The sequence below is a fragment of the Callospermophilus lateralis genome, chromosome 11, assembly GCF_048772815.1.
Source record: "Callospermophilus lateralis isolate mCalLat2 chromosome 11, mCalLat2.hap1, whole genome shotgun sequence".
NCBI classification, from domain to species: domain Eukaryota; kingdom Metazoa; phylum Chordata; class Mammalia; order Rodentia; family Sciuridae; genus Callospermophilus; species Callospermophilus lateralis.
In genome coordinates, this window is record NC_135315.1 from 122,083,840 (window position 1) to 122,228,018 (window position 144,179).

Consider the following 144,179-nt stretch of genomic DNA (forward strand, 5'->3'; position numbering starts at 1 on the left):
GTTTTTCATATTTATAATCACAGTTTTGGAAATAGCTTGTCTGCCAAGTTTCTTTTATTACTCACCTTATAGTGAAAGTACCATATGTGTATTTTTTATATATATTTTAGAAGAAACCCAATCTTTTTTAATGGGTTGCTGTGTTGTAGGTTGATGAATGCACTATTTATGAGCAAAACCACAGTATAAACAAGCCTAAAGGAAAGTATGGAAAATTCTATGGGACACTAGCCAAGGTGTGTTTATCAGGAAGAGGGGTTTGGAGTGAGGTCAAGGACACATATTTTGCCTTAAGTTTACATATGGATATAATGAGGTGTAAGAAAGTAAAGGAAAAGAATCTTAAAACTTACAGGAATTATTATACTGCCTTTTCTATTTTCCTAGATCCATCATCAGTTTAAATATTTGGGATATAAGTATGAAATATTTCAATTAAGTTACACCAATATCCCAAATCACAACATTAACACAATAAAATATGTCTTTTGTCATTTTAAAGATCTTAAAAATGCCCAGAAAATTGTATATTTATACAAATATTAGTTCTTTGGCTTAGAAATATAGAGAATGTTTGTACTTCTAGTTGGAAGTACAACTTATTTAATTAAATTCTTGCACCAATAAATCAAGAAGCTTTTTATAGAGCTTAAACAGATTTGGAGTGTTTTACCAAGTTTTGGTACTTCAAACCTTTCTAAAACTCTTCACATTGGCAATGGATGCCTTCCAAATTCTTTCAGGTTTAGTTTAATTTCAAGATATTTTCTTATTTTAATAGAAAAATAATGACAATTACAGGCTATTCTATACTTTCCATCTGTGTAATTATGTAGTCTGAAAATAACAATAGTGATTCTCAGCCTTTCTACTGCTTCTTATTTTGTGTCTAATTCAATGTGCTGTAAAAATATTTTTTGTTCTAGAATTTAATGTAGGTGCTTCTAATTTTTCAATGTCAAATAAAAGGCTACTATTAATTAAAGTTAGCTATTCTTATAACATGAAACATTTCTCATTTTGCTTAATAATATTTTTGTTAATCTGAAATGCATATGCATTTTATATGAACTGAAGTTTACCAAGATGATTGAAAACTTTTCTTCTTTGAATATCAATGGGATTAACTGCGTTAATAAGCTTCCACAGCAATTGGCTCAGGTGATAGTTTGTCACTCATCCAAGCACAGCCACTGTTATTGCTACAGTAGGTATTGAAGGAGGGATAATCATGTCCCACATGGCTGTAAGATTGAAGTCTGAAGTCTCTGGTGACCACCTTTTCTAAAACATGAACCCAGTGTGCCTAAGAACAAAGTCATTGCAAAAGATACCAAAGATTGAGTAGAGGCAGTGGTTTGGGGGCTTCAAGACAACATTTGAGCCTCTGAAACCAGTAGAGTTGGAAGCCAATATGTATTTTATTTTAATTTCCAAGTGATTTGTTCCTTGGGTAAGTTATATTTTTACAGCATTTCAACACTGCCTTTCAGGATCCTAGGCTCTTGACCCTGGGTACTTCAGATGTAATACCTTGGTGTGGCAATGCCACTCCCTGCTGATCTTCAAGGCCCCTTTGGCATTACAAGAGGATTTTCCTGAATCTCTCCTCCAAGAGTCTTTAAAGGGGGCAGGATAAGTATCATCTAATCTAGGGAAGTTAGTGGGAACATACAGAAGGAAACTATTCTGAATATCCTGGAGGAACTGTTTCTCTGTGTTGAGAAGGGGCACTTCTACCCTGGTAGCTAAGGCAGGACTGCTCTTAGCACTGGACTATGGGTGATCCCTGAGGTCATATGAAAGCTGACCTTGGCTATGTTGAACAGACATGTCTATTCTGCATGTCTTAACCATTTTCAGAGGGAAAAGAATTTTCTTGATTCTTTACCAATTTATTCTTTCCTTCTTTTTTTACCCTTTCTTTCTCTACTTCCTTCTTTCTTCATTTATTGCATAATAATTGAAACACCCAAGACATCAGATTAGATGCACTCAACATTTACATGTTGCTCCAGGATATTAAATCAAATCAATATGTGTGTATCTTCATGATAGGTAAAGGCCATAGGGCAACCACAGAGTGTAGCTTGAGAGAGTCTGTAACAGAAATATTGACATTTAGAATAATAATAGAGCACACTAGTGCTGAATACACTATGACTTGGTGGAGAAGAGGAAGCACCCCTCATTTGACTGAAAGAGAAAGCCCCAGTTTTTTTCTAGTAATGCAAACTCCGCTATAAACAAATACACTGTCTGAGCAAATAAGGGATCTGGTCTTTGCATAGCCAATCAATGTGAGAGAAGAGGAGCCAGTCAATGAGAGAGAAGAGGTTCCTCATACATCCTGGTAAATTCAGATGATGTCTTAATGGGGAGTCATCATAAGAATAGGCCTGTTGTTCAAACTTCCTGCACAGATCAGGAACCCTTGCACTTTTTGTGTCTTCTAGACTCACCAGCTACTTCTTTTTACTGGCACAGTAGGTGCTCACCCCAAGAGTCAATTTGAACCCAGAAAATTGAGTTTAACACAGATCTGCTGATACTGGACCTGATTTCACATTACAGAAATGAGCAAGACAGAGGAGCAAGTTAAGTGACATTCGAAAAACAGTAAGATGAATCCACAATTTGAGAAATTCTCAAATCCAACTCTCCTGTTCTCCCTATAAAATAAACATGATGGAGGTGTGGTGGGAGAACAAGGGTATTATTTTAGATCAAAAGGGACTACAGATATATGACCAAATGTGATGGATGAATTTGCCTTATGTCCTGTGTAAAATAAATGAATAACTGACTGTAAATACTTGGGACAACTAGGGAAACTTCACCATGCTCTGGATATGAGATGATAATTTGAAATTACTGCTCATTTGACTAGGTGTGATATGGTATTGTGATTTAGTAGGAGACAGTCTTTTTTCTTTTGTGACATATGCTTACAAAGATTTACAAAAGAGAATATGAAAATGCCTACAAGCTAAATGTAAAAAGGGATTTCTACATTTTCAACTTAGCTATCACATCATAGTCTGTTTGCTGTTTTTGTCCTTGAACAGAAACTCAGGGGAAAAATGTGTAGTTCAGAGCTCTTTATATTTGATTTAGAGACAGGGTCTCACTGAATTTCTTAGCGCCCCGTGCTTGCTGAGGCTGGCTTTGAACTCATGATCCTTCTGCCTCAACCTCCCTAGCCACTGGGATTCCAGGCGTGCACCACCAAACCAGCACGAAAATATAAAATGCTGCATAAAATGAGATTAAATAGCCAGCAAACATCAGCGATGCATGGTACTGCAGGAGCAGAGAGAACAATTATAAAGGAGTCAGAGAAGGAGGGTGTGGAGGAAGAAAGTGACAGAAGACACCTCTCCTGACTCCCCTGTGTGCTGGCCCAGAGGGGAGCCTGGTACACGGTCAGCTTCTAGGAACCTGACCCATGGCCTGACCAGGGCCATGCTACCTCAAGTGTGGTGTCCCCCATCCCTGCCCCCAGGGCATCTTAAAGGATTAAATCAGCATATGCAGAGGCACACAAGAACGTAATTTGGTTTTACCCAAATGTTATATGAACATTGAGGGCTGATGCCACAGACTCATTTGACAGGGGATGGTCCCTTTCACTCCACAGAGGTGAACAAGCTTTCAAATGCCCAGCCAAAAAGACGCCTTGACCAAAAGTTATCCATACCCAAACAAACCTTCTTCAGAGCTTCCTCTTAGAGCTGTGGAGCCTGAGGGGATGAGAAGCTAGAGACTCCTCATCTGCCACCCACCCATCAATGGACTGGCTCCAATGCCAGTGTCACCAGCTGAGCAGAGGAAGTTGAGATCCCTTGGGGAAAAGTATGATTTTAAGAGAAGGATTTTTAAAAAGCAAACGTTCTTCCTTACAATAGACCAAGATTGCCTTCCAGAAACTTCCATTTGCTGGCCTGAGAGCTGCTCCTCAGAGTCCCTGACAATGGTGGAGCTGCCTTGCCATGGTGGCCTCTGTTCTGGAGGCTTAGCCTCCTCCCTGCTCCAGCCACACAGCGCCCCACCTGCATGTGCTGAAGTTTGCTAATTCCTCAGCATGGCTCCCCAGACTGACTCCCTGTCCTCCAGACCGTGGGCAAAGCCAGCATTGGCCCACATCACACTTATCTAAAAAGAAATGCATGCATAATAAGTTGGTGTTTCCCTTTACATGTAGCATCAGTTGGCACCGGCTGTCTACCAGGGAGCCTCCCAGCAAGACTCTAGGTGCCCCTCTTTTACTCACCTGTGACCCTGGGAGATCCGTGGATTCCTGTTCAGTGCCTGGCATGGAGCAGTTGTTCAAGAAGGATGTGCTGAGGAATTCATTAACTAGGGAGCTAACTGTTAGCCTTACGAAGTTAGCAATTGACCTTCACTGAAGATCCCCAACATCCGCTCAGCTCCCTGCTGTGTCCCTGGAGCCTGCAGTGGCTCCTGAAGAATTCTCCTCCCTAAATCCACCCTGCATGCCTGAGACCCACTCCTCCCAGATCCCTGCCCTTGGTAGCGACTCTCCCAGATGAGAGAAGGGTCCCTGATTGGTCCCCAGAGCAATCCCCTTGGGTTCTTCCTGAGGGCAGACTTTGTACTGCTCTGCTCCCTGAATTTCTGATGGTAAATTTTGGCCCATTCTTCCACCTTTGAGGCCCTTTGGTATCTATCTTCAACCCTCTTATTTATTGAATATCTCATCATTGTTTGATCTCGGAGTATTAAAAAAAATCACATTTCCTGTTTCTATGCCCATGTCATGGCTAGGACTTTAAAGATGTATCAATACCTTTCTTCATTCTATGAGAATAGAGATGGTAAAATACTAATGAACTCTAAGTCGAGGGGTTCTATAGTTATTGTGAATTGAGCTGCTATAAACATTGATATGGCTGCATTATTGACTGATTTTAAGTCCTTTGGGTATAAACTGAGATGTGGGATAGCCAAGTCAAATAGTGGTTCAATTCCAGGTTTTCTGAAGAATCTCCATACTGCTTTCTATAGTGGTTGCACCAATTTGCAGTCTCACCAGCAACACTTCAGTATTTCTAACAGTACAGAAACAATTTTAATGTAAAGGTCATAAATCACAGTATGGTAATTGCTGACGCATACTTTTAAAATGTGAAAAGCTATTTAGCATATGATAAAATCTAGCATATACATATTGACACTGTTCTTCATTATTTAAATTAAATTGTTATTTCTCATGTTTTATTTTTGCACACAGAATTCTCATTTTTATATAGTTAAGGGCTTAACTCAAATTATATAGTATCTTATAGCAAAAACGAGGAATATATGACTATTTTTTCTGAGCATTTTTCAACATGCATCATAAATGATGCCTTAACTTATGCTCTAATATATGAAAGATAGCCCCAAATTAAATTAAAACTTAGTAATTAGCTTTAAACCATCATTTAACTGAATATGGGAGGAGATTTAGTTTATTGCCTGAAAACTAATTTGTACAAATAACATGCTGAGCATAAAAGTATTTGTAATTATTAGTAAATATAAAATTTCTGAATCTTCAGATTATAGTTTAACAGTAACTTAAGTTTACCACAATGAAATTATAATTAGAATGAAATTGTACATTGACATCTAAACTGATGAAAATGAAGGGAGAAGATTTGTTAATTTCATAATCCAGTTAAAGTATTATGCTATAGGAAAATTTAAATACAAGCATGGCTAAGAATATAAAATAATTGTCCATTTAATAACTGAGTCTTTTTAAAATTCATTAATGTCATTTATATAACTATTATTAAAGGCAATGCCAAAACTTTCCTGAAAGATTTTATTCTATCAAATGTCTACAGTGATAGAAATAATTTCTTCAATTGGCGTTTATTTTTTCCTCTATCATGAGACAGTTTTAACAATAAAAATGTAATTCTAGTTATTCTCGAATCAAAATTAAAATTATAAGGTGTATTATATAACATGCATATATGTTTTTAATTCATTATTCTCTCACAGTGTGGCTGACATAAGCCAGGAGAAATGATGCTAAAGAGACCAGCTCATTCTCTGACATTCTGGAATATAGTCAAATGTTTAATTTCTATATGGAAACAATGAACTTGCTTTAAAAGAAACTAAGAAAGCAATCCCATTTAAAATAAGTATGAAAGAATATTTAGGGATAAATTTAACTGAGGAAGTGAGCAATCTCTACAATGAAAACTGTAAAATACTGATGAAAGGACTCATAGAGGATTAAAAAAAGAAATGAAAATATATCCCTTGTTCATGGATTGAAAGAGTCAATATTGCTAAAAATACCCATACTACCCAAAATGATGATTCAATGCAATACTTATCAAACACCAATGATTTTCTTTGCAGAAAACAAACAAAACAAAAAATATATAAATTTCCTATAAAACAAAAGATGCAGAAAAATCAAGGTGATTCTGAGCAAAAAGACAAAGACTGGAAGCCTCAAAATACCTGACATCAGAACATATTGCACATCCAGTCAACTGATTTTTGACAAAGGTATGAAAAACACACAATAGAGAAAAGGCTGTTTCTTCACTAAATCTTACTGGCAAAATTGAATACGCAAATGCAAATACATTGAAAATAATCAAATGGATTAAAGACCTAAATTTTAAGCCTAAAACCATAAAATTTATTATTAGAAAATAGGGGAAAGACTTGGAGTAACAATCATTTTTTTTTAGATAGGACCCCAAACCATTTGCAACAAAAGTGGAAATAGACAAATGAGATAACTCTGAGCTAAGAAGCCTTTGTATAGGAAAGGAAATAATCAACAAGATTTAGAGAAAACCTGCAGAATCGGAGAAAATATTTGTAAATTGTACACTGTAAAGGAATTGGCATCCAAAATATGTAAGAAACTCAGAGCTAAACACCAAAGAAACAGTTTATTTTAGTCAGCTTTTTTACTTTTGTGACCAAAAGACCTAAGAAGAACATTTTTAAAGAATAAAAGTGTGTTTGGGGGGCACATGGTTTTCTGAGGTCTCCCAGACAGCTGATTCTATTCCTTGGGGCTTGAGGTGAGGCAGAACACCATGGTAGAAGAGTGTGGTGGAAAAAAGCAGCTCAGGACCATGGTACTAGGAAGCAGGAAGGGAGGGAGAGAGAGAAAATCATCAGGAAAAAATGTAAACTTTAAAGGCACACCTATTTAATGAGCAAGTATTGCATTAGTCTGCAGAAACTTCAGATTTCATACTCTTAGAGAGTGCATACTCTAGTGGAAACAATAAGGAGAAGACTAATGACAGTTAATCAACAGTTTTTGAGAATGATAGAAGGTTGATATCAGAGATAATAATATCTGCCATTTTTACATATCTACCTTAATGTTAAGCACTGTGTCCTATTTTTAGTCTTCTTGATCTTCGCATCAAACATCAGTAACAGATATTTACAAATGCGACAGTGAGATGAAGACAGACTAAGTTTACCAGAAGGTGAGGAAAGTAATGACTGATGACGTCAGGATTGGAATGCCATTCGGCCTGGGTCGAAAACCCAAGCCTATTAACTTTCTTATGCAGCTTCTCAGAGGTTGCCAACGATTAAAGGTAGAAAACAAGTGCCTTCCTAAAAAAAAAGGGAAAACATTATGCTTCATTTCTAGAAGCAGAATATCAAGAAAGAAGATGACATTTACACAAGAGGAGTTTATAGAAGTAGTAATTGAGTCCTTAATTAGAGCTTTATTTTTGAATTGAAAGGAGAGAAGAGGGAGAAAAATGAATACAAAAAGAGAAAAGGAAAGCACATAAAAATGAGCTGTTAAGGGCAAAAAAAAAAAGGCTACAAAGGTTAAAGTCAGGATTTATCAGACAGGATTTAACAGAAACCAAAAGAGCTAAAGTAAGGGAAAAGAACAGGAGTGGGTATGAGAAAGTTCGAATAAGACAATTAGTTACCTTCTCTCAGTGACCATGACAATTTCAGTGGAGTAGTGTCAGACTGGAAACCTCCTGTCTGAGAATCAGACCTGGAGGAGAAATGAGCAATTTTATGTTTAGATATCTACATCTTAAACTCAGGAGGAACATAAGAGTGATTTGAAAATTATCCAGATTACATGGCGCATTGTAGAACATTAAATGATTTTACAAAAGAAATGTATGTTTTGCCAGGTAGATGTTTGAAAACAATGTAGATTTTTTAAAGATTGTAATTTAATTGTATATATTTTTGATAGTTGGTATTTTCACAGCACTATGGAATTTTAGATTTTTAAGCTCAGTAGAATTGCTAGCTGAAATGAAATTGATAGCTTAGGTTTTTCAATTTCCATTTAAATGTTCAACAAACTGTCACAAGGAAGTAGTTTTGTGTGGTTTATAACAACTTTGAAAGATTTGTAGCTGTGCTATGAATGCATCCAATCATACTAAATATGCCTTTAAAAATTACTTTTTGCTATTACCTGGACAAGTTAGTGTAGAATAACGTGGTTTTTCTAGTACAAAAAGTAATATAGACTTGAACATTTGATATATTCAAATAACTCTATGCACAGAAAAAGGGAAGATTATGGCATCTCTTTTTACCCTATGTCGGCTTTCAAAATGTCTTCTTTGCTAAGCTTTTGATTTCTCACTTTTGACCAAAAATGAGAGGTATCAAAATGGCAATTATCAAAAATGCAAGTCGCAATAAATGTTGGTAAGGATGTGGGGGAAAAGGTTCACTCATGCATTGTGATGGTACTGCAAATTGCTGCAACTACTATGGAAAGCAGTATGGAGGTTCCTCAGAATACCAGTTATCTCACTCCTCTGTTTGTACCCAAAGGACTCAAATTCAGCATACTATAGTGACACAGCCACATCAATGTTTATAACAGCTTGATTCACAATAGGTAAGCTATGGAACCAACATAGGTACCCTTCAACAGAAGAATGGATAAAGAAAATGTGGTTTATATATACAGTGGAATATTACTCAACCGAAAAGAAGAATGAATTTATGGCATTTGCCAGTATATGATTGGAACTGGAGAATATAATGCTAAGTGAAATAAGCCAATTTCCCCCAAAAACAAAGGCCAAATGTCTTCTCTGATATGTGGATGCTAACTCACAATGGGCAGGGGTAGAGAATAGAAGTACTTTGGATTAGACAAAGGGGAATGAAGGGAAGGGAGGGGAAATGGTAATAGGAAAGATAGTCGAATTAATCAGACATTACTATCCTGTATCATATATGATTACATGACCAATGTAATTCTACATCATGTACAACCAGAAGAATGAGAAGTTATACTCCATATATGTATAATATGTCAAAATACATCATATTGTCCTGTATAACTAATAAGAACAAATGAAAAAAAATTTTTTGAAGTGAGAGATGTGACTCTTTCACTTGAACAATTAGAAGCTACTGCAAAGTTATGAATTGACCTAACTCCAAAATTGTTGTGTCTTCAGGAATAGGGAGATCCAAGGAGAGGGACGAAGACAGGAAAATGACTGTAGTTAGAGTAGTCAAAACCCACACATTTTCATCAATTTTGTTTGTCATTTTATATGAAAGAGGTTGGTGGCACACCACCACCAGTTACAATAGTAACATCAAAGATCATTGATCATGGATCACTCTAACAGATATAATAATAAAGTCTGAAATAGTGTGAGAATAACCCAAGTGTGACCCATACACACAAAATGAGTGCAGTCTGTTAGAAAAATGATGTTGATAGACTTGTTCAATGCAGGGTTACCATGAAAGGTCAATTAGTATAAACTGCAATGTCTGCAAAGTGCAATAGTGAAAGCACAGAAAAATGTGGACACCTGCATTTTAATTTTCCTGAAAAGAGTACGTCGGGATACTTGGACATTCCAAGATCTCAGATTTTACATGGTCAGTGCTCTTAGTCAGTGCTTCTCTCTCAAGAGTATTTGCAGCCAAATCTTTACCTGAAAGCTAGAGAGACTTGCCATTGTAAGAATAGTGGAACCATGGTCTTTCTCCCTTAGAAGAATCATTGCATTGAAATACCCTGAATCCCAGGTTGGGGCCAATTCAGGTTTGCCATTAGGGAAGGTTAGAAGGCATGCCAAGTGCAAAAGACACTCCCCATGGGCGGTTGCACTTGACATTATTTTAGGAAGGGTTGAATTTCAGTACAATGTATGGTTTATCCTGGAATCTACTGAGACCTATGATTGTGGGTCTTGAATGAAACAGAAAGCAAGCAAACTGAAAAATCTTTCTTTGAAAGCTGTCATGGTTAAGGTTCAGAGAGATTCCTTTTGTTGTGGAGCCTCCTTAATGAACATAACACTGGGAGAGATCCTTCCTTAAAGAATGAACAGCTGCATTGAAAAAGCCTTTGCCTTACAGCTGACTTGATTTTTAGATTTCTTTCACTTTGGCAAACCCAGAGCTTCAGCTCTATGGCAATTCCTGTTGCTAATGGCCTTGTACCAGACTTGAGAAAATCAGCTTCTGTTCTTATCATATGACTAAAAATTTCTTTCATTAACACAAGCAATGACAGTTTCTGCAAAACTGGTATTTTTCTGTTTTTATTCACCATGTAGGACTCTTCAACAATTGAGCCATATCAATTCTCCATGAGTTCATTTTACATCAGCAGGCTTGTCTCACTTATTTCTTCCTTATGGGTTGCTGTCCCTGTTTCCTTTAAAGGCTCTTCTAGTGTGCATTAGGCATCACAGTTAAGTCTTAGGCTTTCTTTCACTCTATGTACTTTAGAGAAGATTAAATCAGTATACATGGCTTCTATCAGCTTGTGATGTATTGCCTCCCACATCAATGCTTTTACCCAAAGCAGCAAATTGGTCCAAATGCCCTCTGGACTTTTCCATTTGGATATCTTATAGGCACCTCAAGCTTAAAATGTTCCAAGCTGAACTTTTCACCTTTTCCTCATTCTTCCAACCACAAAATGACTCTTTCTTCTATGTTCTCTACCTCTGAAAATAACATTAGCGTCTATTCAATTCACAAAGCCAAAAGTAAATATGTAATGTTTGGTTTTGTTTATCCCCAAATCCAATTATTAACAAGTCTTACCGTACTCTTTCTTCATTTTTGTCAGTACTACCTTAGTGTCAATCACCATTGCCACTCACCTGGATACTGTAACCATTTCCTAATTAGTCTCATTAACCCTCCTGTCTAGTTTCCTTCAGCATAATTTTATATCAGAGTTGTACTTAACTTTCAAAACAAAAATCAGATCACATCATTTTAAATAATTAAATCCTATTTCTACTGTACTTAGAACATAATCCAAATATATGAGCGTGATTTGCAAGGTCCTTCGTTATTCAGTCACTGATTGATTACGTTACCATCCTCACATCTAACCTAATATCCTTCTGTACACGCAACAGTCACTCTCACACCCACATAGACACACACACATTTTCTGTAAGTACTAGCCATGTTAAACTGCTTATAGGTTCCTAAAGCACTAGGTTGATTCCTTCCTTCCAGTTGGCTATCATCATTTTATTTGGCTATCAGCTACTAACATTTAGTTTTCAGTTAAGGTGACTCTGCTTTCCAGAAGCATCCCCTAATTGCTTCTCTCTGGGCTCAGAGTTTTTGTTTCATTCCTTCCTGGGTATCTTCCCTTATGTCACCTAACAGACTAAATCTTAATTGCCCATCTCCTCCTTGTAGACAGTAAGCCATGCAGTTATGGCTGTCTTACTCACTACCCCATCTAAGAACCAAGCTTAAATATTGCAACTCAATATGTTCTCAATAAATATTGATTAAGCATATAAGAATACAAAATTCATCAATTGGACTTTTGTTATTAAGGTATACAATTGAACTTTTAAATACAGCACTTACTATTTTATTTCAAAAGCATGCTTTGTGGAAAATTCAATAAATCCAAATATAATTCTTAAAGTTGTATGCACTCACAATTATACCATGTAGCAATAATAGCATTTCCTGAAAATCCATCATTTATTTTTACACAATTCAAAAAAATATATACTATTTTCTAAGTTGCTTTTTAATATCTATATTATAGTATACATAAATGTGACTTGCTTTGGTTTTATGTCAACAATATTGATGTTTACTTTTTCTCTGATCTAGTCTTAATAAATAATTCAGTGAAACACACACTATTTTAAAATGTCCTATATATTAAAAATATGTTTTAGATATTATAAAAATACAGAAGCTGGATCTTCTAAAATTAGTCTCTCCAAAAAATAGATTATTAAATGTTGAGAAATTCCTATTTGACAGTGTTAGGGTGCATTTTTGTTTGTTTAAAATACATTGGTCAGGTTGATAACACTGGTTTGGTAAAGTTAAAGTGACTTCTGTGGTAGCATATAAGTACATGTGTCCAAGAGACAATGTAAAATTCACTCTAGCCTCACTGATTTTTGTCCTATAAATGGCTGACCTAGAACAGTAAATATGTTAAAATCCTCATTTGAGGCAGGTAAAGCAGGTGTTTCAAAATCAGTGTCTCAAATGCAGTGGATACAAAGACCCCTGGATCATTTGTTAATATCTTTCATCCCCCTGCAGAGATTCTGGATTATTAGACTTATGGTAGGGCTCAATAATATTCTTATTATCCAGTTTCCAGAGTGATTCTGGTATGGGGATTGTGGTATAGGGTGATTTTGGATCTGCCTCACTTACAGACAAATCACCTAGGGATTTTAAAATGCTTTTATTAGAGAATTATAGTTATACATGACAATTACTTTTTAAACCCACACTGTTTTTTACACTGAGGTCATCCTATAATGACATAATTATTTCCATAATAGAACTACTGTCAGAATTGGAGGCTCATGTAATATAGAATGGATTTTGACCTAGAAAGAAATGCATTTAGTGACTGTATCTCTTATTTTACTTTACATGATATTTTACCACTTATAAGGAATTTCAATTCAAATATATCATTTAGATAAGTATAAATATCATGTCCATAAAAGAATTTATGTAAATATCTCTGGCTTTCTTATATTAAATATATTAATTAGTTTAAATTCTAATTTGCAATCCATTATGAATTTTAATTATAGACTATTATTAGTTTTCAACAATAGGGAGAAGAGACAGAGTAGAAAGTCCACATTTTAAAACATAAACCTCATTTCTCATTTTATCATTCACAGAACTTTATTGAATTCTCTCCCCTTCTTCTACCCTCCTTTATTGATCATTAATTAACTGAACATTTGGTGAACACTTTCTTACTGCCTAGAATAATGTAGAGATGAAAACATGATCTCTTTGCTTTGCCTTTCTTTCCTCTCAGTATTTTCATGATGATCAAGTAAAACAACTCTGTAAAATATAGTTCCACATCAATATAGAAATTTTATTTGCTGTGGTTGTATTGATTACGTACAAAAAAAAGTTTTCTTAAAAGTTGGTTTTATGAACTTCCTAAAGAAGCTCACATAACTTAAAAAATGTGCTGCAGATAATTATTTTCTAAACTTTTTATATTTTCCTAAGAACCTTCTTTGTTACTGATTCATGTATCATTTGTCTTTGTTAATGCTCGTCTTAAAACTAAATTTTTTCTCAAGTCCAAACTAGAATTCATTGTCTTGGCAGTATATCTAGCTTTCCTCTGAGAATATGTCATTGCTAATAACTGCTCTATTCTCATTAAAATTTCTTATTAATTCCACTGAAATTAGGAACCACCTGGATAATTCAGGACAATCTCCTTTCAAGATTCTTAATTTCATTTGAGGAAGACCAGACATTTTTATTTTTCTCCTCCTCCTCCTCCTTTTTCTCCTCCTCCTTCTTCAAAATAAAGCAGAATTCACAGGTTTCAGAGCTTTGGACTTGGATGTATCTATTTTTTGGGAAGGGTCACTATTAACCCCATTATATCACATGAATCCCATTTAAAATTTTTTTTAATCGTGGTTGGACACAATACTTTTATCTTATTTATTTATTTTTATGTGGTACCGAGGATTAAACCCACCGCCTTGCATGTGCTAGGTGAGCACTCTACTGCTGAGCCATAACCCCAGCCCCTGAATCCCATTTTTGAGTATTTGAAATATAAATATTTTATGAAAAAAGATGGTTTTAAAATTGTGTTTTAATCTCCAGAACTCATTTTTCCCCAGCTAACCATACAATTTAGTGAAGACTGTAGTTGATTCATTGACTAGGTACATTAAGATAGTTTGTAAATGTTGATTATTAATATTGGAGGGTTCATTATATACTGTATATGTAGATGAAAGTCTCTATATTAATCTATTTCCCTATATATAGCACATTTTGACCCATTCACACATAATGCATAAAGTAGAAAAGGAGAATCCTGATTGTATAATATTCTATTATACAATTAACATATATTTATTAATCATTTCACAGATAACTAGGGTGAGACAGAAATGTCCCTCCCCCAGTGAAAGGTAGACTACATGCAATTGTATAACTCATTGTCTAGTGATGACACTATTTTAGGCTTGTCTTGATTTTTCTTATAATTTTTAATAAGAAACACATATAATATTTTCTAAAATAAGATTCATAAAATTTATGATTTAAAAATAATACAAGTATCATTTAAATGTTTTCTAATACACTGAAATTTTGAATAGTTATTTTGAATAATTATTTTGACCTTTTAAATATTATCTCTAATATATTGCTCTGACAGTTACCTTTCTTTCAAATGTCAACATTTTTTCACAAATATTGTAAGAAACTATTCACTGCAGAATAAACGGCCTTACGCTTCATGAATTCTTGATCTATTTACTAGGCTGAATTACAATTGTGGTGTTGTTTTGTTTTGACTTGAATACTTAGAAAACTGCCATAACATTACTTGAATGAACACAATTTTATGAGTTTATCTGAAATTCTGATTACTTTTGTTTCTTCTAAGTCATTTCTTTGCTTAGTATTCTTTGAATTCTTTTTATTAGAAAAATGCAACAGAATGACTAAATAGAAATATTTCTTCCTAGAGGAATCAAACGTATTTCTAATTCGATAACTTAAATGTCTGAAATATTGGCCTTTATTTTTTATATTTCTTTTCTGCATAACTAAATTTTTTTTCTATGATCAAAGAACTTTTGGGTTTCTCATTTCTAAAACAAAAGTTATGGGTGCATTAAAGATCAAAGATAGCCTCACTTTTTTTTCTATGTGGAAGCCAATAAATTTTGAATGGAATTAAGTCTTTATTATATTAAGAGTGAAATTTGATTGCTCATCTCTTTGAAGCAATTTAAGGACTATAATTAGACACTTTAATTTATACAGTGTCTTTGTAGCAATATAAACCATAATGGGAATTCAAAAGTCACACCATCGTATTTTAAGATGATAGCTATTTCAAACTGTAAAATCTCTTTCTGGATAGTATACTTTAACAATTCAAATGGCATTTTAAATAATTTTGAAAGTTTCACTTTTATTAACTGATATAATTTTACCATTAGTCTTTGACATTGTCGTCTCTTTTGTTTTTTTGTTTCTTCTATCTAAAAGCAGGTGATGCCTTTTTACAGAGTCTGTATTTTGTTGATAAGTCCTTATACAGGAAAATAAAGATACTATCCTCATATATTATAAACTGCTTAACTTGTGGATCGGACTCTTTGTGTTTATTTCCCACTGACTTCCTAGAGCAGAAACCATGTAAAAAATAAATGCATTTGAAAATAAATTGATCTATGGGAACAATTTGCTTAAATTAGTATTTATTAATATGATTAGTTATCTGGTCAAGTCAAGACAGAACTAAATATTTGTTCCCAGGTAAAATTTAATGAAAATAAATTTTTATATTTTCTTGTCAAATTCCTGAAATAGCCATACCGTAAAACTCTATTAGATGTAACCGATGTGATTCTGCAATATGTATTTGGGGTAAAAATGGGAGTTCATAATCCAATTGAGTCAAATGTATGAAAGATGATTTATCATGAGCTTTGTAATGTTTTGAACAACCAATTAAAAAAAAAACTCTATTAGATGCACCTTTATCTGATTCTCTGTAGAGAAAGGAAAGAAGCTTCAAAAGCCCTTCACAAAATATAATTAGTTGAGACTGTTCCGCTAGTATGTGGAAATTTCATGTCTAACAATTGTCTTTAGGTTGAACAGAAGTTGACTCTAAAGTCATGAATCAGAATATGTTGATAAGTGGTGGGTTATTATTTTAACCATCAACTGCCTTAGGTCTTTACATACAATTTTCCTGATTTACTTTAATAGCACTTGTGGAAGAAATTAGTAGAATTCACCCTACTAAGAATGTAATATTCATCACTTTCAAATTTGGAATAAAGCTAAATAGTTATCTTCTTTCTGCATATAGGTAATATTTCATACTTGCCTGTTCTTACTGTACATGTTTAAGAAACAGCTTCCAAGAATTCTCAAACATTAAAGTACATACCGCCTGAAGAGGTTGTTGAATGAGCAGATTCTTGGACCTTCTATCAGACTGTGTGTTTTAATTTCTGTAGATATGGAGTGTGACTTGCCAATTCATATTTTCAGCAATAATTAGATTATTCTCAGACAGAGGGACCACTTACCAGTTGGAGAATAATTGTTTTAGTGTAGGTCAGTACAAGTCAGTTGATTCCAAAACCCACAAAATTTGTTTAAGTCAAAGGAGATTTAGTTATATTTCCTATCTGCTAGAGACTTTACACATTATTGAACCTAATTATACAGTGGTCTAAACAGGAAAGGCAAATATTTAGAAAACCTCCAGCCATCTCCAGGGACTTATAGTAAATAAAATGATTTGAACCTTGATCTGTATTTCCTTATTCAATTATGAGGAGACTGGTCTCAGTCTTGATTAAAGAAATATCTGACAAGATGAAAAATCTGAGATTATACACAAGGTCAAAAGGAGGAATTTTAATATTGGAGATTATATTATATTTTATCTGTAAAATGTGGTCATGTGTGGCCTAAATGAAATAATGTTTCAGTGTATTTATTGCATTTAAAATGATCATTGTATTATATGTTGTTATCATTAATTATTATTGTAACTCAGCATTCCTTTATTCCAATCTCCCTTCACTTTCAAAATACCTGTAAAATATGTGTTACTGGCCTCATTTTGCAAAAAAAAAAAAAAAAAAAAAAATCACACTCAAACAGGATAAGTAATGTATGCAACTTACTTAACTGGTGTGTGGCAGACAGAAACCTTGAATTTTTATCTTTGGAATATTAAACATAGTATTTGATTGTTCAGTACCTTGCTTTGTTTGGTAGTCACATTCAAGGGTCAAGTAGAAAACATGGAGGAAAGGTGGCCAGCCTGTATGACTTATAAAGTTCTAAAAGTACACAGATATTCAGCTGAAATGATATACATATGGATACAATAATGTTAATTCAGGAAAAACATCTTCATAAAGCCTCTGTTTTAATGTTTGACTAGTCATGCTTATGAAAATAGGATTTTTCTTTAGAGTCAAAGCAAGAATGTAGACTATGAAGTTAAAATTACATTTTACACAAAATTGGACTGCTTTTTTATAATAGGAATTATAATTTTTTATTAATTATTTGACTTTTGAAGTTAAATACTAAAACATGTTTTATTAATTCATGCTTTCAATGCTTCCAGGATTTCAGATGTCATTGTAAGTTCAATTTCAAATACATAAGTGGAGCTCATGTGGTCCCTTTAAACTTATATATGATTTTAATTATATTTTTATTTAAGTATTACCAGCTGTGTCAGAATTTCTGTTTTCCAAAATAATCACATCTTTTGACCTGCTAGTTTAAGTTATCATATTCACTGTTTATTATTTTTTATTATTTTAGGGTTCCACTGGATTTCCTGGGTTTCCAGGTGCCAATGGGGAGAAAGGTGCACGGGTATGATATTTAATTGTTTTATCTGAACTAGCTAATGTCAGTGTCCTTGCATGAGAAACCATATTTCAACGCCAGACTTCATAATTTACTGTGGTATACAGCACATGGAAACGGTTTGAACTGTTTTTGGCAGGGAGTTGCTGGCAAACCAGGCCCGAGGAGTCAGCGTGGTCCAACGGTGAGTGCTTTTATTTAAAACAGTAATTTTCATTTGTGATTCAATTTTTCAATATAATGTTTCTGTGCCTTTGGATTTGCTTGGAATTAGATCAGTTTCATGTTTTGCTCTCATATGCAGGGTCCTCGAGGTTCCAGAGGTGCAAGAGGTCCCACTGGGAAACCGGGCCCAAAGGTATTGTTGGCACTTGTTTCAAATGATCTTTGTTGCAAATTCCTTTTCTGGAGGCTTCCATAACAAGGAATTAAAACTGATTTTTTCTTTTCTCTTCTCTCTCTCTTTTTTTTTTTTTTTTTTTGCTTCTAGGGCACTTCGGGAGGTGATGGCCCTCCTGGTCCTCCAGGTGAAAGAGTACGTATGATTCAGTCACCTAAAATAACATGAAAATGAGTACTTCTGCAAGTGTTTACCCTTCTGGAAAAAAGTATCTGTATCCATTCATCCACAAAAATTTTGTTTTGAGTTAAAAAAAAATCATATTCTTTAATTTACTTCGCCCTGCCAATATGAAAGCTTTATGAGTTATATGCAACTAATTTTATTAAAGAAATGAGAGAAATAATGTAATTGGCCTAAGATATTACTCTTAAACTCAAGCCAATGTAAATTTTTTACTTAAAATGTGCTTAAAACACCTATGCCCTTTCATCCACTTGTCTTGTTTTCCATATTAATACTCAATTTGTCTGTGGAGCTGGCAGCAAAATTATGCTGGTAGAATGCAAGCTACCAGTGGCCATTAAGCCACAATCAATATAAATTTAACTCAAGACAAAACATCTATTCCAGTAAATAGAAAAACTATTTAGTAAATTGATTTTCAATTGATATAAAATAAAGCAAAATACAGATGAGCAAGCATGCCCTTTGTTTGACTTTTTTGGCAAAATGCTGTTTTGCATGAGTCCAGATTTTTTTTTAATGCTATCCTCTGTATTATAGTCAAAGATATTAGAATTATTTCTTAGTATCTGTAATAGCTTTTGATATTATATAGTCATGTTAGTATTTTTTATTTATTATTATTTGAAACTTATGATAGGTGTTTTATAAAAGGAAAACTGAGAAAGAGTAGTTTTGTTACTTCAAAAAAGAAATAGTGAGTAAAACTTAGTTTTTATATATGACCAAAATGTGAGTACATATGATGTAAGAATAAATATTTAATTAGTTACTTTCTGATTTTGGCTCATATTTAATTAAATTAAACTTTCCTAACATTTCTCATTCTTGATGAATTATTCCCAAATCAAGTCCATTCCTCCTGCACCTTTTGAGTTAATAATGGACATATTTGATGTATTTGATGATTACAGTTATTCAGCACATTAGATTAATTAAACTGACCAAATCACTAAACAAATTAGAATAGTTTAACAAATTGTAGCACACTGATCTTTGTTTTTAAAGAACAGACTATATTCTCTTTTAGTGCTTTATTTATGCATTCCAGAATTGAACAATCAACATGTTTCTTTATAAGTAAATATGCTTTTTGTTTTCTTTTTTGTTTGCTTTTTGTTTGCTTTTCATGGTGCTGGGGATCAAACCCAGGTCCTCATACGTGCAAATGAGACAGGTCCCCAGCTTATAAATATGCTTTCTATGTTTTCACATTTTAATTTGGACATAGTGGTTAGATCCAACAGTATGAATACTTGTAATTGTAAAAACACTCTGAGAGTGGGAAAAATACATTTTGAGAATCAAAGCAAAGGGTAATTTTGTCTTTTTTAAATATGAATCTAGAAAGATGCATTTTCAGGCTGGGGGTGTGGCTCAGCAATAGAGTGCTCCATCTTCAGCACCACATAAAAATAAATAAATAAAACAAAGGTGTTGTGTCCAACTACAACTAAAAAAATAAATATTAAAAAAAATAGTTAAATAGATTTAATTGGGTCTGAGGTTACCAGATTTAGCAAAACAAAACTAAATATAACAGAACCAACATACCTAATTACATTTGAATTCTACTTAAAAAGTGAGTAATTTTGGCATATGCATGCTCCTTGTAATATTTAGGGGATATGAAAAACTATTCATTATTTGTCTAATAATAAAATTTAACTAGACACTAGATATATTATACAGTCTTCATACTTGGGTACAAACACAATCTTTACACTGATTCTTTAAACATTTTTTACCTTACCCAGAAACTATAGTAGTACTTCTTTACCTGTACCTGCCATGGTTACCTTCAAGACTCTAAGGTATTTGAAACTGCAGATAGTGCCAAACCCTATATAAACCATGTTTTCCCCCCTATACTTTCTACATATGTATGATAAAGTTTATCAATTAAGCAGAATAAGCTATTAACAATAATAATAAAATAGATTATGACATACTGTAATAAAATTACCATCATCCTTATTCTTGTGCTTTGAGGACCTTATTTAGTAAAATAAGATTTAATTGAACATAGCCATTGCAATACTATGACAGTTGATTGATAATTCAAATGGCTACAAAATGACTAATGGGTGTGTAGTATTTGTAAATACTATATTGTAATGTAAATGCCCTGAATAAGGGATTCTTTATGTTCCAGGTGGACTGAACCAAAGGAGATGAAATTTTACTATCTGTAAAATAATACATAATTTTAAACCACTGAATTGTTTATTTCTAGTATTTTCTCTTTCATATTTTCAGATCATAATTGATCACCAGTAACTTACACTGTGGAAAGTAAAATCAGAAAAGGGGATACTACTATATTTGACTAATATAAGGAAAATATGTGAACAATTTTTTGTGGAACTTTATAAAGCAAGCTCAATTTTTTAAACTTTTCATTGAAATAGTGATTTTTAAAATGTTTCTTAAATTTAAAATCAAATTTTATTTTAAAAGGATTAAAATTTTAAAAAGCAAATATGTCTGAAGAAGTTAGGGGAATAGAGAATACTGTAAAGCCTTAAAATACTATTTAAAATTTTTTATTTAAAATGCTAAGTTTTTTATGATGTATATTTAAGAATCATATTTTCATAGTTTAAAGATAGTACAAAAACTTATAAATTACAAATATTTTCTCAGTATTTTATTAATTTCATGTTGTATATTTTTTAACTATATAAATTTGATGAATCCTTTTCATTTCAGGATGAGATGCTGGTAGTAGTAAAAGCTTATGCTTATTGCAGAACTAGCATTGCCTTAAGAGTAGTAATGAAATTTCTCCTGAGAAGTCTAAACTGATACTTTAAAAGAATAAATTCTATTAAAGTTCAACACCAATAAACTTTTAGAATGTAGATAAATCTTATTAAATCTTTATTACTTATTAAATTTTATTTATATTATCTTTAATCTTGCATATCTTCTTTTTATGAATACAATTATTACATTCTGGCATACACAGAATTAAATTTTACCAATTTTTTTTGCCACCAACACAATCATCATAATAGAGTCTACTTCATGCATTTTAAAGATATGTAAATAAGAAAGTTGAATAATATTGTTAATTAAACATCGAGCCTAGAATAATATTATAAAAGCATATTTAGACTGAATGTTAATGAGAATACTTATACAATAAAGTTCTTTTTATCTTTCTACCAAAGAAGTTTATACATGAGTAAAATGAGATAGTAACATCCTCAAAAATAAATACATTTTATCTACAAATATTAAAGATATCTTTTATGATTATTTTGGGATACTTTTTTGCCCTTTTTAAAATATTTTTTGGATGCATGGACCTTTATTTTATTCATTTATTTATATGTGGTGCTGAGAATCGAACCCAGTGCCTCATACATGCTAGACAAGCGCTCTACCACTGAGCCACAGCCTCAGTCCCTTATTTTCCCTTTTATTTGTGACTCACTAGAGCCAGAAAATTTATGGAGTCACTTTTAAACATATTTTTCCTTTGGAGAAGTATGTCATTGAATTGAAATTTTCCTTTTATGAATGTTTATAGCCAACATTCAAAGTAAAAAAAAAATCTGTGGAACTTATTGCTACTATTGTTCTATTAGTTTTTTTATGTGAACTCTAAATATGTACAGTGCTCCTGTGATGTACAATTTTAAGTAGTAAAAAACTATTTTGCTTTTCTATTAGTACTATTTACCATATCATAGCACCATAGTTTTGTCACTACTGCGAAGAAGTTGTATGTTGTTCTGTATTTTATCTGAATAAATAAACCATGAGGCATGGAGGTTTCTCTTTCCAGGCATATCATTAAGCTTTCTATACTATTTACTTTAGGGTCCTCAAGGACCTCAGGGTCCAGTTGGATTTCCTGGACCAAAAGGCCCTCCTGTAAGTGTCATAATTTCCTTTTCTTTCTTTATTTTATAATATTTTCACATTTTTTGAGAGTTGCAGTTTAAATTATGAGATGTAGATGTAATTAAATCCTTATAAAAGCAAAATTGAAAATAAAATGTAAAAGAATGTTTTCCATTTATGAATTCAAAGAATTTTAATGTAATTTAAATACCTCTTATTTTGTTTTAAATAATGTGAATATTATTTTGTCAATTACTTTTCTACAATATTTATTATTTAAATATTGTACAATAAATATTTTTAATTATTAAATATTTGGTCTGTTGTAATTTCCCTGTTATCTTCCACTAGCAAATTACATCTTGCAAATGGAATTTTGCATCCATCTTCAATTATCACTTCCTAAACTTCTTCCAACATTCTGACACACTTATATCACATTGAGATTTATATGTTTTTATTATTTTTCACTCTAGAATGCATTTTTTTAGAAAATGTAATCATAACATTTATTGACTTATATTCTTCTTATAAAATTTTGTTTATTATAATATTGTTTTGAATGTCATCATTAAATATTTTCCCAAAGTTAATTGAAATGCTTTATTTTTATATTTAAATATTAATGGGAACATAGTCCTGTTCAGTGGTTTTCTCTTTCTTTATCTTTTGTCCTCCTTTTCTCTCTTTCTCTTTCTTCCTTCCTTCCTTAATTTAGTTTCTTCATATACACTAGAATTACCTCACCCATCTGTCTAGTGCAATGGTTCTAAAAATGCTTGTTTGGGCCCAGTAGTAGCAGCTGCCCTTGGGATATTAGTAGAAATACAAAGTTTCACCTGATAGCCATATTTTAATTAGCCATACAGATAGTTCTGTTTCATAACAGTTTGTGAATCATTGTTCTAGCCTAGACTAGAAAATATCTTCCAAACTTTAGTGTGTATACAAATAAAATTGGTGAATCATTTATTTTGAAAAACCTTCTTGAATTAAAGGTTAACCATTTAGGTAATCACTTACTTTTTGCAATAATTTTAGACACTGCTTAAGAGTATCATTTTAACACTTAACACTTCTGATTTATGACCACAAACATATTAGGTTATTATCTATATTATAGGATTAAAGTGGACACACACACAGTTACTATTAATATATTGATATTTCCTGCACATAATGTCTTGCTCACTGAGTTGTGTTCCAAATGCAATATCATATGTGCAGTTTCACAGAAAAGTGAAAATGTGGTTTGTAAAGTGACTGTATATACACATTTTCAAAGGTAAGTCCAAAAGTATTCTGAAGCCATGTACATGGATCATTTAGCCAAAAGAAAAATCCACTTGAGACATATAGCCTTAACATTATTGTATTTCCTATGTTAGATATATTTATACATCATACTTATACATTTACATATTTGTTTACATTGTTGCAAGTTGTTTCCCCATGCAATATGATAATCTTATCAAAGAGAGCCATTGGACTCATTTTTCCTCAGACTTTTTCAGTTTGTTCTTTCACATGCCTTTTAGTTAAGTTTGGAGCCATTGATCATGCACTCATTTTATCTCTAAGAGGTATTAGAATTATAATAGATGCCTAGACTTTAGAAGCCCACAGTCTAGTTGGAGAGACATGGCACTATTAAGAAGCATTGCTGTCCCTGCTGAATAAAGTGCTTTGTGTACTGTTTACTATCCAGTGAAATATTAAAGTATGAACTAAAAATGCTTAACATGTTTCTGGTATAAAGTTTTATGAAATTTGGAAAAGAAATACCTTCATCTCTTTGACATAGAAAGAAGAAATTGATCCCAGTGGTTTGGGAGGCTGAGGCAGGAGTAAGTTCAAAACCAGCCTCAGCAACTTAGCAGCTAGGGTTGTGCTCAAAGGTTAAGCACCTCTGGGTTTAATTCTCAGTACCAAAGCAGGGGATAGAAAAAGAAAGAAAAAATTGAGGTGAGGGATAGAACCAGTCTCCTCCTACAGACTAATTACACACACACACACACACACACACACACACACACACACACTCACACAAAGACTGAGTGTTTGGAATGTTCTCTTTTGGTTCTTTTACTTTTATGTCATTTTTGCCATATTTGGAGAGTATACAGTTATCTCATTCAAGAAAAAGTTTAAATGATTAAAATTTATAGCATCATTATTATGAGGAACATTTATATTTGTAGGAAAAATATCAAATCTAGTGTTCATGAGGGTGTTTTCTCACTGGATAGTTTAAAAACTATTTGGAAGGGTTTTTTCACAGTTTGACTTCCTGTATATACACACCTCCCATTAGATGAACTTGTTTCCTCCATCCTTCATTAACTAAATCAAAAAGGCAGCCTATTTGGATGGATAAAATTATCATTTATAAATAAACTATTTAGCAATTATTTGGCTTTATTTTATTGGGTAGTAGTGGAAAGCCATTATAGTTATTTAGGATTAATTGTCTAATATTAGAAGTACATACTTAAATCAAGAAAAGTGGTGATGATACTGATCCTATAGACCATTAACTCTGTTGCCTTAGACTGTCTAGAAACACCACTAAAAATCATGTTGCTTTCATTCCAGGATATCATCATTAAGAACTAAAATCACTGTTTTAAAGGATTATAATTTTTTAATGAACATTTCATCTCTATCAGCAAATATAGTGAGATATTTAACTTTAATATTTACAGATTTGTTAGAAATGTGTGTATGTTTTATACTGATTGCAAAGCTCAGCATTTAAGAAGTGTTTTAGTTTGATAGGGAAAGACCAGACTCAAATTTATTATTCTTTAGCTGTCTTCCACTGCTTTTAGTAAATTTTTTATAATTATCTGAAACTGATATCATATTAATTCCATCTGTATCAAAATAGAGACAAAGTAGAAAAATTGTTTTTATTTGTTGTTTTGAAAACATGAACCTGGATGAAATCTTTTAGAATGAACTACCCATTTTTGTGTTTCACTTCTAAACTGAGGGCAAAACATCATCTTATATTACTCATGACCTAGTGAGAAATGGAAACATATGTAATATGTTTTGATGAAAAAATGTTGAAGTGACATCTAAGAATGTTTGGGCCCTTGGAGCTCCAGTTTTGTTCCTTGGAGAGTTGTTTGCTTTAAGTACTTAGTTAATTGCTTCATCTATTTCTTCAGACATGACAAAGATTGCACCCATTAGAGAAAGCAATACCATGGCAGAGTTGCTCTCCAGTACTTCATAAGAATTTTGCTTCCAAGAGGGTTTTTAAGAAAACTGAATGGGAAAACGTGGCCCTGATAATTTCCAGAATTGAGCATAGTACATTGTTTCCTTTACTTGAAGCGATTTTAGATGTAAAGTGCCTTTGTTTTTGTAAATTTCATTCCTTTTTCATTCTTGTCAGTTTGAAGTTTGGATCACCACTAGAGGACACTATCTTTCTCTATTATCCATGTTTCAATGCACAGGGAACTGGCTTACAAACACATCACACACAGACACACACACACACACACACACACACACAAATTGAAGAATAGTTTTATAAAAATAAATTTTTTTATTTTAATCATGTGGAAGAAAAAAAATAAAATGCAGATCTATGTAAACATTGTTTTAAAAAGATGCGATGAGATAAATTCACTTAATTGTAAAAGGTATAGAATAGAATTCTACATTTTTTTCTTTAGTCTCAGTTATAGCTATAGACTTATGTTAAAGAGATACATGCCATATATAAAACTGAACATCGCCAAGTATAAAATCAATTAGAACATCAAAATATAATGTCCAGTGAAATATTAGTAAATTGTCTAACATAATTCTTCTAGTCTATAATTAAAGAAATATTTACTTCATGGGTATTTAAAACTTGTGATTTCAGGGTCCACCTGGGAAGGATGGGCTGCCAGGACACCCTGGGCAACGTGCGGAGACTGTAAGTAACTGTTTCTGAGTGGAATTTTCAATCTTTAGTACCTCATTAGTTCATAGAAGCTACTTATTTTAACATTTAAATGACAAGCTTGAGAACAATGTAGGAATGAATTCCATTAGACCTTTTATTTAAACATGAATAAATACATAAATAGACCAATGTTTGTACCTAAACAAATATCCTTGAAAAAACTGTTATGTTAATTTATTTAATTGATCTTATTGTTAATAATGGTACTTTAATAATGAGTTGATGGACAAGAACCCATTATTCTTTGGATGCTTTCATGATATCGTCACACATTACTGTAAGTCATGCACATAACACAAAGTTCTTCTTTCCAGAACTAGAGAGTGAATTCTGCTGATGTTACAACCATAAGGGTATAAGTGGTATGGAACTATTTCAAATGCTTCCTCTCTTGTTGAGTAGGGAAATGTAGATTGAAAAAAGTAATTTTGTATTATTTAGAAATGGAGAAATATAATGTTAAACAAATTAACTGAATAATCCACCTTATATACGATGATGATTGGGCACAGGAGAAATTGTTAACTCCTCGATGGCTTAAGAATTCTCATGGGTTAGTGATTTATTTTATCACTGTTATGAAACTACATATCTGAATGTACCAATGGTTTGTTATTCTAGTAAGAAATCCTCAAGGTTTGGCATATATCCTTGGAACATATTCTTGTTTCTTAATATTGGTTAATTTTATCCAGATTTCTTGAGAAAACCACAACATAGACTATCTTTGACTGCATGGTTAAAAAATCACTTCAAGGCTTTCTGCCAACATGAAGACATATTTAGAATTGCATTGCCATATGTGTTAACAAATCTTAAAATATTATTAATTTTCTGCCATGGGAGAAACAGTCTGTCAGCAGCAACCCAATTCCTGTCTCACTCTCCAAGTGACAATTCTTAGTTTAAGAGCTTCCTAATTTTATCCAGGCTAGAAATTTCAAAGTCTGGACTTTCCAAAGCTGAATCAAAATGATTTATAGTGGGACCAAAAAATAAAATTGTTTGAGTTTCCTCTTGGGAATGATATCTCCATGATGAGGAAAATATAGATTCTCTAAATAAGAATCCACAGTGAAATTTACACTCAAATTCCCACACAACATTCCCACTTAAATCTTGCATCCAGTCATTTTAACCATCACATTATTTCTTGGGAATAACAGGAATATTTTTGAAATTGCTTTTGAGGAAGGAATACCTAGAGCATTACCATTTTAAAATCACTTTGTCTTCAATTTAGTCAAGAGCTTCTGCTTTTCTCTGAAATAACTATGTCATATATAACATCTGAATTTAAACAAAGAAGAAAAGAGCATATTAACTAATGCCTCTAGGAAGAATCCTTCTCTCTAGTAGTTTCTCATAGACAAAGGCCAGGATTATTTTTGGGAAATTATATTTCTGATTTCACAACCTCTTTTCATAGAAGAGTGAATCACCCTATGGCCAGGAACTGTTCTTTCTCACTTTATTTTGCTGCCTAGAATTCAAAAGATTTCTTTGCATAAGATCAGAATCTAGACTGGATAGGCTTTGTATATATGTGTTATCTTATTTCAAAGAGGAAATTATTTCAATTGTTTTTTAGCTTCTTCCACATTCATAAATTCAAGATTCATTTTGATGCCTTACATTTTCAAACTTTTTCAAGTCTCCAGGAAAAATCAGAAAAGCTCCTATTATAGTGAAATATCCCAAATCTGTCTCAGTGACACTGCTAAATCCAGGATTGATGCCAAAATTAGTAAAGTCCCTTAGATATATTAGAATAGGAATTACATTTTGGTTGGGTCTTAGATATTCCAAGCTACCCATGAATATATCAAATATATCTGTTTTTAAGGACTTTAAAAGGGCATCATTTATTCTAAAATTAAAAAGTAAGTTTAGTTTTCTTACATAAAAATATCAGACAAGCAAACCCCATTCTGATCTGTAAGAATTCTCCTGTGTGTAGTTTTTCTGTACAATCTCTGGTGTAAATTTATCAGATACTTGCAAATGCAATAAGTGTCTTGAATAAACAGACATATGGGCAGTGCTCTCTTCCAGCTCCTCCAAAATCCATCACTTCCACAATTGGGCTAGCAGCCAAGCTTCTCTCTTTCCCCTTAGGATGCATGAGTGCAAATGTGGAATGTAAATTTTTCATAGACTTTCCTCAATGAAATATTGATTTTTAATCAATTAATTTTAATCAATTGTTAAATGCACTTTTTGCTCTCACATTCACTAAGGAAAAAGATTTTAATATTTTTTAAGTTCAGAAAAGCATTTGCTCCTTCAAGTCAAACTTGAAGGGGAAGGGTGATCCAAACAAAGGGAACAGGTCATGCAAATGTATGATTCAGATACAGGTGAGAGGATTAGTGTGGGTAGAACACATTTTCAAAGCAAAAGATGTGACTGGAGTAGCAACAAGGTTAAGATTGTGCTGAACTTTGTCATCAATATTACTTGACATATGTTTAGCAATGAGTTGATTAGATTTGCTTATGTGAGATAGTGATTCTGGCTAAAAGTAGATAAATGAGTGAACCTGATTTGAAAAACTGCAATCATCAAAGAAAGAGATGATTGCAGTTGAATAACACAAGTCTACTGGGACATGAGAGAAGCTCAATGTTGAGAGTCTCTTAGGTGACACTCTAGGTTTAAATGACTGAGTCTGATAGCTGCAGGAAAGTGTGTGAACAGAAGATACTGCATTAATAAAGAAACAAAAGAAATAAAGAAAACCACAACTCAGAGAAGGTACTTCCAGTGAGCACCATGTTGGAAATGTTGGAGACAGAACCACATACAATTGGAATGACCAATAGGCCCTTATTGAGAAAGTGTCAGGGTTTAACATAGATGAGTGTTTTAGAAATAGTTTGGAGCAGGTTGAAGAATGAATCATCATAGAGGTAAGAAATGTAGTCATGGAGGTTGTTGACAAAATCCAGGAGAAGTGTACATATTCATACCCACATATATTGTGCACATGTATATGTGTGTTTATATGTGTGTGTGTATATAATCTGAAAATATGATGACGGATTTCCAAACTTCCCAGTTGCTAAAAAGTTAAAATTAAGCAAACTGCTATTTTGACTATAAAATTCTAAATAAATTCTGTGATAATTTCATGCAGGATTAGTGGGTTTGGCTATTTAGAATGATAGCTCAAGTGGAACCCTAATAGTCTTAAGAATTATAGAGTTTTATAAGACTGGGGTTGTGGCTCAGTGGTAGAGCACTTGCCTCCCACATGTGAGATCCTCAGCACCACATAAAAGTAAATAAATAAAATAAAGGTATTATGTCCAACTACAACCAAAAAGTAAATATTAAAAAAAGAATTATAGAGTTTTATGTTTCCCTTCTGATATAAATTATAATAATTATAAGTTTAGATTTCTTTTACTTATAGAATTTTGCTATTACAAATAATTCAATCATAATTACCTGGAAGGTTGTGCTACAAATGTGGACTACTAGCTTCTTTTCTTGCTAATTTTATTATTTCCAGTTTTATTACATGTTACAGTGAACAAAACTTTTGTAAACACTGTTCACTTTATTTAATTTTATTCTTTGGAATGTTTTCCTCCTAGTTTTTTCTATCTGTTCTCTTAACTGTTAAATGTAACCTTACTCACATGAGAAAGCACTTTGTCTATCATAATGCAATTATACAGAATGAATAATCCACGAGTCTAGAGAAATGTAGGTACCAAAATAAATTCCCCAATGCTTGATTTAATAAAGGCATTCTGTTCACATCAACCAGATTCTATTTTAATGATTGCATTATTTGCAAGGTGTATTTATAACAATATTCTTTTGGGTTTTTAGAAAGAACATTTGTAAAAAGATGAAATGATTACTCATCATGCAAAGCATTCTCTTGTATATGTAAAACATGTATTTTTGTATCCTTTTATATTTTATGAGATTTTTGGAATGCATTAAAAAGAAATATATGTAGATCACTGACTAAAGATTTATCTATGCATAGAGAATCAGTGGACTGTTTTAAAGAATGTCTAAATCATCATTTATTTCATCCATAAACATTGCTATGTTAACATTCTATATGTTGTTTGACCTGGTAGAACATGGCTAAGAATACATTTGTGCTCCAGCTTAATCATACTGCCTTATATTTTAGTATATTGAAAATAATTATTGCATTACAATGTGAAGCAATGAAGATAGCAAATTTTGGATTTTTAAAAGAACTGGAATATGTTAACTCAGATTTAAGCACTTGAGGTATTTTTAGCCAATAGTTGACTTTCTTTTAATAGTTATTCAATTGTCAAATTTTAATTTGTGCTTTGTCCTTTGCATAGTTTTTACAGATAATACTTTGTTTCTTTAGGGATTTCAAGGCAAGACTGGCCCCCCTGGGCCAGGAGGTGTTGTTGGACCACAGGTATGTTCCTTTATTTTGCTAATGAGATATATTTTTATGTTTATCTTTTCACCTTAATAAGTTGTGTAACATGGATCCATGTTATTATGATTCCAAATGTTTTATTTTTAAATTTCAGATCACATTTAAGTATCTGAAGATTACCAACATCAAATGATATTTAGCAAATAACTGCTTAATTGAAGCAGGTTCTCAATTGCCTGTATCAATAAAAGAGAAGAATATATAATGAAAGTGTATCAGAAATTCACAATGAGTTTAACACTAAAGCCTGACCATGGCACCATCTATATTTTATGAACCCCAAATTCTTTCTAAAGAGTTTGTCCATTTAGAATTTAAAATTTCAAAATGACTTCAGCCCTTTGAGTATTAATTAGGCCTAGAAGAATATGATAAAGCTCAGAATTCAACAACATTTATAAATTTTAATATTTGTAACTTATTACATGTTTTTAAGGGGTTTGTCATCATAACAACAGTTATTCATATCAGGAATAAGTGTTATTTTGTTTTCTTGAGCATATGTGAAATATTGGTTAAGACAAGAATCTCTCTGGGGGCTGGGGATGTGGCTCAAGCAGTAGCGCGCTTGCCTGGCATGCGTACAGCCCGGGTTCGATCCTCAGCACCACATACAAAGAAAAATGTTGTGTCCGCCGATAACTAAAAAATAAATATTAAAATTCTCTCTCTCTCCCTTTCTCACTCTCTCTTTAAAAAAAAAAAAGAATCTCTCTCAAGACAGGTAGCAGACAACTAAAATATTAGAGAAATATCCTGAATTATGGTATCACAGAGCTGCATATAATAATTAGTGTGCATAAAAAATAAAATTGTTATCCTTTCCCAAAACATGGACTGGACAGAACACTTTTAGTTTACTCAGCAGGAATTTTACCCCTGGTAATAGCAAGTTACAGTAAAGCAAGATCAGTTGGAGAAATGTTTTAATTATTTAATTTTTTTACTCTTTTTCCTATTAATAATTTGTTCTTAGTACTTTGTAACTCATGTATTCACACATACACTAACATGCACATCCATAAATATGCATCCCTCCCCAGAGAAACAAAAACTACACTCCTTTTCTAAGAATTTGTGTGGCAAAAGCAAAAAAGAAGAATTATTGGATTTCTTAATAATTTTATTTCAGAGAATAATTTCAAACCTAAGGGAAAATTTTAACTCTTGATTCTTTTTCCAAGGAAATACAGCATGCATGTCATCATGCATTTTTTTGGTGTGTGTATGTGTGTGTGTGTACTCAAGGGTTCTTTTTAAAGATCTTCAGTTTTAATTATATATATACAGTGAAATCTATTTTTTAGGAAATACTTTTATATATGAATAAGTATATAAGTAATACAAATATATTTCAGTGTATACCATATATAGCAAGAGTATACATATATTAAGTATATATTGCATATTATATACATTAATCAATAATTTGAAAGCTTCCTCTGAAAATACTTTTACTTTCTGTTTCAAAAAACTTCATAACCATTTTTTTTTGAAAAAAGAAAGAATAACTAGAGCATAATTCCTATTATACTCAATATCTCTGAGGAGAAACTGAATTAGTCTATCTAGAATGTAAACATGTTGGGTGTCTTAACTGAATATTCAGGAACTGATACCTTTTGAAAATGTATCCCTGCCCAATACAGACATCTACAATTCTGGGACCTGACTTGTTTTTTTTCCTCCTACTTTATGTTAAGGCATAAAAGTAGCAGGTATTTTATTGAGTATACATCTTCATTGTTATATTTTTCCTATTATGAATGGAAATCCAACTATTTTAAAGACAATCTTAATTCCCACAGTGGCACATGCCTATAATCCCAGTGACTCAGGAAGCTGAGGCAGGAGGATCACAAGTTGAAAGCCAGCCTCAGTAACTTAGTAAGACCTGTCTCAAAATAAGAAAATAAAAAGGGTTTGCAATATGACTCCATGGTTAAATACCCCTGGGTTCAATGCCTGGTACCAAATAAATAAATCAATAAATAATTGAACTCCCTGTTTTAAATGTAACTATATTTTCATGTTAGAATAAAGGGAGTGAAGTAATGGAAGAAATAGTTCATCTTTTTTTTTTTGTATAAATCTCTGCCCATTTTTGTCTCACTGATATAGCTATTTAATTAGTAACAATTTCATATCATTTTCTTGTGAATCCTGGCATTTGGATAAAAAATTATCTTTGGGAGAAAAACTTTTGCACGATAATAGTTGAAGACTTCCAGTTATTACATAAAGAAATATAAATCTAGAAACGTGTGCCAATATTTGGGGCACATGTGTTCTTTATATAAGACCAAAAGTTAAAAATATGTTGCATTTTTAGAAAAATAACAAGGAATGATATTCCAAAGCAACTTCAGTAACACATTTCACTGTATAACAACCTTAAGATTTGGAATTTTCCTCTTTATGTATCTTCAACTTAAATCCTTCATCTTGCTGTTTATTCTAAGTGAACATAGAGACCAACTGGTCACCATTCCTTGTTTATACTTGATAGCTTGTTACACTCTAGGACCACAAATGGTACCAGTCAGGGGACATATTAATGACCTGACATTTTTCATTTTGGCATTTGCTGCAATTTAAGGGACCTGGCTATTTGTTATACCTTTGGCCTAAAGGAACTTCTGGCCCAAACTCACTGCTTTCAGGGGCCCCCTGCCACATTCCTTAGACTTTTTCAAATGAATATAAATTAGAAATAGAGAGGTCTCCAGTGCATGGAAATTCCGAAGAGAACTACTTGAGTTTTTGAGTTCCCGGGGTCTAGGCTTATTATCAAGTAGTGATTCAGTAGAGTACCTATCAATATATCACCAATGTCTCTTTATTGTTAAACTGATTTAACACCTTATATAAAAAGGGAAATGGCATGAAACTTTTTTTTTTTTTGGTACTGGGGATTTAATCAAGGGCATTTGATCACTGAGCCACATTCCCAGCCCTATTTTGTATTTTTATTTGGAGACAGGATCTCACTGATTTGCTTGCCATTGCTAAGGCTGGCTTTGAACTCAAATCCTCCTGCTTCAGTCTCCCAAGCTGCTGGGATTACAGGTGTGTACCATCATAAATGGCTTCCAAAACAGTTTTTAACAATACTTGGACTGCCCTTACACTGAAGCAATTCTAGTATTAAACAAGGAAAATATCTTTTTAGACTTTGTGTATTTTTTTTTTCTTTTGTACCCTTGGATATCCTAACCATGATTGCAAGAAATCATTTCAGACTTTTGTCAGATATGTCACTGTCAGTGTTTGATAAGAAGTGCTTTTTAGAACAGCATGAAAATAAAGGAAAAGGATAAACTTTTGTAAAAGGGAGTAAGATATGATTTGAGTATGCATTATATTGGTCAAAAATTTAAAAAGCAAACTAATGTGGTTTTGCTTATCTAATTCAGGGACCAACAGGTGAGACTGGTCCCATAGGTGAACGTGGGCACCCTGGCCCTCCTGGTCCTCCTGGTGAGCAAGGTCTTCCTGGTGCTGCAGGAAAAGAAGGTGCAAAGGTATGACATCCTTAAGGACTTTTCTTAGCTCCAAGCATTCATTTGCTTTTAACTGTACTGCTTACCACTTCTCCAGAGAGTCTCTCTATTTTGTTAGTATTTAAATTAATGTCAGAAAAACATGTCAGGAAGATATTTAGTATAAGGTTATTATACTTGAAGATATTACTGAATAATGGCACAATTAGCTCATTGACCATAAAACTATTGATTTATACATATAAATCCTTAAATTGAGGTATTGTTATTTCATTTTAATGTACAGGACATTCCACACAAAATTTTCATTATTAAGTAATTTTTAAGCTTTCCTGAGAGCAGGTTGGAGGTAACTACAATTTTGTTCATACAAACGTGTGTAGAAATTACTCTTTATTGATGGATTTATATTATCTTCTTTAGGGTGATCCAGGACCTCAAGGGATCTCAGGGAAAGATGGACCAGCAGGATTACGTGGATTCCCAGGTGAACAAGGTCTTCCTGGAGCTCAGGTATGATCAACATATAAATATGTGTGTGAATGGAAGTGCTTATTACAAGCATTTTTTTTCAGAGCTTAAATAGAATCCTGAGTATTTAAGACAACATATGTAAACATAAGCATTTGATTATCGTTGTATATATGTATATATGTTTGTATCAAAAAATACTTTCTGACTTTCTCATTTTATCAATCGTACATCTCCTTCCATTTATATTTAGTTCACATTGATTCATTTTCTTTGATTTTACACTTCTCCCAGGGTGCACCTGGACTGAAAGGAGGAGAAGATCCCCAGGGCCCACCTGGTCCAGTTGTAAGTATGATGATAATCCATAGCTACGCTATCTATGATTGCAAATCACAACTATTCTTTCATTACTCTCCTGCTGTGATCTCACAGGGTGTAGGAGAGAAAATAAACACATGCCAATCAAATCAGTCAATGCCTGGTTTCTACTAATTGCATGCGCTAATGAGTACAGAAACAGAAGGGTTTAGATGATTGGAAAATATTTGCTTCTGCTTCTACTTCTGTCCAAGATATAAAGAGCTATTTTGCTTCTTACTATTAGCAAAGAAATAAATCATAATTATGAAGAATAGAAACTCATGGTCATGGAAACCATGGAGAAGCTATAATTTGAATTCTTTTTACTCCATCTCTTTTCCTCTCATTTTAAAATTAATCATAAAATAAGATTGAATTGCTTATATATTATATTCAGTCATCATTTGCTACAAAACAGGCTTAATTTGAGATTCTAAGTACTTCATAAGACTCATATTTTGTTGGTGATATAAATAAACCCCATAAACATGAAAAATACATGCCATTTTATATATGATACATATCGATTTAGTCAATTTAACATTATGAAATAATTGGCAAATGAGTATACATCAGATTTTTAATCTCTTTTTTCTGATGATCATATGTCTAAATAAACTCCTTTGAGAACCATTGAATACAGTATTCATGTTTTTCCTCGAATTCAATTTTATTCCTGTCTGTACTCTGAAAAGCCACTGTAACAGACCAAAGGCAATATTTGGTGGCCTTTTCTCAATCTCCATCTTTTTCATCAGCCTGATTAGTGGAAAGTTGCTTTAAATCCCTTCTTAACTACCATCCGCAGCATGTTGAAGTCATATTAGTTCCACTTCCAAATGTTTCTTTATCCCTTTTCTTCATTTCCATCACCATACTCTGTTCAGATTCCTTTCGTTTCCTCCTTGTCTCACAATGTATTTCTTCTTGACTCCATTTTCCTTCACTCATCAGTCAGTTTTTAAGATCAGTTCTAAATTTTAGTTTAATGCACCTCCTTACCCATGCCATTCCTTTGCTTATACCTTTCTCATGACTCTACACTGTGCCTTGAGAAATCAAACTCCTCATGGCTACTGGGTCATCTTTCCAATTTGATTCTAATCACCGTAGCCTATTTTTCCCCCTAATTCTTTCCCTTTAAGTCTACCCAGTCTAAGGTACTGAACATCTTCTTGTTCCCCAAACCACCTTGATCTTTCCTACTTTGAGAGAGTATAATTTATACTCTCATGTTCTTCTAGGAAACTGCATTTTTTTTCTTTCTCCTTGGAAAAATTGCAATTATTCATAGATGTAGAAATTTCTATGGATCATTTATTAGTGAAACTCCCCCTGCCTCAGAGTTCTGACTTCTGTTTTATAAATTATATTGGAATATCATCAGTTGCCTCTTTTATTACTCTGTGAATTCCCTGTATTACTTTGGTTATGTTCACAGTACAGCACCTGGCACACAGAAATCATTCCATACCTTTCAATTTAATTATCATAAAGCCTGATATAGGAGTAAAGTCTGTATTCCATAACTAATACTGAGAACACAGCAAGCATAACATTTTTTTAGGGTGATTGACATTATTCTTAGACCTGAAGATCTATAAATCATTCAAATTGGTGAAGATTTTTTAAGGAAAAATAATATATTTCAATGAATATATTTGACTTTCCATGAAATTTATAAAATCCTATGTATAAGATTGTTTTACATCTCTCACAATTTAGTGGTGGTAATGTTAGCAAGAAAAATAGTTGAATAAGACAAAAGTTTTTATTTGGACATAAAATCTTCAATAACTCTAGTAGAATGCAATCCATTTAATCAGACTTTCAGGTTATAAGATCATCTTATTTTAGGCATAAATGTTTTTTTAAAATCAATGATCATTGTTCTAGTGAAGTCTGAATTATAACTATATGAATTGTTTTAAAATATTTTTTAGGACTCATGCAAACAAGCGTTTTCAGGTTTTCAGAGCAACTGAAACCAATATATATGTATGGTGCATAATAAACCCTCTGGACATATAGTTTACAGAATATTTATTAGAAATTGTCCAGTTAAATATAGAACAACATATAATATAAAAGTTAATGTGCTGTTTATTTAGTTGCCTTCAACAAATACTTACATAAAAATTACTAAATACTTTTTTCTATACAATTAAAAACCACAAAAGATGTCACTTGACTCAAAATATGATAAATGGTTTTGACGAAAAAAAGTCCCACTAAAGATTAAACAGCACTATCAATTGATTGGTGATTAAAAGCCTAATGACATACAAACAATAGATATTAATTCTATGGCGGGAGGGAGAGAAGAGAAATCAGTGGAAAGGCCCTTCAACTTGGCTTTACAAACAAAGCACAGGAGATTACAAAAACATAAGAGAGAACACATGAGGAAAGGGATAGAGTGTTTGAGGTCGTATCTAGTTTTACTAAAGTAGGGTAAGCTTTGGGAAGAAGAAGTAAAATTTTTTTCAATTCTTGCTGGGAACTAAGTACTTAGCTAAATATTTTGCATCATGTAAAGCTAAAGCAGAAATAGAATATGGTATATGATTGTTGAAGCTCTAATATGGTAAGTGGGAGTTAATTTGAAGACTTGACATCTTTGGAGCAATTGGATTAAATAAATAAATAATGAATAAATAAAATTTTAGGAAAACAAGCTTTTCCCTTAGTGTAAAATATATAATGAAGATGGGAAAGGCTAGATGGTTGTAAACATTCAGGGGCTAATTTATAATATATAGTGAGCCCTTGACCAGGCAAGTGGGGAGTCACAGCACTGTGCAGATGTCAACACAGGAAGGCAGAGTAACAGCACTTTTTTTTTTTAATTTTGGACATGGGCAGTGAGGAAAGACAAAAACCAAATGATAATGTCAGGCTTGTGTTTTTGAGGGAATGACAGTTTAATGTTGCCTTCCAAACCTAGAACCATTTTGCTTCATCTGTATCAACAACAAAGGGAAAATTCATACATAAAAATTTAAAACCTCATGGAAGTCACAAAAAATGTTTAAAGGTTTTTATCCTTTATTAGTAGAAATGTTTCTCAAATACTCACTTTGACTTAATCTTGAATAACTACTTATTCTGACAGTAAATTTTCATCCGATTTTTCAAGCATAAACCAATTAAAGCTATTCCACAATTGTTGGAGGAGGATGCACTGAAAAGAGAGGCAACCTTCACGGGAATGGATTTCCAAAACTGTGGCTATGATCACAGTAAAAAATGGAGGAGGGACTCAAGTTGAGGATTCCAGCCTGTAACAAGTGCCAAACAAGCCTCCATTGGCTTCAGTTATAGCAGTCATTCAGTCATGTGCATGTGGAAGTAGACTTTGAAAAAAAATTTATTCCAACTGACAGAGATTAAAGCAAAGCAAAGCAGAGCAACAACAACAACAATAACAACAAAAATTGGTCTTCTAGATGCAAACTCTAACCTATCTAGAAAATTTGTTTATGTTAATTATCATTTTATAAGATTTGATAATGTGTGGTTTTATTTAAAATGAAGGAATCAGGAATGATGATTTTTCTTGTCAAGAAAAGTAACAAGTTCTGTATTGTGATGTTAATCAAAAAGATAACAGTGGAATAGTAGAGGGAAATGTCTGATCTGTTGGGGACAGATCTAAAATTATAAGTCTTAATAGGAAAACAGCATAGGAATATTCTATAGAACTCCTTTGTTTTATAATGGGTAGGTCTGATTTTATATCAATCTCACATTAACTTTACTTTGGGAAATTGGCCAAGTAATTGTAAGTACAGAAGAAATGCACAGAAACAGAGAATGTTGGAGATTTAGCAGTTACTCACATTAGGGGAAAGAAAATTAAAAATTGAAGAATTGTCTAAGGAAAAGAATGTGAGTAAAGAAGAAATGGGAAATAAAAAGGAAATAGAAAAAGAAAACAAAATATTATTGAGAGTGCATTCTTCCAACCCTTGTTTTGGGTACTATATATTCGTTATATTCTTGAAAATTGACATGGTCATATTATTGCATTTCATTATTAAGGCAAATGATCTTAGACTTAGAGAAGATAATTAGATTGTATAAGTTTAAAGTCCTTTATCTGCAGATGAAATTCATGATAGCTCATTACATAAATTCCTTTCTAGATATGTAGATCTCTCACTCTGTAACATCTCTTAACTAAATTTCCCCCTCTCTTTTCCTTCCTCCCTCCTTTTTGATTACATTTTTCCAAGTTGTCCTGACATTTCTGTACCCTTTTTATTTATTTTTATTTTTATTTTTTTGGTATCAGGGATTGAACTCAGAGATACTTGGCCACTGAGCCACATCCCCAGCCCTATTTTTTATTTTATTTAGAGACAGGATCTCACTGAGTTGCTTAGTGCCTTGCAGTTGATGAGGTTGGCTTTGAAATTGTGATCCTCCTGTCTTAGCCTCCCAAGCCACTGGGATTACAGGCGTGTGCCATCACACCCGACTTCCATACCCTTGTGAACAATTTTGTCTAAAATAAGAGTCAGAAGAGCTAATATTCCAGATAAATCGGCTTTAATACTCTTACAGTTTCCCTGTAACCCATTGACTGTTTGAATGATCAAAGACTAAACTGCTTAAACTATCATAGCAAAGGTTGAGTCCCTAATGATTATAGATGTTTTTCATGTGTCACAACCATGCACCCTAAACTCTGTATCCTATCTATGTTTTCTAATCCATAGAAAGCGAATACAATATTTGTAATCATCCATCTATCTCTGTGTCCATCTGTTTATTCACCTATGAATATATTTTGCACCTGTTTTCTTTATTCATAATTCATTCAGAAATAAACAGAGACCAGAGAATTTGCATCACACTGTTATCACATTCTCTCACACTGGGCTTACTAAGCTCTGCCTGGTCTACATGGAATGCCATCGTCTTGTGTTCAGAAAGAAGGTGAAGCATAAAGACATGCCTAAAGACATGTCTAAAGAATATGCTTGAGAATATGGGAGATTGCTTTAGACAGGATCCTATCTGTAAATATCCTCAGAAGAAATCTCTTGATAATCATAACTTTAAAAGTATTCATTTTAAGTCTGCTTTTATAGAATTATTTTATTTTTGTGTGGTTTCTTGTATAACTATTTTTCTTTCAGTTGTTATGAATTGTGAAATGCAGAATTTCCTTCTTCCTTTGGCTTGCAAAAATCATGGAGTCAAAATTAAATCTCAATAGGGAAGATGATGCCTTATTATCATTTTTCTAATCTTTTGAAATACTTATTATAAAAAGTACAAATTGTGTACATATTTTAATATTATTTATTATGTTTTATTTTTATTATTTTTTAACTTCTGGATAAGATCCATTAAATTGACTTTATAACTCATCAATGGATCATGGCCTACAGAGGGAAAATCGCTTGTCTGTAGGCATGTTTAGATTGTTAATATTTTTAGCTTCATATAAAGCCAATAAAATGTTATTTGCTTACCTGTCTTTCATGCTCACCTGTTTTTTACTTATATTCTCTTATATATTATGTATTCTCTGTAAACTACTATAATTTTTTTCTTTTGGAATGACAATATATCTGAATATACCATCTATTAAGATGAAGTTATACAGACTTTTCCTACAAAGAACTTATGTTTTACTGAGGATGACAGATAAGAAAAAAAATAATAAGTATTAAGTGATAAACTAAAAGGCCAGAGAGACAAAATTGAAAATAATACTTTTTGTCTAAAAGAATTATGTTGGAATTGGAGCTATAAATTAAAAAAAAACAGTTTTATCTATGAAAAATAATTTTTGTGTGTGCTGAATTTAGTCTTGAAGTTCTCATTGCTGTTTTGGTCCTGTTAGGAAAGAACAGGTATTTTAAGACTATGATTTTCTAAAAGATTTTGCTACTAGGAGTAAATGTATATTGAGAAACAGTTCATAGTTCTTGCACTTAAAAAAATTACTAACAGAGTTCTGTTACTTTGTTCTTTTTAAGTCAAGTCAAAATCAAGTGCTCACTATATGCATGATGTTGTATCCAAGAACTGGTCATAGATGCCAGTCAAAGCCTAGGCAGGACTACTGATCACAGGAGTTTAAGCACGTAGTAGGTGACTTGTTACACACAAGAAACAAAAAGCACCAAGGAGTGAAGAATGAGAGAGGCAGGCAGTGCAGCACTTTCCTGCATATTGAAGATAAACTGGATAAATGTTTTGTATATATATAAACATGCCATATGTGCAGATATGACATGTACAAATTCTCAGCTTTAACTTACCCCCTCTATTTTCCTAAAGGAAAATCAGGAGAACGTTTTCCCTAAGTAATGTTTTCTCTGTATCTTATGATATGAAATCATCTCTTTACAACAGTTTTTTTCTTTAAAAATATGACTAAAACAAATATGATAAGGTGGTTGGTAAAGCCTTTTATCTTTATATTTCTTTCCTTCTCCTGGGAGTGTTAGGATTCAATATGGGGAGAATATATTAAACAGTCAAATAGCTGCTAAAGGGTAAGTGTTCAGTATTTCTCAACTGAAATACTGTGATAGCCATTTCCTATAACTTCTCTTTCATGGTTTCCCCCCGAAGATTCTAAATCTGTTATACTCTTCATATGCTATTATTTCATCTTGGTGTCTTCTCTTCTTTAAGAGCTTACATTTATTTCCTTTCATAATTACTATTTCTTTTCATTTTTTCCCCCCTGCATCCTGTTCCTGGGAATCTTCTTTGCACTGACAAGGGAATAGACAAGGTTTCAGAAGGATGGCACCTGCTGGCTTATTGGGTCATATATGGTACTTTTTATGATAAAGCATACCCTCTTGTGGCCATAACATTGTGGCCCAGGTTGATCTCAGTAAGCCATTCTCACATTCAGCTAGGGATGAGAGACAGGTAGAGCCAGGGTTGGAGACCAATGACCAAAGGTTGCATAACTGCATGACTTTGACCATTCAGAATTTATGCTTTAATTTCTAATAATGTTTGATATCTCATCTAAATTTTTGGCCTGTGTGATCTAAAATATATCATTTGAAGAGTAGAATTATATCATACTAGTCTTGCCATGAAGGTCAATTTGGCCTTAAAATTGACCTACTTGAATAGCTCTGTATTACAAGAACCTCTTATAGAAGCATCTTATGTTTATGCTTCTATTCTCCCCATAGTAGATACATGCTAAGTGAATGCTAATGAGATCATTTGTCTGTTTATCAGTTTCATTTGCTTTACAGATGCTCCTCAGAATATGAAATACACATATAAAATAACTGATAAAATATCTATACTATAAGCATTTGAAAAACAGCCCCTGTTTTCACTGCCCCAAGAATGTAGAATGATGTTATTGTTGCTTGTTTTGTTGTCATTGTGAGGAAGAAAAGACTGAAAATTTAGAGAGGAGGTTGCAGAAGGAGCTAAAACTAACAATCTACTTAAAAAGGAACTAAATATAGATATTTAAATTCCTCTTTTTTGAAAGCATGATCAATTTTTATTTGAAAATGAGAAAAAAAATCCTAAGTTTTCCATAGTGGTTATTATTGAGTACTCAAATATAATGATACTGTCATTATAATATGTGTAATTCAATACATATTAAATTATTGCCTTTACAAAAGGTTTTTGAAAATATATTTCAGGTTTACAACATGATGTTATGGGATACATTTAAATAGTGAAATTATTACTATAATAAATCGAGTAACTTTCTATCACAGTTACTTTTTTATGACAAGAGCAGCTGAAATCTACTTATTCATCCTCAATGCATAGTACAGTGCCCTTTTATTAACTTGAGTCCTCATGCTGGGCAGTAGATCTCTTCACTTGTATATCTTACATATTTCCTATTAGCTCCTGTATGAAAATGCCACATCATAAATATAGTGCAGATATTTAGACCTTAGCAAGGTCATGTAAATAGAACTTTTAAATTGTCATGTGTCCATTGGTATTTATATCACAAATTAGGAAACTGATATTTCTCTAGATTTTAACCTTTCTTGAAAATTCTTTCCAGTTCAATACTTTTAATATGTAAAATAATCATCATCGCTCTAGGGGCAAACACAAAAACAGTTTAATGCTGTGTGGAGAAAGTTCTTCCTCCCCCACCTTACTTTAACAATACCATATTACTTCTTGGATCTTAGTTATCTCTTCTATAAAATTTTACATATACAATTATTTGAGATTATATAATTATTTAAAAATATATAGATGCTTATGTATAGTTTTCCAACATCTGTTGCATTCATACTTTAAGACAAGAATTGTTCAAAGAATTTCAGGTGTTATCAACATATTAAATATCACACAAGCCTCATGATAGGATGTGTCCCTAATTTATTGGTTAGCAAATGACTTTTAGAGAATTTGCTCAAGATCAGAAAGTTAGTGCTCTGACTCTGGAACAGAAAAGATTGCACATTCAATTGATACACTTACTTAGGGCCTGCTGTATTCCAAGTGCTCTACTCCAAGTGCTGGAATCATTGACAGAAATATGCAGAAATTTCTACCTTTGTGGTTCTGATCATTGTGACTTTAACCAGTATTTAAATCTAAATATACATCTTAGACATAATTTTTCATTTATTGCACAGTTGTAAAGCTTCTTATAACTGTACAGCAATGCAAAAATTTTATCATTATACATGTCTACTCTTTATGAAACATAATTCATTTACAGTGCAGGTTTCTCAAGGGCTGGTGGTACCTATTGTAATATATTTTGTATCTCCAGTAAGTGTCACTAGAGAGTGGATCCTCAGTATGTTTTTTATTGAATATGTAAACTGGACCCTCTTTTAATATTGGATTTAAACTTCAATTTATAAAAAGAGACAGAACTTCTCCAGTGGTTCAATTGAGATTAAAGGATTCATAAGTCTTATTCTTTTAAAGTTGGCTTGGGAATATTTAAGATTTGCAAATTTTCTATGTATCACTTGCTTAATCAGTAGGTACCATCAGAGATTTTCACTTTTCATTTATTTATGTATAAAATAAAATCACTGCAGAGCATGCTGTTATTACAAATATCTAGGCTTATAGAATATTTGAAATAACTAGTAGGAAAGGAAATTGAAATTGTACTTTGGGGCACAAATATACATTTTAAAAGTCTCTTCTTGTTTTCATAATTTGTTTCAAAGTTTATGAGCTGTGACAAGATCATTAACAATATTTTAACTACAAAGAGGTAATATATTTTTGTTATTAATTTTAATACAGGTTTCACAGAAAGATGGTAATCTGAAATTTAATCTTATGAATGCTTCAAGGGAGAAATTAAAATAGTTATGCTGTGTAATAAAAGCATAAAATATCTACAAACTATACAAACTTGCATAGATTCAAATCGGCATTTCAACTATACTTGAGACACATTAATACAATTATTTGAAATAGCTTGATTAACCTTAAATATTAAAGATACCTCATTGTTAATTTAATATGCATTCTTTTTTAAAGAAAGAGCCATAAATTATTTCCTTGTGACATATCAATCATAATGCATCAAGTTAAGGCAGCTTAATTCCAGTACCACATCTTTTTAGGGAAAACACACAATCAACTCTGTTATTCTGCAAGTTTTTAAATTTCTGTTGATTAGCAAGAGAGCTTTTTAAAAAAATCTAGCAGGTGAGCTTTTATAAAAATATAAATGCATATCACTGATTTAATTATGTTCCATATTCATTGCTATTGTTTCTATTATTTAATGTACATAGTACATATTTTACTTTTTGGTAATATCAAAGAAGAGAGTGGGGATATTTTTTAAAAGGAAATTTAGTGTCGAGTGCTATGCTGATTTATTTAGAAAATAATTGTAGCAAAACTGAAATACTATATGTAAGGAATACTTAAAAGTATTTTTCTCTTCTAATTCTTAGGGAAATACTGTTTTTTCGTTAAAAGGTTTTTTACTTGTGACTAAAGAATGGCTGGAATTTTTTTGATAGTAAAGGAAAATACCAAGACTTCTCACATCAGGAGATAGTGTAACCAAATATTCAGAGATAAATTGGACATACTGTGTAAGTAACAGTGAGATGTGTAATACTAGAAAAAAATACTTTTCACCTGGAATTCTAAAACATAAAGTAAAAACACTCTTAAGTATTTGTGTATGAATGTTTTTATGGAAAGATCAGGATGAATATACTCTGAAGAAGGTGTATTTACTCAAGTAATTTTAAACTCAGCATCAATAAGAGAAAGATTTAATTTTTCAGATCAGGGCAGCAATGTGATAAAAGAGCCTCATGGTGTCTTAGGTAAAAGGTTTGTTGAGTAGTTAGCCAAGCTGAAAATAGTTCCTTGGTGGTCTTGAAAATGGAGAAGAACTATTTGGGTAAAGGAAAGCACTTTTATCCATTGAAAGTGTTTATAACCAATTTGAACTTTAAGGAAGAAGTGGCCTTAAATGGCTCTATTTCTTCTACTTATCAAAATTTAACACAATACGTACGGGTTATATGGGTACAAAGAGAATCAGGGAAAAAAATGTTCCCCATTTATAAAGTCCTTAGTAGGTTATTTTGAATTATACATGACAATAGGATTCATGTTGACATAATTATAAAAGCATGAGATATAATTCACTCTAATTCAGTCCCTAATACTTCCTCTTTCACTTTCCTCCTTCCTCCCCTGTTCCCTTCCCTCTACTGGTCTTTCTGCTACTTACTTAGTGTCTTGTGGATGTACATGGTGATGAGATTCACTGTGGTATGTTAAAATACCTTACATATGAAAAGTACTTTGCACAGTTATTGTTACATTTTAGGCTTGAAAATCAGAAAATAGCAAATTTTCTTTACATAATCATCTTCTTTCTAGTAATCCTCTTTATCTTTCCATTCTCACAGTTGTCCACCCCCATAGCCTGTGGTGATACCATAAAACAACAGAAATGAGAGAAAATAATATTTATTGGATTACTTGGGTAGACTTTCAACATTGGGGTTTAGACAGGATTAAAAACCTAATGATTTTATGCCTTGATTTATCAGAACTGCATCTCTTTTTGTATAATCAATTACAAATAAAATATCTCATCACTTATATAGGATGCATATTTTCTCTTTGAAAAAACAATGGGTGGTAATCCTTTCCTGAGGTTTACAAGTGGAATATTAAAATAAAAGATGTCATACCTTGTAGGTACATTGATCAGTTTTTCTGATAGTGAGAATTTATCTCAAGGGGTTGTCAATTGTAACCTGAATGAAACAGAATAACCCTTGTTGCATTATATATTGTATTTTGTTGATGTATTTCTATTACCAACAAAGGAGTATATTACCAACAAAGGAGTATTTTTATTACTGAAACCTTTCTCTCATTTTATTAATTCAGGGAACATCTGTGCATCTCACTGCTCCTCCCAATTCCTCCCTTTTCCCTCTCTCTGTTTGGTTTCCCCTCTAATAATTAGCAGCATATCTTTGAGCTATTTTTCATTTAGAGGTGCACTTCTTGACACTGAAACACTCCAAAGACTCTGCCATCATTATTTCTGCACTGGCCTCTGCAGTCACTCATCAGAACTGTGCCACTTGACTTAACAGATAAGCCACTTCTACAAAAAATTATTTTATTATTATGAAATTAAAATAATATAGATTGATAGCACTTCAGTAGTTTATTACTTGAAAAATGCTAACATGTTTTACCTTGTAACTGTGTATGCATTTTTAGTATTTGGGATACTTGATTGGTAAATATGTACTATTTACACAATTTTTTCATTATTATGCAATATGAAGACTATTTTCTAGATTTGTCTTTGTACATGTACTTAGAGCTCAGAAATGTCATTATTTATTTAAGTCCACATCTAATTTCATAATTTCTTTAACCATAGTTTGGCAAAGTTTCTCCAATTATTTCTGCATCCCCGTGTTTAAGTTACTCCATAGTAATGATAGTGGTTCAATTAGTCATAAATCAACAGAAATGAGAGAAAATAATATTTCATGGATTACTCTATCTCCTATAAATCTGTATCCCTTTCATTTATTTTATTTAATTGTTATATTCAGACAACTGGCTAGATAAAAGTACTGTATGTAGCTTGTGAATTTATTTAGAAAAATAAAGTCAGGAAATTAAGAAGTAAATTTACTTGTAATCTTTTTGTAATCAATGAGGACTTGGTGAAATTGAGTGGGTGCTGAATTTAAGGACATTCCCCAATAATGGTCCTTGGAAATTATTGATGTCCTCATCAGAGAGCAGCAGTGTGTGTGTGTGTGTGGGGGGGTCCTATGGAGAGAGCACTGAACAGAGTCCAATGTCGGAGTTCCCTCAACAACTATGTAATCATGAGGAACTCTTGGAGCCTCAGGTTCTTCATCTTTAAAGCTCAGATGCTGCCATTGCAGGATCAATTCCCTCAGATTTTGGAGAGAATAAAATGACAAAGTGAAACAAAATAATTTGTAAATTTTAAAGCATATGGAAATATGAATCATTGGTTACTATTTTCCTTATTGCCATCTGTAATTAATTACTTATATAATAAAATATAAATTAGAATAAATTCAGTAATTCAAATTTATATAATAGAATGATTTCCACAGTAGGGGAAGTATAGCACTAACAAATAAGTGTTAAATAATGTTTTTCCAGGTTTTATAAATAATTGATTATGAATTTTAAAATGAAATTATATAAAGATACTAATTATTAGGTAAAGGTACTATATTATCTCATGGAACAAATGAGCCCATTTCCCCATTTTATTCAATTATAAAATAATATGATAAATTATAACAATCACCCATCTAAGAATCTCATCCAAAGGTAAAATACTATTTATATTAAATAAAAATAAAAATAGAAAGTATATAATACTTAAGCTTTACATAACTTAGTAAATATTTTTAAATTTCTTTTATCCTTCACTACTTAATTTTTTCATAAATTGTTGAAACAGAATATGAAAACTATAAGGTTATTTTTTTTTAAATTTTACATATGAGATATTTTTCAAAGCAAATTAGTTTTAAAAAATGTGGTATCTTTCTTAGTCAGTTTCACAAACCTAATCAGATGTGAATTAATAAGATCCAATGTTTTCTAGAGAATTCTATGATAAGTTTAAGGCCTTCTTCTCCAGGAAAAAATTGTAACCTTTGGTATAGTGATCATCAAACTTTTCTATGTAAAAGTTGTACTTGAAAATATTTTATGACATTTTTTGAAGGCAATTTTTAGAATTAGAAATTCTAATTTAGCAAGTTTGGAGTGAAATTCTAAAATCACTTCAAGAAATAATAGTGTAAGGAGTGGATTCTGCCAATTTTTTATAATATACACAAAGAAAGCTTATGAGAGATTAGATTGGATAGATATTTTATAGAGCATTGTACACAATTGCAAACACAAATTTAAAAAGCTAGCATCCATAAAACAGTAAATACATATATAATTTTGAAGTGGTTGTTTATCTCATTAGTCTTTCCTAAAGTCAACAACTGAATATTGGAACAAGAAATTAGTCTCCTGAATAGTGGATACAGCTGTTCATATTTGAGATCTTAAATTTTTCTAAAAGTTCTTTTTATATTTTTTACTGGACTGTAAAATGCCATTGTTACCTAAGTGACTTAAGGCAGTAATATTTTTATTTCCATTAATAACAAAATAATTATTTTCCTCTGTTCTAGGGCTCACCAGGAGAACGTGGATCAGCAGGTACTGCTGGCCCAATTGGTTTGCCAGGGCGTCCGGGAGCCCAAGGGCCCCCTGGTCCAGCTGGAGAAAAGGGTGCTCCTGTAAGTAATGTTGAGGAAAAAATACATTAAAATACTACCTTGCACAAGTTATTACTTTTTATTCAAGAATATTAGCTCTTCCTACCTGACTGTACTCTTCCTGTATATGTGCCTGGCATATCAAGACACCTCCTTTTATCTTTATAATAGAGGAAATTTCAAATTCAATTAAATGAGGTGACATTTTCCCACATTTTATGAAACCCTAATATCTGTGAGTGAGTTGGATATTATTAAGTAAAAATCTTCTCATTTTGCTCCTTTTTAAAAATAAAATTGGGAGTTTTGATTAAAACTAAACCTTGCTGCTTTTTATTAGAAAAGTGTGAACTTTTCACACCTGTTATGATACAACTTCAGTTTCAGTCATTTCTATAATCCATAAATGAATCCCATAGAAAGTGGCTGTATATTTGTAATTTGAGTTTTGATCTCAACTGAGTGAGATGCGAGAACTCTGACCAATTATTCAGGGTATATTTATGGTTTTAAAATTTGATATTTTAGTGATGAAGGACTTGTGATTTAATTTATGTTTTTTTTTTAATTTCCACTTTACTTTTTTCCAGCTTTTGATTTAATCATATTTTTTTTTGAAAGAGCATTCTCATTTTCAAGATTAAAATACAGCCTATTTCAGTAAATGTAGATGAAGGTGCTGGCTAAGATCTCTCAAAATATAAGTTTAATGCATTTGTATACCTGTAAGTCTCGACATCCACAATTCAATTATAGTTAATCCTCAGCTCTAGCAAATATATTGCATTTATTGTCCACATATTTTCTCTCATTACTCTGTGATATCATTCAGAGTTTCTGACTAGGTGCTGCTGTAAGATAATATCACAGACTGGGGAGTTCATAATGAACAGAATTTGGATAGCTTCATGGTTCTACAGGCTGGGAAGCGCAAGATCAAGGGGCCACATTTCACAAGAGCATCCATCCTACATCATCACACAACAAAGAGAGTTTGACAGAGAGTAAAGGGGGACTGAACTCCCTTTTATAGTAAACCTAACCCTGTGATAATGAATCCTCCCCTGTGACAACATTGATTCCTTCACTCCACCCTTATGACACAATTATCTCTTGTTGGGCCCTAACTTTCAACATGGTGGCACTAGGATCAGCTTTCCATCACATGCTTTATTGGCAAACATTTGAATCATAGCAGTTTCAAAATAAAGCAGTTTTTTTCCCTTTCTCTTTTGCTTTGCTTTCCTCTTATTTCCTTTTCATTCTTTATTTTCTTTCATCCATTCATTTATTCATTCATTCGTTTCTTCCTTCCTTTTTTATTTTGATCCCTGTAATCCAGAATAATAAAAAACAGAAACATTTAATAACACCTGTGTTTAGAATTATGGGGTGGCAGAAAAAGCTTTTCTAATATATGCTGAGAAATTTTCTTTAAGCCTTACATTTTAGAATTGTCTCTGCATGGAGGAGATAAAAAAAAGAAACAGATTCAAGCCCTTTGATAAAAGTTCATTGAGAAATCTAGGTCACACATATCTTGGCATAATACAGTAAAGAATGCAGCTTTGGGATGTTCATTCCATTTTCTTTTATTCAACAAATACCTATTGAGAAAAACTAACCACTAGACACTGTGTTAGGTAGTTTTTTTTTTTTTTTTTTCAGGGAGGTGTCTGATTAGGGACAGTAACAGAAAGTAATTCCAAAATGTTAGGTTAAAGGACCCATAAATATTCATGCAAACATGCAAAGAACTAGTAAAAAATGTTGGAAATATTGACCAAAAGGTTAAATGCATCCCTTATATTCCTTCCTTTTTCCAAATATAAGTTTTGTTTTTTAACTACCACTCAGTGACTTTTGTTATAAAATGTTATGTAATTATCAGTAGGTGTAGATTTTCATGACAAAATGACAACATGGGTGATATAGAAGTCAAGCACATTCCCACTCACCCAGCATCTTGGAAAGGAAGAAAGTGGAAAACAAGAGCCATGCATATCCACATGACCCACTTGGCAATAACTATGTCCCAATCAGCATCCCTTAATTATCAGATTAGAAACTCACTCAGGTGGGCTAGAGAATGGTGCTAAAAACCTCTTTCAACTTACTGCATTGGTAGAAATATTTTGATAGGGATACTGATCCTTAGACCTATAACTGCATTGGGAGGTTATTACACATAAGAATACAGATAGGAAACTGAATTGTTTGTCTTCGCGAAAACCAGCTGTAGAAATAAAGGGAAGATAGATTTAAAACACAGTGAAGTTACTGCATTAACCATAAATGAATTATATCCTAGGAGTTAGAAGTTTTGGAAAAAATTGCTCCAAGTACTTATTACAGTATCAAGCATGTATATATATATATGAAATTGCAGAGAAAAGGGTAAGGGAGAGCAATATTTAAAACCATAATATTAGATTACCTTATGAGGCAATGTTAAGAGAGAATAACAGAGAATTCATTCTATGGAGAATAATAATGGATGTTAGTTGTAAAAGGATTCAGTAAGAGATAGAGTAAAACATCCATGAGTGATAAGAAAAAAAATGTGTGTATACATATCTCCAGAGGCATGCCATCAAATAGGCCCTGAGAGAAGAGTTTCTTTTTGTTCAGTGCTTTAAAAGGTAAAGAATACTGAAAATAAAAAGAGCAAACAGAGGTACTGGGATTTGACCCATTGGACATTATGACCTTATTGTAAATGCAGTGGAGTTCAAGGAGAAAGTGGATTCAAGAGACTTGGAGTCAGTGCATGTGGATCACCTCAAGAAAGCTATGTAGCAATATGTAGGGTGAGCAGCAAATAGAAGTATTAGTAGGACTGAATGCATTGTCTCCTCTTGTTATTGTTTTGTACACACATTTACCTCCTTCACTAGTAATAAGAAAAGAGTCAACTTAAAATTTAGGAAATTGAAGAAGTCAGAACAGAAAAAGACTACCAGCCTAAAGCTGATCAGAACTGGGATGTGCATTCATCGCTATCATTTATTTAATTCATGATTTCTGCCTAACATTAGAATTTCTTGGCCACAGGAAATCAAAGAGCTGAAACTCCAAACCTTGGTTCTTGTGTTCCAATGAAAGAAAATTTAAAGTCGGACACCAAAAATCATCAAGAGAAATTTATTATATGTGAAAGTAAAGTAGAAGCATAGTGAGGCTTAAAAGCAAAGAGCACTCTCAAAAGAGAGAGTAGGCTGTTTTCAAGCAGAGAATGACAAAGGAGACAACCTTGTCTCCAAGTTTATTACTGATAGATGTTTACCAGGATAACTGGGGACCACCTTCTCTACTCTTTGCTAATCAGGCATTCAATCCCTCCTTCACATTGGGAGGTGGAGTTTGTGACCTTAGTTGGTTTTCTCCGGAACTGTCATGGTGGCCATCCTATTTAGGAGGGCTTCATCTACAAGTCAATCCCATGTTAATGTGGGCACTGGGGTCAATAGCTGGTCAGAAGTTACCTTATTGTGTCTGCACTGCTAAAAGAATATTCCTTGCAGAGAGTTAAAGACACTTAGAGCCATAATTCCTAGCTTCACATCAATATCAATGGAGTCTGTCAAGAGTTAGTCCCATTAATCCATATGTTTTGATGTATTTTCCCATTAGGTCCTTTGTTTTTGCTTATTTTTTTTAATGAATTAACTTTGCTTTCTTCTCTAATTTAGAAGAAGTTTAAAAAACCCTAACGTAATTTAAAGAACACTTGTGACCTTGCCTGCATTTCACTGCTCATTGCTAGCTACTATCTAACACTGTTTCCTCATTTCTGAAAAGAAGATAATCACAGTATTTTGTGAGGATTAGGTGAAATTATTGTTTTAAAGCATTTTCCAGAAATTGATATGTTTTTAGTAAATAATCATCATTATTTACACCAGAACTTTTATAGAGCAGAATGAAATAATGATCTCAAAATACATACATAAATTAACATTTGAGTAAGTACAGATGGATTTTGCAAATTGTGATTAAAGTTGAGGATGTGCATATAGGTTAAATATAAGACCAGGCCAATTACAGGGCCTGAAGGAGTGCAACTCACTGTCGGTTTTTAAGGTAAGATTTAGTATTTAATGTAACCAGAGGGGTATTAGTGGTGAAATAAAGACTGACTCTTAAGGATAAATGGATGTTCCAGTAGTTGTGTAGGTGTCAGTCTAAGAGATGCATAAGGAGGAGAAGTGATGTCATTATGAGGAACTGTGAGTGGAAAATCTAAATTTAGAGTGCCATAGATTGCGGAAGGATTTTTCTCAACTTCACACAGACCAGGAAGAGAAGAAATAGATAGCAAGTGACTCCAGGCTGGAAATTACATGTGCTATCATGAAGGCAGATGAGGATAAATTCATCTTAATTTGCAGTTGCCCTTGTACAAAACAATTAACTTTACGAGTTAAAGTTAGCAGGGGAATCCAAATTAAAAGGAAATATCTAACTTGGCTTTTGAGTGTGAAGTAGTGAAGTTTAGTAAAAGCAACACAGCATATTTTATGAGTATAGATAGGTTTGAACTATAATATTTTATTGAGGGATTTTTTTTAAAAAAAGTCTTCAGAATGATGTGAGAAGTATGTTCTATAATAAGTTTGTCACACATTTTGAAAACAAAAACATATTTAAAAAGTATCAACAAGTTACCTTTGTTTAATAGTTATTTTATTTTAGTTGGCATTAATTAATTAATTAGATATGGTTGCATCAGAAGTAGAAGCCACCAGTAAGCTTGGTCTTTCTCTTAGGAACAGCAACAAGTAATTGACCTAAGAAATTATGTAATATGATCTGATTCTCTGGTTACAATGTAGAGCATGGTTTGAATGGAAGTAAAAATGAATGTAGGGGAAAGCAGTGAGTTATTTCAGTAATTTAGACCAAGGACACTGGTACTTAGAATTCAAGAGTCAGTGACAGAGATAAAATGGAGAATAGATAACTAGGAGGGCTGGTAGTACAGCTCAATGGTATAGTGTTTGCTAACATGCAAGGCACCAAGTTTGATCCCCAGCACTGGGTGGGACTAACTGGGAGACATAGCAGATAAAAGTCAGTATAAAGGGCAAGAGATGGATGGTGTGGGAAGTTTGGAGAGGTGGGCAATGTGAAGGCTGGACCTAATAACCTGTAGATGGCCAGCTGGTATAAAAAAAGAAAAGGGAATCACTGAATACAATTGAGAATACAGTGTTATGCATAACCTATGAAAGTTTGACTTTTAGGAAGTAAAATATTTTAAATTCTGAAAGGATGTTTTCTGGAAAGCAGAGGTAGTTTTTATTATTAAGACTTTTTTTTTTAAATTACACATTGTATGTAAATAAATGTCCCTGTCAAAAACAAACAAAAATAAAAATAGGAAAAACTAACACCCTTGTCGTTTTGAATTAGGAAAAGTAGCAATGAATTAAAATACCAAAATCCAGAAAATCCATGACAGGTGTGTTAAAATAGGAAAGAGTTACATCTAAAGCCTATTGTGAAGTTGGACATAGAAGGAAGTGGATTTTATGATTTTTTTAAAGCCTTATATCTTCTGTATAGCTACTTCAGTGACACTAAAGAGGAGTTGAGGTTCAGCAAGTTTTCACAAACATCAGGCATCGGATCCGACTTGCCAGTACTTACTTAGAACCTATGTGTCTGAGAGAAAAATTTCTCAGTTGAATCATAATTACTTCTGTGGACCACTGCTTAGATTCATAAATAATTTAAAAGACTAAGTCATAAAACGATATAGGGATCTTTTATGTATGTTATCATTTGCTGCTTGAATTTTTTTTTCCTTAGAAACATTAAACAATTTCCTTATCAAGTATAGGAACTAGGTTATATCTAGATTATATATGTATATATAAATTGTAGCTGCACTTAAAAATTGTAGCATAAAGCTAGTTGTTAGGTTTGTTAACAACAAATTAATGATCTGTTTGATTTTTCAATACAGGGAGAAAAAGGTCCCCAAGGCCCTGCAGGGAGAGATGGAGTACAGGGCCCCGTGGGTCTCCCAGGACCTGCTGGTCCTGCTGGCTCCCCTGGTGAAGATGGAGACAAGGTCAGTGTCCAAAATTTTATACAACGTGTTTGAAAGGTTAATTTTTTTCTCAAATGTTTTATAATTAGTCTAAGATTGGATGACAGGTGGAAGGTGATCTTAATCAAACTTTACCATACCTTCCACATGTTGGAAAGTTTTATTTTAGAGGTTGAAAGCTAGTATATCTTCCATAAAACAGTATGTGGGATACAAATAGGAAAATGAAATAAGAGGAAAGTGACAGTAAGTAAAAATAGTAGATGCCAACTAATATTTATCTTAAATTTTTTTTCTGAAATGAATGTAAAATAAAAATAAATACCTGCATATATTTAGCACTTGCATCTTAGATATTATATAATAAGACTTAAGAATGAGTTATATACTGAATTGACAATTATATGCTCTCTTACTAATATAAGTATATAATATATAAGTAAAGACTTTAAGCATTTTATTCCAAATGCAAAGTTGTGTTTGAATTTAATAGATTTTCTAATATTATTCTAAAATGCTATAGAAAATTTGTGAAACAGCACATATTCAAAATGTGCATTATCTTACTATTTGAAAAACTAGGAGAAAAGCACTTTTTGATTAATGTAGGGTTATTTGTCTCTACACCAATGTGTTCCCATTATCATTTTACAGTGGGATATTTGAGACAAAATCAATTTTTTAAATTCTAAATCCAGTTGCAATATTTCTCCATGTTAATCTGACTTTTTGTCTGTATGTTTGTCAAAACTACAAAGCTAAACACACAGATCCCAGGATTATACATCTTAAAACAGTGATGTTAAATGCTAACATGGAATTGTGTTAAAGATAAAATGTAATAATTCAATGATAATGATAACAATGCAACGCAAGTTACCATGTTACAAATAAACTTTCACTTAACTCTCTCAAATACAGGGTGAAATTGGTGAACCAGGACAGAAAGGCAGCAAGGGGGACAAAGGAGAAAATGTGAGTTTCCAGCTGCTTATTTCCAGCGTCATTCATTTAACAGCTTTTACTGTTTACCATGGATAGTTTCCCATAATACTATTTACTTACCTAGCCAAATGTTTATAATATCAATAGTTTATTACCTTTGTGTTATATCATTCCATAATGCTGTACAATTCTGTGAGGTCTTCTGCTTATGTCATTAAGTCCAGTATGATATTTGTAGGTTATTTTTAAACTCCACTCTAGCAATGAAAGAGTACTGTAATGCAATAGCCAGCCCGCTTTTCCATGTGGGAAATACTATGTAAACATATGCCAAATTAAATACCATTCCTGTGGTCTTTACCTGTATATAAATTGATAAATCTGTTTCCATATATTCTAAGTGCTTATTTTGGAATATTTTTCTTAACAAATCTTGAAGCTGGTGAAAGAATTTCTGTTGTGTAGCCAAATGGTGTGTTCATTCTTGCCTCTCAGGCTTTTCTTACTCACTGTTTACCAGTTTAAACCCTATTTGAATTATATTTTTAAAAATTTCCCTTCTTCTTAGATTAAGTAAGGTAAGTGATAATATCTCATGTACTTTCCCTCTGCATTTATTCATTAATTCATGCTCTTTAAAGAGCATCTACAGACATTTAGTTCTTATTTTTCTCTTTTTCTTTCTTTAAGTGTTCCATATTCTGCAATAAGAAGGCAAGGTGGGGAAGTACAAAGTAATGTTCTACATTTGTTATTTTTTCAACTAGTATAGAAATTTACATAACATTCTAGAAATTATATTCTATTAAGCTACGACTCTGTCCTGTGACCTATTTATCATCCTGATGCTTTTCATGTTTCAGTTATTGCATACATTAAAACATAACTTCGAACAAAGTTTTTTTTTTTCTTTTTAGAATTGATTCTTAAACTGAATAGTCACCAAAATCCAGTGTGATGAATGGTCCTAACTAAAGAGAATAATTTGTATCAAAACAAGAAGCAGCTTTCAGATAATGCAATATTTAACCCATCGTTAGTCCTTCATGTATTTCTATATCAGGAGAACACAACCTTAGTGAGTGATGGGCAACATTGATATTCTGGATCTATGCTGTACAAGTATCACAGAAAATTGTGTATGGAAACCATATGCCTAAGTGTGAGGCAGTTGCTATTGGATATAAATTAAAAGTTCTATTTTAGTAAATTACCTTTTCTTAGGTTTTGTTTAGATTTCTTAAAGATAAGTAAATACAGTTTGTCTAATTAGAAAACCTTATGTGATTTCCAGAAGCCATGTTTGAAAGGTTTTATTTCCTCCTTAAAGCTATAATTAAATATGACTGGTTGACTATAAGCCAGAAGTTCTGAAAATTTTTTGTCTCAGGACCCTCGTAGATTTAAACACTTTTTAAGAATGCCAAAAAGCTGTGCTCCATGTGGATTATTATACTATGAATTAAACTGAGAAATTTTAAATACATACAAATTGATTCATTAAAACTAAGAATGATAATCCCCAGGCAGTTTTAATGAAATATAGCTATATTCCCCCCCCAAAAAAAAAATATATAGTACAAAGAGTAGTGATGCCTCATATTTTGGGGGTCTAGATTAATAGAAGAAGCTATATCCTCAAATGTGCTTCTCACTGCAGTCTGTAATGATAGGTTGTTTTGGTTGAAATCCAGGCTCACATATATATGAAGTTGGAAAGGCAAGAGTGTTTTGAAATCTTTTTTCAGATGATGTGGGGTATTTTTGATTCTACCTCAACATTTAATAAATCGTAACTTTTCTTAAGGTCAATTGTGGTATGGAATTTGCTGTCAAATCAGTGAGCTCCTTATGCTATTACGTTTTTATTGGTCTACCTTGCATTTGAATGACTCTTTTCCTCATATATAATTTTATATCATCCTGCAATGATCATTTGAAAATTATTGGTTGACTAAGTAAGATCTTCAAAGTATTAACACATTACTTTATACAATATCAATAATATCAGAAAATGATTTCAGATTGGGCAGCAGTGAGGCCTGCAATGGCAGATATAAGATTTCAGAATTCTAATATTGCTTGAAAATTTCAATGTTATCTTTGATGCATTTATAAATATTGTCAGTTTTTTTAATTCACAAACTTCCTTTATTTTCATCACATCTCTGCCAAATTCCCAAGTTAAATAATTACAATCTTACTGTTTGTCTTGTCTTTTAAGTAAAAATAGAATTCCATATAAAAAGTGCTGCCTCAGCATCAAATCAAACTACAGTCCAAGTGCCTTTTTGAAAGAGGTGTTGTACTTCAATATATAACAAAAGAACTTTTTCCTTCAGTTTGGTCCTATGAATATCAAAGGACATGTGCTATTTTTATGTGCTATTCCTGACAGAAGAAAGTCAATATTTAATAAAATGAAGGATGATTCATGCTTCATCAAGAACATAAACATCATTTTATGATGACAGAGTTCAGGACTATGAAAATATAGTTATTGCTTTTATAATTTGTAGCTATTGACATGATGATTGTTAAAGTCGTCAGCAATTTTATCATCATTAGTGCATCATTACTGCAAATGCCTAGACTGTATAAAAGATAACATCGTAGTAGTGTTTTTATATGAAGAATTTTGAACTGGAAGAAAACTCAAATGGTCTCAAATACCCTCAGTGGTTTGCAGACAACATTTTTGGAATCTTTGCTGTAAGCAATCTTCCCCAAAGGTGGTAACCATAGAATAAAATAGAATTCAATGACTCTTGATTGCCTTCATATCTTTTATAGAGCCTGACTAGTTTTAATGCAAGAAAATAAGATAGCAAGGATATATCTATGCAAGTAAGGCTCATAATGCCTTTGGAATCTATTGTTCAAAATAAAGAGTCCAATATACTTGATATATAACACCAAGTTTGTGTGTGTGCTCATATTAGAAGTTTGAAATTTTCATGTATCTAAATTACATACTATCTCTAGGGAATCTTCAGAATTCTCATGTTCTGTTAGAAGATATTACATAGACAAATTTTTCATGTACTATTCCTGACCCATACATTTTCACTAAAGAAATCTGGTATTGTGAAAAAATTTTAATGTGAACCTTCGACTTGATGTATATTAGTGTACAAATCTATTTTTTACATATCTACCACATATAGATGAGAAGGCTTTCAGTAAGTGTCAATTTAAAATTGACTCCAAATATGAAATTATGGATCTCCAAGGAGTAAAATAAGCAGCAGTTGACAGTGCTAAAAGTGAAAATTTTCTGAGTAATGTTGCTGTTTGTCCAAAGGGTGTAGAGAGGTTTAATAGACCTTGATCCGTCAAAGGTTTTTCTTTTTTATTGCAAAGGTTTTGCTTTATATAGGATTTTCTGGCTACAGTTTTAAATTTACTGGTCTTTATCTCTCTCTCAGGGTCCTCCCGGTCCTCCAGGTCTTCAAGGACCAGTTGGTGCCCCAGGAATTGCTGTAAGTATTCCATTTTGTTCAACCAAGATCTCCTTCGTGAAATTTATGAAATGTCACATAACCCAATGATTTTTTTGTGTGGTAATGTTTTATTTGTATGTTTGACACTGACTCACAGTTAATTTTTGTATGGTAATAAGTTCTATTTGTATGTTTGATATCGGTCATGTTTAAATTATATTGCATAGCTAACCAAGCTTATCCTTAGAACAAGAAAACGTGACTTCCTTTCAACCTAGACTATAACTAGTTGAAAATAACTTAATATGTAATACATTTTTCACTGTTAAAAAGCTTTTGCTTCATTCGTATATATGATCAACTCACAATCAGCAGTACTCCAGAAACATGAAATGTTAGCAACATGAACAATGACACGTTTGTAGCAAATAGTGGGAATTTAGTTTACATTTTACTTTGGTTATTCTCAAATATATCAGCTTTGAACAAATTGCAATGGAGACATTTTATGACTCGTATCATAATGGTTTTCCAATTCATGATAATTTTCCTTGCTGCTCCCTAGGGAGGTGATGGAGAACCAGGTCCCAGAGGACAGCAGGGGATGTTTGGGCAGAAAGGTGATGAGGGTGCAAGAGGTTTCCCTGGACCTCCTGGTCCCATAGGTCTTCAGGTAAGTGGTTCTCTAATTGTTTACTCCATCATTTCCACCTGGTTCTTATGTCAGGTTCACCTAGTGGAGGCAAGAAAAGCATCTTTCCTTGTTTCTATGTAAGAACAATATTTAACTATAATGGTTAATTTACTCACATTATATCTGAACTTCAACTGCCTTTTACCAAGTTTTCTTAATTTTTCTGAACATGTGTCAGCCTGATTCCTGTTTTTGCAGTACATTTAGCTCTTAGGCTAAATACCTCAGGTATTATAACACCCCTTTCTTCATTCCTATATTTTAAAAAAATCAACTACATATGTATAAGTCTGATAATTAAAGGTAAGACATTAGAATGGTTGTTTCCTGGGTCTTATAGCAGAAATTTTAATAATTCAGGTAACAACAAACATTCAGAAGTATTAAGAGAAATAGCACACTGCCAACAAATAGTAAGATAAACAATAATAGGTAGATTAATAGTAAACCAATTAAATTTTTTTAATTAAAATAATTTGTGTTTTATGAAGCATATCTGGGAAGGAAATATTATATTGCAAGACATTGTAGATGAGAAACTTTTATTTCTGTAGTATAGATCTTACAACTGGACTCTTCTTGGCCATCCCTATTCTGAGTATGATTCGCTTTCCACCTGATGTTCACTGATCCCTATAAACTTTGCAACCGTCTGGTCTTTTCCCCCTAACTTATTCTATACTTACTATTCTCTACATATCTAGTGATTCCTTGTAAGATTGTAAAGATGTTTTAAATGGAATTTAGGTAATGTGGATGTTGCTTGTTCTCAATTAGCAATATTAGAAATCATACATTAAGTAATCTGGCTTACTGTACCTTAGAATTTGTGAAGTCATAAAAAAGTATATGCAAGTGAAATTTGTATATATTTAATCATCTTTATTTTCCTAAATAAAATCGTAAAAGTATTGGATTTTGGTATTAAATAGCTTGTTATGTACATAATTGTACAAATTACATCTTGTCACATAATAATTTTAATGTAATTATTATTGTTAAAATAGGGTTTTTTTTACTCGTTAACATGATATTCTAATTATCTGCTTCGTTTTAATGACAAAATTTTTTTATGCTTGAAAAGTACAAAGCTTTACTTTCATATTTGTGTTTGACATTTTTATAGTTGTAAATAAATAGTCATGAGTACTACTTACAGTATGTGTGAGAAGTACACATATTTGAAAACAAGAAAGCAATAAAACAAGATCACCAATGGACGTGTTACTATTCAATTTCTGTTTTTGTCATGTATGTGATTACTCTGAATTCTGTAAGGCTGTAATTTAGGAACTTGTGCTCTCATGGTTAAAACAAATTGCCTTGTAGTTTATATTTATAAAATTGCCACTATTTGCTTCAATAGAAATTATCACCTTTTTCACGAAATAAGAAAAAAGTGTTCCTTGGTGAGGATGACTCAAGAAATCAATTTATTAAAAAATTGTTCATATTGGCCCATAACTACATCTTTAAATAGGGATATTGAAAAAATGCTAATGTAGTTAATATGTACACAATTACATCTATCCTTTAGTTGATTCTTCATAGAGTTAGGAGCAATCACAATAGACATTGAATAAAATTACTTAATTTGATATTTATTGTTTATCTGCATATGAAGAGAAAGAGAATGTTTTTTTTTTGTTTGTTTGTTTGTTTGTTTTTGTGTGTGTGTGTTTCAGAGAGAGAGTTTTTGACCTAAATTCATTTTTGGTGTTTCCCTGAAGTGGCAGATGATTTTAAATTCACAAACCCTACAATAGAACCTCTCCATGCATAAATCACTCCCTAGGAGAAAGTTAGGACATATGAAAACTGATTATCACTAGAATGCCATTAAGCACATTTAGTTATTTGCTGAAAGAGAATTTTGCTTATTATATCTCTATTAATTTCAACAATAAAAATATTATATCTTAACTCAAATTACAATACAACTTAATTTAAAATATTTTGATTTTTTTTTATTTAGAGGTTTCTGTTGAACTGATCATAAGCCTAAAATAAGATGACAATATAAAATGTACTTGCAAGAGACAAAAAACTATTAACATATTTATGTAACATTTAATATGGGGATTTTCAATCAAATGTACTATATATTAAAATTATATATAAACTTGGACTAAAGATAAAGAATGTGACTTAATATTTGTAATGTTTTTAAGAACTTTACATTTATGTTGCAGTACATACTTCTTAAGAAAATTGTCTGAAAGTGAAATATTTGTTTCATCTGTGTTAAACTTTACTTGCATGTTTAAGTATTTAAGTTCTTTCTGCATAAATGAAATGGAGTGTCTGAAGTTTACGACCTTTGAATCTAACATTTTAGTAATCTGCCCCTGGTGATTCTGCATAGAGTACTATCTAAGAAACAATACGTGGTTACTTCTTTGTAAAAAACTTAAATATTAATTCTAGACACTGCCTTCAGAGCATGGTAACAGCTTAGAAAGCACATATAGCAGTCTCTTTTCTTAGATATCTTACTAACATTTGAGGGAAACAAATTAAATCAGCATATATATATATATATATATATATATATATATATATATATATATATAGCCATTATAAGTCAGTAATTAAGTTTTACACATAAAATGAATATATACCACATTTTAAAAGTTTACAGATATATTCAGTAATGTACTCTTTCCTGCGGGTCATGTGGAATTAGCAGGTCATAAAAACAATTTCAGGGTTATTACCTGCATTTAAAAAATGAGATAGAACAGGATATGGTAAAATAGAATAAAAATTTCAAAGGTCATTATCTATCAAAATGGTGAACATTGCCTTTTGAAATTCATGGTTCAGCTACTTTGCACATGCTTGCATGTGTGAGGATTATAAGTAAATATTATTGTGGGTCAGGGTCAAATAATTCACAACCATGGCAGTACTGCACCAAAATCAATCATTTTATTAAAATACTAGCATTTATTTAGATCTTTAGCATTGTTTATATTTTTTGTTAGTTAGAATACTTCTGAAATACCATAGTAAAAACATTAAACATAAATTTTTTGGATACTGGAGGAAGAGGTCAGTGGTAGCATGATTGCCTACCATGTGTAAAGCCCTGAGATTGATCACCAGCACTAAACAGCAAAACAAACAACAAACAAATCCATGTTTGAAATGCAAATATTGTATACAAATGACTATATCACCAAAAAGTTTAAAAATGAAAATAATTTATAATCTTACAATTGAAAACTTACCATAAATTTTTGTCCAACAACTATTATACCTATTTCACATACATATTCTACAGTTAAATTTATACCATATATCTTCATTGGTATTTGGCTTTATTATTATATATAGTATTCTTGTTTAGAATATTAGTATCAAATTAACAGTAGTATACTATTCTATCAGTTTGTTTATGTAGCTATTTTTCCTGAGATTAAACATTTTAAATAATAGAGAATTTCCAATTTCACAGTCAGTATTACAAGAAACTTTTTTTTTGGCTTGTTTCTTTTGATTTGTTTGCTTTCTTAGGTTTCATGCTTTCACCATTTATTCAGCAGTATTTTATTGAGATCTTAGGTTTTGTTTGTTTCTTTGTTTGTTTGGCCTCTGCCAGTTCTAAGGAAGAAAATAATTGACACTGCCCAAAAGTAGGCCAAGATTATAAGTATGTAGAGGAGTCACACAGTCATGTATATAGGTCTACAATTCAAGTACACACAAGTACTGTTGTGATAAGAGAGAGGAAATATAAATTCTTCTGCTAATTGAGTAAGTGATATGGAAGAACTAAAATAATTTTCACATAAAGATGGTCAAGTAAAATTTGAATCCAGCCTATTCTAGTTTTATACTGTAACACAGAATTTCTCCAAAACAAATGGATACAGTGGAAATTAATTTGAGGAAACAATGTATAAATTTATAATTTTTATGGTCATGTGAATTTTTTTAAGATTCAGAGATGAATTAACAGGCCCAGACTTCAGAAGATATGTATAATATTGAAGATATATTAAAATATCAATTTTACAAAAGAGTTTTTCAAAGTGATACCTATCTATAAAAACCTCCCCTAGATGAGATATTCTGAAATAATCTGGGATAATATTTTTCAGAAGATTTGTACCGTGGCAATGTTATTATATCCAGTTCATTAAAAAGGTAGAGTAAATGGGTAGGTGTTCATAAATTCCAAAATCATATGATGTACTTAGTTATAGTAAAGAAAATTGAACAGTATAATTTTGAACAAAGCACAGATTTTATCTGTAAATGTAGGTATAAGATTTTATCACATGAGAGCAAAACTTCCATTATAAGTATTTTAACAAATGTTAGCTTCTGCATTTTAATTTCCATGTATTTATCTTACTTTATACTTAATTCGTGACTTTTGACAAGATGTATTGAGTGATTTTTATTTTTGTACTACGTTTTCCTAGGGTCTACCAGGTCCACCTGGTGAAAAAGGTGAAAATGGAGATGTTGGCCCCATGGTAAGTTTGTATTTTCTACTTTTTGATGATTATTGTGAATCTCCACACTGTTAATTTATTTTTAAAAAATTTTTGGTTCTTTTTATTTATACATAATGTTATGATTCATTTGGCCACAATAATAAAAGCCTGGAATATATTATATGATGCTCTATTTCAGTCCCCAGTATTTCCTCTTTCCTTCCCTCCTTCCCTTGCCCTGTTTGCTTCTGTCTACTGTTCTTTCTGCTGTTTACTTTTACTTTCAGGTTTTTGCTGCTGTTGTTAGTACCATGGGTTTGTACATGACAGTGATATTCATATATGTCCATAGGAAAGTTAGGTCAGATTCATTCCTCTGTTCTTCCCTTATCCTATCCCCTCTCCCTTGTCCTTTTTCTTCAGTCCTGTATACTATAGGGATGCAGCCACATCAGTGTTTATAGCAGCACAGTTCACAATAGACAAGCCATGAAACCAAAGTATCTCTCAACAGATGAATCAACAAAGAAAACGGTGTGTATATATACACAATGGAGTTTTACTCAGCCATGAAGAAGAATAGGTGGAACTGGTAAATGGGTGGAACTGGAGAATATCATGCCAAGTGAAATGAGTCAGACTGATAAATCAAAGGTCTAATGTTTTCTTTGATTTGTGAAAGCTAGTCCGAAATAAGTGGTGGTGGTGGAGAAGACAGGGAGAAAAAGAAAACTAGAAGGGGGGCATTCCATTGAAATAGAAGAAAGATTAGTGTACTACTAATTTCTTTATTAGAATTTATTGATCAGCACAAAGTAGTCCTAAAGACAATGGTGCTTTCTGTTTTACCCCTCACCTTTTTCCTACTCTGTCTCCATCTGCAGCCATTAAATATTGATATCATTATTTCAGCTATATCTCCTTTTCTTTATTTCTCACCTCAGAATAATATTGTATGCATGTTTGGCCTTCATATGTTGTTACTTTCTTACCTTTATGTCTTTTATAAAGATGCCGTATTTTAGTTGCTTCTTAGGCTTTAACTTTGGACTTTGATGTGGAGCAGCATAAAATAAATAATAATCATACCAGATTTGTATAATTAGCAATTGTTGATGGATAATGAGATTTTCTTGTAATACTTTGAAACAAATTATAAATTTAATAACGAATTCAGTCGTAATTAGCATGATATGACTTATAACGATCTACATTTATTAATCCTGACTTTCTGCCCTAAAACCTTAAACTAAAATTTGAAATGCATATATTTGTTTATTAAGCACTAATTTTGATAAGAAAATAATTTGCCAAAGTAATTGAAATCTATAATGAAATGTTATAAATACATTTCATAATTGCTCTTTCCTTTCAGCATTGCCCCCAATTTTTACTTTCTTGAGAAAACAATTTTGGTAATTTCATACCTGTATGTTAGATTTTATTCTCTTTAAGGACCACAACCAGATTAAGTAGAAGAAATGTGGAATAATCATTGCTGATTCAGATAGCTGGTTAATAAAACTTCCAAGCAGCATCCAATATGTAGCAAACTACTCTTTAGATATGGTTGCTATGGTTCCATGAATCATTGATATGTTCTCTCTGACCTTATGGTAATAGAGAATACTAGGGAAACTTTTCAACCATGGCATTAGAATAAACTAAGACCTTTAAAAAAATACCAATTGTATTCACTACAGACTGTTTTAATTAAACCTTGAGATATTGGGTTGACTATCAGTATTTCAATATTTAATAAAAAATACCTTAGGTAATTTTAATGCACAGCCAGGAAAAAGAAACTTTGGGGACTACAACTAAAGAGTGATTGTTATATCCATGTCACATACACACACATGATCCAAATACAAATTAATAAAAAAATCAAAGTGCTTTTATTGAATTAAAGAATTCTAAATGTAGTCAAGTGCCTTTTTTCTCTTAACCTCATGGTCCCCTTATATTCTAGTATGTTGTTACATAAAATATTGCCAGTTATATTATGAATACATCATATTAGATGGTAGCAACACGCTTTCTTGTCCTATTTTCTAATCAAATTGATTTTTTAGTGAAAGACTGATTTCTTCACAGATATGTATGAAGGATTATTTGTATCTGTCAGGCACCTTAAAACCCTGATATGCCCAACTGACTATGGTTTCATATGCTTCAAATTTCTTTTAATTTTCTTACTCACAAAATAAAAATGTTAAATATGCATTTGAGTTTGATTCTTATAAATTTTATTATTCATCTTTTACAGGGTCCACCTGGTCCTCCTGGCCTAAGAGGCCCTCAAGGTCCCAATGGAGCTGATGTAAGAACTGTCAAATATATGCTGATCATTTTGAAGTTACTTAAGTGTTGGTATTATTTCGTGGCAAATGTTTTCTGAGATACAATGGAGATAATCATGCCACTGTTCAATGTTAGAAGTGGATGAGAACTCAAGGATCATTTACTCACTCCACTTCATTATTCAGAGAGAGAAACAGGCTTTCTAGGGAACAAATATAAAATAGACACACAGTGCACATTCAAGATATGTTTATTGGTTAGTGGCAAATACTACTTGTGTTATTTCTATTACGGTGAACCACATTGTTCAGATCAAAATACTTTATGCCTTGCATATGATTACTGTTCAATAAGTAGTTGCTGAATCTTTCAAACATAAGCTTTATCTTTAACAATGGCATAAGGGGATGGTTTGTAGTTGCCTTTGCACTAGTGTATATCTGTATCTTTACACATCTGCCCAAAGTCTTTTATTTAAAGGCTTTGGATTTTGTATTCTTGGTCTATAAAATGTGTCAGAGTAGTATGTGCATAAGTGCACCTCTTACTATCTAAAATATTTCCTCTCAATTGTATAAAAAAAGATATTCCTGAAACTGATATTGGTTCAGTGTTATAGGATTGGGAAATGTCAAGCCATATGTATCTTATTGTTATTATTAATCGTTTCTGTGTTTTGGAGATCTCCTTATTTTGTGTTTTGACAATGAAGATGTCTGCTTTGCTCATTCTTCTGGCTGGTTTTCTTTGCTTTTCTGGGCCTGCTTTTAATTCTAGCAGGACAGAACTGAGTAAAGTAGACCAGAAGTAATCGGTCTAAAAGAGCAGTTGGTTTTCAATTCCCCCTAAGTAATTTCAAGACTAATCATATATAAAGGGGGTATTTTTCATATGGATTATGTAATACATAACTAGAGTCATAGTTTTAATCTACCACAAAATCATCCTGTAAAATTTACCTGACTTCCAGAGTAGAGAGATCAAAATTTTGTTCTAAGTGTCAACTGGAATGATCAGACCTGCAAAGACTACTGCTCTACATTAGAAATTCTGGAGAATTTGAAAGTCAATGTGCTATATTAAATTATTTGCTGTCAGTACATTTGACAACAAAATTCTAGCATATGTTTCTGTCTCTGAGAAAAACTAGATATATATTTATGAACTTATGTTTAAACACAAGAATAAGGATAACTGTATTACCTTTTCTACACTAAAGGGACCACAAGGACCCCCAGGATCTGTTGGTTCAGTTGGTGGTGTTGGAGAAAAGGTAAGAAATTTAGTAAGATGCCATTTGAAATAGCTGAAAGTAAGAGCTTTTGATAATATTGTATACTTTTATATATTTTGATAATATTGTATTAAGTGCTTCTAATTTAAAGGGATCTTTAAGTATTTTACATATAGTTATATGAATTACATGACATCTACTCTGGTACTTAAACACATTAAAAGTTAAAGTACTTTTGAGATATCATGTTTTTGATTGCCAGATATTGTACTGAATGCTGTACATGGGTTATTTTCTTTAATCAATGCAACAACTTCATAATGATGGTGTCATCATTATCCACCTTTGAGACCTGGAAAGCTGAAACTAAAAAATCTTCAGTAATTTCATCAAAGTTTTTTCATTTGAAAATATGATACTCCACTCCATGAATTTCTGATGGGAGTTCAGTCTCTAGATAGTCATAGGACTGAACATAGAAGAGATTGTTCAACGTAACTGACTTAAAAGGGAAATAGAAATGTTCATGACACAAAAGAATTGGTCATTGATTTTGTCATGTTTTGAGTAATATTTTCATTACTAATAATATGACCTGTCTTTGGCACTTTTCAAAATAGTTAGCATATGCCAAAACATCCAGGTTTGGAATAGCTTCCTTTTCTGATGAACATGATTTCATTTTAATAATTTTCTCTTCTTTTATGAAAATGTCAAAATGATTCACTGATTTTTAAAAAAATTTGTATTCATACTCACTTCTTAATAGAATTATGAAGAAAATTATCATTGGTATTTTCTTTTTTTTTTTTTTAAAGAGAGAGTGGGAGAGAGAGAGAGGGAGAGAGAGAGAGAATTTTTTAATATTTATTTTTTAGTTCTTGGCGGACACAACATCTTTGTTTGTATGTGGTGCTGAGGATCGAACCCAGGCCGCACGCATGCCAGGCGAGCGCGCTACCGCTTGAGCCACATCCCCAGCCCCCAAAAAATAAATTATTTACCAGTTTTGAGGAAAGAATTGTATTTCATAGCAGAAAATATTATATGGTAAAAAATTTAAATTTTTCCTGAATTTGATGATTATTTAAAGATATCAGATTTATCCCAAACTTTTAAAAGTGATTCTGCTTGTCTATAATAACAATGGCTTAGGAGGCTGAGGCGGGAGGATCACAAGTTTGAAGATAGCCTTGGCAACTTAGCAATGCATTAAGCAATTTTAGTGAGATCCTGTCTTAAAATAAAAAATACAATGACTGAGGATGTGGCTCAGTGGCTAAGTGCCCTGGGTTCAATTCCTGGTACCAAAAGGAAAGAAGTGATTCTGCTCCTTGACCTCAAGTCTTGACACATTTTATCTTGTACTGAATTATTAAAAGAAATTCATTGATATTTCATTAAAGAATTTGAAAGTGCTGGGGTTGTGGCTCAGTGGTAGAGCATTTGCCTTTCATGTGTGAAGCACTGGCTTTGATCCTCAGCACCAAATAAGGATAAGTAAATCAAGGTATTATGTCCATCTACAACTAAAAAAAAAATCAAAAAAGAAGTTGAAGCTCAGAAATAAAATGTAATAACAGAATGTGTTATTTTGATGTTTACTTTAGAAAATTTATGTGATTATTCCAGTACATTAATTACTTCATTGGAAAAGTTTGTGTTAGTGCATCAATGGTGTAGTTTATTTGGATATCTTTTTTATATTTTGAAATTGAAAGTCGAGTGTTTAAGTTGTTCTGGTGGTTGGAGGGTGGGATTGAAAGAGCATTTGTCATTGAGGTCAGTTGTCCTAGGAGGAAAAGCTTAAGACAATGCTGATTTGTGGATACTTGTGTATCAGATCAATGACATCAGCCTTGACCCTTTTCTTTGTTACACTATCCCTTTTTGGTTCTAATGCTGTCTAGTAGTGTTCCACTCAGCTGTTTCAGCTTGTTTCCTAAAGTTTCAAATACAGGGGAATAGTTTTAAGTTCTTCATTGGCTTCTTTTATGCTTTTTCTTCTGTGAAACTCTTACAGATAGACACTGATGTTTGGAGTTCCAAGGAAGTCCCACACTGTTTCCATTTTGTTTAAAGCCTCTGTGGTAGCACCTTACCAACTATGAGTTTTATGAGGATGATTCACTCTAGTTGGTGATTTGATTTTTATGTTTTAAATGTACCTGATTTGAAATTTGTTATATGACAAAAGAAAGTTCTAATTTTGTTCTTTTATTATATTTCATTTTCTATGTGACACCAAACAGTATAGAAATAAAACACTTTAATCTTATTTATTTATTTTTTTATTTTTAGAATCTGCTATATATTATAGATTTCTGACATCATCTTTCATTCTGGTTGAACATATCCTCATTTATATTTTGGAAACTTTATTTTCAGTCATTAAAAATGAAAAATAGAAGAAGGCAGTGTCTTTAGTCATTGTGTGCTTTGGGTAAACATATTTAACATGTTCATGTAATGTATATTTACTATAAATAACTTATAAACTTTAATAATTCCCTCAAAAGAGTATATTTTCTTAATATTTAATATGTCTATAGCTCTGAACATACAAGCAAGAATTATATAGAATGAGGTAAAAAGGTTATAAGACATTACACTTTCATAAGCTAACACTTTATCATATACCAGTTCTCTATCATATACTTACATCAAGTATTATTCTTTAGAATCAGTATTTTGTAATCTTGTTGATATATTCCCTGTGGCATTATTTTATTCATTTGTAATTTTGTCCTGCCCACTTTCAAAAATTGAAACTGAGGTATTTCTAGAAAATATTAATTACATCTTATGGAATTGCTATATATATATATTGTGCATACTTGCACAATAAAGGTAATTTTCATATGTGTTTCTGGACAAATTAATATTAATGTATTGTTCTTAAATTTGACTTTATAATTTAAAAGATCATCCTTAAATAGAAAAAATTATTTAAAACCATCTCTTCACTGCCTATCATTTTCTATATTTAAAAAAATGGAAGAAGGCTTATAGAATATGTTTAACTTTACAGTTGACAGGGATTTAAAAACCTATAGTAATTTGACCGCTAATTGCCACCTCTGCATTATTGCCCTAGCTTAATATGACACATAAGAAAACATTTTGTACAGGACCAACATATTTTCTATATTCTAAATAAATATTATATGTATACCATATATAAAATATTTAACATGAGCATTTTATAGTTGATTTGAATTGCAAACTACTTGTTTCCATTCAAAGGTATGAATAACCAGCTCATAAAAATATTACTATTATATATCAATCCATTAGACTGAGATAGCACAACAATTTCTTTCTTTATAAACAATACAAATGTAATATTTTACTTGTAAGGTTTATCCAAAATTCTGGAAATACTTGCTATTCACCTTGAGAGTTGAAAATTTACATACACTAACTACTACTGATAAATTTCTTGAAATACTTGATGTCTTCCACAATTACGCAGATAACATAAGGAGTTAAAATATATATATTCTCAAAGAGTGAGAATTTTGTACACAAAATAGTTTCCTCTGTGCTTACATTTAATTTTCTACCCTTGAAACCATTGAGAAGCATGGAGTTTGTGCTACAAATATTGGAAATACCAGAGTTTAAAATTAAAGGAAACTAGACATCATGTATCTTTTTCAATTTAGACGTACACAGCCCACTTCAGAATTGCTAAGATCTCTGATTTCAGAGTTGGTAGCACCATGATTATGAGTGGAAATACAGTTCATGAATGTATTGTATTATTTAAATGATCACTTTAGCATGTTGTTATATTTTTATGTATCTCTATGTGTGAGGCATTAGCAACAGGCTTTCATAGCTAAAATCTACATGTCTAGAAATTTATTTATTATTCTACTAAGCTAGAAAATAGCCATCCATATCTAAATGAGATCATAAACACTATGAAATTTATTACAAGTGTATTCTCAAAGGGAGCAGTTTTAGTTAGTATCTAAATGCCTTCTATACCTTATAATTATAATCTTTTTTTCTGTGTTCTCTTGATCTCTATTAACCATATCCTATAGGATTCATAATGTAGTTTCAAATTATTAGACGATTTGTTATGTTAAAGAGAAAGTGAATTCATATTTCAGTTAGAAACAATTTGAAACTTTTAATCAATAAAATTGATTATAATGTAAATATTGGTGCATACAAGTACATGATTTGTTAGGAAGCATGCATATTTGTTTGGTGGTAAGCTAACTTGATGTGCTGACTATAATTAACCCATGAGAATTGTAAGCCTATGTAGTTCTGTCTCCTCATCTGAAAAATAAAAATACTGAATTTATTAATATAAAAAGTTCCTTACTGTTATTCAAGTTTTTCTTTGTCTTTTTCTAACCAATAAAATAATGGAGTGATTACTCTCAAATGTATGATCATAACTGAAGGCAGATTTACAACTGCAAGATGTCATTTCTCTGCTCTAATGATTATTTAATTTTTTTTTCCTCATAGGGTGAACCTGGAGAAGCAGGGAACCCAGGGCCTCCTGGAGAAGCAGGCTCAGGTGTAAGTGTCATCTTATTGTCAATGTAGGATGTTAGTTGTTTGGAAATTTCTTTAAAGCATTTTGAAATGTAACTTAACTACCAGTAATGATTTAGGTTTTTAGTTTCCCTTTCTAACCCATTAAAAGCAATCAGAAAGGCAGAGACTTAATGCTTAATACCGTTACATACCCTAGACTATTTCCATTCACATACAAGTTGAGAAAAGATAATATTTGCCCAAGTGAAAGCATGACAACTAATAGCCGTTGACTGGATACATTCTGTTATACTTTTTACAATGTACAAAACAGAACCCCCCAGCAAAAAATTGTGTGCTTAATATGCTGAGGTTAAAAATTGATTTAAAGCTTGTAAAGTAACTATTTTCTTATGTTATGTAGGGTCCCAAAGGAGAAAGGGGAGAAAAAGGAGAAGCTGGTCCACCTGGTGCTGCTGGACCTCCTGGTGCTAAGGGGCCACCAGGTGACGATGGCCCCAAGGGTAACCCGGTGAGTGAGTTTAATTTCCTTTAAAGTGGCATTTATGCCAGATTCACTTTTGAACTTTTTATAGAAATATTAGAAATCTGGCTAGTGAAGCTGACTTTTCTTCATTTCATATGTTCATAAACATTCTGAATTAATTTTACTTTTAAGAAATTTTCCAGCACAAGAAATATTCTCCTAGACTTTGCCTTGACTTTACCCTTTTAAATTTCAAATTTTCATATTTTTTCATTTATTTATTTTTCTTCAAAAACCTCCTTTTAGGGTCCTGTTGGTTTTCCTGGAGATCCTGGTCCTCCTGGGGAACCTGGCCCTGCAGTAAGCATTATGGAAAAAAATTCTAATGATTTTGGTAGGGATGTTCGCAGTGTTTCTCTTGTTAATAAAGAAGATTCCTCATTACTTAAATGGACTTTCAAAGACAGAACAAGAAAGAAAACAAACAACTACAAGAAAATACATGTGATATTATTATTATAGATTATTATTTCTACATATATGATTATGATTACCTGTTACTAAAGTTGCAGGGCTGTTGTTTTTCCCTGTCTCTTTTATAATGCAAATCCGATCATCTACTGCACCATATCTGTTCCTGGTGAAAGGATGAACTTGCCTTTCACACTAACTGCCTCTTCTTCCTTGACTTATATCAAAAGCATACTATATTTTTAATCTCATATAACAGCAGTTTCATTTATCTTTATGGAGCGAGTAAGAGGCACCACAGTCCTAAAAAAAAGTAATAGTAATTTTATTTGTCCCTCTGATAATTTATCTCAAGAACACACTAAGATAGTCTATTAAACCTTTTTTCCCTGATAAAATGAAATGTAGTGAAAAATGTCTGGATTCATTTTCTCTTGCTGATCATAGGGTCAAGATGATGTTGGTGGTGACAAGGGTGAAGATGGAGATCCTGGTCAACCGGTAAGAAAGCCCATTAAATTTTTTCTTACTCATTACACACTCAAGTTATTTTAAAGCAATGATCATCCTTTCAAAAGGACAGCTCATTGTGTGTACTTTTTTCCAAAAGAAATATTTGAATTCCAGTTTAATCTTAGAAGTGTTTCTCTTTGAGATGTATCAAAAATATAATCAAAGTCCTCATAATAAAAACTACAGTCACAGCATACTAATGATTTGACATACTATATCAGATTCAGTTATCCATTCATTTGTGTTAAATAAAGATATCTTTTTTGTATCTGTTCTTTTTAGGTATGCATGACAGTAGAGTGTATTTTGACATATTACATATACATGGAATACAGCTTAGTGTATTTTGACATATTACATATACATGAAGTACAGCTTATTGTAATTAGGATCCCATTCTTGCAGTTGTACATGCTTTGTAGTTTCACTGACTGATCATGATTCATATATGAACTTAAGAAGGTTATGTCTGAAAAAAAATAAGACTGAAAGGAAGAAAGCCTCCTTAGTAACTTATCATTAGCATGAATTTGTTCAATTACTAACTTAACTGAACTTAGCATAATATAAACCTGTTTTTTTAGTTTTTCATCTTTCAATTTGTGAATGGCAGTGTGTGCTTTGACTACATAGGGTGGGTACTAAGTTAAGTAGCATCTGAAGATAACTGCAGTCCTATCACAAGTTTGTCTCTAGAACCATATCCATAAGGTATTTGCACTCAGAGATGCAGGCTTCTGCCGTGTAGATGAGATTTCTGGATCAAATCTCAGCATATTGTGAATACCTGGGCATAGCAATGCTAATGCTATATAAGTAATTTACAGGTAAAAGCTTCATAGTTTCACAAATTTATGTGATTATGAGTAGAATTATTAATTGCATGAGTCTATTAATTAGTATACTGGTTGAATATTTGCCAAATAGAAATTAGCATTTTTTAAAAGGACAGAGTTTTACGTAGAGGGAATCTGATTCACTTTCCTTTAGCTTTGAAGATTACCATAAGAATTTATCAACTTCATTTGTAGATATCTGGAGGAAGTTTAGGTATCTGAAATTAAGCTGAATTTTTTAAGGAAAAAATAGATTTGTAGAAATGAGGAAGCAAGATCTATTTAAGTACAGGTTTTGAGAAATTATATAATCCATAAGAAAATTTCCAATTTCTTTAACGGTGTCTTTCATATGTAATTTATATTTATTTATGGGGTCCTCCTGGTCCATCTGGTGAGGCTGGCCCACCAGGTCCACCTGGAAAAAGAGTTAGTTTTTGTTTTTTTTTTTAATTCTTCATTTTGAAATATCTGTTCTTTATTCACCATGTATTTAAACTTATGTATGTAATCTATAGGCAGTATGTTCTAAGGATACTGAAAAATGTGTCAGAATACTTACTAAAATAGAAAACCCTTTAACCACTTCAATATCATGATGAAAATAAGAAAAACAGCTCTTATTTAGGGAGTGCTTAGTACTCTCCTCAGTGAAAATATAGACTGTTATAACAAATTCCAGTGCTACCCTGAACATCAACTCCTGGAGTACCATGTGGGGATAAGATGTCAATACCCTTGTGGTAGCTTAAAGCATTGCAAAAACCTTCATGTCATATCAGTAAAATAATCTCAGGAATCAGTATATAATATTATATTGCTTTACATGGTCAAACTTCTCTTTCTTGTGAGTAAAAATTCAAAAGAATTTTCCTGAAGATCTGTACCAACATACAAGTATGTGTTGTTCAAAATATTGACTGCAGAAGAACCTGGATTTTCAAAACTCTTAAACTAAATTTAATTTGCTTTTCTATTTGATTAACATAATAATTTTATATATAATGGGTCACGGTGTGATATTTCAATCCAGGTATACAGCATGCACCAATCAAATCAAGGTAATTATCATTCCCTCCCCTCATCATTTATGGTTAGGAAGTTGAGGCTCCTCTCTTCTAGATCTTCACAAAACTGTACATCAGCTTATTATGAACTATATTATGATTATTATGAACTATAATCCTCCCCCTGTCCTGTGCAACAACACTACAACTTATTCCTTCTACCTGTGTCTGGGACCTATTGTCCAACCTGCCTTTATGCCTTCTCCCCTCCACCCTGCTGAGCCTCCAGTAATCACAGTGTTCAAAATGGATTATTTTAGTTTTGGAGAGAATGTGTGGTATTTGTCTTTTTCTGAGTCTGGCTTATTTCACTTAACATGATGTTCTATAATTCTATCTATTTTCCTATAAATGACAATATTTCGTTTTTTTTATTTTTGAATAATATTCCATTACATATATGTAGCACATTTTCTTGGTCCATTCATCTTTCTGGGAACACTAGTTTGACTCCATATCTTAGCAATTGTGATTAGGATTGCTGTGAACACAGGAGTGCAGGTATCTCTTCAGTACGCCGATTTCATTTCATTTGGATATATAAGCGGAAGAGGGATGGTGGATTATATGATAAATCCATTCTTTTTAATTTACTTTAAGGAACCCATATACTAATCTCCATAATGACTATACTCAATAACATTCCCATGAACAATGCATTAGAGTTCTTTATTTGCACATCCTTGAAGAATCATTTATTTTTGTCTTTTCAAGGATAGTCCATCTATTTCTAATGATTTGCAATTATTATTTTGATCTCCTCTTTTCATGTATTTGTTTTCCATTTGTATTGCTTCTTTTAAGAAATGTCTATTCAGACTATATGCCCACTTTAAAAATTGGATTATTTGTTTTTATGCTGTTGAGATTTTTGAGTTTCTTACAAATATTTTCTCTCACTCTGTTGGGTGTTTTTCTATTCTGTTCATGGTAGTTGCCTTTGCTATGTAGAAGCTTTTGGGTTGATATAACCTCATCTGTCTATTTTTTGCTTTTGGTTCCTATATATTTGGAGTCATATAATAAAATGCCTATATAAATGTCTGGAAGTGTTTGCAGATGTTTTCTTCCAGTAATTTATGGTTTCAGTTCTTATACCTGGGTCTTTGATCCATCCTGAGTTGATTTTTATAGAAATTGAGAGATAGAGGCAAGTTTCAGTCTTCTACATGTGGATATCCAGTTTTTTTTTTAAAAAAAGACTGTCCTTTCTCCCAGTTCTGTTTTTGGTACCTTTCTCAAAAATCAGTCAGTTGTGTAGGATTATTTCTGGGATCTCTATTCTATTTCCACTGGTCTATGTGTCTGTGTACAAGTACTGTGCTGTTTAGGTTACTACGGATCAGTGTTATGTCTTGAAATCTAGTATTGTGTTGCTTTCAGCATTTGTGTGTGAGTGTGAGCATACACATGTGCACATCTGTATGCACACATGTATGCACGTGTGTGTGTTTGTGTGCTGTTGTTTTCAATATTGCTTTGACTATTTGTGGTCTTTGGTGGTTTCATATGAATTTTAGACTTTTTTCCACTAGTTCAATGAAGAATATCATTGGTATTTTCATAGGGCTTGAATTTTAAATTGCTTTGGGCAGCATGTTTAAGGTTTTTCTTACAATCTATGAAAATGGGAGTTATTTCCTATTTTCTTTTTTGTATCTACTCATTGTTCAGAGATTTTCATTATAGAGTTCTTTCACTTCCTTGGTTAAATTTATTCCTATGTATTTCATTTCTCTTCATAATTATTGTGAATGAGTTTGTAGATTTATTTCTCAGCCAATTTATTATTGGTATATAAAAAGATTACTGATTCTTACATGTGGTTTTTTTATCCGACATCTTTACTAAATTCATTTATCATTTATAATAGTCTTTTAGTGGAGTCTTCAGATTTTCTTTTTTTTTTTTTTTTAATATGGAATCAATCATACTGTGAGTAGAAGGAGGTAATTCAACTTCTTCCTTTCTTGTTTATATACCTTTCATTTCTTTCCCTTGCCTAATTGCACTAAGACTTCAAATACTATATTGACAAAGTGGTGAGAGTCGACATTCTTGTTTTGTTCCAGGTTTTAGAGAAAAGGCCTTCAGCTTTTCCGTATTCAGTATAATGTTGACTGGGTATTTAGCATATATAGTCATTGTTGTTTATGTTAAAGCAAATGTCATATATACATAGTATGTTTAGAGTTTTAATCATGTAGGGACATTATTTTACTGAATATGTCTTTACATTGGTTGAGATGATAATATTATTCTGATCATTCTGTTGGTGTGAGGAAGTCTATTTGTTGATCTGTGGATGTTAAAGCATCACTTGATCCTAGTGAATGACTTTCTCAATGTGCTATTGAGTACCATTTGATAGTATTTGGGGATGGGGATTCTTATACCTATGACCATCTAAGATATTTGTGTTTAGTTTTTGTTGTTGTTGTGTTCTTGTTTTTGTTTTTTTTTTGTTTTGTTTTTAATATGGATAAAATGCTAGACTGGTAGAGTGAGTTTGGAAGAGTTCCCTCTCTTTCAATTCTTTGAAATAGTTTTAGAAGATGTGGGCTTAGTTTTACAAAGGTTTGGTAAATGTAGCAATAAAGCCATCTGATCCTGGGCCTTTCTTTTAGGGGAAACTTCATTACTGATTCAATCTCATTACTTGTTCTTAGCCTGTCATGGTTTCCTGTGTCTATCCTTTGTTTCCTGTTGTACCATTTTCATAATGTAACAATGTCTATAGACCAGCCTCTTGTAGCACCTAATAATTTTACATTAGATTGCTACTGAAAAGAAAACAATTGATCTATCAAATGTATCATAATTAACATTTTCTGTTTATCAAAAAATATTAAAGAGACATGGAAAATAAAAGATCTGTTAGGAGAAAATATTTCTAACATAGAGAAACTTGTAAAGAATAATTTTTCAAAATATCTAAGTATTTCTTTCAAATTCTGAAAGAAAATATTCCAATAGAAAAAAAATTAGCAAAAGTCACGAGAAGGCATTTGACAGAAATGCCCCCAAAATACACAAATGATAGATATGATGTTGTTGAAGTCAGGGAAATACGTACTGAAAATCACATAGAAATAACATCCTATATTCACCAATTAACAAAAATCTACTCTTGGCAAACCAGATGTTAGAAAAGATGTTTTTAAAAAATGAGGGGGATTATCATTCACATCTATTCTTTGTTAATTTGTAAAACCACTTTAGAGAAATAGTTCTAAGTTACCTAATAGATTCTATTCAACTATTCCTACCAACTGGTAATCACATTTCTAGGTACATATCCTACATTATTTCTTGCACATGTTTACCATGAGGCACATTTAAGAATGTTCATATCATCTTTATTCATAATAATAACAATAGAAAAGATAAATTAATTATATTCATAAACAAAAATATTTCATGGCGGTGAAAATGAATATATTAGAAATGCTTCAATCCAGAAGGTTGAATCTCAAAAAACCTGTGAGAGAAAATATATTACCAACTTAAAGTGATTTGACTTATATTTTCTGACATTATGATGGTGTAAAAAGTACAATCAGTATAAACTGGCCTTCAAATATTGAATTTTGATGTTTTCCTAGGCTAGTGTTACATCATATACATCATAAGAGAGTATCACGCTGAGCAGCTGCCAGTGAACAAAGGACTGGTACTCTACCAAGCACTGTATTGCTAAACTATAATATTCAACAGGTCAGGTATACTAAATGCATTTTCAATATATGGTATTTTCAATTTATCATGAGTATATTATAACAGAATCCCATTAGAAGTTGAGGAGCATCTATATATAAATGCAAAATATTGAAGTGCAAAATAATATATTTCAACATTTTGCTTATATAATGGGCAAAAAAGGTAAAACATGGTTAGTATTCAAACTACATGGTAAAATTTTAAAAAATGATAAAACAATGATTAACAAAAGTTTAGGATGGTAGTTATTTCTGTGGGAGAAAGTGCATTGTAATTATGCAAAATAGCATATAGGAAGTTTCTGATACTGAGTTGCATGATGTAATGAATTTGTATGTTGAGAACCTAAGATCATAAAGTTATTTAAAGTAATAATTTATACAAATATGATGGGCTATCTTAATCTATTCTAGTCACTTTGTTAACAAAATTAGAAGACTGTGTACCCATGAATTATTAATGGTATGAGAAATATGGTAACTATGCATTGCTTACAATGTTTTTCACATGCATTTTGATATGGTAGAATAAGCAGCCTTAGGTCAGCACAATTTAACAATAACATGAAGGTTTTCTTCATTTAAAATGTGTCATAACAAAAAAAAATGGCATAATTAAATCTGACCTGAAAGTTGTTTAACACAATGTGCTAAATTGTTTCCTATAGTAGGTTAACATAAAGTGCTATGCACATAACTGACTTTATCAGTTTTACATAGTAATCCATTTTTTAGACAAAATAAAAGGTATTTTGATGGTGTGAAAATTGTTCTAACAATAATACCCTTATTACTAAAAGTATGGTTTGCTTTGTATAGTACTTGCGATTGATTGATGCTTGAATTGTTTTAAACTACAGCCAAACAAACTGGTTGATTTAGTCAGCAGTTCTGCTTTAGCTTAAATAGGTGCTGTTAGCTATAAAAATGAAAGTACATGAGGGATTAGTATTACTTAGTTCTTTTGCAACCTGCAAACCACCATCTTTCATATCTTAATATTAGAAACCAATAATTTAGAATGCAGTTGCATTAGAATCAGTCACACCCAGTTTTAAATCTGTTTTGTTACCAAAGAATATGATATATGATAAGTTAATTTCTTTGAGTCTCAGTTTTTTTTTTCATTTATAAAGTGGGCATAATAACTAAGTCCAAAGTGAACGTGAGGACTAAATTAAATTAATATCCTGTATATTTAAAGAAGCAAGCCCAGTGCCTACATTTTTTAGGAGTGCAGACAGTAAGATGTTACTACCAACATTGAATAAAAGTTTCAAATTGTGGCATTATTCATATATTTATTTATCAGTAAATAAAATATATAGGTGAAAGATTAAACCATTTCTAATTTTGCGATTGTGTAATTTAAAACTTATTAGCAACAAGTAACTTTATAATAGGTTAGCTTTGTTTCTTGCTAAATTTTTCTTTTTCTTTCTCATTTCCATTTTATAGTGATCAATACTCAGTTGAGTGGTGCATGTTAAAAATAATTTTAAAATACTAATGAAATGCATTTTCAAAGTACAGGATATTGTAATTCTATTGAAATCTATACATATTTAAATTATTTATTCCTTCATGTAAATTTACATAACATATTACAAAGGAATTTCCTTTGAGAACAATTGCAGAAAAGGGGCTAATTTAAATTCATAAAACTGCATATCAACATATTTTATATATAAACATAGATATGAAAAATTTTGGTATATATGTGTAATAAGAATTGTAATGCAAAAAAATGTATAAAGGCATGAATTGGTGTGAACATACTCTATATTCAAAGATACGGAAAATTGTACTCTATATGTATAATAAGAATTGTAATGCATTCCACTAACACTAAAAAAAACTGCATATATTTTTAATAAAATAGATTTATAAAATAAAAGAGATTCAGTAGAAATTTGATAAATAATAATGTGATTAAACAGAGTTAACTGAGAAGAAAATAGTTGGGAACAAGTAATATGTATTGTAAGGTCATTCTTTAGACTACGCTACACTACAAATGTGTGAAGTCACTTTTTTTTTTAATTTGGTCAAATGAATTGTTTTGCAATCTATTTCTCTTCAGTCCATCTGGGACAGGTAGTCTTAAGTAAGCTTTGCATGTATTTTATGGAAATTAACATTCCTCCTATCTTCAGTTTCCCTACATTGGAGGCAACAGAAAGGCAGACCAATAACAATTTTGCTATAATATATAGCATAAGTAACAATTACTAGAAACATGTTCAAAATATTATCATTTTTCTGGGAATGAATTTGACAAATAAATGATAATAAGACTTCCTAATAGAATATTGATTGTAATACTTTGAGTGGCAGTGATACAGAAACAAGATTCTGATAGTTATTGAACTAGAAAAATTACATTATAATTTGTAGTCCATGTACCTTAGGTCCTACATTTGTAATACTGAAAAATAAATATCTCTTTCCTTAAGGCACCAGAAGATGGTACAGCTCACATCAATAAGCCTTGGAATTTTGATGCACAAGTGATCATTACAGCTAGTTTCATGTCCCCTTATACTGAAAAAAAAATTCTGGAACTAATTAAAACAATATTAACCTTATAATTTGAAAGTACACATATTAAATGGAATTTTAAAGTACAGCTCATATTACCAAAGGAAAGCTTACAATAAAAATCAAAATAACTGCTATTATTGAATACAAAGGCCAATAAATCATATATATGCATACATGTATGCCATATATGGTAAATAGACATACATATATAGTTTGAGCATATATAAGTGCACACAGAAATACACATAATGCATATGTGTGTTACTATATGTATTGTTAACTTAAATTTCAAATTGAAATGTTTGCTTTTATAAAGGCCCTTGAAAAATTCCTTTATTATATAAATATATAGGTAGAAAAATAAATTATAATGATAAAATGCATTATAAATTTTCTTAAAATTTCTGTTCAGTAAAAAACTATGCCCTTTGAGGGTCATTACATAAACAAAGTGTGCATTTAAATTGGGAGTCTCTGCAGGGTATATACCTCTTTCAGAGACAGTCAAGAAGAATATTAAAAGTTCTTAAGAATCCTTAATTAAATTGATTTTAACTTTACTTTTTAAATACTCAAAATGTTAGTGTTTTTAATACTGCTTAGGAAAAACTGTCCTAATGTTTTCTCTTTTGTGACTATTGTGGATTGAACCTGGGAGTGCTCTACCTATAAGCAACATATGCCGCTCTTTTTTATTTTTTTTACTTGTTTTGAGGTACAGTCTCAAAGTTGCCCAGCTGGACTTGAACTTACAGTCCTTCTGCCTTAGCTTTTTGAGTAGCTGTTATAATTTTTAATGTGTAAAATAAGAGCACTTGTTCACTTAATACATACTTAAGTGTTCTAATAGCACTAAATTCAGCAGTTAATTTTACTAATATTTGAAGTCAGAACCTTTCTCAAGTTCTCCCTTTCTATACATTCCCTCTTTTCTCCTTGCTTCTCAAACCCCAACATCAGCATGCTTCCCAGAATTCTGCCCCTGTGACTCACATGTATGCCCAGATTCTTGGCTGACAGTCTGACTGAACTACTAGCAGTTCTCTGAAGAGCACCATATACTTTCCATTCTATGCCTTTGTGCTTTCATGTAAATGTTCAGAAGGTAAACTGTTCTAAGGAAGCATCCTGCGCTGTCAGGTTTAGATCAGATATTTAATTTTTAGGAAAACTTTCCCTACTGCCAAACTGGATCAGTGTACCTATTTTTCAAACCTATCTGGTCTTCATTTATTTTACAGTATAGTCTATTTATTAACTTTTATGTCTGTCTCTGTAACTAAATTTTGGAAATTCCCTTAGGATTGCAATTTTATATTTTATTTGTATTCACCATGCATAGCACATTTCTGGAACATAAGTAATATTTAAATATTTGTGACATGAGTGGAAGAATGGATAACATATAGGATATATTATAAAATATGAATAATGGAAAGATGATAATAATAGAATTTTATAGGAAGTGTATTTATCACAGATAGGAAAATCTGTTACAGCAGCAAATGCCAGAGAAGAACTAACGAGGGCCTCTTGTTGCAAACCTGAAAAATAATCAAGACAAGAATTTTTCTGTGTGCATTATACTAGTCTATTTTGTGCTGCTATAACTGAATACCATACACTGGGTAATTTCTAAGGAATAGAAATGTATTTGTTCATGGTTCTAAGACTGGGAAATCTGAGACTGATGAACTGCATTTATCAAGGGTCCTCTTGCTGCATCACAATGACAGAAGGGCGGGGATGGAAGAGTATGAGAGAGCACAAGGAATGAATCTCACGCCTGGAGTCCTTTTACAATCAGTATTAATCCACCCACAAGGATGGAGCCCATTAGGCTCCACCTCCCTGTGGTGTTGCATTGCTGAGTTTCCAACACACACTTTTGAGGGGATGCATTTAAATCATAGGAGCACTATGAGTTTTTTCAAAGGAAATTTCCAACTTTCCTAGGAAAAGCAAGTCTGCTTTTTTCTTAAAAAGTAAAATTTTTTGTCATTTGGGAAAAAAATGAAATGAATAAATTAAAATGAGAAAATAAATGGAATTGTTATTTAATAAGGACTCACACAGTGACAGTTATCTTTACACATACAGAAAAAAAAGCCCCTTTGGGTGGAAAAACCTTTATTTTAATAATAATTTTGTTGTTGTAGTTTAGTTATGTTAAAACTCTCTAGGCTCTTCAAACTCAGATTTTATTTCTCTCTCTTGGCATAAAGGGTATTTTTTTTCTGTTTTTACATGCAGGATGGTTTGTGTTTTAAAAAGCAGCCATTGATAAATCTATGGTATAAAGTTCACATATTAAATGTAATCTTTTGAGTTTAAGACTGCATAAATTCACATCACTAATTTAAGAAAAAATATTTTTCATGAATAAGGAAAAACTTACATTGAGCTTCATTATTTCTGTTTTCAAATTAATAGTCATTATGATTACATTGAGTATTATTTTAAATATCACACCAAAATAATTTATGGCTCAACATTTAACAGTGAGAAAGATTCAGGGTTTATGCTTTAATGCAAAAATATACTTGCATAAATAATATGAAGTTTATATGTTTTGAAATGTTATTTTATGCATTATTAAGAGCATATTGCTACCACCTCAAGAGATGACTGTATAGAATTTATACATTTCTTATATTGTGATTGAGGCACAGTGAATGTCAAATGAGGTTACAGTTCTGATACTGAGAAAATAATTACCAGTGTTTTCTTCACTGATTCTCCGAGATAAAATGAGTTCATGGAATTTGGAGTTTGATGGAGTGTTTGATATTCATTTTAAATATGAATTTAAAAGACGTGAAAATCTTGCCTGTATTCATCATTAGAATGTTATTTCAATAGCTGAAAAATTTTAAAAAGTAATTCCTCATTCTTCACCTTATTTTCACCAAATACCACAACATGGCTACTCTCTCCAACTTCCAGCTTCAATCTTGGTTAATACTTTTAAGCGTAATCATTGACAAAACTGAAGTGAACAAATGGAAAACAAGAGGAATTGGGGAAGAAATAAAAAAGCAAGTTCTAGGAGATCACCAAATTTTTTATTTAATCTTCCCATATATATGCTTTTTATATGACATCTTGAATGTAGTACTTTTCTAATTTTGCTCTAATGGTAGTTTTTAAGAAGTGATACTATTTTTTAATGTTACTTATTTCTATGAGTTACATAGTTCTAGAGAATGAAAATACTGTGTTGACCATCATGATTATAAATGTTTCTTCAACCAGGACATGTTCCTTTAAGGATGTGTAAACACATCCAGATGTTCTTAGATTAAGAAGGGGTCCACTCTTAAAATACACATAAAGATGGAAGCAAAATTTAATATTCAATTCATCGCTAATAATTCAACATAATAAATGATGTGAGTATTTATACTCAATAGTAACTATCTTACTTCATCCGCATTTTTAAACACTTTATTTTTACCATTAACTTACATTGGCGCTATATGATTGTCTGTAGTCTACCCTGTGTTTTATTTTTAATATTTGGGGTGAAAGCTTGTATGTGAAAATCATTTTAATTTTCCACCTTGTGTTTGAAACTTAATATCAATAGAAAACCAAAAATGTATTAGTCTGTTACTAGTTAAATTGGAGTATTTGTAAGTCAGTCCAGAATTGCAATAAATGTGACACATATTTAACTGCAGTTTTATGTTTATAGGGTCCTCCTGGACCTGCAGGTTCAGAGGGAAGACAAGGTGAAAAAGGTGCTAAGGTAAAATATACTTTACAAATATTATGTTTCAAAATCTTATAATACATTAAATAAGCATTTATTTTCAATGTATTTTAAAAGAGTAAGATGTATTTTTCTGATTATGGGTGCATTCATGTATTTTTTTTTTCTAATAGGGAGAAGCAGGTGCTGAAGGTCCTCCTGGGAAAACTGGCCCAGTTGGTCCTCAGGGTCCAGCTGGAAAGCCTGGTCCAGAAGGTCTCTGGGGAATCCCTGGCCCTGTGGTGAGTAAGCATCTTAGCTGAAAAATGCTGCCTTGAAAACAGCATTTTATTTCTGGAAAATTATGAGTTAAAATGTTTCTGACAGCATATTTCATAAGTTATATTGAGAATGTTTTTGTGGCAATTCAGTAATTATTATGTACAGATATTCCTACATATTTAAGTATGTCATTTATTTAATAAGTTCATGGTAAAATTCTAACTTGCAAAGGAAGAATAGGGAACTAAACCCTAATTTCTCAATGACATAAAATTTCTTTGCATGCCTCTGTGCACACATATGTATGTGTGGCTGTACTGCATACAGACAAGCACATGGAGTTGAAATTTTAAACACAAAATTGCTCACAGTATTTGTAGATGTTTTTCACGCAGTGGAATTCACAGGGGATGTTTGCTGTTTTCCTTTCTGAATTTCCAAAATTGAAAAAAAATACATAATCATTTATTATTAATAAAAATATGATTTTTTTCTGTAGGGAGAACAAGGTCTCCCTGGAGCTGCAGGCCAAGATGGACCACCTGGTCCTATGGTGAGTAGCATCTTTTTCTTTATTTAAAGAAAGAATTACTGAAACAAAATTGTCTACACGGCAGAATCCTGAAATTTTTAGATGGTAACTTGGTTTGTACTTGATACAATATTCAAGGAAGTATATTACTCATACCTTAAAAAATTCAAATATGTCTAACTGATAGATACATGGAAAAGATGCCACTTGATCACAAGAATGTTCCTTTTTTTTAACCTTTTGAATGAAAAAATTATTTCCCCTCAGAATAAAATGCCACTAATGGCCTTGCCAGTCATTTTCCTAGTACAGACAGTTCCCCCCAAATGCATGCAATTAAACTTTGCTTCCTGGTACTTCATTTAAAAGAGTAATGTTAGTACAGGCTTACAGTGACTCCTTGACCAAATAAATGGTTCTTTCTGTGAGACATATAGGCTGAAAGATAAGACACTAAACCCCATTAACAAAAAAAAGATATGATTATAACAACATTCACATTTAGTCTCTATTATAAACATTATGTGCAAACAATATGCTTGAGAAATGTAGTAAAGCAGTGATTGACCAGCATACTATTCAGAGATGCATTTTATTCTAGCATGTGAATTATCCTTTCTAAAATTTGGGCAGAAAATGAGAAAAAAAGACTTGTTCTTTAAAATTATTGTTCGATAGGTGACTTGTTTGCTTTATGCATAGTTCAATTTCACAATACAGTTATTTTAACTTCACTATCCAATAATAGTTATATTAAAGGATTAATGAAAACAGCAAGCAGTGTACGTTGCACTATGCAAGTGTGGTAAAAATTGGTTTAAATGGTCAAGTTCCTCCATATAGTAATTTAAATTAATCATTTCATTAATTTAATTTTTAAATTCATCAAACTATTAAATAAATTAATTGTTAAATTAATAAAAAATTTAGTCAAAAGCCTCTTGTCATGGATTTATTAATTATCTCAGGTGCCTTTATACCCTAAAACCATCAAAACTCAGATTCACAATCATAATTATTCAAGAGGGATTCTGGCCATTTTTTTTAAGATGGCACAATTTCCCCTCAGATACCTACCAAGTATTTCATAAATGTTAAAATATTATTTTAAACTTTTGCTGAAGAAGTTAAAGATTACTTATTTGGTAACTGAATAATTACTACCAAATTGTAATTGACTTCAAGCTGGAGATTTTCAACTGGGCACATAATCTCATCAGCATAGAAATGGGGTCCTGGCTGAAAGAGGATCACTCCACAACTACACTACTTAGGAAATACTCTCCTTAGATTTGGTAAGTGCCTAACTGCACAGGGTAAGAGCCTGGAAGAAAAAATACTCTGCCTTAATGTCATCCTAAAATTTGCCAGAGGTTCTCTTATTATTATTTCAGGTTTTCCAATAAGTATGCTGACCTTTCTACAAATGAAATAAAAAAGTACCATGCTGAAGACTTCCTTTGGCTAATATTAAAAATAAAACCATCAGGCATACCACCTGTTTCCAGCTTGCAAGTTTGTACTTCTGACTCATAAGCAAATGTAAATTTAGAGTTCAAGGGACTGAACAATTTTTTTTAGGAACAGTGAAATGATGAGCCTCAGAAACAATCAGCATGGGCCTATTCAATTCTCTGGCTGCTGGTTTTGTTAGAGAGTACTTATTTATGATATAAAAATACTGTAACTTTTTCTTAGCATCAGTTGGCCTTCGGTGTGATGTCTAATCTCTATGAAAATGGTACTAAGTCTATGAGGTGAGGATGGATTGAGCTATTACCTTAAAACTGCTAATTTTGGCAATTTAATGAGGTTTTTCAATTCAACTAAAAATGATTTATGTTAACAGGTAATGTTTTAAGCAGAGTGAGAAGTGGTTTATCATGGTTACTGGTTAAGATCATTGACTAAATCCAAACTCCCTATTTTCAAATATGTGCACTGCCATTTACTTATGGGATGACAATGGAAAAGTTGTTCTTCCTTCTTCTCTTTCTCTCTAGTTTTAGTTTATTTATAAAATGGGATTAAGAGCATCTGTTTCATGAAATGGCATAAAATTTAAATGAGTTTAATTTAGTTATTAACATCTTCTACCTCCTGGAATTTTTATGCCTGTTAAATGAGTTATTTTTATACAACTTAAACAATTGATGGGTACTACTAACATAAAATAAAGAATTAAGTGAATAAAATAATGATCAATATTTTAAGAAACATCAGTTGTGTCTTTTTAGTGAAAAGAAACTAATTTCACCTCAGTTTATGTGTGTGTGTGTGTGTGCGTGTGTGTGTGTGTGTGTGTATGTGTGTTGTCTATACTCTGATTTGGAAGATGTTGACTGTTAGAGCAAATGCAGAAGGTCAGCATGTACAGTTATACTTTCGGCAGTTAGAACATGTGACAAGTACAATAATCAAATCAAGCAGAGGATGGTAAGTATACCCAGAATAAAACCATTTAAATAATTGCCAATAAGGATCCTTCCCTGATTAGAAATATAAATTATGAAAGAAGGAAACGAGAGGTATAAATGTGAATAAGATGTGGGAGATAGAGATTTGAAAACTTACACAGTTTACATTCAACTCAGAAAATAATTCACATAAAATTGCTTTGAATATACTTTCTCCATAATTTAGTTTTCCCTCATTACCTTTTTAAATATGTTTGCACAAGTATTCAAGTCTTGCAAGATTCAGCTTGTTACTAGAGTTCTGCAGCTATCTATTGGGTCACCTTTCCCCTTGTAGAAGCTGCCTGTAACATCCTACAGCAAAGTTCCAAAATTCCACTAGTCAAAGCTACCTAGGTCTTCCCATGCCCTAGTGTTTAAACCCAGTTTAGCTGTTCAATAAATCAACTTATTGAACTTGGTTGGCTTTCATCTTTCCAGATTGGCTGGTACCTAATTAGACAATTGAACTCTAACAGATGGTCCATCCAGCAGCAGCATAGATAATAGTTTACCATTTTTATAGGAACTTTATGGAGACAAATTTTTTAGAGTGAAATTAACAGATATCAAACTCTAAAAATGATATTTGCTTGTTGTCTTCTCCACTCTGTTGTCAACTTGACTAGAGTTTTGTAGAAGTGCTGTATATGCCTTTTACTTTAAATAGCAAAATACAAATGATAACATTTAACTTAAACCTCTACATATGCATTAATTCTATACATGTGCATATATACCCATGTGTATATACACAGACAAAAGTAGAAAATGTAGGCACTAACAGAGAAGAAAAGGACGATGATGAGCCTATGTAAACAACTATGCTCTTATTTTTGCTTTTAAGTGGAACTGGTGGTTTCTTTAGTACATAGCGAAAATTAAATGTGAATTAGAGTGTTTTAAATAGAAAAATAATGGTAACTAAATTCTTATGGCTAGAGGTCAAAATTAGTGTGATTTAATAACTTTAAAAATTGATATTTATTTGATTTTTTGGAGGCAAAACTATCATTTAGTTTTAAGCTTTTGTTTTGCTTCATATTCTTTTAAAATCATATACATTCCAGTGCAACTGAAAAATTATTCATTATTTATCTTTGGACAAGTTTACTTAATATTATTATGTATTCTTTCTTTTCACAAAGTGATAAATAAAATATCTGATAGCATTATTTTTCAAACATAAAAGCCTGAATAAAAAGTAAGATGGGTTATTGAATTACAATTTTATTTTTTTGCTTTAATGCTACATTTAAACTCTAAAAGCGGATGAGATGCTTGGCATTTCATAATGATTAAACAGGTTGAAATAATAAAGCATTTTCTTTCCACTAAATTAAACAATATCTCATGATTTTATCTTTTAGAGAAAGTGTGGGATCTGCAGTTTCTTTAAGCTTCAGCGCATTAGAACTTTGAGATGCAGATCAAGCAAATATTCCATAAAGCATAATACTGCAGGGGGAATGTTTGATTGTATATTCTACACACTTAAGAATGTATGGTCCCTGTTTTCCATTTCTCTTTATTGCATATGAATTATGTATTTCCCTAGAGGTTTTCAATTTACAATGTCCTAAAGAGGAAATAGAAAACATGTAATTTGGAATAACATTTTTATATGCAGAGTTGTTGTTTTTTGATATGTTCCAAGTTCAGAAGGATATTTATAACTGCTCTCAATATCATAACATTATCAATTTCTATTTTCAGCTGATGAAAATACAAAATTGATTTTGCTTGGCAAATTCATCCATAGATAAGTTTGTAATTTCATAAGAACTTATTAACTTAGAGGGATTAATACTCTTTTCCTTTAACTCCTTCATGAATAATTTTATAGAAAATATTTAAGATGAATTTGAAACACAGTGTCTAGTATATTTCTTATGAAGCCTGAAAACTAGAATTACTATTTTCTTTTTTTATTTTAGCTTGTACTATTAGAATAGAAGGAAAAAAAAATAAAAGGTACCCATCTATAATGTAACTAAAGCTAATGATCATAATTGACATTTGTGTTCTGCTTCACTGTTTATCCAGTATTTCATAAGCCTAATTTTTCTTTCATTATCACCATATTAAGACATAGTTACTTTGATAATATTTTTATGAATAAAGCTCAGACTTATGAGATATTAGACTTCAACATTTGTGACTATGACAGTGATTGGGAATATTGATGTCCAGCCGAAAACATCTTTATCAGTTTTCCCCCTTACAGCAAAATTTCTGTAAAGCATATTGTATACATGAAAGTTTGAATATAAAATGAGATGTGAAGAAAAGCATATATAGATAGCCTCTTTAAATAATTTTGGGGCTTTTGTTTTTGTACTAGAGATTGAACCCACGGGTGCTCTACCACTGGGCTGCCTCCCCAACACTTTGTACATTTGATTTTGTGACAGGGCTTCAGTTTCATATTTTTAACCTAGAAAATGTATGGATTTTTAACTGATATATATCAAGTATAACCAATATTCTTAAATGTTTCACATACATAGTTCCTTATTACAATTACAATTTTTTGCGGTGTTAGGGATCAAACTTATGATTACATTTTTATTAAAGTGATTTTCATAGGCTTCTCTTATGCTTCTTTGTTCTAATACATAGTCTGACCTCTTATACCCTAATAGTGACATAAGCTGTCTAAATGATTACCTGATTGCTTCCTTTACCATTTATACTATTTTCCTTAAAATTTGTGCTCTTGGGGCTTCCTATAAAACATCTTTTTTAAAATAGGCTCTTGGGCATTATTTTCTTTCACCTGTCATTTCTGATAAGACTAGAAAAAAAGTAGGTACAAATTATGTACATTTAATTATAAAATCGTTTAGCTAGTAAACTAAATAAGTCATGTTTTATTTTAATATACATCGTATCCTCTATGTGCTCTGATTTGTATATTGATTAACTGGATTTAGGGTCTGATACCACAGGGAAATGTTTTTAAGCTTTAATGAGCATCAGATCTATGAAACAGATTATGGGATACCACACATTCTGGTTCTGTTGATCTGCACAAGGTCTAAGAATTTTCTTCCTAATAAGTCCATAGGTGATGCTGATGCTAATGTTTGGAGGACAGCACTTTGAGAGATCCATTACTATAACATATTCTAATGTTCTTTCTTGTTGTTGTTCTGGGGATTGAACCCAAGGCCTTGCACATACTAGTCAAGTACTCTACCACCTACCTGCACCCCTGTTGGGTATTCCAATCTAGATGAAAGGGCAATGTCAAAATCCACTCTTAGGATATATTTAAAAGTGAATAGAGAATTTTTTATAGTCTTCTTTTTGTCTGTGGTTTAACAAAGCAGCATGATTGTTTATGTTAATACAAAAAAGAATCTAACTTAATTTAGATAAATTTGTTTGATGATTAATTTTCTTCTCATTAGAAGAATATTGTTTGACACATGCACATTTAATACTGCATATACTTTGCCTAAAGTATTTTTGTCTGTTAATAGAACAATATAAGGAATTTGTCCATTTTATATCAATATCCACACAAACTATGGCATATTTCTCAATTCGTATTTATTTAATCAGGATTATGAATATTATGGTTTAATGTTATTGTCACAGATTAAACCAGGATGTGTTAAATATATACATTTACATGTAATCCTGAAAAATAAACATTGATCATTATGAACTTTTTTTAAACTACATAGTTCCCAAATCAAACTAACTCTGTGATAAGTAATATGATTTTTATATTTATGCCTACTCTCAATGTGTTTATTTTTTTCTTATTATTTAGGGACCTCCTGGTTTACCTGGTCTCAAAGGAGATCCTGGCTCCAAGGGTGAGAAGGTAAGAATTTTTTTAAAGTGTGTTGTTATACTTTTGATGTACTAATAGCAGAAGTCATTACTTTTGCAGATTAAAACCTCTCAAAAGGAAATTTCGAAAGATAGCTTTGTCATTCTAACCATGAAAAGCTACAACTCTCAGCTTCCCAGATGTGTTTATAGAAGAGAATGTATGCAAAGTAATGGTGGAAAACGAACCAGAATCCAGTGTTGCATCTTCTCAGTGTGCCCTTTTAGAAACCATATAGAGAAAGCATATGGTTGTACTAAAATAACTGTTCACAAGATAAGCAGATGGAATACCAAAATGACCACTTTTATGTTTTGAAACATAAAAATAATTTAAACTAGAAATATCTTTCAAGTAGTAATCCGATCTCCAAGAATTTATACTGTGTTGCACTAAGTAGAGAAAACAAGCTTTTTTTTTGAATGGCATTAATATTGTTTAGATTATTTTTAAATCTCCAGATGTTTTCTTAAAACTGCAAAGTCTCTGGAGAATAGAAAACATTTCATATTAAATTAGATGCTCATTAAAATAATGAGTTTTCCGTTGTTAATATCATCAATATTACTTATCGATATTGTTTTTTAAGCTGAATGATCCTTACATGAAGCATCAAAGATATTTTTAGAAAAAATTCAGTTCCGTAACATACCAAACCCCTAACAAAGGTTGCACTTAATGTTAAGTAGTAAAAATCCTGTTAAGCAAGAAGAGAGGGAAGATCTTTACATTCCATTTAGAAAGGTTATTTAAATGTATTTTATATACATTTAAAATTTTTATTTCATGAATTTAATGTGCAAATATTTTATGACTAGAGTTTACTAATGGCTCTAATTTATGTACTACTAAATTTTTTCCCCCTCTTCCAAAGGGCCATCCTGGTTTAATTGGCTTGATAGGTCCTCCAGGAGAGCAAGGGGAGAAGGGTGACAGAGGACTCCCTGGAACTCAAGGGTCTCCAGGAGCAAAGGGGGATGGGGTGAGTAAAAGCATGAATGCTTCTTTCTCTCTTCCAATCGTACACACACACACACTTCACATATTTCTTTAAACATGACCAAAGAAGTACTTTAGAGCATCTTTATTGGAGTTTATTTTAATCAGTGGTATTTTCAAATGATGTTGATTTGACATTAAAGTAAATACATTAAAAATGTGAATTATTAAAACCATAACAATCATAGTTTAGTATTTGCACAACCATGTTTTGAATCCTCATCACATGCAAGTTTATTCTGAGTGCTGCAGGGATATAAAATATATATGTACATAACCTTCATACTATAGATATTTATCTAGTATCTCAATATCTATAGACAGTACACCAGGTGGAAAAATTCAGATTACTTTATAAAAGTTATTTCTTAGCTTCACAATGGAAAATTTTAGGCTGTTCTTAGGGGATTTTTAATCTCTACTTTTGGAATGTGTGTTTTTATGCAAAGAATGGAAATGGAATTGCTGAGGAAAACTCATTAAATCAGATCATTCTCCCTCTAGGGAATTCCAGGTCCCGCTGGTCTCATAGGCCCACCTGGTCCTCCAGGCTTACCTGTAAGTGCTGGACAAAGCAATCTTATAAGTCACAGTTAAGCTACGAGTATAACAAAAAGGTACAAATGCTCTAGATTTTTAATCTGTGCTTTTGTCTGCATTTTCCAGGGTCCTCAAGGTCCCAAGGGTAACAAAGGCTCCTCTGTAAGTGCTTCTCCCTTTGACATTTTAATTTTTGAGTGAAGTCCATTAAATTACTTTGTTCTCCTACTTATATTCACTCTTTTTCTAACAGGGACCCGCTGGCCAGAAAGGTGACAGTGGTCTTCCAGGGCCTCCTGGACCTCCGGTAAGTGCATGTTGACAAGAATGATGTTCTGATAACTTACATCTGGAGACTGGCAGTGATTTGTTTGCAACTATAAAATGGATGAAAACTATGTACTGTCCAAGGTTCTGACTTTATAACAAATGTAACAATGTCAACTAAGTAATAAAGTCTACATGCCAAGACCTATGAACTGATTTGACTCTTTAAATAGAGGAAACCTTAATTACATATTATAATAATCTTTATTTTTTCAAAAGAATCATGATTTTTATCATACTTTAATGAATCCAATTAATTGTATGCCACAAAGGAACATTTACCTGACTTTAGGAATAAAGATAAAAGTTCAGATGCTGGGCATTGTTTCTCTGTATCATGTAATGATAGTAATAGAAACAAAAATAATAACTACCATTTATAAGTACTTATATTAACCAGACTTAAACACTACTAAAAGGTAGAATTACAATATATAAGTATGGGAAAGAATACTTAATCTTCTTTCCTGAGTTAAAATGTTTCCAATTACATGTTTACTAGTTTTCTAAGACTACCCTGATAGCATACCAGAAGACTGAGTGGCTATAAAAACAGAATGTATTATCTCACAGTTCTGGAGGGTAGGAGTCCTAATCAAGGGGCCAATAGGGTTGTTTTCTTCTGAGAGCCCTGAGGAAGGATCTGTTCTGAATCTCCTTTATATTGTCTTCCCTCTGTGTGTGTCTCTGTGTTCAAATGTTCCATCTTTATAATAATGTCAGACATGTTGTATTAGGGTCCACCCTAATGACCTCATCTTAACTCCTGCATCTCCCATGACCCTATTTGAAAATAAGATCAAATTTCTGAGGTATTAAGAGTTATAAATTCAACATAGAAGTTATTCCAATGTTCACTTTAACCCATAACAATGTGGATTAAATATTTCGTGTGGTTCTACTTTTACATAAACATAAATTGAAGTCTGATTACTTTTAAGTGTTAATTTATAAAGATATAAGTAATACATAATGAAGCACACTAATATTCTGTTTCAGAATATAAATTTTTGTGAAATGTAATACATTTTATTAGATAGTGTAAGAGCTTTAAAATGTTGCTCTAATCTGTAGAGACATTTTCAGGGGAGGGGAGGCAGTGGGTACTAGAGATTGAGGGGGGTGCACTTAACTATTCAGCTACATCCCCAACCCATTTTTTATTTTTTGTTTTGAGACAGGGTCTTGCTAAGTTGCTTAAGGCCTCACTAAATTGCTGAGTCTAGCCTAAAACTTGCAATCCTCCTGTCTCAGGCTTCTAATTTTCTGGGATTACCAGTGTGAGCCACTGCGTCCAGCTGAGATTTTAAAATATAGTTCTAGAAATAGTGTGTCAATGAGGACTACTCAGAAAATCAGAGAGTAACATACATAACATGTTAATAGAAAACTATGCTACAATATGTACATAAAGTGCCAGAAATCTGACTTGTGCACCTACCTCCATATTTCCACCAGATAATTTTTAAAAGAAATTACAAAATTTACATATATACATATATATGTGTATTTATTCATATGATTTTTTTCATGTATCATTTTGCAACTATAGAAAAGCTAAACCAACTGTAATTTCTTATAAGCTGGAAGAATATTTTTTACTTTATGGAACACTCACATATTTTATACCCACTTTGTCTTCTTTACAGGGTCCACCTGGTGAAGTCATTCAGCCTTTACCAATCTTGTCACCCAAAAAAATGAGAAGACATACTGAAAGCATGCAAGCAGATATAGGCGATAATATTCTTGATTACTCCGATGGAATGGAGGAAATATTTGGTTCCCTCAATTCCCTAAAGCAAGACATTGAGCATATGAAGTTTCCAATGGGTACTCAGACCAATCCCGCCCGAACTTGCAAAGACCTGCAACTCAGCCACCCTGACTTCCCAGATGGTATGTTAATAATACATGACAAAACAAATGTACTGAGTTGCTAAGTTACTGAAGTGCATTGTGAGCTCGTTAATTCTAATTAAATGTTTAATATACTCTCTAAATAAAACTAGAGCAAACAATTACTAATTCTACTCTTGTAGACAGAAAAAGTCATTTATATTGTGTAATTCAAGGTCTTCTTTGGAAAATCCTTGTCTGTTAAATAAGGTTTTCATTGAACTGTGAAAAGATGATTTTTGGATAATGATTGCTCACACAAATGCACTTTGCCTTATAAATAACTCAGAATGGGTATTATGTATGCATACATATGTGCATATCACCATACAATTGTTACTAAGTTACTTTATATTAATATGATTAATATAGTACATTAAGACAATCACATTAATATTAATTAACATTTGCATGAATTTGATCAAGTACTTTACACTAACATGGATAATCTGAATATGATTAAACAGCATAACATGAACATTTGATCTATCAGTTGAGCAAAATTTGATAAACAGAATATTTAAGGATTGGGATAACTTGCAACAAAAATTTTTCTTTCATTGATCCACAATTATCTAGTAGAACTATTCATATTTTGCTTTATAATTATAATCAGGATATTTTCTTTTGCCTAGAGCTTGGAAAAACCTATACATATCTATTTTTCTGAGAAGGAAAAGTTCAGCTATGCTTAGATAGTTGATTAAAGTCATAAGTACTTAACTAACAAAGGGGTAGATATTTATGATTAATAAATCTTCCCATCGATACTGAAATAATTTACCTTCCTTTACTTCTAAGAAAATACTGCTTTTCAATATCATCAAATAATGAATTTAATAAATTAGATCTAAATAACACAGTGAAGATAGGAAAGTCTAAATTAATTCATATATAACCACTATAAAGGAAAAATATCATAAAATCTTACTTTCTTAAGCATAGCCAATTAAAACTAAAACACAGCTAGTAGTTAAGGATTCTGTGCAAATTGATAATTCAGGGTCTTCCAATTTGTGTTTATTTAAATGAAAAATACACGTTTAGATCTGTGATTTATAAAGAGATTCTTACTTTTAACTGGCATTATGTACACAAAGGATTTAAATAATTTGGCTTGAGCCTGTGCTAGAAATTTTTCCCTTCTATTCACAGATTAAAATATACTTGACCAATCAACGAATTTCCACTGAAGTTTTTATGACATTTAAATGAGAATACAGAGAATACAGCTACATAATATACATGATTCTTATACTTTAGATCTCAATGAATAAAGTAATCATACAAAATTGAAAATTAAATGTAAAAGATGGCAGCATGTACTGAATTTGAAAGCACATATGATTTAGAACCAGAGAATTTTAAAAAGTATTATAAACTTTAAGAGTGGTAATCCCACTGTGGGCTGTAGTTTCCAATAATTTCTCTGTGATAACTAGCTTCATTACTTTTAAGTGTGACATCAAAGTAAGGTTAATTAATTAATTCTTGAATACTGCCAGGTGCTGTTTTTCATACACACATTCATAGGTGAACAGAAAAAATAATGTTCTTGACCTATTTATTATCTAATGGTAGAGATAGAAAAACGAAAAATATTAGTAATAGCATATTATGGATAGTTATATGAAAAGTGGGTATTTATTTATGTAGGGGATGAATCCATCTTGTATAAACTCAATATTAATATTGTGGATATGACATTTAACCTGAAACTTTAATATAGACAGTCACACTAAGAATCAAAAGAATATTCCAGGCAGAAGATGCAGCACATTTGCAAAGCTTTGAAGAGAAGATTTTGATGTTTTCATGAAATTAAAAGAAGGCGATTGTAGCTGAACAATAGTGAGCAAATTGAAAATGATTTAAAGTGTTTTTGGAAGAAAGTAAAATGAATTCAAGAGAGCTGGTTAAGAATCTCTGGGACTACTCTGGACAAGAGGTAACGGAGGCTTCATTTAGAGATATGGCAGTAGAAATGATATATGGGTAAATTGGAGATAAATTGAACATAGGATCTACAGGATATTGATCCATTTATTAAACAAAGATATCTGAATAATTAAGCTATTAACATTATTTGAAAGACTATTTAATAAAAATGTTAATTCCATAAAGCAAAATAAATTTTTTTCCCATATAATTCAAACAATATATTCTTTAAAAACATTAAAATATCAAAGACAGCATAGTTAGCTCTGTTGATAAAATCTTAGATAGGATTTTTGTTCTCTTGTATATTTTTTCTGAGAATTTCAATTTGTTTCAGATATGTATGTATTAGTAGTGTAATTGTAAAAAGTGTGAATGTTTTTGTTACCTGATAAACAGTAGAAGCTATTAACTATTTGAGTACTTCCACTGTTTTCATATAGTAGAAGATAAACATTGAATGAAGTTGGAGTTTTGAGAGTTCCAGTACTAAGCTAAGCTACCAGAGCTTTTAAAATTATAAGTTCAAAATCGTTGTATTCACATAATTCAAATTCACATTTAAAATTAAGTTTAGAGCATGATGTGATAGGAAGAAAGCAAAGTAATTGTCACCTGTTTATCAATTTTGTCTCCTAATAATTCTTGTTAACAAAAACCATTCTGTTAATTATTCAAAGAATAACTTTATGTTACTCCTAATCTTGACCATCTTTATTCACCTAATGCTAAAATATTAATCATGATTATTCACATGAAAAAATTCGTTTGACCACATTGCATTAATGGCATTAATAGCAGGTCACATTTAAATATATAATGCAGTTCTCCTTCTTAGGATCAACATTTATTACAAGAAGTTTTTGTGTAAAATAAGGTGAAGGTATGATTTCTGTGGCTAAATAGGTACTCCATTGTTACAGATAAATAAATTAGGTCAAAATGGATTATCACACTCACATTTCTGAAACAAAGTACTACATAGTAGATTTGGATTCAACTAGATCTGATTCCATTATACATGTAATTTATTACACATGGATTCACAGGATGTTATTATTTGAAGAGGTAACAGATTAATACCTAAAAGTGATTGGTATGATAAGACCAAAAAAAATATTTCAGATATGGTTCCTTTACAAAGAGTTGAGGCAAAAAAGAAAAGGTCACTCCAGCTAATCAAATATATACCCTAATATGCCTAAAAGCATAAAAGTAACGAGATCTATGAATATTGACTTTCCTTATTTCTCTTTTTAATAAAATTTGATTCTCATACATTTGATATTGTTAATGAACTTGTGTATGACCTGCTTTTTCCTACTTTCTAGGTGAATATTGGATTGATCCTAACCAAGGTTGCTCAGGAGATTCCTTCAAAGTTTATTGTAATTTCACATCTGGCGGTGAGACTTGCCTTTATCCAGACAAAAAATCTGAGGGAGTAAGTACCAATCTGTTTTGGTGGCGAATGTTGACAGTTCCTGCCATGTTTTTGCAATATTGAACTAAACAGGAAAATTATACTGTCATATTTTCATTTATCTGCTTTTCTTACAGGGTAATTAGAGCATTTCATTTGCATAAACATGAATAAGGCACCCAAGTGATGCATAGAGTTAACAAATACTTCTTTCCTTTATTTTTTGCCCAGATGTATTCTTTAGGCACCTGCTTGCTCTCTAAAATTCTATGGTTTTTCCATGACACATCACAGCTGAATCTCAAATTTTAGTACATATATAGTATTCTTCTGCCCAATTATCACATGGTAACACTCACAGCTGCATATTATACTCAAAATGAAAAATTTCATAAAGAATTTTTCTTTTACATGCTTTTCACCTAATAGTATCAATGTACTTGAGTTACGTCTTTAAAGCTACATGCAGATCATTAACAGAATCAGAGATTTTCATTAGCATAAGTGCATTTTCCAAACAATTTCTTTAGAAAATGACACAGGCTCCTAGAGGTAAAGGAACTCCATAAGACAAAGCAAATAATTTTATGTGTGATTGATCTTTTTAGGAGAATATTTAAGTTGGTAACATCAGAATGATATATTATGGTCAGGAGACAAAGCAACTTCCATCTTCCAACCCAACTTATCACATGGCAAGGCATAATACACCTCCTCTAGCCCCCAAAATAATCCATGGCAAAGGAAAATGCTGCCCCTCACACTGATTATTCAGATTTCCTAATGATAAAGCCTTATAAACTCATAATTTACTGATCTTTACTTAATAATAAATGCAGATCTACAAGGGATTCTTTATATTCCCAGAAGAAATGATTAGTCTTACTTTCTACCAATGACTTTTCTGGGACAGCTCACCCTTAGTTACTGGAGAAATGTTTTCAGAATGCTTCCTTTGATACACAGTGCTGTTCCTTGTCTTTTGGGGTTGATGCTGGCTGGCATTTGGAGGATTTCTTTTGTGAGAGATTACCCGAGAGTTCTAATGATGTCCCCTACAGCTCTTAGTCTGCCTTTACCAAGTTATCTCTCCCCATTTATTTTTAAACCACTGAAGAGATCATAAAAAAAATGATTCAATATTTATTACATGCAATTCATAGGATCTAGCTCAAATGTTGCTCTTTATCTCATTTTATGTATATTTCAAAAGCTCTTTAGTTTCTTAATCTTACTAAAATTTACCCATATAGACAAAAAAATTATCATTTATAATATTTGCCTAACTTTTAATTTTCCTGTTCCTTTACAATAGGTAAGACTTTCATTGTGGCCAAAGGAGAAACCAGGAAGTTGGTTTAGTGAATTTAAGAGAGGAAAATTGGTATGTTATTACCTCAGCATGAAATGGTTTATTTCAAATTCCATAAGCCGAGCTCAAATTATATAGATCTTGTGTTCTCCAATTTGCTCTGCCTAGCATCTCTTAGACCACTATGGTATCCTAAAGCAATTTAATTTGTTTTTGTATCAAAATAGATGGAAGTACTAAATTTCAAGTTCAAGACAAAGTTATCATAAAATGAATTTTGCTAAAAATATCAGCAAAAGTATTTAATATCCATTTAATATCTTTGACTATCACTATTTCATTTCCTATTTGCTTGATCCCTAGTTTATTCTTTGGTTTTCATTTCATGAAGAACTTTTAGCATGTACGATTATTTTTTTCTGATTGTTACCTTTGGGAATATACTGAACAAACCTACCTTTTATTTGTATTGTAAGCCAAATTTACATATTTCCATACAATTACCAGTTTCCCTTAAAAATTTTGTAAAGATATTTTAAGATTGTGTCTTAGACTAAATTCATATTAAAAGTCATTTAAAATATGTGTTTAAATTACTTTAATTAGGAGTTAACCAAATTGAAGTGTTTCCCACTTATCCAAATAATTATTCAATCAATTAATATTTTTTAAAAATGCTACTATTTTCCACTGATGAAAATTCGTACATTTATCATTACTATATAAACATACATATTAATGACTTATAATTTCCTAGTTTAGTATTCAGGCTAGATATTATGTATCCAAGCTACATTCTTATTTGTGTATGAGTGTAAAATATACACAAGTAGAACCCTGTGTGTGTTTGTTTTGTGAAGCTTTATTTTCCTTAGAGTTCATTGCCAAAGTAAATTTTTCCCCTAAACTCACGAGGCTCCTCAATATCTCTCTGTTAATCAGTAAAGAATAGATAAAGTTTTTATAAGAAGAAAAGTCAGATCAGTGCTTTTGTATTGCCTTCATGTATAAATCACAGTGAATTTGTAATGTTTTTTAAATTTAGGTTTATACATTTCTCTTAAGCTCAGTGATCTCCATTATGCCCAACAAAAATTTTGTGAAGATGACATAAGACAAGTCTTAATAATTTACATTTAAAACTATTTTTCTGCTATAAATACAAAATAGTATTGACTCAACAATTATTAATTCCTATTGTCTCTGCCATTAAGCTGGGTGCTGGTGATAAAACAGTGAAAAAAAGCATATATATAAAATCTGAGAATGGACTGAAACTCTGCTTTGAAAATTAGAAGACCAAAACACCTTGGAAGACTATAGCCCCCAAATAAAAAGTACAGGAGCATGATCAAAGAACAAAACCAGTTAACCTTTGCATCACACTGAGATTCCTTGGTTTTCATTGTTTCATTATTTTACAATTAAAAAAAAAAGATATGAAATATACTGAAGTATTTCTTCAAAGCAGAATCATTTTTATTTTTCTGGCAGTGTTTTCTGATTAGGAAACAATAGACATTGTGATTTTGTCAAGGATAAGCAGTGGTTAGATAGAGTAAGTGAGTTGGAGATAGAGACCTGAGTTCATAAAATCCTGTCTCTGGGTCTTGTAACCCTCAATTCTCACTTTTTCTCAGTGGGTTACAAAAGGGCTGTGGATTCATCTACATCCTTCCAGCATCAAAGTTCACTGTCAACAGTGATTTATTTTTTCATAGCATAAAAGAGAAAAAGAGTCTTTATGTGTCTTTTTATTCTTTTATTCCCAGCTTTCATATTTAGATGATGAAGGCAATACCATTAACATGGTGCAAATGACATTCCTGAAACTTCTCACTGCCTCTGCTCGGCAAAATTTCACCTATAACTGTCATCAGTCGGCTGCCTGGTATGATGTGTCATCAGGAAGTTATGACAAAGCACTTCGGTTCCTGGGATCAAATGATGAGGAGATGTCCTGTGATAACAACCCTTACATCAAAGCACTGCATGATGGCTGTGCGGTGAGTGAAATCTCTGCTTGTCTTCTTCACAGATCAGAGGCAGCCTCTAACAGCCTCACTTTAATTCTAAGCCAGATTTCTCTCAATGGCTGTCAGTTATTAATAAGATTTGATGCTTAACATTGACATATTAAAATACAGAGTTTTCAAAACCACTAATGTTCACACACAGATATGCACACATGCAGACACTCTGAAATACACAAAGATACATTTTTGAAGACATAACAGAAGGTAATCTTAGATAGGTGCTTTTTAATTGTCACTGTGTTAACAGCAACTTAGGAAACTACTATCATTTTTGTTATCTTTATTCTCTGGAACCAATGTTCATGCACATGGGAATTCCATATAATAGCAATTTGCTTTGACTAAGTGTTGATGACTGAAGAGATAGCACAATTGCAAAATAAGAGCACCCATGATTTCAACAGAATGAGTGGGGTACAAGTAGAACAAGAAAGAGAACACAAATCAGGTTATAGATGCACAAGTCCTGGAAAGCATTCTAAATAGTAGTATATTATTAATATTTATAAAAATTAGCATATGGAAGTAGAAATGTTTCAACTTTTGTTATGATTTTATACTGTATTTGACAAGAGAATTTGACCATCTATATCTTAATTATAATTAAAATAATAAGGATGTACTACTTATATTATGGGATCTAGTACCAGCATCAATTTTTATATTAAATTGTATTTATCAACTTAATTAGTTTTAAATGTGCAGTATGTTGGATGATCATAGTTGAGTTACTACAATTAAATATTAAGCATTATTGTTAATATTCAAAATTTAAAACTGAATGTGATCCTCCACTCATAATAGCAAAAAGTTATCACACAATTTTTGGCAAATTTTGGATTTATTCTCTTCTTTCTTATCTTCTAGCCTCCTTTCAGAAGCTTAGGAAAATAACATGTGTTTTAGCAATATTAAATTATCATGTAATTTTTAATTTATGCTTAATTTTACAGTCCAGAAAAGGCTATGAAAAGACTGTAATTGAAATCAACACACTGAAAATCGATCAAGTACCTATCATTGATGTAATGATCAATGCCTTTGGTGATCAGAATCAAAAATTTGGATTTGAAGTTGGTCCAGTTTGCTTTCTTGCCTAAGATTAAGATGAAGAACCTATGAAACCAACAGAAAATATACCTTGGTGCCAGCAATCCATTTCATGCCACATGCAAGTTTTGAATAAGGATGGTATAGAGTACAAATTGCTACATATACTTGTACCATTTAGGAAATACTGATGCCCTTGAGGGGGCAGAATCATGTGAAAAAAGCTTTGAAAATCATAAAGAAATAAGGTAGTGTGGCTGAGATGGAAACAGGGCTGATTCTTAATTCTCGACCCTCATCTCTCCTTTTCCTATTTGCATTTCTTTGGTGCTGTAGAAAAAAAAAGACAAAAATATATATTCATAAAAAAATATGGTGCTCATTCCCGTCCATCAAGGATATGCTAAAACAGTGTGTTTAATAAATTGTAATTATTTTATGTACAGTTCCATACTGTTATCTATATGTCCATTTCCAAAACTTGCACGTGTCTCAGAATCCCATCTGACTCTAATATTATGACAATTGTGGAACTATGATGGCAATAAATATATGTATTACAAAAAATAAAGTTGCAATTTCTGATGTTTCTATTTCCCTTTCTTTGAAGAGTTCAATTATTTGATGTCGCTGACAAATTTCTCAGAGGGCAAAACCTGGAAGACTTTTGGGAGCACACTCCAATCAACTCTCTGCCGACAGTAACTTTAATGAATTTCAGCCAAAAATATCATGCATTTGGATGTTTTACTCAATGCTATACCTCAAACTATTTCTTCTCAGAATCCAGGATTTCACAGGATACTTGTATATATGGAAAACAATCAAGTTTATATTTTTGAACAGGAAAATATGTATGAGAAATATTTTAACAAATTGATGCCTCCATCAAGCAAACAATCTTATGTACATTTTTTTCTCTATCTCATTGTTTCGGTGTGCTTCAAAAAAGCAGGTTTAAAGATGGAAACTAAGCAATTATTTATGAATTTGTGCAATGTTAGATTTTTAATCAGTCAACTTCTTGAATTTGATTTCAAGTTGCTAATTATAAAAGTATCAAATATTATTTTACCTGCCCAACTGATACCATTTCTTAACTTTCAAGACATCATCCATCATTTGACCAACCTGATAGCTAAATAATACATGGGTGGACTGTTTTAAGCCATACTTATTCAAGACAATTGAAACATAATTTTCACTAAGGTATTTTCTTTCAGGTAGCTTGAAACAGCAATAAAATTTAAAAATTACAAACTGAACTTTGTATCTATTTTTAAGTAATATATGTAAGACTTGAAAATAAATGTTTTATTATTTCTTATATGAAGTGTAAAATTAATTGATACCATTTTCAACTGATAATTTATCATGAAAGAACATACCTGTAATATTGAAATTAAAACGTGAACATTTGTCATTCAGAATTTATTTTATTTTTGAAATTAAGTTTGTAAATGTCCTTTCAAGAAGGGAGTTTTGAATCGCATAAATAAACTCAAGTCTTGTCTACCTGGATTGGTCATTCTCTTTTTTTAAATAGGTTCCAAATCATTCTGGCTTTTCGTTCTCTTTCTTGACCATCCAGATTAGAATACTTTTGCACATTTGAATAAGCATATTAACCTTCAGAGACAAGTAATTTAAGTATTGTAAAATACTAAATACTACACAAAATACTTTAATACTACACTCAAGATAGATTGTACTTAAAATTTCAAACTTTTTTCTTGTAATTAAACATTTTACAAAGCCTCAAAAATGCCTTTTCATTCAGCATTATTATAAATGCCTCCCAAACATTTAATTTGAAATAGTCTCCAATTCATACATAAAGTATTTATTTTTGTAGGAGGAGCCTATACACCAAACACTGAAAGCATAGCAACAATAGAATATTTTGCAGATTAACTTGTATCAGAGATGCATTCTTATTTGTCTATTTAAGCAAAAGAGCCTTAAGTTTGGCACAAACAGAGAATGAATAGATAACTGAATGTCTTAGGCTTTTCTATTCTTTTTTTGTATGGATCTGATCCTCTGCATAATGTCAGATTTTCTTTCTCTCCCCTATGATTGATTTAATCTGGACAAAAGAAAGTTCAGTTGACTAGAAAAGCACATTAGATGACATTTTAGTAGTAGCTTAGCCTACTTAAGTTATTCATGTGAAAAATACAGAGAACGATATTAACCTTACAGGCAGAGATGGATCATGGACCTGATTCATATAAAATTTGGTATAAATTTAAGAAAAATATTAAAAATACAAAATATAACATGAATGAACCAATATTACAACAAACTATAATCTTTTAAAAATGACCCATAACAAACAATATTGGGAACACAACATTATTAGCTTTCTGATCTACTGATGTGGTAATTGTATCTTATATTTTTGGCTGCAATCTCTTTACCTCTTCACAGAAGAATTTTATAATTTAATTTCTAAAATAAGTTTGTCTAACATGTTAGACCAAAATAATTTTTTTTAGTAATAGCTTTGCAATATTTTAGTTTCACATCTTGTTATTGGGAAGTGTTATAAAAGACCATTTCAAGATTTATGTAAAGCTCTTTCTTTCATATATGCACTATAAAACTCATGAAAGTTAACCAGACCAGATTCTGGTTCTGTACATTTTAAAGTTTGTCTTGCGTCTGCTGACAATTAAATTCATCTGTTGTATACCAAAAGGCATGCAAGCCATGGCACAAACTTTGCCTTCATATCATTTTGGTTATCACGACATGTGATGATTACTCTAGAAAACTATTCCTACACTAGGATTGCAGGCATTGCTTATACATAAAATTAACTGCAAGCCAAATTATTATACCCCATATATTACATGAACCCCAAAAAAACAAATCCCTTTTTGAATTACCTCCTCACTATTTCCTTCCACACTATCCAATATAAGGCAGGTTAGCAAAGAGAAGTTGGGGTAAAGAGGGAATGTTCTTAATCGATCATGGTCAAAGTATTTGACATTGGCAAATGTTACCAATTATATGATCATGTGAGCATATTTTTAGGAGGCTTTTCAATGTCTTAAATGGTGCCCAAGCATGAGAATTATACTGAAGCTTGGGTTTTATTGATTTCATATTAATCTGCATGCTGGATAATTGCAAAACATATGAGTTAATTAATGGCCTTGTTCTTATAAGAGATAAATATTGGCTGCTACTGCTCCAGATTTCTTATAGCTACTATTATCACCACAGTATAAGATCCTTTCTAAGATGTAGCTAATAACACAAGTGCTGCCCACTTCACAGAACTATTATAATGATCTAATGTTTGTAAAGTAAAACCCATACAAATTGCATGAACACAAAGGCCCAAATTTTCACACCCTCATATACAATCTTCACAAAGAATTAACAAATAATACACATGGCACAAGTCTTTTTACATCCAGGAAAACCAAATTCACCAGACATAGTTTCTCGTGTGTGTGTGTGTGTGTGTGTGTGTGTGTACTAGAACATGTTTTGCTCTTAGAAGGATGAGTATAAGGATGTCTCAATTTTTATATTTTCCTATTCCCCTCTCCCTGTATTGGCTGCATGATTAACCAATGTCTAGTGTGGCTGCAGCCCAGAGATTCATAGATTGCAGGAAGATTTACAATAAAGTATTTTGCAGAAAGTTATCCTGCATGCTGCATTCCCAAGTTCAGCAATCAGTACCTAGCAACCCCTGCAGGATTCTCACTTATTTTCATTCAAGTAAATCCATCAGTCAAATATTTATAAGGAGATTGGTTAGGGGGGAAAAAGTAGGAGAAAACAGTTATGGACCCATGGTTAACTCTGCCCTACAAAAACCAAAAATTGAAGTTATTTCAGAAATATTTCACATTCCTAAAACTGGGACTTATTTTATAGTAACCTTATAATGGCATTTCTGCCTAAAAACTATTTATATGAAGTTATGTAGAAACACAGATTCCTACTTTACAGAACCTCTGTATGTCTATAAAGAAATAAAGATGTAGTTCTTCCTTTCCATAATGCAAAAAAGATTTTACTTTTATCAAACTAACAAGTATATCCTATGTCATAGTGGCAGGTCTTATTTCAGTGCCAACCTAAGGCCTAAGATGAGTCAATTAGCATGTCAATTACACTACCTTATGAGGGTCTTATTGTGAATAAAATGCTTGACTGCCATTTGTTGGCTCACAGAAGAGAATGGTTATTTTGGTTTCAAAAGAAAATTCATATGAAAAGTCAGAAACGTCTCTTATCACCCCTATGTGGGATGTCCACACTTTAAATTTAAGGGAGCAATTGAGTTCACTAAGAATTTTATTTGCAGGTCCCTCAGGTTAGCATAGGGCAAGGTATATATAGCGAATTTCTGAACAAGTTTTGGCATCTCATCTATTGTAGGATAATAAAATATGTTTGTAAATCTTTTAATAAGCATTCCCTTAATAGTTCACATTCTGTAAGGTAAAATTTATTTTTAAAATCTGCACTGTAGATTTATGGAACTTTTAAGTTTCTTATCTGTTAGGGACAGACAGATGAGGATAGTGGGGACACAGGTTAAGAGAATAATTCTATAAAATCAGCCCCACTGTGCTGACTCCCACATGTTTTCTTTTTCAAGAAGCAATTTACCTGCAGTCCTGCCTGGCCTAAGTGGACAGGGTATGTCAGATTTCTCAGCAAACTACCTTCTATCTGAAGAAGAAATGGAGCCCCAAAATAACAAAGTTGATGAGTGGAAACCAAGTTAACCTGAAGGGGAAGACTGTTTTGTAACCAGATCCTGAAACTCTGGTAGATAAGAATAGTTCCTTCTAACCATAAAATCTATAAAAATGTATGGTTAAGAATCCAGTTGGAACTGATAAACATGAGCCCAGGTGATCTAAAGTTGCCATCACAGTTGGGGATTAAAAGTCTGGTGTCATCTTTCTGGCAGTCAAAAGTTAAGAGGTGGACCTAGGGGGGGACTCTCTAGAAATTTCTCTGGGATCCCAATCAAAGTAGGCACAGGTAGGCACAGTAGCACATACCTGTAATACCAGTGGCTCAGGAGGCTATGGCAGGAGGCTCACAAGTTCAAAGCCAGCCTCAGCAAAAAGCAAGACACTAAGCAACCCAGTGAAACCCTGTCTTTAAATAAAATACAAAATAGGGCTGGGGATTGGCTCAGTGGTTGAGTGCCCTGAGTTCAATCCCCAGTACCAAACAAAAACAAAAACTGGAGTGCAGGAGAGGCATACTGTCCTGAAAGTTCCCATGCTCTTCCTTAAAAATGTCCTATTTCCCATTTCCTGTCCCTTCCATAAACTCATTCATGTTGCTCTGAGCCACATGTCTGAAATCTTTCTGACCTGTTCGCAAGAATCAGGACTTGAAGCAGCTCTCCACATTGTCTTGGTTTCTAGAAAAAGCATCTATAATAATCTACTTAGAAAGAAACTGGGGGAATTTGTTAGATAATACTATCTAGTTATCTTCTCATTACCCTAGATGCTTTTATATCACTATTGAAAGAAATAATAGGAAGAAAATAGTAACAAATTTTTTTTAAAAAAAAACTTTAAAAGTCTTAGTTATTTAAGTGAAAGTGGAAAAGTGATATAAATAGCTTTTTTTGGTTAAATAATTGAAAGCCTTTTTTAAGTAAGATTTTACGTAAATATTTTTTTCAAGACATAGTCATGGAACATCAATACCAGAAAACATGAGGGTATTTAATCATTAATAAATCAATAGCCAAGTATAGGATGTAGCCCCACCATAAGTATAGGTTTCATTAAAAAATAAAGAAAACCAGCCAACTTAACAAAAGAATTTTGATATCAGTTTTTTACCCTATATCCTTATTTGCATCTAATAGAAAAGACAAATTCATCATATCTAAAAAAAATAATAATAATATTAAGTTTCTGATGAAAGATTCAAGGACCTGAAAGACCAGCATAAAAAGCTGGTATGTAAGTGTACTTCCAGAAGAAGCTGGTCAGCCTCAATATTTATAGAGATTGGATATGTGTGGAGAAGGAAAGCCCCTTTACATAAGAAATCTATGAGAGAATTCCAGAAGCATACATAATTTGACATGAAGAGGACAAGAAGTCTGATGTTGTGTCATGCAGTGGAGAAAAGAGCATCGTTTGTGGCTAAGGGTTAGGTTTAGGTTAAAAGGATTGAAATTTAAACAAGGGAGCCTGGTTATATGCATAAGATAACAAACAGTGTTGGTTTCTGAGAAGTGCAAAGTCCCAATGGAGTTAAATTGACAGATTATCCATACTAGGTACTCTATGGTGAGTGGATCTGAGAGATGAGTCAGCTAAAGAAGACCAAGACGGAGTGCCAAGGAGTGGCTGCAGAAATTCAAGTGAGTAGCAATACAGATTTGGATTGTAGTAATAATAACTGTATGATTTAGCATGAAGGAACAAGCGTAAATTGATTTAGGAGGAAAAAAATGACTATTTTTTTATTGCTCAAAAATATTCCAGAGTCATTCACTGGATATATCTTACAATAAGTTACAGTTTCCTAGCCTTAAAAAAACAAAAAAAAAAAAAAAAAAAAACATCGATATGGAAAATAAACCATATCTTTATTAAACTCTGAAGAGTCTAAAAGAGTGTCTATGAAATATATTAGATTGACTCAACTCGGTTGGCTTTTTGTCTCAAGTTTTTTCTCATATAGTATTGCAGCGTTACACACGAAAAGAACTTGCCATTGCTAAAATAATGTAGGTTCTAGTATTATGAACAAACGCCTGTCCCACATGTAAATAAAATTTTGTGTATATTATCAACCATGGAAGAGATTCAATAAATTATAGTTATATATTCTTGCCCGTTGATGCTGAATTTTCATAAGTTAAAAATAAACACATAAAATAATTAGATGGGAAGTCTTAGGAATAATTTACTCAATGGATATGAAAAATAGTATCTAGGTAGAGAAAGATGAGCGCAATGGATCTACTCAATAAACATTACAATACACAAATGAAGAAATTACATCTGTGACTCTGTTGCCTGCCCTTCCAGTCAACCTTATTATAAGTAGATAGTAACTGCCTCTATTTTCTTAGCCACTGTTTACTCTTCAAGTATAATGAATTCAACTGCTATATTTTGAAAATATTCAACATTACAGGCAATAGTGTTTTCACTAATCTAAAGTGCATTTTCTTGTAGCTAATGACTCATGGTGTCAAGATCAGCTCCCCTTCCTGAATTCCTTTTTTATTGGCACCACCATCCACAGCATTGCCAGGGCAAAAGACAACTGGAGTCATTACCAATTGCTTGCTATTCTTTCGAATTAGTAATCCATTTTTTTCTATGTTGTTTCTTAAACATCCTTCACACCTGTTCCTTCTCCTCGTCTGCATTACCACTGACCAAGTTTATATATGAATATTTTTCACCATAGACTTATAAAAACTTTCACTTCCTTTCCACTCAGATCTATTCCTCATCTTGAGAAGACTTTACTATTTAAAATGTAGATGTAAGCTATTTGTGGTCATGTATAAATTTCCTCAATTACTTCCCATCACCTGCAAAATTTTCTGTTTTAAAATTTTAACAAGGCACATTGCACAAAACTGGAATAACATTTTGCAAACTGAGACAGATTCTGATGTGCCCTGATATGTATTATTCCATTTGGTGGTATTGTGTTTTATTTCAGAAAATATTAGTTATATTCATTGAAAGAACCCCCAAGACAGTGTAACCCAGGAGGAGGGAGGAAGAAGGCAAAACCTTGATCCTTCCTCAATAAATCCTTTCCTGGTGATAAGACAATCCCTGGGAAGGAGGCATGAAACATTGATCCTTTTCCAGTAGATTCTTTCCCAGTGACAATGAAGCCACAGTACATGTCCTGTTGAAGTCTCCAATGATTAAGTCACCTTGCAGTGTAACTTGTAAAAACCCAAACCCCTCTTGTAACTGGTGGGCATTATTAACCCAGAAAGTGGGTAAGCCTGACTGATCAACTCTGCAGCTGAATAAATGGCATCGCTCTGATTTATGAGGTCTGCTCCGTCTCCATCATTTGTGTGTACACTCATTAAAGTAATAAATTATTTACTTTTGAAAACATTGGCCAATGGAATAAAGTGTAAAGAAAAGCTCTTTAGTAAGCTTTAATTTTTTTTTTGTACTCAAACATGAATTAGTTCCCAGTGAATAGCAAATCCCTGCCTGATTAATATGAGCATAGGAAGACCTAGGTAACTGAGCTCTTTCCTAGTGTTTCACTCTGATCTTGTAAGTCTAAGTACACTGTCACTTGACATTGAGCAAGTTAAATTGTGTGGCTCTTCTGAATACATAGAGATATTTTTTTTCAAAAGAGTATGTTCAGTTCAGTGGTCTAACCAAAATCAATTACTAAAAAATAAAAATGATCTTATTGTTTACAGTGAGGGAATTGGCTTTTTAGAAGAGATACAGTTAAGTATATCTGTAGATTGAATAATATTGAAAAAGTCAAGTTTAGAAAGTTCAATAATGTGGGATTTAATTTCTAATGTACTTCTGAGTGAAAAAAAATCTAAAAGTCTAAAAAGTATCCTCTCATAGGTGATTTTTGCATATGGTTAAGAGAAATGTTACTTCCCCTCTTTTTTAGGCTTTTTGATCATCTCTTGTCTTTGGGAACAAGTCGCACAAACATTCTACTCTTGTCATGGAAATTAGTTCTTTGCATGTAAAATTCTCATTTGTAACAAAAAGGAAGAGATGAATCATCAAATAAACAAAAAGTTAAAAACAGAAAAAATTCAAGCTAATTCTAGTTAGCTTCATTCAAATAAAGCATCTGGAGGCAGACTCAGAGGTGGTCCTCTTGTATACCATGGCAGTTAGAATACAAGACTTCCCAGTCAGAATCCTTCACAATGATGCAAATCCTTGTTAAAATCACATGCATTGTTATTGAAATCATTAGGATTCCTCAGGGCTGCAAATTGTTCCTAAGTAACACATCTGCTTAACAAAAAAAAGCTGATATTAAGATGCAAGGATCTTTGGAGAATCACAAGAACCAAGAAACCAAAGGAGATTAAAAAAAAGCACTATATACTGTATACATCCCTCCTCACTCACTAATTTCTACCTAAAATTAATCTTCTGGTTTTATTAAATGCTTGGTCTGAAAAGAGCACTTTATGAGCAAAATATAATTTTCTAAAAAAATTGATGCTAAATGCTAAATATATTCACATATCCATGTACATGTAGATGAAAGAATATTGCCTAATTAGCAATAGAGAACTTTTAAAAAATAAGTTATGATTTCCATTTTTTATTCTTAACATGACCATTAAACTACCCAAATATTAAAAAGTTTAACTTAATTTCTTGTTATTCATATCCATTGAAGTTAATTGTGCAATGTATGTGTATCACATATTTATATATCTATATATCCATATAGATTATATACTCCTGAGATATTTACTGATGCCTTCATAGTCTTAATATATGTGGATGGGTTCTCTAAACTTCTGTTATAAGAATCTTCAATCCTCAGATGGCACATCCTTTAAGGCAATTTTAAGATAATTTAGACTAGATTAGACACAGACATAGGAAGCAGTAAGAGTTTGGCAGACAGCCAAGGAACTAAAGAGAAAAAATGTTTAATCTGGCTTTATCCTTAATATGTCATGGGACTTAGGCATGTAGAAATTTTACTGAACGACCAAAGTGATCCCATGTAAGTTTCTATCATAGCAAAAAGCTATATTGCTCTTCCTGGAACAGGGAGTCTTTGGTATTTATATTTTAACCAATCATGTGGAGCAATGACTTCTCATTTTTCCAAAACGTCTAACCATGACCACAATTTTTATAGATTTTTTTAAAACTTGTTTTCCACAAAATGGACTAGGAATATGTTGATAAACTGATGGGGCAAAAAATGGCTTAAGGAAAATACTCATTTCTGCATTAAAAAAAATCACTCTAAGAATATTATTAAACAGAAAAGTGTTATCTATAATATTTGATAAAAATACAAACAATTCCTTAATTCTCCTTATTCTCCCTTTTTTTTATTCACAGATTTAAAATGGTTTTTATAATGTTTTATAATATAAATGGTTTTTACAATAGTAATATTATTACTATTGTAGTCTAAGCTCCTTCTTAGATCCATTTCCTGACTCTTCTTTCTTACTAATTGCCCACACCCACACCCTACATCTGCACACAAGCACTTCTCTAGCTGCCAGGTTTATTTTCCTAAATTTACACAATTTAAACAATCTGAATTATCTCTACCACCATAATATGGCCTAACAAACAATTGTAATATTTGATCCTCTGAATGATAAGTAATTTTTTATCCTTCATGAGTTTATGATTAAAAGGGAGGCTTTTTGTGGCCAGGTCCAGACTAGACTGATCTTGCTTGGATTCAGTCATGTGTCTATGGCAATTAGAAGTCAGGCTGCGGGTTGGTGATCAAGATGGCCTTTCCTGGGTCAGATTTCTTTCACAAGGCCTCTCTTCTTCTAGCAGGTTGGACCAGGCTTCTTCAAATAGCCATCACAAAGAGGAGAGAGACCTGGCAGGGAAGCGCACACTTGTAATCCCAGCAGCCTGGGAAGCTGAGGCTGGAGGATGGTGAGTTCAAAGCCAACTCAGAAAAAGTGAGGTGCTAAGCAACTCATTGAGACCTTGTCCCTAAATAAAATACAAAATAGGACTGGGGGTGGGACTCAGTGGTTGAATGCCCCTGAGTTCAATCCTGGGGGCGGGGATTGCAGAGGAGAAGAAAAAAAGACATTCATTTGAAGTCCAGGACCAAAAAAATCAAAACTTCTACATTGTTAAGTAGTTTACATTCGGTTTGTCAAAGCAAGACATGAACCAGAAGATACATTGGAAAGGAGAAATAGGTCAACCTACCAAACTAAAAAAATCGACAAGTTGCATTACAATGTGCACAGAGTGAGTAAAAAATTATAATAATTCCTGGATTTTCCCATAATCTTGGTCAATTTTCTGCTCACAAACTATATATTTCATACTCTGATCAAATACAAACCCTGTTTCCAAAATTTTAAATCCCAAACCTACTTTCATCTATTCTAACTTCCATTTTTCATTTGATTTAACTCACTTTTTTATTCTTCCTCAATGTGCTGAGTCATATCACCTACTCACTCTGATACAAATATGCCTGGTATTTTTATTCATCTGTACTCTGTCACTCAAGCCCCATATCTTAAATGTCTTTTTTTTCCATGTTTATTCAAATTCTGATTTTATTAAATACCATTTGCATTAATCCTTTGCTCCTATTAAAGCCTCAGATGTTTTCTGATTACTCTAATAAATATTGCTATTTTTATTTTTGAATTTTCACAGTACAAACATGAGTTATACACAATTGCCACTCTTGGTTGTGTTACAGGGCTAGGTACAGAGCTTGGTTGTGTTACAGGAAACTGAGGCAGCACAAAGACACCCTCCCCCGAAACACACACACACATTTCAAATCCCGGTTCTTGTGATCAAGTCAGAAAATTTTCAGACATGTTTCTCAGAGTAACAGGCATTAGTTTATTGAAGGAATAGGAAAAAGGAAAGGGAATACTCTCAAATGACAAAGTGGATCCTCTTTGAGAGGAGAACCGTGTGCCTCTCCTGCACTCCATCCAGTTTTATTGGGGATCCCAGAGAAGTTTCTAGAGAGTCCTCTCCACTTCTTGACTTATGATGTCAGATTTTCAGGTCTATACTGCCTCAACAATAAAAGGGCATTTTGGACTGTGCTGACCAGTTTTAATTGAATTCTGAACCATACTTTCTTACAGATTTTATGATTTTGAGCAATTACCCTTTGTCACTGAGTTCTGGGATCTGGTCTGTGAAAAGGTTTGTAATGCCAGATTCCTGGGACCCCAGTAGACTTCCAAGAGCTGAATCCAATGCAATCACACAAGAGTCTTTATTGCAAGCTGGAGCCTGGACTCACAACCATTTCTGATGCAGCGGGTCCAAAGAGTGAGTCCAGTCGTTTGTTCAGTGAGATTTTATAGCTTTGGGGGATACTCTATGTGTCACAACATCACATAGCAAATCATTTCATACTGTGGGAAAATCAAACAACAAGTCTTAACATTGATTAGCACATTCGCTGTCAGGAACAAGTTGGCTAAGGGTGATTGGTGAGTTCAAGAGGTGGATACATTTGAACTGATTGGTTTAAGCCATGAGGAGTGTACTCGCTAAACTACACGGTTTCCAAACATGTTATCAATCACAGAAATTACTGGGAGGGTCACCTGGCATTTCAGGTATTTTCCCTGTCTCATGTAGATTGGTGGTTGCTAGGGGGTTGCTATGGGTCATGGTCAGGCATTAGGCCCATTCTGTGGCCTTTCTGGGAGCCAGCATAACTAAGTCAGCAGATCTCTCCTGTTATTTACAGACAAACAACTCAGCAGGGTGGCTATGTGCCTAGGAGTGCTCTGTGGGTTTTCCAAGGACAAGGGTCATTCCCTCTCCCTTTGGATAGGCCTTGAGGTAGAAGCTGGGTTTGTTTTTAAAAAATAGAGTCACATCAGTTTCTCAGGTTCACAAAATTCTCCCTCTTCAGGGTATGTGATTTCCTCTCATCAACATTGTTATTACAGGCATGAATTTCTCCTTCAGATAACAGGTCGTGTGCTGAGGAAGATAACATATCCTTTCCAATTAAGTCATGCAGGGCTGCAGGTAAATTGCTTCTTGGAAAAGAAAGCATGTGGAAGTCAGCATAGTGGGCCCATTTGAAAGAATTATTCCCTTAACTTCATGTTCCCATCATTTGCATCTGTCTGTCCTCAATCAGTTGCATATTGTTTGCATCACATACTGCAGTGAATGTTAGTTTAGTATACCAAATCAGAGTAAAAATGTGTATTCTTTACAGTATAAAATTAACTCTAAGTATTTCATTGTTATATTGTTGGTTAAACTGCAGGATTTGAGTGTATTTGGAGATAGGGTCTTTATAAAAGTAATCAAGTCATAATTGTGGATACATCCTTTCTTTTTCTTTCTTTCTTTTTTTTTTTGTGGTGTTTATGTTTGAAGGTAGGGCCCTGTACATGTGAGGAAAGCACTCTACCAACTGAGCTATATCCCCAGCCTAGATACATTTTTGATAGTTCTTATAAAAATGGGAAATTAGACATAAAGATTAATACAAAAACAGGACAGTGTGAAGAGACACAACAAGAAGAGAACCAGCTAAAAGCCAAGAAGAGAGGCCAGAAGATTCTTTTGATTGCTTTCATGAGAAATCAACTCCACCAGCATCTCCATTTAGAATGTAAGAAATATGTCTCTACAACTATGAGATAAATTTCTGGCCAATCAGTTGCAACACAGTTTTAAAGAAGTCCTAGCAAACTAATATGAAGAATTTATCAAATATTTATTATTAGATTTATGAAATAGAGAAAGACTTAAGAATATTAATAATTCCATGTTCTTAACAAAACAAAGCTTAAGCGAATTGCTAGGAAATTAAAATTTATGGATCCCAAGTTCCCAATATTAAAAAAAAATTGCTTCCAGTGTTGATTATCCAAAATTAAATTATTTTCCAGTAAACTAATTATATTACCTAGCTCATACCTTATCTGTGAGAAAAGGAAACACCTGTAGCAGGAAAGAGAAAAACTGACTCAAATGTATTGAATTTGAAGAGCAAAGCGGGCTGTTTTCCTCAGTGCACTTATAAGACTGTATTTGGTGGACAGGTGCTAAATGTTTATGAAATCTATGAAATTTAAAATTGAGTATAAATTCTCATTGCGTTTACAAGGGAAATAGGTTCAGCTGAGAGACATCTACATTTATTTCTTCTCCTGGGAGTCCAGTGGTGAGTGAGACAGACATATCTCTTATCTTTGTGACTTTAATGATAAACCAGGTACTAACAAAATATTTAAAATATCATTCACAACAACAACAACAACAAAGGCAACAATAATGGTGATAATAAAGAGTAATGAATCTTTTGATCAGCAACATATGGGGACCTGAGGCAATGGATGTGAGGACTCTAACCTTCATTGGGAATCCAAGAAAGTACCATTGGTCTGAAACCAGAAATGTGTAGAGATTTTCCGTCTTGACAACAGTGAGAGAGAGAAAGTACATGAAGAAAAGAGAAAAAAAATGATTAAATCATGAATCTTTGAGGAAAAAAAATATCTTGGAAGACCAAAAGACTGAGTAGAATTCCCTTTCTTTTGAAGTATGATTTAAAAAGCTCACCCCTCCTTAGCTCTTCTCTTTCCACACCAGAAAGTTCTCTGGTGTAGTTCTTAAACTTTCTATGAACCAGACTGTGGTTTCTGCAGCCAGCTGCCTGTCCTGTCCTGGCCTGGCCTGACACATTAGAAACAAGGAATAAAACAGGAAGACATTCCTCAGAGACTTGCTTAAACTTCTGCAGCAAAGAGAAACACAGGTCTGACCACCAAAATTGAAAACCCAAAGCAGTACTTCAGAGATAAAAACGGCACCAGAAATAGAAGCGAGCAATCATCAAGAGAACAATTTAAAGCACCTGGTGATGATTTAGTCTCACAGCCCAACTCAGGCAGAAGAAAATTCAATATTGTTCAATGAAGTAAATAAAGTATTGAGGAAAATAAAATCCCAGGGCCTAAGATAACAATACTATTGATGTTTGCAGTGTCTGTGTGACAGATGCTCTCAGGCTGCCCCTACAGAGGAGGCTGCACAGCTATACACCAGCTTGTGCCATAATAAACCATTCACTATCGACAGACTCATCCTGAGGACAGAGAGATTTGGGCAGATATCCTGTGTTCTGTTCTTTAGGGGAGCCCTGCCCTACTGCCAGCAGTCAGCTGGACAATGATTCTTTGAGCCAGGGGGAGCGGTTTGCCAGATGGAGCTCAAAAAAGATGTGAGACATGATTTCCCCATAAGTAGGTCTTAAATTGGCCTCATCTCCAAAGCCACCCAAGGGGTATTAATATGAACCACAGGAGGACTATTTGCATGATAACCCCTAGCATCTTCTGGAAAAATCATTAAAGTGATACAGCAAAAGTCCTAACGTGAGTACCAGTGAGCCAGATTTGGCTCTCAGACCTATACTATTTGGACTGAATAATATTGGCTCACATGTATCTCCTTTTTTTTTCTTTTTAATTAGTTGTTAACCTTTAAAAACTTGAATTTCTGGCTTCTCTTGAAAATTCAGAGGATCTAATAAAATGAAAACAAGTGCCTATTTCATCTTGTCGATAGGGCATGTGTTCTTTAATTTGCTATATCCTCCAGGACTCTCTGTGGTTGTGCTTATATCTGGCTTGCTTCATGTCAGTTAGCCCTTCTAGACACTTGAGTCTTAAACAGAGGACTGATATCTTAGACAAATAAACACACAAAGGAGGTTGAAGATTAGAGATGAGACAGGGAACTTGTTCTCCGGGGCGGTGGTAAAAAAGCCATTTCAATGAGAAATATATTAATAAATTCAACAGAAATTGGGTATATCATAGAGTTATCTAAGAAAGGGAGCAGAATCTTAAAAAGAAGAGGGAAAAAAAAAACCAATCAGGGACATAAAGCAAGATGTCTTATGGGATGGCTTGCACTCTTTACCAGAAAAATGAAGTAGCCAAGAACATCCTACTAAAGTGACGTCTTTATCTAAGCTAACCTGCATCAACAATCCCGTCTGTGGCTTGATTCCATCTGATAAAAGCATCATGAGGAAACATATTCTGGAAATGAATTGTTCTGTAATTTGGGATTGAACTATCTCTGGTTTAGTTAGTTCCACATCAGATGTCTGAGGAAGAATGTGGGAAGTGTTGGTGCCAGAGACACAAAGGAGAAAATATAACCTAGATGTATAAGAAACAACTGAAGCATTATACTTCACAGGTCTTGGTGATACTGCTCAATGATTGTTATTCCTTCAGGCCCTGACAAGCCCCCATATGAGCTCAAAAATTACAAAGAAACCTCAGAAATCTTGAATTCAGACCTAGAATAAGGTGAGCTGCTCACTCTTCTTGGTTCCTGGGTAAAGGTTTGGAGCAATCTAGAGAAAACTGCTTATGCTCATCTGTCTGTCCTCACCAACACCATCAAGGCCTGTAGCTTGACTTTTTCCTAGAAGGTGAGAAGATGAACTCAGCTGATGTTGCTGAGAATCATGCTCCCGGACTGGAAAGCCCATGCAGATCTCTAGCACCTGTGTTGAAGATCTGGAAGTGATGCTGCACCAGGCCAGTGTTTGTTTTATTAGGTTTCCCTCAAAGACATTTTGAGGACACTGAAAATGAAATTAAATAGGGTTCTCTTTTACTGACCCTTTGTGTAAAAATAGCAAGTTTTGGTTTGGCCATTTTATCTGTCATCTGTGGACATTTCTGTCTTGTCAGCGTCGTCAACTATTAAGTATAAGATATATGTGGAACAAAGAAAACCTAAGTGTAGCCAGGCTTCATAATGCATGCCTGTAATTCCAGTGGCTCAGGAAGTTGAGGCAGGAAGACTGCAAGTTTGAGGCCAGCCTTAGCAACTTAGTGAGACTCTAAGGCAACTTAGCAAGACCCTGTCTATAAATAAATAAATTAATAAGACTGGGGATGTGGCTCAGCAGTTAAGTGCTCCTGGATTCAATCAGGTACAAGTGGGGGAGGGAGACCTAAGGGTAATGGGTTGAATAACATCTCGCCAAAATTATGTCTACCTGGAACCTCAGAATGTGCCCTTAATTGGAAATGGTGTATTTGTGCATATAATGGAATTAAGATGAGTTCATACTGACTAGGGTAGACTCTGATTCAACGTGACTAGTATTATTATAAGAGAGAACACATAGGTACAGAGAGACAGAGATTAAAAAAAAAGAAAGAAAGAAAAACTGTCACTATTGTAGATGATTTCCAGTGTATAAATTCCAAAGGCATTGTTTTATTTTACAAAAATAAAACAATCTTTGAACTAATAAATGTATTTAGCAAGGTTGAAGAATACAAATTAACCTATAGAAATTATCTCTACTGCTGTATGCTAGCAATAAACACATGGATACTGGAATATAATATTACTTAAAACTGTGAAGAGGACTAGGAATGTAGCTCAGAGGTAGAGCACTATTCTAGTATGCACAAGGCCTGGGTTCAATCCCCAACACACACACACACACACACACACACACACACACACACACACATACACATACATACACACACCAAACAAAACTTCTAAGAAATGAAATGATTAGCTGTAAATCTAACAAAACGTCCTCTGGGTTAGTAAGCTGAAAACTACACAAACTGATGAAAGAAATGAAAGATAAAAAAATGAATAATCATATTGTTTTGATGGATGGAAATGTGAACATGGTAACACAGCCAATTCTCTATATCTGGACATATAGACTTAGTTCAATATCTATCAAAATCCAAGAAAGATTTTTGTAGAATCACACTAGATTATTCTAAAATGAACATGGAAAAACTAGGCCACTAGAATTGATGAAAAAAAATTTAACAAAGAAGAACAAAGTTGAAGAATTAGTCTACATGATTGCAAGGCTCACTATAGATACAATAATCAACACTGTGTGGTAACAGCAGAAGCACAGACAAATAGATTAATGAAAAAAGAATAGAAAACACAAATAGACACAAATTTGACCCGTGGAATTTTGACAAAAGTGCAAAAGTAATTCAATGGAAGAAAGACACTTTTGTTTTTTTCCCCCAGCCGATGTAACTGGGCATTCACAGTCAAACCTTAAATGATTCTTGTTCCAAGTTTCACATCTTATACAAAATCAGTTTATAGATTATGAACAAAAAACATAAATCTTTACAAAGGGGAAAGAAAAAGAAAATGGGAGCTATACTTTGAGATCCAGGGGTAGGCATGGAGTTCTTGGACATGATACAGGGGACATGCCTTTCAGCCTATTAGCCCCAGTGTCCCTTGCCAGGCTCCTTCAGTGTTACTACTATGAAGTGCTTTAGCCACTGGCTGAAGACCAGGCTTAACTGCATAAAAGTTTCCCAGGCCACTTCAGACTTGAAACAATTCTGTCTGCAGAATGTCCACATGATCCGCTGCTGACTGGTGCATCTTCAACCACAAATCCTTTCACACCCCAGAAAGTCTGTTCCTTTTTGTAGTCAGATGAATCCTTCAAAGGTTTTCCAAACCACTTGTTAGGAAGCAGTGAATTGAAGGGAGCTAAATTTGAAGTCTGCATGAAGGCTTCCTTGTAACACATGTGTCATAACATCCAAACTTCTGCCTTTCTCAGTCCTTAACATTTACCTCCCTGAATTCTCATAATTTTTTATTTCACAAGGGTAACTATGTTATATGCCCTGGCAGCAGTTTGCAAGAAAATAATATATTTGAAAAACCTGTGAATCAGAAAGCAGCATGATGCATCAAAAAGGACAGATTGAACAACTGGTTTTCATAAAAATCTTTGCTTTGTGAAGATCCTAAGAGGATGAAAAGTCATAATGTGGGAGAAACAATATTGCAAGTCATATATTTAATGAAGGACTAGTATCTCAAATATATAAAGTACTCTCAAAACTCACAAGTGAGAAACAATCCAATCAGATAATGGACAAAAGACAAAAAGAGACATTTTATCAGAAAATGTGAAAGCAGAAATAGGCTCTTGGAATATGTTCACCATCATTAGCCATTGATGAAATGGAAATTAATACCATAATGAGCTGTTATTGTGCATTTAACAGAATGATTAGATAATATTTATAGTTATAGTTATTAATTATTCTTAATATTAATAATATTTATAATAACAATTTATTATTATTATTGTACCACCTAAAAATACTGACAGAGATTCCCAGTAATCCATATTTTGCTAGTCTGAATTTAAAATTTCACATTCAAATTCTATTTGATATTTTTTTTAACAAAAATTAAACATGGAACTACCAAACAACACAGCAATTGCATTCTGTGGCACTTATTAGAGAGAAATTAATACTTGTGTGCACAAAAGTATTTTTACACTAACGTTTGTAGCAGATTTTTATAATTGGCAAAAAACTGTGAACAACACAGAGGTCTTTCAATGGGTGAAGATATAAATAAACTATGGTATATCCACTCTGTGGAATACTCTTCAACAGTATGAAGAAACAAACTTTTAATACACACAATGATTTTGATAAATCTCCAGAGAATTGTTCATGAAAAATAGTCAATCTCAGAGACTATAATCTATATATTTCCATTTATATAACTCCATTGAAATATAGAAATGGAGAATAGATGAGTGGTTGCCAGGAATGAAGAAAAAGGTGTGAATGGAAATGCCTTATTTTACCATATACTTGTCACAGATTTTGTGCCAAACTTTTTTTGCAAAATTGTTGCAGATTTTATTCCTTTTTTTTCTCAAAAAAAATGGGATGCATCTTCATAAGAGGCTTTTTTAAAAATTATTCTGGCATAACTTAAAAATCATTTGTTACTAAACTGTTTTTGGAGCAAGGTTAAGATGCACAGAGTACTTGTGAAGATATGTAAGGATGGTGGTGACAATTAGGTGGTGAAATATAATGAATGTGACTGTCAATAGTTAATATTGGAACACTCATAGTGAAAGAAATGTTCTGCAGCTAGACTATTTCAATATCAGTGAACTGGTTGTGATGTGGATCTATATTTTTACAAGATGTTACTGTTAGGGAAAACTAGGTGCAGATTCCCTCTGTTTTTTTCTTATAAGTGCATATACACCTAAATTTATAGTAAAATAAGCTAAAAAATTTAAACTTGAAGTATTTATACAAATGAATAGTAGTTATGTATTTCAGATTTAACACATAATAGTATAAAGAAATAAAAATCTATAGATCCACAAAAATCCATAATCCTTCCTCCTATTTTTTACATAAGTTTTTTTCATAAATATGAGTATGCATACGTTTATGAATACAGGTGACTACAAACTATAAATAATATTGTTTGTTTAATGAGTGTGGATGAAATGCCAAATATGAACAATAAAACACAATCTATCAAGTTTGATGAGGTGTAACAAATAAATAAAATAGACAATCCATCCTATCATCTCCCCCCAATACTTTCGTCCACTTTGCAAGTCTATCCTCTCCATTCCTGGTTCCACATAAACATGTATAATACTGTTTTGAGGATTATTATATGTACAAAAATTTATCTGCATTGTGTTTTTTTTAAATCTTTCCTTGCTCCCCAAACTTTTATTCTCATCCTCATTTCGGATGTTGCTGCAGCCCTTTCCTTTCTGTTCCTCTCTTTCAGAAAGGCTGTGAACTTGTGATTTCCTGAAGAGCTCCCTGAATCCGGAGGAAGAGACTTCTCTTTGACTTGAAGGAATGTTAATGTTAAGTATTTTAATTAGAAGTTCAGGACATATTTTTCTTTAGGGAAGAAGAAAAAGCTTACAAATTGGGGTATTAGAACAGCGGAGTTTTCCTGCAAATTTTTGTTTAATGGCTTAAAACTGGGAACCTGAGAAGAAATGGACATTGGACAGCATTTCACTACATTTATGGTCAAAACCTTGGATAATTAGAAGAGACTTGGGAGCAGCATTTTTAATAGTCCATCACCAAGTTTTGTTGCTCATATCTTTCTGGCAGCAGAAACAAAGTGAAGCTGACATAGTTAATATAGTTAGAAGGAGATTTTTGGCAAGCCCAGGAGGAATTCTACAGAGGCAGGAAGAAGAGGGACCTCATCTTCCTCTCCCTTTAATGGACAGAGGGCTCCTAATCTTATTGGAGTGTTAGGGATGGGAGACAGAACCACCTCCTCTTGATTAAAATAGCTGATCATACATTGCAGGGCACTAAAAAAAGAAATGATGATTGCTATAGTTTGGATCTGGAATAATCCCCCAGAAGCCCATGTGTTGAAAACATGGTCCTCCATGAAGCAATGTTCCAAGGTCGGACTTTCAGACAATGATTGCATCATGAGAACTCTGACCTCATCAGAAGATTAATGCATTGATAGCTAATGGACTGTTGAGGGAAGGAACCTGGTTGGCCAAAGTGGTCACCAGAGGTTAAAGTTTTATCTAGATTCTGGCCCCTACCCACCCCCAACCCCTTCTTCCCTGGCTGCCATGAGCTAAGAAGTTTTTCTTCTCCACACCCTGATGCATTGGAGTAAGCCAACCATGGACTGAATCCTCTGAAACCATGGTCCAAAATAAATCTTTCCTCCTCTAAATTGTTCAGGTTAATTATTTTGGTCTCAGCAATGAAACAATTGCTAACATAATGATAGTTAAATATACTAGAAAAGAACATACATCCCTCAAGGGAAAAACCTTTGAGAAATTATATGTAGTTAGAAAGATTTAAGAGGATAAAAGGGAATATAGGAAAGCAAAATCACACTTCTAGAAATAGCTCAGCCTTCTAGGATGAAAGAAATTAGATCTCTAGAACCTCCAAGTCAAGTGAAATTATACAAATGTAAAACATTTTCAGTGTAAAAGGGGATGCCATTGCAAAAGTTTTCTTTTCTTTTTTATTTTTCTGTGTTTTTGTTGCTGTTTTTTACTTTAGTCATCTCCTATGACAAACTAACCAAGGGAGAGACTTGTTCTATGTTAATGTGTAAAAGGGATAACTCTCTTAAAATATGCTTGTTAGATTCTATTTTCTTGTCTTTAGTCTTCTTTGTGAAATTAAAGGGAAAAAAATTTGTTTAAAAATTTTAAAGGTTATTTACTTTTGGAACATAAACTTTCTATGTGTACAATTACAAGCAAATACATTTAAAATTTCATTTTTAAATAGAAGTGTGAATTTGACCTATTCAGAGAAATTGATGGAAACATTTGATAAGTGCAGAAATGGAAATTGAAGGAGACCCAGAAGCTCCCTCCTCTATGTAATGCCATGTGTAATCCAATATCTCTGAGTGTGGGTGGTACTTCTGTCCTTTTTGTAAAGGTTAAGGCAAAAATGATGAGATATATTCCCTAAATTAAGATATTTTATATAGTGAAGATGTTAAGATGTGTCTCCAATGATTTCAAATGGCATTTCATTTTAACAGACTGGTGGGCAAGAGATTATTCTGCTGGGCTTTAAGAAGGAAACTGCCATGTTGTGAAATGCTTATTGAGAAGGCTACAGAGCCAGGAGGGCAATGTCCTCTCAGCCCAGAAGACATATACGATAGCATGGAACTGAATTTTTCTAACAACCTGAATGAGCTTGGATGTGGATTCTTCCTCAGTAAATTCTCCCAATGAGAATGCAGTATTGTTGTTATTTTGATTGCAGCACATGAGATCGTGAGCAGAGGAACCACTATGCTATGCTTACATTTTGAACCACTGAAATGATGAGATAATAAATGTGTGTTATTTTAATTGCTCAATTTGCAATAGAAAAAAAAATGAGGCCGTATTTCTAGAATTAGCCACGACTCAGGAATTCAGGATGGTATCAGTCTGCAATTTAAGTATTACTCTAAATGGGTTATTATAAATCATTTTACTTTTTGACATAAAATTGTTTAATGATAGATAATTTTTCTAGAAAGTGTAGAGATCTGTTAGAGTGTAAGAGTATAATATCCATATGTAAATATAATCTAAACAACATTCATCAAGTTCTTCCCCAATGCCATTTTGAAAATTATTTTTGTTACAATAATATCAAAATACCATAGCTTTTGAGGCTTCCCACAACAATGTTAGAACACTTTCTAGTTTTTCTAAAAAAAAATATATTTTTTTAATTTTACAATTGTCAGCTATAGTTTCTGTCTGAAGAAATATATATTTTAGAGGGGATCCAACATGGCGGCGGGCAGAGAGGCTGCGCTTTTAAGGCACACCCAGTGATGGGAACATAAAATCACAAGGATAACTCTTGGATTCGTCCAACGGAGATTCTCCTAGCAAAATTCCTCTGAAGAGAGACCGCCCGGGAGCTACTAGAATTTTTTTGAAGCGTCTGTGTGACCCGGATGAGCGGGACCCTGCCAGAGACGCGGAATTCCAAAACTAACAGCCACAATCCGCGCACCGCGGGCACAGCTGCAGATCCGTCCACCCGCCCGCAACCAATGTGACTGGGTCCTGCTAGACGCCGAGACACAGCTTGGCAGGAAGAAGTCTTTAGCCAAACCTCCACAAACCAGAAGCTGAGGCGAACCGGGCCGGACCAGTCCCACCCCTCCCCTTGGACACTCCGGCAAGGAGCCTGGGGCCTGCCATAGCAGAGAGGTGACGTCATCGGAATTCGGCCGCCGGAATTCCTTCCCAGCAGAATCCACTTTAGCAGGTGCATGACTTCCCATACTGATACAAGCAGCCAGGAAACATCATTGACTTCTCAGGGGTCGTGTCCGTAGGGAAGCAGAGGGGATCCCAGAACCCCAGCCCCACATATCACCAGCGGCAAATCCCGAGGTCTTAGCCACCAGTTTACCACAGCACTGGGGCTTAAAAGGGACACGGGGTGGGACTGCAAGTGTAACTAGACCTTGGGGGAGTCACTTCTGGGGAACAGGACCTGGCTGGTAGACTGTCAGGAGGAAGGGTGTTAAGAGCTGGAGAAGTGAAATGGCTCTGGACTGACAAGTCTGAGAGACCCCCAGGAGACGCCCTACAGAGACAGCTCTTGGCTGGTAGAGAGCAGACGCTCCTCTTGGAGGGCACAGCACCGCCTACTGGAAGAGAGGAAGGTGGATCTCTAAGACTTTAATTTTTGTGTTTTTTTGGTGTTTTTTTTTTTGTTGTTGTTGTTGCGGTTGTCGATATTTTATTCTCTCCTTCTTCTCTCCCTGTTCCTTTCTCCCCTTTTCCTTCTCTCTTTCTATCTCATTTCAAGTTTTATTGTTCTTTTCATTCCCCTCTAATCTATCTCTACCTATAACCTTTTTTCTTTTTTTAACAGCACCCTCACTCCCCTAACCCCCAACTCTCATCCCAAGCATTACATCTTCCATTGCGTGTAATTGTCTAAATGCAAATAGGTGAATGTCTCGAGGCTGTCTATAAGACTCATAAATACCTAGCTACTATCAGCACCCTGATCCAATTGCCTGGTAGTATCCACCTTCAGTGGAGCAATCTTCTAAAGTAGCCAAGACATACTAACCATCGTACCACCAGAGCACCCAACCTAAACATATAGTCCTAAGAACAAACAGCAAAACATTATATGCATACAGAACCTAGAAGCCTTATATGAATTGAATGAATCAGCTGTAAAGTACAACAAAGCCCAACATTTCTAGGCATAATCTCCCACCACAAAAGAGAGACAACAGAGATATACAAAGCCAAAACAAATGTGTAGGAGAAATCAGTTACTAAGTAGTCAAACAGAGCTGGAAAGCAACGTGAACAATATGAAAAAACAAGAAAAAAAAGGGTTACAAACAATAGAGGACAACCCAAATTTACAGGAGGGTCTAGAAGAATCAGAAACATGGACAGAGAAAGAAATCAAGGCATACCTAATTCAGATGGAACGGAATATTAGAGAAGACATGAGACAGCAAATCCAAGCATTGAAAGTATATTTTGAAGAGGAACTAACCACACAAATTCAATCCGCAAAGAATGAGCTTTATCAGGAGATAGAGGTGTTAAAAAAATATCAAGCTGCAATCATAGAAATGCAAGAAACCATAAATCAGATTAAAAGCGCTAGTGAGAATATTACAAACAGACTGGATCAAGTAGAAGTCAGAACATCAGATAATGAAGACAAAGTTTATCAAACTGAAAAGAATATAGTCAAGACAGAAAAGATGCTGAAATCTCACGAGCAATCTATCCAAGAGATATGGGACCTCATCAAAAGACCTCATCTGAGAGTCATTGGGATAGAAGAAGGCACAGAGAATCAATACAAAGGAATGGATAGCATACTAAGAGAGATAATACTAGAAAACTTCCCAGACATGAAAGATGGAGTGGATTGCCAAATCCTGGAAGCTTACAGGACCCCAAACATCCAAAACCATAATAGACCAACTCCAAGACACATAATTATGAAGATAGCTAACATACAGGACAAGGAGAGAATACTAAAAGCTACGAGAGAAAGGAGGCAGATTACATTTAGGGATAAACCAATTAGGTTAACGACTGATTTTTCATCACAGACTTTGAAAGCGAGAAGATCCTGGAACAACGTATTTCAAACACTGAAAAATAATGGATTTCAACCAAGAATCCTGTATCCAACAAAACTAAGCTTCAGATTGGACAATGAAATTAAAATATTTCATGATAAACAAAAGCTAAAAGAATTCACAGCTAGAAAACCAGCACTGCAAAGTATGTTGAGCAAAATATTACAAGAAGAGGAATTGAAAAATAGCACCCAAAATTAACAGTGGGAGGTATCTCAGTAAAGGGGGAGAAAAATAACCAAAGAGGGAAAACTAACCAATCTAAAATAAATAAATAAATAAACATGACTGGAAGTACAAACCATATTTCAATTGTAACCTTAAATGTTAATGGCTTAAATTCACCAATCAAGAGACATAGGCTAGTAACCTGGATTAAAAAAACAAATCCAACAATATGCTGCCTTCAGGAGACTCACATGATAGGTAAAGACATACACAGACTGAAGGTGAAAGGGTGGGAAAAATCATACCACTCACATGGCCCTCGGAAGCAAGCAGGAGTGGCCATTCTCATATCGAATAAAGTCAACTTCAAACCTAAGGTAATCAAAAGGGATAAAGAAGGACACTATATACTGTTAAAAGGAACCATCCACCATCAAGACATAACAATTATCAATTTGTATGCACCAAACAATGGTGTGCAACGTTCATAAAACAAACTCTGCTCAAGTTCAAGAGTCAAATAGACCACAACACAATTATTATGGGGGACTTCAACACACCACTCTCGCCATTGGATAGATCCTCTAGACAAAAGCTCAACAAAGAAGTTATAAAACTCAATAACACAATCAATAACCTAGACTTAACTGACATATATAGAATTTATCAACCGTCATCAAGTGGATACACATTCTTCTCAGCAGCACATGAATCCTACTCAAAGATAGAGCATATATTATGCCATAGGGCGACTCTCAGTAAATATAAAGGTGTGGAGATAATACCATGCACCATATCTGACCATAATGGAATAAAACTGGAAATCAATGATAAAAGAAGGAAGGAAAAATCCTGCATCACCTGGAAAATGAACAATATGTTACTGAATGATCAATGGGTTACAGAAGACATAAAGGAGGAAATCAAAAAATTCCTAGAGTTAAACGACAATACAGACACAACATACCGGAATCTATGGGACACAATGAAAGCAGTTTTAAGAGGGAAATTCATTTCCTGGAGTTCATTCCTCAAAAAAAGAAAAAACCAACAAATAAATGAACTCACACTACATCTTAAAACCTTAGAAAAGGAAGAACAAAACAACAGCAAACATAGCAGAAGACAAGAAATAATTAAAATCAGAGCGGAAATCAACGAAATTGAAACAAAAAAAAACATTGAAAAAATTGATAAAACTAAGAGTTGGTTCTTTGAAAAAATAAATAAGATAGACAGACCCTTAGCCATGCTAACGAAGAGAAGAAGAGAGAGAACGCAAATTACTAACATACGGGATGAAAAAGGAAATGTCACAACAGACACTACAGAAATACAGAAGATAATTAAAAAATATTTTGAAACCCTATATTCCAATAAAATAGAAGATAGTGAAGATATTGATAAATTTCTTAAGTCATATGATCTGCCCAGATTGAGTCAGAAAGACACTCACAATTTAAACAGACCAATAACAAAAGAAGAAATTGAAGAGGCCATCAAAAGACTACCAACTAAGAAAAGCCCGGGACCGGATGGGTATACAGCAGAGTTCTACAAAACCTTCAAAGAAGAATTAATTCCAATACTTTTCAAGCTATTTCAAGAAATAGAAAAAGAAGGAGCTCTTCCAAATTCATTCTATGAGGCCAACATAACCCTGATCCCAAAACCAGACAAAGACACTTCAAAGAAAGAAAACTATAGACCAATATCTCTAATGAACTTAGATGCAAAAATTCTCAATAAAATCCTGGCGAATCGAATGCAAAAGCACATCAAAAAAATTGTACACCATGATCAAGTAGGATTCATCCCTGGGATGCAAGGCTGGTTCAATATACGGAAATCAATAAATGTTATTCACCACATCAATAGACTTAAGGATAAGAACCATATGATCATCTCAATAGATGCAGAAAAAGCATTTGACAAAGTACAGCATCCCTTTATGTTCAAAACACTAGAAAAAATAGGGATAACAGGAACTTACCTCAACATTGTAAAAGCTATATATGGTAAGCCTCAGGCTAACATCATTCTAAATGGAGAAAAACCTAAGGCATTCCCTCTAAAATCTGGAACTAGACAGGGATGCTCTCTCTCACCACTTCTATTCAATTTAGTTCTTGAAATGCTAGCCAGAGCAATCAGACAGACAAAAGAAATTAAAGGCATAAAAATAGGAAAAGAAGAACTTAAATTATCGCTATTTGCGGATGACATGATAATATACTTAACAGACCCAAAAGGGTCTACAAAGAAACTGCTAGAGTTAATAAATGAATTCAGCAAAGTGGCAGGATATAAAATCAACACGCCTAAATCAAAGGCATTCCTGTATGTCAGCAACAAAACTTCTGAAATGGAAATGAGGAAACCCATTCCATTCACAATAGCCTCAAAAAAAAAATAAAATACTTGGGAATCAACCCAACAAAAGAGGTGAAAGATTTATACAATGAAAACTATAGAACCCTAAAGAGAGAGATAGAAGAAGATCTTAGAAGATGGAAAAATGTACCCTGTTCATGGATAGGCAGAACTAACATTATCAAAATGGCGATAATACCCAAAGTTCTCTACAGGTTTAATGCGATGCCAATCAAAATCCCAACGGCATTTCTTGTAGAAATAGATAAAGCAATCATGAAATTCATATGGAATAACAAAAGACCCAGAATAGCAAAAACAATTCTAAGCAGGAAGTGTGAATCGGAAGGTATAGCGATACCAGAGTTCAAACTGTACTACAGAGCAATAGTAACAAAAACAGCGTGGGACTGGTACCAAAACAGGCAGGTGGATCAATGGTACAGAATAGAGGACACAGAAACCAATCCACAAAATTACAATTTTCTTATATTTGATAAAGGGGCTAAAAACATGCAATGGAGGAAGGATAGCATCTTCAACAAATGGTGCTGGGAAAATTGGAAATCCATATGCAACAAAATGAAACTGAATCCCTTTCTCTCGCCATGCACAAAAGTTAACTCAAAATGGATCAAGGAGCTTGATATCAAATCAGAGACCCTGCACCTGATAGAAGAAAAAGTTGGCTCCGATCTACATATTGTGGGGTCAGGCTCCAAATTCCTTAATAGGACGCCCATAGCCCAAGAGTTAATAACAAGAATAAACAAATGGGACTTACTTAAAAAAAAAAGTTTTTTCTCAGCAAGAGAAACAATAAGAGAAGTAAATAGGGAACCTACATCCTGGGAACAAATCTTTACTCCCCACACTTCAGATAGAGCCCTAATTTCCAGAATATACAAAGAACTCAAAAAATTAAACAATAAGATAACAAATAACCCAATCAACAAATGGGCCAAGGACCTGAACAGACACTTCTCAGAAGAGGACATACAATCAATCAATAAGTACATGAAAAAATGCTCACCATCTCTAGCAGTCAGAGAAATGCAAATCAAAACCACCCTAAGATACCATCTCACTCCAGTAAGACTGGCAGCCATTAGGAAGTCAAATAACAATAAGTGCTGGCGAGGATGTGGGGAAAAGGGTACTCTTGTACATTGCTGGTGGGACTGCAAATTGGTGTGGCCAGTATGGAAAGCAGTATGGAGACTCCTGGGAAAGCTGGGAATGGAACCACCATTCGACCCAGCTATTGCCCTCCTTGGACTATTCCCTGAGGACCTTAAAAGAGCATACTATAGGGATACTGCCACATCAATGATCATAGCAGCACAATTCACAATAGCTAGATTGTGGAACCAACCTAGAGACCCTTCAATAGATGAATGGATAAAAAAAATGTGGCATCTATACACAATGGAGTATTATGCAGCACCAAAAAATGACAAAATCATGGAATTTGCAGGGAAATGGATGGCATTAGAGCAGATTATGCTAAGTGAAGCTAGCCAATCCTTAAAAAACAAATTCCAAATGTCTTCTTTGATTTAAGGAGAGCAACTAAGAACTGAACAGGGGGAAAGAGCATGAGAAAAAGATTAACATTAAACTGAGACGAATGAAAGGAGGAAAAGGGAGAGGGAAGGGAAATTGCATGGAAACGGAAGGAAAACCACATCATTATATGAAATCACATATATGAGGTTGGGAGGGGAAAGGGGGGGAGGGAGAGAATGGAACAACAACAGATGAGGTAGAGAGGGAAGATGGGAGGGGAGAGGAGGGGGGATAGTAGGGGATAGGAAAGACAGCAGAATACAACAGTCACTAATATGGCATTATGTAAACATTGTGAATGTATAACTGATGTGATTCTGCAATTTGTATTTGGGGTAAAAATGGAAAAGCATAACTCACATTAATCAAATGTATGAAAGATGAAAAAAAAAGAAATATATATTTTAATCAAATACAAGGGAGATGTATTACATAACAGAAAATTTGGAATACTTTAAAATGTATGAGGGGAAAAAATTTTGAAAAATGAACTTGCTTTTTGATAACTTGAATCTACTTTATTTGCCATGCTGGAGTTCTAATCTCGGACCTCAAGTACGCCAGGCAAGTGCTTTCTACCACTGAAATATATCCCGACTCCCCATCTTAGTCTTTTATCAGTAAATGTCTATATGGTTATCATTCAATTACAAAGATTCTAAATGGAACTTATGTGTCAGTCATATTTTATTTTACTCGAATTTATTTAAATTGAATATTTGAAATTTCACATTATATAAAGTACTTGAAGAATTATAACATATGTGCTGAATCTGACTAGGATTTTTTACAATATGAGATGTCCCCTAAAGAACAGGGCCATATATGGTACAAGTCACTTAGAAAGACTCTTTGACATTAACTTTGTGGACAAATTTAAATTATGATACATGGGATTGTGATAGTTAAGCCCAAGTGACTCCATTTTGTAAAACAGCCATGCCAAGTAGAAAGGTCATGACTGGGGCAAGTTGTTCTTTTCCTTTGCTATAGAAACCCTTAAGAACACGGAAATACCTAACGGGGCTTTGTTTTGTAACTAGGGTTTTTGTAAAGGGGCTCTGTTTCTGTAACTGGGTTGACTGGGCTAATTGTGATTGGTAAAGCTTCCCGCCACCTGACAGCAATCTTCCCCTTCTGTCACTTGGTTTGCTTGCATTGGCTAAACACCCAAACGTCCCTTTTGTGGTTTTCTGGCTTAAAAGGAGTCCCCTTCCAATTATTCAGGGCTGATCAGGGAACAGACTTTATGTTCCTGCTCAGTTGCCACCTGTATGCTTCAATAAAGGCTTGATTCAATTATATGTGAGTGATCTGGAAGTCAATTTATGAAACCCTGGGACATTGCTTTAACTATAATAGGATAATTTTGAGCATTCTAAATTTATTTTTTTTTATGTTTTTGTCAGTCAGCTTTGCATTCCTATGATCAAAATACCTGACAAAAACAAATGAGAAGAGAAGTTTATTTTGGCTCACAGATTCAGGGTTCTCAGTATTTTGTTGGTCAACTCCATTGCTCTGTGCCCCAAGGCGAAACAGAACATCATGGCAGAGGGTATGGTGGAGGAAAACTGCTCAGCTTATGACAGCCAGAGAGCAGAGAGCCAGTGTGGGACAGGGGAAAATATGAACCCAAAGGTACACCCCAGTGACCTACTTCCTCCTGCCACAATCTGTCTGCTTACAGTTATGCTTAGAATAGTTTTCCTTTGGAATTATTAATCTATCAAATAGATTTTTCAGCTAATTAGATTAGAGTTATTATATTTTAATCACATCACCTCTGAACATTCCTGCATTGTCTCACACATCTATTTGAAGGATACCTCATATCCAAATCATAACAATGGTTTTAAATACATTTTAATATATTTGGGGGAATTGACTTGTGAGCAACTGAGGTAACAGCTTTGTACCTAAGTATATTGTAGTTAAACAATAAGACTGCTTAATGGCAAAACAATAAACAGTGACTCTAGTTAAGGTGAAAAATAGAACTCAGTTATAATAAAAGAGTGGGTTTCAAATAGAGGCAAATAGAAGATTTAAACAATATTTGAGAGTCATTTGCTAAATATTTATAGACTCTGTTACACCAGATGTTCTGATCAGTAGGGGAAAATAATTTATGTGAGGGGGTATAAGTTTTCTTCTTCTTTCAAGACTCCAAGATACTATCTTGTTCTGCAGGCTCTGGAGTCAATTGAAGGACAGATGAGATAGATTTCAAAACCAGGGAGAGGGAAATTGCAGACTTCAAAATCGTGAGGGACAACATTGTACTTTATTCTTTGTTCTGACAATAAATATATAGGTAGCAGATTAAATTGTGGTTTGTAAATGTGTATGTGACAGGAACATAAATAGAGCTTGATAACCAAGACAATAAAACATATTTACTAACTTTAAGTCATGGCTTTAAAAAATTGGAAAATACTTTTCCAAGTAAGATAACATAATTAGAGAAGGAATTTTCTATTTGAATTGGGAAATAGTAGGTGAAGTTGAATGTCCCAGTAGTGGAAAACAGATGAGCAATAAGATAGCAGGCTACTGCAGAGAAGGATCTGGAAATGTCAAGAAACACTGTGTCACCATTTCTTTCCTGGTGAGGTATTATTTACCTTCGAAATCTCATTCCAAGTCACTTCCTCTAAATATTTGATCCAACTCCTCATTTTGGATTTTCATTCCACATAGTCTATATTGTTATTAGAATTTAATAATTACTTAATTTTGAATATGTCTGCTTTTCTCACTATATTCTTGGTTTTTTGAAGTTAGTGACTGTAACTTGTCAATATTTATAGCTCAAATGCTGAAGACTGAACCTGAGGTCTAGTATATAGAACACTTTAATGCTTTGCTGAATTAATTTTAACTAAATGCATTGTAAATCATATCAAAAAATCTTGTCTTTCTTGCATTGCCTTGATTCTGTCTCATTTTGGTCCTTACATTCTTTCCTTGCTCATTTCCTTACATCCTGCTGCATTGTAAAGTGTTTTTGATTTTTTTTTCTTTTATGGATTCCTGGACTCTTGGAAAATACATTATGTACCATGGAACTTTGAAATTCGTGTATCCAGTATATCCAGCACAATATTCAGCACTTGGTATGTGTTCAGTGAACACTTGAAAAAACAAGTGAATGGATAGTTGGATACATTAATAAGTTAACATTTAAAACCTTTCAGAACAATCATGTAAGGCAATGTTTTAGTCATTTTTTTAAAAAGGCCTGACAAGAAAAATTTTAGAGGAGGAAAAGTTTATTTGGCACTCATGGGTATGGTGGTCTCTGTCCACAGAGAGCCATCTCCATTGTGCTGGGTCCAAGTGAGACGGGACATCATGGAGGAAGGTTGTGGCAGAGGAAAGCAGCTTAAATAAATGACAATCAAGAAACAGAGTGCTCACCAGGAACAAAATACATATACCCCAAAGGTATACCCCTAGTGACCCTCCTCCTTCAGCCACACCCTACCTGCCTACAGTCACCACCCAGCTGATCCCTATCAGGAGATTCTAAACTTCCTTGCTCTGTCTCACACATGACTTTTGGGGGACACCTAACATCTAAACCATAACAGGCAATTACATTGTAAACCAGGATTATAAAATTTTCTATTATATAAAATACATTTTTCATTTATGCTTTTATTTGAATCATAAGAGGAAAAGATAAATTGTCTTTATATTATCTGGTTAGCAACTGATTCATCTTTATCATCTTCAAATTAAGTTTCATAGATTCTATGATTCTTATTTCATGACTAATACATTTTATGGCAAATTGCTTTTTTTTTTTAAACAGACATAAACAAACATTTATTTCTCACAATTCTATGGGCTGGGAAGTCCAAGATTGGACAAATTGTTTTGAGGAAGGCAGAATGGTAATCAAACTAAATTTTCCTTGAGTAGCTGATTAATTTGCTTGGAAAGCCAAATTCTTACGTAGTTTTACACTGTTAGCATGTATGTTTTAAATGCTGCATTTACAATTCAGAATGTAACCATATCCTTTCCATATAGGTCCTGATTAAATGATTTAAACTACCTCTCCTCAAATTAAATATGATCATGTTCCAGGTCAGCTTAAAACCCACTGTGATCTCATCACTGTTTATAGAAGAAATTAGTACAGGCTTCCTGGCATGGCCTCTGTGCTCTTTCATAATCTCATCCTAACCCATTTCTGGTTTAGTCCCCATAAATCCTATCATTCATGTTTGATAGCCACCCTGCACTTCTTCCAATTCCCTGCCGGTGTTAGATCCTTCAAAGAGGAGTCTTCCTGTTTATTCTCATGTCCATTTTATTTTCCTAGTCCAAGGATCTATTTTTTTCTCAAACTATATTGTGACAGTAGTTCCAAATTGTTCCATATATGTTTTGAAATTAGTGTTGTAGAGTACAACTGGGGCAAATATTTCAAAATAAAATTCTAAAATTGGGTTTCACAATACTTCAAGAAATTTGTATAACTCACAAGAAAAAGACCCAAAAAGATATTGGCATAATGTGACCTGTTCTACCCTCCAACTTCACATCTATGGATTCATTATCTATTTTCAGCCACCATCCTCTAAGGGTTCCTTTTTCATTTCCTTGAAAATATCATGCTTCCTCAGGTCATAGTGTTTCCTTTAAATTGAATATTCTTCTGGAATACCTCCTTTTATTTGTTTAACCACATTTTATGTTTCAAATATTAACTTAGAAATTAGGACTATTTACTTTGCATTTCTTCTTGAAAACCAGAGAATTTAAAGAGGATCACTGTTCCTTAACACAAACAAACAAACAAAAATATTCCACGTTCATGATTTTTCTTTAGCTGGAGTACTGAAGCAATGATACAAACCATACCCCAAAATCTATGGAGAAGCCTGTAAGGGGAAAAGGAGATGTGAACATGTTCTCACCCAGGATCCTGCAGCAAGGCATGGGTGAGGATATGGCTGGAGTTGCTAACAAATTGGTAGAGATGACTGTGCCCTAACTAACATATTTAGAGAACTTTGGTGCTGAATAGAGGGAGTTTATGCCTATTTGCAGATTTTTCTATGTGGATCTTATATGATATAGAAAGATTGGCTGAAGTTATATTTTTTAAAAAAAAAAAAGGTTCTCTAATGTTGTAGGCTTGAAAAGGGCAATCACAGCGATGTCAGGAGCCCATTCTGACACTCTGACCCTATTCCCCTTTCCCACAAAACAGATTGAAAAAGAAGACTCACATGCCATGTTCCTAAAACATTAGTGATGGCTGGTGAGAGAAATTCTTTACAAGTGGTAGAAATATAGGCTGGGCCCTAACTGCAGTTGTAATACCAGTGGAGACACTGAGAAGTCCAGAACTAAACCAGTGCCCCCTGCAGAGACACAGTGTTTGCCTATGATTGAGGCTTAATAAGAATAATGGGGAATGTTCCCCACAGACTCTGCCACCAGACTAAAAGCTAATTACTACCAGGTAGCAGAGTAAAACTTTTAGAAAAGAACCAGGAGAAGAATAAGACTCTACGGGGCCAAGGGAGGGGGACAAGTCTTTAAGGCACATTGCAAAGAGAAGATCTAAACTTGAGAGTTTAGCAGAAATAATAAAATCATATTAAGAAACCCTTCTCAATCCTAAATACTGATAATCACTACAGGAATTTGATAACCAGGGTGCTCTAAAGTTAACAATAACAACAAAAGAAATGGAATTAAGTGCAACTCCTGACTCTAGCATGAGAGGCATGCCAATTATTTTTAACTCACCCCCAAATGAGACACTTTAACTATGTCTTTATTGTCTCACATAAGGTGTCTGCTTCTTTCAACCAAACATTACAAGGTTTATGAAAAAGCAAGGAATAGAAAGGAAAACCTGCCAAACGACAAAAAATAATTGAAAGAGACAGGCAGATATTTGACACTGACACTGGAAGCTTCTGAATAGAATTTCAAAATATGTATAATAAACACAAGAAAGGCCTTCATGAAGAATGTGGACATAATATGGGATCAGATGGGTCATTTTAGCATTGATATGGAGTATTTTAGATGGAAACATACAAAAATACCACATTATCACTATAGCAAAGATAAGGAGTGTCTTCAATGTATTTTTTTAGTAAATTTGATTCATTTAGCAAATATGACTTAATAAATATGATTCATTATGTCAAAGACAGGCCAAAACAAAATATGAGAACACAGAACAGAGTTCTAATGGTAATGGAACAATGTCAAATGTTCTAACAAACTTTTCAAATCTCAGAAGAGAGAGAGCAGGGAGAAGAAATGTTTGGGAAAATAAGGGACACAGATTTTCTTTAATTAATGATACACATTAACCACTGTTAGCCACATGTGTGTATATAGACACAGACACACACACACACACCCCTAGGCGTATCATATTTAAATTGCTGAAAATAAATACAAATGATAGGAAATAAACAATGAAAAGTATTAAATTCTTTTGTTTATGCTTGTTATTAAATAACTCTAATGCAAAATAGTGATATATATCACAGGGATGTATGAACACAAATAAGGTACATTTAAAGCTCATGTGAAATTAAATGTCTGAGCACAATGGAACAATGCATGGAAGGAACAAATTGATATATTATGTTGTAGGCAGTTTATTCAAAACATCAAAAAGAATAACATTACCCTAAGTAGAAATTAAATTATTTAAAATGTCTTTTAAAAGCTAGGGATGACATGAACTTTTTGAAATTTAAACATAATAACTCAGTAGTGGAATATTCAGTAAGTTCAGAAGAAGGAGTTAATTCTGTGTTACATACACTTATTTTACTTTATGTGCTTATTTCAGCTCATAGTAATGATATTAGGAAATGGCTTATTTGTAAATGTCATTCTCCACAAATTATAAATGCCATCAGGACTGAGGACACAGATGGTTGTACATCAGATTGCATCCCCACAGACTAGACTGTACAATAGACTTGATAAATATTTGTTGAATAAACAAATAAAATCTACCTGCCTTTGCAAGCAATTTTCTTTGTCACCGATGCCCTTAGTCCTTTTTATTACCTGAAAATGAGTTCCCAGGTTTTTAAGACACGTTACCTATTTCCTTCACAACTAGTTTATACAATCTCTTTATTTAGTATTCACTGCATATAGTTTGCTAGGTCTGCCATATCAAAGTAAAATAGATCAGGTGGCTCAAATAGTAGAAATTTGTTTTCTCACAGTTCTGAAGATTGGAAGTCTAATATTAAGGTGTTGGTAGCTTTGGTTTTTCTTCAGGCTTCCTCCTTTGGCTTACTGATAGCTGTCTTCTCCCTTTGTCTTCACGTGGTCTTCCCCTTATTCAAGAGGATCTCCCTGTGTATTCAAATGTACTCTTTTTATAAGAAGACCAATCTAACTGGATTAGGACCCACTACAATGACCTCATTTTATTGTAATTAGTGCTTTAAAGGTCCTACCTCTAAATACAGTCATATTCTAAGGTACTTGAGGTTAGGGTTCCAACTTATGAATTTTGAAGAAAAGTAATTTAATCCTTAATACTTACTTTCTGTCTGTGACTGTGAAGCAATAGTAGGGTGTAGACAGGTCCAATTATGACCAAGAAATGGTGCCTGACTTAAAGGAATGCAACATAGTTTGTTGATAATTGAATAATCCAATATTCGCAATGCAAAAAAAATTGTGTCAATTGGGACTGGGGATGTGGCTCAAGTGGTAGAGCACTCGCTTAGCATGCTTGGGGCACTGAGTTCGATTCTCAGCACCACATAAAAATAAAATAAAGATATTGTGTCCACCTAAAACTAAAAAAATAAATATTTTTAAAAATTCATATCAATAGAGTTAAAGGCTTTTGATGACTTCTAGAATGAATGGATATGTAAAACAATTGGAAATTTTTACTTATTGCAGACATATCATTTAATGTTTTGATTTTGTTGAGGATTTTAGCAACAGATATTGCTTCATTTAAAAAAAAATTTGTAAAATAAATACAAATGGCATTTGTAAAATTAAGTACATAATATGGTTTTCATGTGCTCATTTGGCATGTTTGGTGTAATTTGTAATTACTATGTACACAAGTATACTATCTAGAAGCAGCTGAGATCTGGTGTAATTACCCATTAACTATAATTATTATGATAAAATTAACTACAAAAAAAGAGTCACAGAGGCATAAGTATTCCTTGTCATCATAAGCTAAGGATTCAAACATATCTATGGAAAATTAGTGTTGTTATGGATTTCAAAGTACATTAGAGCTTATGTTTCCTTTGGTATTGTGAAGAATAATACGACATGCTCTCTTGGACCATTGATGAGGATGTTTTCCTTCCACCCAGCTTCCCAGTTCCTAAGGTACATGGACCATGATACAAGGGAGTCCTAGATTGCTAACACTTATGTTGCTCTAGCTGTACACAGTACTGAAAAGTGACATTAAGAAGTCTCAGACCTCCCGTTCTGTAAATTGTTTCTTAATTCTGTTGATTTCTTCCTTTGCTATGCAGAAGCTTCTAAGTTTGATATAATCCCACTTGTGTATTTTCACTCTGGTTTCCTATGCCTTTGGGGTCCTATCTAAAATTTGTTGCCTACACCAATTCTTAAAAGAAGTGTTTCTTCTTTTTTTCTTGTAGTAATTTTACCATTTCAGGATTAACATCTAGGTCTTGATCCATTTGAGTTGATTTTTGTTTACAGTAAGAAGAGGGATCTAGTTTCTTTCTTCTCCATATGTTCATTCATTTATGTTAGCACCCTTTATTGAAGAAACTATCTTTTCTCTACTGCATATTCTTTGGTGCCTGAGGATAAGTACCAGTTAAAACAATATGATACGTCTAAAAATGACTAAGAGTACAAAATATCCAACACATATAAATTATTAATGATTGAAGAGTTGTAAATGTTTGTTAGCTTTATTTGATAATTACATAATATAATATGATGTATTAAATTACTAATAAAGTATTCCCATAAAGATGTACAAATATATATCATTTAAAAAAGAAGTCTAAGATGTAAGGGTGACTCAGAGAGACTAAAAAAAAAAAATAAAGTGAAGTCTAAAATTTAAAAATTGAAAGAATGAGATATGCTCAAAATATTTGGAAAAAAAAACTTGATGGAACTTCAAGAAGCACACAAATATTCATGGAATTAAATCTATAATTTAATATAAAATGTTTAAATAGAACTAGAGAGATAATAAGGATAGATATACTGATAAAGGAACTGAGGAACCAGGAAGTGTGTGTGTGAGAGGTTATCACAAAGATAAATAAGAGAGGGAAAATGATGAGAAAGAAAGAAAGATAATAGATATGAAGAAAAATAATTACATAGATATGCCTAATAGAAAATTTAAGAGAGGAAGATGGTAAGGGAGGCAAAAAGATAATATTAATAGAAATTGCAGTCAAAAGTGATAGGATAATTTGTTACTTTAATGCAAAAAATATTTGGAACCATGTCTTATACATAACATTAATTCTCATCGTACGAAAAATTGTAACGAGAAAAAAACAAACTTTAAGATATTTAGAAGAATATTTATATAGGACTATATGTAAGACTTCTTGTTGGAAAAGATTTCTTTACAGAAATAACTTTTAAATAAGACTATAAAGCACTGTAGACAAAGAAAATGATTGTCAAAATCTACAACATTAAAAATTAAAAACATTGATTCAGCAAATACTATTTTAAGTATTTGAAAAATAAATCATAGCTTATAAAATATTTGCACATAAATACACAAAAACAATAGAAGACTGTTATGCAAAATATATAAAGAATTTCCACAAATCGATTTAAAATAAACTAATGAAATATTTAATGGAAAAACTGGGCAAGATGTAAAAAAAAATTTTGAAGGAGAAACATAAATGAACCAGAAATATATGATAAAATGCATATAATATTAAGTAATAACTTTAAGACCTCTGAACTATTTAATTTTAGAGCACTTTTACTCTTTTTACATAATTCATCATTATTTCATTTCTTCCTTTGATATATTCAGCCTAGTCTGCTCCTGACAACAGTACATAACCATGGAACACAAATTCAATGGTCGTACACAGTTGATCATCTTCTACTTGTTTCTCACATTCATTCACAGGAGGATTCAATGGAACCTATAAAACTCTATTTCTTTTAAAAAAATATATGTAGTGAATAGTATGCACTACAAAATTTGACAATGAGAGGACCATTTGGCAGTGAGAGAGGAAGGTACTCTTTTTATCATTTGATTGCTATCTTTATCATTGAAACTGATCAGAATAAATTAATAGCAACACTAATACTAAGAAG

The 144,179-nt window shown here is 32.8% G+C and overlaps 1 protein-coding gene across 1 annotated transcript; it reads left to right on the forward strand.

Moving 5' to 3' along the window:
• Window positions 1-7,499: 7,499 nt before the first annotated feature.
• LOC143410798 (uncharacterized) lies at window positions 7,500-104,549 on the forward strand. Its single transcript, XM_076871513.1, has 37 exons — window positions 7,500-7,601; window positions 17,863-17,916; window positions 18,050-18,094; window positions 18,215-18,268; window positions 18,401-18,445; window positions 22,328-22,381; window positions 26,238-26,291; window positions 30,694-30,747; window positions 34,188-34,295; window positions 34,698-34,787; window positions 35,040-35,093; window positions 48,809-48,916; window positions 54,867-54,974; window positions 55,875-55,928; window positions 59,327-59,380; window positions 59,907-60,014; window positions 64,469-64,522; window positions 66,753-66,806; window positions 68,007-68,060; window positions 72,516-72,569; window positions 72,952-73,059; window positions 73,321-73,374; window positions 73,933-73,985; window positions 75,209-75,263; window positions 85,862-85,915; window positions 86,053-86,160; window positions 86,640-86,693; window positions 92,913-92,966; window positions 93,850-93,957; window positions 94,479-94,532; window positions 94,641-94,676; window positions 94,768-94,821; window positions 96,491-96,740; window positions 100,010-100,122; window positions 101,417-101,485; window positions 103,186-103,419; window positions 104,403-104,549. The coding sequence occupies exons 1-37, from the start codon at window positions 7,500-7,502 to the stop codon at window positions 104,547-104,549; spliced, it is 2,967 nt and encodes a 988-aa protein (XP_076727628.1).
• The last annotated feature ends 39,630 nt before the right edge of the window (window positions 104,550-144,179 follow it).

Coding starts and splice junctions, on each gene's coding strand:
- LOC143410798 (XM_076871513.1), top strand. CDS start 7,500: ATGACTGATGACGTCAGGATTGGAATGCCATTCGGCCTGGGTCGAAAA. Junction 60,015..64,468: donor CTGGTCCCATAGGTCTTCAG/GTAAGTGGTTCT, acceptor ACGTTTTCCTAG/GGTCTACCAGGTCCACCTGG. Junction 86,161..86,639: donor GGGGAATCCCTGGCCCTGTG/GTGAGTAAGCAT, acceptor TTTTTTCTGTAG/GGAGAACAAGGTCTCCCTGG.